The sequence below is a fragment of the Catharus ustulatus genome, chromosome 37 (genome assembly GCF_009819885.2).
Source record: "Catharus ustulatus isolate bCatUst1 chromosome 37, bCatUst1.pri.v2, whole genome shotgun sequence".
In the NCBI taxonomy this organism is placed as follows: domain Eukaryota; kingdom Metazoa; phylum Chordata; class Aves; order Passeriformes; family Turdidae; genus Catharus; species Catharus ustulatus.
Genome location: NC_046257.1, coordinates 10640 through 153384, shown reverse-complemented (window position 1 = coordinate 153384; position 142745 = coordinate 10640). Strand labels below are relative to the sequence as shown.

At 46.5% G+C, this 142745-nt stretch overlaps 4 protein-coding genes and 1 non-coding gene across 6 annotated transcripts in view; 3 read left to right on the top strand and 2 right to left on the bottom strand.

The window, feature by feature from the left end:
- Window positions 1-23529: 23529 nt before the first annotated feature.
- AP1S1 (adaptor related protein complex 1 subunit sigma 1) lies at window positions 23530-31576 on the top strand. Its single transcript, XM_033084290.2, has 5 exons — window positions 23530-23699; window positions 24670-24848; window positions 28148-28256; window positions 30222-30359; window positions 31466-31576. The coding sequence occupies exons 1-5, from the start codon at window positions 23697-23699 to the stop codon at window positions 31511-31513; spliced, it is 477 nt and encodes a 158-aa protein (XP_032940181.1). The 5' UTR covers window positions 23530-23696; the 3' UTR covers window positions 31514-31576.
- A 14389-nt stretch (window positions 31577-45965) lies between these two features.
- TRNAT-AGU lies at window positions 45966-46039 on the top strand. Its single transcript has one exon. It is a non-coding gene; the product is annotated as a tRNA-Thr (tRNA).
- A 1439-nt stretch (window positions 46040-47478) lies between these two features.
- MOGAT3 (monoacylglycerol O-acyltransferase 3) lies at window positions 47479-59021 on the bottom strand. Of its 2 annotated transcripts, XM_033084294.1 has the most exons (8): window positions 58777-59021; window positions 56502-56609; window positions 55803-55873; window positions 53751-53985; window positions 51712-51880; window positions 49693-49729; window positions 49472-49622; window positions 47479-47660 (listed from the first exon to the last, which is right to left on the bottom strand). In XM_033084294.1, the coding sequence occupies exons 1-8, from the start codon at window positions 58847-58849 to the stop codon at window positions 47506-47508; spliced, it is 999 nt and encodes a 332-aa protein (XP_032940185.1). In that variant the 5' UTR covers window positions 58850-59021; the 3' UTR covers window positions 47479-47505. The 2 variants fall into 2 exon arrangements, with proteins under 2 accessions (XP_032940185.1, XP_032940184.1); XM_033084293.1 differs by lacking the exon at window positions 49693-49729 and having other exon boundaries at window positions 49472-49659.
- Window positions 59022-62521: 3500 nt separating this feature from the next.
- On the bottom strand, window positions 62522-133904 carry LOC117009887 (cohesin subunit SA-3-like). The gene is made up of 32 exons (XM_033084240.1): window positions 133818-133904; window positions 131477-131573; window positions 127989-128065; window positions 124549-124753; window positions 120274-120425; window positions 117988-118061; window positions 112788-112911; window positions 112280-112378; window positions 109441-109520; window positions 106518-106625; window positions 99217-99304; window positions 96552-96651; window positions 93086-93189; window positions 92097-92186; window positions 88713-88802; window positions 87211-87414; window positions 86292-86362; window positions 85607-85694; window positions 84422-84502; window positions 82546-82629; window positions 79550-79685; window positions 78474-78546; window positions 78352-78364; window positions 77513-77635; window positions 75317-75418; window positions 73395-73467; window positions 72456-72567; window positions 70483-70575; window positions 67373-67513; window positions 64411-64571; window positions 63247-63345; window positions 62522-62552 (listed from the first exon to the last, which is right to left on the bottom strand). The coding sequence occupies exons 1-31, from the start codon at window positions 133821-133823 to the stop codon at window positions 63305-63307; spliced, it is 3090 nt and encodes a 1029-aa protein (XP_032940131.1). The 5' UTR covers window positions 133824-133904; the 3' UTR covers window positions 62522-62552; window positions 63247-63304.
- A 5133-nt stretch (window positions 133905-139037) lies between these two features.
- The window catches only part of LOC117009886 (galactose-3-O-sulfotransferase 4-like), a 6221-nt gene continuing 2513 nt past the window's right edge, over window positions 139038-142745 (top strand). Inside the window, exon 1 of the mRNA XM_033084239.1 lies at window positions 139038-139156. Within this exon, the coding sequence (XP_032940130.1) occupies window positions 139038-139156 (119 nt within the window). The remainder of the gene's footprint in view (window positions 139157-142745) is intronic.

The window sequence follows — 142745 nt, the reverse complement described above, 5'->3', positions numbered from 1 at the left end:
GGACGTGGAACAGGGGACAAAGGGACATTTGACGAGGGATTTGCAATGTAGGACACGGGATTTGGGGACGTGGGATATGGGATTTGGGGACACAGAAGGGACACGGGATTGGGGGCACGGGATTTGGGGACACGGGATATGGGGACACGGGATTTGGGGACACAGAAGGGACACGGGATTTGGGGACACGGGATGGGGACACAGAAGGGACACGGGATGTGGGGACACGGGATTTGGGGACACAGGATTGGGGTCACGGGATTTGGGGACACCCCTGTGGGGTGACAGCGCTGGGGAGGGGGACAGGTTTGGGGTCTGGTGCAGGTTTTGGGGTGAATCCGTGTGGATTTGGGGTGAATCCATGACGATTTTGGGGTGAATCCCTTCATTTTTGGGGTGCAGCGAGGCTTTGGGGTGAATCCTGGGGATTTTTGGGGTGAATCCGTGTGGATTTGGGGTGGATCCCTTCATTTTTGGGGTGCAGCGAGGATTTGAGGTCAATCCGTGGGGATTTTGGGGTGAATTCGTGTGGATTTGGGATGAATCCGTGCAGTTTTTAGGATAAATCCGGGTGAATTCGTGCCTGTGGGAGTTTTTGGGGTGAATCCAGCTGGATTTGGGGTGGATCCATGGAGCTTTGGGATAAATCCCTTCATTTTTGGGGTGCAGTGAAGCTTTGGGGTGATCCATGCGGATTTTGGGGTGAATCAGGATGGATTTGGGATGGATCCGTGCGGTTTTTGGGGTGAATCCCTCCATTTTTGGGATGCAGTGAAGCTTTGGGGTGAATCCATGAGGATTTTTGGGGTGAATCCGGATGGATTTGGGATAAATCCCTTCATTTTTGGGGTGCAGTGAAGCTTTGGGGTGATCCATGCGGATTTTGGGGTGAATCAGGATGGATTTGGGATGGATCCGTGCGGTTTTTGGGGTGAATCCCTCCATTTTTGGGATGCAGTGAAGCTTTGGGGTGAATCCATGTGGATTTTGGGGTGAATCCATGCAGATTTAGGGGGGATCTGTGCAGTTTTTGGGGTGGATCCGAGCAGTTTTTAGGATAAATCCCAGTGAATTTGTGTCTGTGGAAGTTTTTGAGGTGAATCCTTTCATTTTTGGGGTGAATCCGGACGGATTTGGGGTGGACCCGGATGGATTTTGGGATGAATCCCTTCATTTTTGGGGTGTAGCGAGGCTTTGGGGTGAATCCAGGGGATTTTTGAGGTGGACCCGTGCGGATTTTGGGTGAATCCACGCGGATTTGGGGGTGAATCCGTATGGATTTGGGATGAATCCCTTCATTTTTGGGGTGCAGCGAGGCTTTGGGGTGAATCCATGAGGATTTTGGGGTGAATTCGTGTGAATTTGGGGTGAATCCGTGCAGTTTTTTGGGATAAATCCCAGCGGATTTGTGCCTGTGGAAGTTTTTGGGGTGAATCCATGAGGATTTGGAATGAATCCCTTCACTTTTGGGGCGCAGTGACCTTTTGGGGTTATTCCTGTCCCGTTTTTGGGGTGAATCCGGATGGATTTGGGGGTGAATCCGTGTGGATTTGGGATAAATCCCTTAATTTTTGGGATTCAGTGAAGCTTTGAGGTGAATCCATGCGGATTTTGGGATAAATCCCAGTGAATTTGTGCCTGTGGAAGTTTTTGGGGTGAATCCTTGCGGATTTTTGGGATGAATCTCTTCATTTTGGAGGCGCAATGACCTTTTGGGGTTATTCCTGTCCCGTTTTTGGGGTGAATCCGTGAGGATTTGGGGTGAATCCCTTCATTTTTGAGGTGCAGTGACCTTTTGGGGATTATTCCTGTCCCGTTTTTGGGGTGAATCCGTATGGATTTGGGTTGAATCCCTTCATTTTTGAGGTGCAGTGACCTTTTGGGGATTATTCCTGTCCCGTTTTTGGGGTGAATCACCAGGAATTTGGGAATTTAGGATGAGTTGGATGCGACACCCCCTCCCCTGTCCCCGGGGACCCCGCAGGAAGGAGCCCAGACCCGGCTGAGTCACCCCAAAATGAGTCAGCCCGGGGGGGCGGGGGGGATCTGGAGTCCTGGGTGGGGGTTTGGGGGGTCCTGGGTGGAGTTTGGGGGGTCCCGGGGGGGATTTGGGGTCCTGGGTGGGGTTTTGGGGGGTCCCAGGGGGGATTTTGGGGTCCCGGGGCGGATTTTGGGGTCCTGGATGGGGTTTGGGGGGTCCTTGAGGGGGATTTTGGGGTGACCCGGGGGGAATTTGGGGTCTTGGGTGAGGTTTTGGGGCGTCCCAGGGGGGATTTTGGGGTCGTGGGGGAGGTTTGGGGGGTCCCTGAAGGGGTTTGGGGGGTCCCGGGGGGATTTTGGGGGGTCCTGGGTGGGGATTTTGGGTCCTGGGAGAGGATTTGGGGGGTCCCTGAAGGGGTTTGGGGGGTCCCGAGGAGGATTTGAGGGGTCCTGGGTGGAGTTTGGGGTGACGCGGGGGGAATTTGGGGTCCTGGGAGGGGATTTTGGGGTCCTGGGAGGAGTTTGAGGGGTCCCTGAAGGGATTTGGGGGTCCTGGGAGGGGATTTTGGGGTGACCCGGGGGGAATTTGGGGTCCTTGAGAGGATTTGGGGGAAATTTGGGGGTACTGGGTGAATTTGGGGGGTCCTGAGGGGGATTTTGGGGTCCTGGGAAGGGATTTGGGGGTCCTGAGTGGGGATTTTGGGGGGTCCCTGAAGGGGTTTGGGGGGTCCCGGGGGGGGAATTTTGGGTCCTGGGTGGGAATTTGGGGGTCCCGAGGGGGGATTTTGGGGATTTTGGGGAAATTTTGGGGTCCTGGGTGAATTTGGGGGGGTCCCAGGGGGATTTTTGGGTGCTGGTCAGGGGGATTCTGGACTTTTGGAGGAATTTGGGGTGCGAATCTGATTTTTTTTTTTTTAATAAATCTGCATTTTGGCGATAATTCTGTATTTTTAGGGAAATTTTGTGGTGTCTGATTTTTTTATTTTGTTTTTTGGAGGTTCTGAATTTTTGGGGTGATTTTGGGCTAATTCTGGATTTTTAGGGAAATTTTGTGGTGTCTGATTTTTTTATTTTGTTTTTTGGAGGTTCTGAATTTTTGGGGCGATTTTGGGCTAATCCTGGATTTTTAGGGGAATTTTGGGATGTCTGATTTTTAAATTTTATTTTATTTTTTTAGGTTCTGAATTTTTGGGGTGATTTTGGGCTAATTCTGGATTTTTGGGTTAATTCTGGATTTTTTAGGGGAATTTTGGGATGTCTGATTATTTTAATTTTATTTTATTTTTGGAGGTTCTGAATTTTTGGGGCGATTTTGGGCTAATTCTGGATTTTTGGGCTAATTCTGGATTTTTTAGGGGAATTTTGGGGTGTCTGATTATTTTAATTTTATTTTATTTTTGGAGGTTCTGAATTTTTGGGGCGATTTTCGGCTAATTCTGAATTTTTGGGATAATTCTGGTTTTTTCTATAATTCTGGATTTTTACAGAAATTTTGGGGGGGGAGAATCTGATTTTTTTAATTTTTTTTTTTTTTTTTTTTTTTTTTTTTTAGGTTCTGAATTTTTGGGGCGATTTTGGATAATTCCGATTTTTTTTTTTAGATAATTCCGGATTTTCACAGAAATTTTGGGGGTGGTCCCGCCTCCCCCCACGGTGACGTCACCGGGGGTGTCCCCGTGTCCCCCCCCCTTTGTCCCAGACGCGTCCCCGCCCCCACGCTGAATAATCGCTGCTATTTTGGGTGGAAAAGCGGCGATTTTGGGTTCCTGAGGAAATTCCTCTCCTTTGACTCCTCCAGCGCGCCCCCGCCATGGCCAAGTTTGGGCAAAAAAAATGGGAAAAAGGGAAAAAAACGGCGCCGGGGGAAAAAGTTAATTTTAAAAAGGGGAAAAAATGGTGCTGGGGGAAAAAATTTATTTTAAAGAAAGGGGGAAAAAAGGGAAAAAAAAGTTGTTGGGGGGGAAATTTAATTTTAAAAAAATAAAAGGAAAAAGGGGGAAAAAGGGGGAAAAATCAATTAAAAAAAAAAAAAGGAAAAAAGGTGTCGGGGGGGAAAATTAATTTTAAAAAAATAAAAGGAAAAAGAGGGAAAAAGGGGAAAGAATGAAAGAATTAATTTTAAAAAAAGGTGCTGGGGGGGGAAATTAATTTAAAAATAAAAGGGAAAAAGGGGAAAAAATTAATTTTAAAAAAAGGGAAATAAGGGGAAAAAAGGCGCCAGGGGAAAAAATTAATTTAAAAAAAAAAGAAAAGAAGGGAAAAAAGGTGCCGGGGAAAAAAAAATTTAAAAAAAAAGGGAAAAATGGTGCTGGGGGAGAAAATTAATTAAAAAGTAAAAGGGAAAAAGTGGAAATAATTAATAAAAAAGTAAAAAGGGAAAAATGGGGTAAGGGAGAAAAAAATAATTTTTTTAAAAAAAGAACAAAATGGTGCTGGGGGGAAAATTGATTTTAAAATAAAAGGGAAGTAGGGGGAGAAATTAATTTTTAAAAAAGGGAAAAAAGGCGCCGGGGGGAAAATTAATTTAAAAGGGAAAAAGGGAAAAAAAATTAATTAAAAAAAGGATAAAAGGGAAAAATGGGGGCCAGGGGAAAAAATTAATTTAAAAAAGGGAAAATAAAGGTGTTGGGGGGGAAAATTAATTTTAAAATAAAAGGTGCTAGGGGGAAAATTAATTTTTTCGAAAGAGAAAAAAGGCAGAAAAGGGGAAAAAATTAATTTTAAAACGGGAAAAAAAATGGTGCTGGGGGGAGAATTAATTTTAAAATAAAAGGGAAATAAAGGGGAAAAATTAATTAAAAAAAAAGCGGGGGGGGTGGGGGGGTGGGGGGGATCGTGGGGAGGGGGTTGCGGGGGGAGCGTGGGGGGGGAGCGTGGGGGGGGTGGTGGGAGGGGGAGTGGGGGGTCGCGTGGGGGGTCGCGTGGGGGGGGAGTGGGGGGGTCGTGGGGGGGGTCGTGGGGGGGGAGCGTGGGGGGGGAGTGGGGGGGTCGTGGGGGGGGGAGCGTGGTGGGGGGAGTGGGGGGAAGCGTGGGGGGGTCGCGGGGGGGGAGCGTGGGGGGGGGAGCGTGGGGGAAGTGTGGGGGGGTCGTGGGGAGGGGAGCGTGGGGGGGGTCGTGGGGAGGGGAGTGTGGGGGGGGTCGTGGAGGGGGAGTGGGGGGGGTCGTGGGGGGGTCGCGGGGGGGGTCGCGTGGAGGGGGGTCGCGGCGGGGGGAGTGGGGGGGAGTGGGGGGGGTCGAAGGGGGGGGAGCGTGGGGGGGGAGCGTGGGGGGGGGTCGTGGAGGGGGAGTGGGGGGGTCGCGGGGGGGGGAGCGTGGGGGGGGTCGTGGAGGGGGAGTGGGGGGTCGCGTGGGGGGGAGCGTGGGGGGGTCACGCGTGGGTGGGGGGGGTGTGGGGGGGAGGGGTCGTGTGGGGGTGGGGGGGTCACGTGGGGGGGTTCACGCTTGGGGGGGGGTCTCCCGTGGGGAGGGGGGCTCGTGGCGGGTGGGGGATCGCGTGGGGGGGGGAGAATCGCGTGGGGGGGAGCGTGGAAAATCTCGCGAGAAAAAAATCTCGCTTGTAAAAAGTCTCGCGTGGAAAAATCTCGCGTGGAAAAAAATTTCGTTTGTAAAAAATCTCGCGTGGAAAATCTCGCTTGTAAAAAATCTCGGGTGGAAAATCTCGCGAGAAAAAAATCTCGTTTGTAAAAAATCTCGCGTGGAAAATCTCGCGAGAAAAAAATCTCGCTTGTAAAAAATCTCGCGTGGAAAATCTCGCGAGAAAAAAATTTCGTTTGTAAAAAATCTCGCGTGGAAAATCTCGCGAGAAAAAAATCTCGCTTGTAAAAAATCTCGCGTGGAAAATCTCGCTTGTAAAAAATCTCGCTTGTAAAAAATCTCGCGTGGAAAATCTCGCGAGAAAAAAATCTCGCTTGTAAAAAATCTCGCGTGGAAAATCTCGCGAGAAAAAAATTTCGTTTGTAAAAAATCTCGCGTGGAAAATCTCGCGAGAAAAAAATCTCGCTTGTAAAAAATCTCGCGTGGAAAATCTCGCGTGGAAAAAACTCGCGTGGAAAAATCTCGCGTGGAAAAATCTCGCGTGGAAAAAACTCGCGTGGAAAAAACTCGCGTGGAAAAATCTCGCGTGGAAAAAACACGCGTGGAAAAATCTCGCGTGGAAAAAACACGCGTGAAAAAATCTCGCGTGGAAAAATCACGCGTGGAAAAAACACGCGTGGAAAAATCTCGCGTGGAAAATCTCGCGTGGAAAAATCTCGCGTGGAAAAAACACGCGTGGAAAAAACACGCGTGGAAAAATCTCGCGTGGAAAAATCTCGCGTGGAAAAAACACGCGTGGAAAAATCTCGCGTGGAAAAATCTCGCGTGGAAAAATCTCGCGTGGAAAAAAACACGCGTGGAAAAATCTCGCGTGGAAAAATCTCGCGTGGAAAAAACACGCGTGGAAAAATCTCGCGTGGAAAAAAATCGCGTGGAAAAACACGCGTGGAAAAAACACGCGTGGGAAAAATCTCGCCTGGGAAAATCTCGCGTGGGTGTGGTAAAATCTCGCGTGGAAAAATCTCGAGTGGGGGAGGGTCTCCCGTGGGGGGGGTCACGCGTGGGGGGAATCGTGGGGGGGGGGCGTGGGGGGGGTGGGGGTCGCGTGGGGGGGGGGGTCGTGGGGTGATGTCACACGTGGGGGGGGCGTGGGGGGGTCTCGGGAGGGGGAGTGGGGGGGCGTGGGGGGGGGTCACGCGTGGGGGGGCTCTCGTACGGGGTGGTCTCGCGTGGGGGGGTCACATGTGGGGGGGTCACACGTGGGGGGGGGTCACACGTGGGGGGTCACACGTGGGGGGAGTGACACATGGGGGTTCACACATGGGGGGGTCACACGTGGGGGGGTCACACCTGGGGGGTCACACGTGGGGGGGGTCACACGTGGGGGGGGTCACATGTGGGGGGGTCACATGTGGGGGGTCACACATGGGGGGGGTCACCCGTGGGGGGGTCACACATGGGGGGGGTCACATGTGGGGGGTCACACGTGGGGGGGTCACACATGGGTGGTCACACATGGGGGGTCACACGTGGGGGGGGTCACACGTGGGGGGGTCACACGTGGGGGGTCACATGTGGGGGGTCACACGTGGGATGGTCACACTTGGGGGGTCACACGTGGGGGGTTCACACGTGGGGGGTCACACGTGGGGGGGTCACACGTGGGTGTCATACGGGGGGGGACACACATGGGGGTCATACAGGGGGGGGGTCACACGTGGGGGTCATACATGGGGGGGGTCACACGTGGGTGGTCACTCGTAGGGGTCACACATGGGGGTCACACGTGGGGGGGTCACACATGGGGGGGTCACACGTGGGGGGGTCACATATGGGGGGGTCACACGTGGGGGGGTCACACGTGGGGGGGTCACACGTGGGGGGGTCACACATGGGGGTCACACGTGGGGGGGTCACATATGGGGGGGTCACACGTGGGGGGGTCACACGTGGGGGGGTCACACGTGGGGGGGTCACACATGGGGGGTCACACGTGGGGGGGGTCACACGTGGGGGGTCACACGTGGGGGGGGTCACACATGGGGGGTCACACGTGGGGGGGTTCACACGTGGGGGGGTCACACGTGGGATGGTCACACATGGGGGGGTCACACGTGGGGGGTCACACGTGGGGGGGTCACACATGGGGGGGTCACACATGGGGGGGTCACACATGGGGGTTCACACGTGGGGGGGTCACACGTGGGGGGGTCACACATGGGGGGTCACACGTGGGGGGTCACACGTGGGGGGTCACACATGGGGGGTCACACGTGGGGGGTCACATGGGGGGGGTCACATGGGGGGGGTCACACGTGGGGGGCGGGGCTCGCGTGGGGGCGGAGCCGCCCCTCCAGAGGGGGTTTGTGGAGTTCTATTCCCCTCCCCCCCCGCTCTGTCCCCGATGTCCCCACACCGATGTCCCCACAGCGATGTCCCCACAGCGATGTCCCCACAGTGTCACCGCAGCGCCACCACGTCACCCCGCAGGAAGGGGCCCTGGCGTCACACGGGGGGGACATGGGGACACGGGGGGGACATGGGGACACTCAGGGGACAGCGGGGAGGGGACATGGGGGGGACACGCGGGACACGGGGACACGCAGGGGACGTGGGAAAGGACATGAGGACACCCCAGGGACATGGTGGGGACACGGGGGGGACATGGGGACACGGGGGGGACATGGGGACACTCAGAGGACAGCAGGGAGGGGACACGGGGGAGACGTGGGGACACCCTGGGGACGTGGGAAAGGACATGGGAACACCCCGGGGACACGGAGAGGTGGCACGGGGGGGACATGGAGGATGTGGGGACACCCTGGGGACACGGGGGACACGGGGGGGGGACACGGGGGACACGGGGGACACGGGAGGGACAGAGAGGACACTCAGGGGACACCCTGGGGACATCGGGGGGGAACACGGGGACACCGGGGGGGGACAGAGGGACACTGGAGACACCGGGGGGGACCCTGGGGACACCGGGCGGGACACTGAGAGACATTTGGGGACACCGGGGGGGTCACAGGGGGGTCACGGAGGGGTCACGGTGACACCAGGGGGGGTCACGGAGGGGTCACGGGACGGGACAGGCGACACGCGCCGGTGGTGACGTCACAGGGGGACCCCGGTGGAATTCCCCCCCCCTCCCTTTGTTCCCCCCCCCCCCCCTCCCCCGCCCCGCCCTTTAAAGGGAGCTTGGGAGCGGGGCGGGTCCAGAGCGGGAACGGGGCCGGAACGGGACCAGGAACGGGACAGTGAGAGAGGTACGGGGACAGCGGGACCGGGACCGGGACCGGGACAGCGGGAACGGGACCGGGACAGTGAGAGCGGGACCGGGACCGGGACAGTGGGAACGGGACCGGGACAGTGAGAGCGGGACCGAGATAGTGGGAACGGGACAGTGAGAACGGTACCAGGACAGTGAGAGCGGGACTGGGATAGTGGGAACGGGACCGGGACCGGGGCGGGTCCAGAGCCGGGACCGGGACAGGGAACGGGACCGGGACAGTCCGAGCGGGACCGGGCCGGGTCCAGAGCCGGGAACGGGAACGGGACCGGGACCGGGACAGTGAGAACGGGACTGGGATAGTGGGAACGGGACCGGGACAGTGAGAGCGGGACAGCGAGAACGGTACAGGGACAGCGAGACCGGGAATGGGACAGTGAGAGCGGGATCAGGATAGTGAGAGCGGCACCGGGATAGTGGGACCGGGACCGGGACAGTGGGAACGGGACCAGGACCGGGGCGGGTCCAGAGCCGGGACCGGGACAGGGAACGGCACCGGGACAGTGAGAACGGGACCGGGACAGTGCGAGCGGGACCGGGGCAGGTCCAGAACCGGGAATGGGACAGTGGGAACAGGACCGGGATAGTGAGAGTGGTACGGGGACAGTGGGAACGGGACCGGGACAGTGAGAGCGGGACAGCGAGAACGTTACGAGGACAGCGGGACCGGGAATGGGACCGGGACAGTGAGAGCGGGACCGGGACAGTGAGAGCGGGACCGGGACAGTGGGAACAGGACTGGGATCAGGACAGTGAGAACGGGACCGGGACAGCGGGACCGGGAACGGGACAGTGAGAGCAGCACCGGGACGGTGGGAACGGGACCAGGACCGGGGCGGGTCCAGAGCCGGGAACGGGACAGTGAGAACGGGACCGGGACAGTGAGAGTGGGACCGGGATAGTGGGAACGAGATCGGGACAGTGAGAACGGGACAGTGAAAGCGGGACCGGGGCGCGTCCAGAGTCGGGACCAGGACAGTGGGAGCGGGACCGGGACAGTGAGAACGGTACCGGAACCAGGACAGTGAGAACGGGACCGGGGCGGGTCCAGAGCCGGGACCGGGACTGGGAACGGGACCGGGGCAGTGAGAGCGGGACCAGGACTGTGGGAACGGGACCGGGGCAGTGAGAGCGGGACCAGGACTGTGGGAACGGGACCGGGGCAGTGAGAGCGGGACAGTGAAAGCGGGACCAGGACAATGAGAGCGGGACCGGGGCGGGTCCAGAGCCGGGACCGGGACAGTGAGAGCGGGACCAGGACAGCGGGATCGGGACTGGGACAGTGAGAGCGGTACCGGAACCAGGACAGTGAGAACGGGACCGGGGCGGGTCCAGAGCCGGGACCGGCACCGGGAACGGGACCGGGGCAGTGAGAGCGGGACCAGGACTGTGGGAACGGGACCGGGACAGTGAGAGCGGGACAGTGAAAGCGGGACCAGGACAATGAGAGCGGGACCGGGGCGGGTCCAGAGCCGGGACCGGGACAGTGAGAGCGGGACCAGGACAGCGGGACCGGGACTGGGACAGTGAGAACGGTACCGGAACCAGGACAGTGAGAGCGGGACCGGGGCAGGTCCAGAGCTGGGACCGGCACCGGGACCGGGACAGCGGGACCGGGACCGGGAACGGGACAATGGGAACGGGACCGGGACAGTGAGAGCGGAACCGGGATAGTGGGAACCGCACCGGGACCAGGACAGTGAGAGCGGCACCGGGGCGGGTCCAGAGCCGGGACCGGAACAGTGAGAACGGGACCGCGGGAACGGGAACGGGACCAGGACAGTGAGAGCGGGACCGGGATCAGGACAGTGAGAACGGGACCGGGACGGGTCCAGAACCGGGAATGGGACAGTGGGAACGGGACCGGGATAGTGAGAGCGGTACGGGGACAGTGGGAACGGGACCGGGACCGGGACCGGGGCGGGTCCAGAGCCGGGACCGGGACAGGGAGCGGCACCGGGACAGTGGGAACGGGACCGGGACAGTGAGAGCGGGACCGGGATCAGGACAGTGAGAGCGGTACGGGGACAGTGGGAACGGGACCGGGACAGTGAGAGCGGGACAGCGAGAACGTTACGAGGACAGCGGGACCGGGAATGGGACCGGGACAGTGAGAGCGGGACCGGGACAGTGGGAACAGGACTGGGATCAGGACAGTGAGAACGGGACCGGGACAGCGGGACCGGGAATGGGACAGTGAGAGCAGCACCGGGACGGTGGGAACGGGACCGGGACCGGGGCGGGTCCAGAGCCGGGAACGGGACAGTGAGAACGGGACCGGGACAGTGAGAGTGGGACCGGGATAGTGGGAACGAGATCGGGACAGTGAGAACGGGACAGTGAAAGCGGGACCGGGGCGGGTCCAGAGCCGGGAGCGGCACCGGGACAGTGAGAGCGGGACAGAGGGAGCGGGACCGGGACCAGGACAGTGAGAACGGGACCGGGGCGGGTCCAGAGCCGGGAACGGGACAGTGAGAACGGGACCGGGACAGTGAGAGTGGGACCGGGATAGTGGGAACGAGATCGGGACAGTGAGAACGGGACAGTGAAAGCGGGACCGGGGCGGGTCCAGAGCCGGGAGCGGCACCGGGACAGTGAGAACGGGACAGTGAGAGTGGGACCGGGACCGGGGCGCGTCCAGAGTCGGGACCAGGACAGTGGGAGCGGGACCGGGACAGTGAGAGCGGGACGGGGACAGTGGGAGCGGGACCGGGACAGTGAGAGCGGGACAGAGGGAGTGGGACCGGGACAGTGAGAACGGGACCGGGGCGGGTCCAGAGCCGGGACCGGGACAGTGAGAGCGGGACCGGGACTGGGACAATGAGAATGGTACCGGAACCAGGACAGTGAGAACGGGACCGGGGCGGGTCCAGAGCCGGGACCGGCACCGGGAACGGGACCGGGACAGTGAGAGCGGGACCAGGACTGTGGAAACGGGACCGGGACAGTGAGAGCGGGACAGTGAGAGCGGGACCAGGACAGCGGGACCGGGACTGGGACAGTGAGAACGGTACCGGAACCAGGACAGTGAGAACGGGACCGGGGCAGGTCCAGAGCCGGGACCGGGACAGTGAGAGCGGGACCAGAACTTTGGGATCTGGATCAGGACATCGGGACCAGGATCAGGACATCAGGATCAGAACATTGGGATCGGGATTAAAACACCGGGAACGACACCGGGATCAGTACCGGGACACCGGAACTGAACCCAGAACTGATTGTGGGACAGCAGAACCGGGAGTGAGAGCGGAGAGAGGTGAGGGGAAAACGGGACTGGGACTGGGATGGGACTGGGATGGGACTGGGACTGGGATTGAACTGGGATTGGGATTGGACTGGGATGGGACTGGGACTGGGACTGGGATGGGACTGGGATTGGACTGGGATTGGGATGGGACTGGGATGTGACTGGGACTGGGACTGGGACTGGGATGGGACTGGGATTGGGACTGGGATGGGACTGGGATTGGGATTGGGACTGGGATTGGACTGGGATGGGATTGGGATTGGGACTGGGACTGGGATTGGGATTGGGACTGGGATTGGACTGGGACTGGGACTGGGACTGGGATTGGACTGGGATTGGGACTGGGACTGGGATTGGACTGGGACTGGGATTGGACTGGGACTGGGACTGGGATTGGGATTGGACTGGGACTGGGACTGGGACTGGAATTGGGACTGGGACTGGGATTGGACTGGGATCAGCACTGGGATTGGACTGGGACTGAGATTGGGACTGGGATTGGGTTTAGGATCAGGATTGGAACTGGGCTGACACCAGAACTGGGATTAGAATCGAGACTGGGTTTAGGATTGGAGTTGTCCCCAGTGTCCCCAATGTCCCCTCAATGTCCCCAAATGTCCCCAATGTCCCCAATCCCCCCAATGTCCCCAATCCTCCCAACATCCCCTCAATGTCCCCAATGTCCCCAACATCCCCTGAACGTCCCCACTGTCCCCAACATCCCCATGTCCCTCCAGGATGTGTGTGTCCCCACTGTCTCCAATCCCCCCAACATCCCCTCAATGTCCCCAACACCCCCATGTCCCTCCAGGATGCGCGTGTCCCCGCTGTCCCCGCTGTCCCTGCTGGCCCTGGTGGCCCTGGCGGGCTCGGGGACGCCAGCCCCGGGCCGGGTGTCGCAGCTGGTGACAGATTTCGGGCTGAGGCTGTTCCGGGCGGCGGTGGCACCTCGAGGTGACACCAACGTCGTGTTCGCCCCCTACGGGGCCACCTCGGTGCTGCTGGCCCTGCAGGTGGCCACGGCGGGGACGAGCCGGCGACAGCTGGAGGCGGCCACGGGTGTCAACATCGATGGTGAGGGGACAGCGACACGGGGGGGGCTTTGGGGTCATTGTCGCCATTTGGGGACACTTTGGGGACATTGTCCCCATTGGGGGATTTGGGGTCATTGTCGCCATTTAGGGGACATTTTGGGGTCACTGTCCCCATTGGGGTGGGATATTTGAGGTCCTTGTCCTCACTCGGGGGGGATTTGATGTCCCCAGATGTCCCTAAATATCCCCCAATGTCCCCAGATGTCCTCAAACTCCCCAATCCCCCACAATGTCCCCAATCCCCCACAATGTCCCCAATCCCCTCGTTGTCCCCAATGTCCCCAATGTGCTCAGCATCCCCAGTGTCTCCAATGTCCCCATAATGTCCCCAATATCCCCTCTGTCCCCCAATGTCCCCCCAATGTCCCCACTGTCCCTAATCCCCCAATGTCCCCAAATGTCCCCAATCCCTCCAATGTCCCTAGATGTCCCCAATGTCCCCTCACTGTCCCCAATGTCCCTGATGTCCCCTCACTGTCCCCAATGTCCCTGATGTCCCCTCAGCGTCCCCGATGTCCTCAATCCCCCACAATATCCCTAGATGTCCCCAATCCCCTCGTTGTCCCCAATCCCCCAATGTCCCCAATCCCCCATAATGTCCCCACTGTCCCCACTGCCCCCATGTCCCCAAATCCCCCCAATGTCCCCTCTGTCCCCCAATGTCCCCTCACTGTCCCCACTGTCCCCAATCCCCCCATTGTCCCCACTGTCCCTAATGTCCTCACAATGTCCCCAATCCCCCATAATGTCCCCAATGTCCCCAATGTCCCCAATGTCCCCACTGTCCCCAATGTCCCCAGATGTCCCCAATCCCCGGAATGTCCCCAATCCCTCCAATGTCCCCAATGTCCCCACTGTCCCCAATGTCCCCAGATGTCCCAAATCCCCGGAATGTCCCCAATCCCTCCAATGTCCCCAATGTCCCCCAATGTCCCAAATCCCCCCAATGTCCCCAATGTCCCCAATCCCTGCAATGTCCCCAATCCCCCACAATGTCCCAAATCCCCTCAATGTCCCCAATCCCCCATAATGTCCCCACTGTCCCCAATCCCCCCAATGTCCCCAATCCCCCCAATGTCCCCACTGTCCCCAATGTCCCCCAATGTCCCCAATGTCCCCAATCCCCCATAATGTCCGCACTGTCCCAAATCCCCCCACTGTCCCCACTGTCCCCAATGTCCCCACTGTCCCCAATCCCCCCCAACGTCCCCGTGTCCCCTCAGGCCCGGGGGTCTCAGCCGAGCTGCGGTGGCTCCGCGGGGCTCTGCGGGGCCGGGGGCTGCAGCTCGTGCTGGCCCAGGGGCTCTTTGTGGCCCGCGGGCTCGCGCTCCGGCCCGGCTTTGTCACCCGCCTCGGGAGAGCCCTGGGACCGCGGAGCCTCGCCCGCCTCGACACGGCCAGTGGGGAGGGGGCGAGCAGAGCCCTCAACGCCTGGGCCAGGGACAAAACCAGGGGTGAGACCCCCGGGGGGCTGGGGAGGGGGCGTGGGAACCCCGGGGGGATTTGGGGAGGGGGCGAGCAGAGCCCTCAACGCCTGGGCCAGGGAGAAAACCAGGGGTGAGACCCCCGGGAGGGTGGGGAGGGGGCGTGGGAACCCCGGGGATTTGGGGGATCTCATTTTGGGGAGGGGTCAGTGGGTGTGGGATCCATTTTGGGGAGGGGGCGATGGGTTTGGGACCCCCCAGGGGATTTGGGGAGGGGATGGGGACTCTCGGGATCCCATTTTGGGGAGGGGTCAGTGGGTTTGGGACCCCCAGGATCCCATTTTGGGGAGGGGTCAGTGGGTTTGGGACCCCCGGGGGGATTTGGGGAGGGGTCGTGGGGAGGGGTCCGTGGGTTTGGGACCCCCGGGGATTTGGGGAGGGGGCCAGGCGTGTGGGGATCCCGTTTTGGGGAGGGGTCCGTGGGTTTGGGACCCCCGGGGGGATTTGGGGAGGGGGTTGGGACCCTCAGGACCCCTTTTTTGGGGTTTTTTTGGGCTCAATTTGGGATTTTTTGGGCTCAATTCGGGATTTTTGGGGGGTTTCAATTTGGGATTTTTTTGGGCTCAATTTGGGATTTTTTGGGATTTGTGGGATTTTTTGGGTTCAATTTGGGATTTTTTTTGGATCAGTTTGGGATTTTTTGGGTTCAATTTGGGATTTTTTGGGATTCGTGGGATTTTTGGGCTCAATTTGGGATTTTTTTGGATCAGTGTGGGATTTTTGGGGGGTTTCAATTTGGAATTTTTTTGGTTCAATATGGGATTTTTTTGGGTTCAATTTGGGATTTTTTGGGGATTTGTGGGTTTATTTTTGGGTTCAACCTGGGATTTTTTGGGGATCAATGTCGGATTTTCTGGGCTCAATTTGGAATTTTTTGGGCTCAATTTGGGATTTTTTGGGGGTTTCAATGTGGGATTTTTTTGGGTTCAGTGTGCGATTTTTTTTGGGCTCAGTGGGATTTTTCTGGGCTCAATTTCGGATATTTTATGGGCTCAATTTGGGATTTTTTTGGATCAGTGTGGGATTTTTGGGGGGTTTCAATTTGGAATTTTTTGGGATTTTTTGGGATTTTTGGGCTCAATTTGGGATTTTTTGGGATTTGTGGGATTTTTTTTATTCAATTTGGGATTTTTTGGGGATTTGTGGGATTTTATTTTTATTCAATTTGGGATTTTTTGGGCTCAATCTGAGATTTTTTTAGGATCAATGGGGGATTTTTTGGGGGTTTCAATTTGGGATTTTTTGGTTCAATCTGGGATTTTTTGGGATTCGTGGGATTTTTTGGGGGTTTCAATCTGGGAATTTTTTGGGTTCAATTTGGAATTTTTTGGGATTTATGGGATTTTTTTGGGCTCAGTTTGGGATTTTTTGGGCTCAATCTGGGATTTTTTGGGGAGCTCAATTTGGGATTTTTTGGTTCAATTTGGGATTTTTTTGGGCTCAATTTGGGATTTTTTTGGGATTCCTGGGATTTTTGGGCTCAATTTGGGATTTTTTGGGCTCAGTGGGATTTTTTTGAGCTCAATGTGGAATTTTTTGGGATCAATCTGAGATTTTTTATAGGATCAATGGGGGATTTTTTGGGATCAATGTGGGATTTTTTTGGGCTCAATTTGGGATTTTTTGGGATTTGTGGGATTTTTGGGCTCAGTTTGGGATTTTTTGGGGGTTTCAATTTGAGATTTTTTCGATCAGTTTGGGATTTTGTGGGTTCAATTTGGGATTTTTGGGCTCAATTTGGGATTTTTTTGGGCTCAGTGGGATTTTTTTGGGTTCAATGTGGGATTTTTTTGGCTCAATTTGGAATTTTTTGGGGGTTCAATTTGGGATTTTTTGGGCTCAATTTGGGTTTTTTTCGGGATCAATCTGGGATTTTTGGGTTCAATTTGGGATTTTTTTGGTTCAATTTGGGATTTTTTGGCTCAATTTGGGATTTTTGGGGGTTTCAATTTGGAATTTTTTGGGATTTGTGGGATTTTTTGGGTTCAATTTGGAATTTTTTGGCTCAATTTGGGATTTTTTTGGGCTCAATTTGGGATTTTTTGGGATTTATGGGATTTTTTTGGGCTCAGTTTGGGATTTTTTGGGATCAGTCTGGGATTTTTTGGGGAGCTCAATTTGGGATTTTTTGGTTCAATTTGGGATTTTTTTGGTCTCAATCTGGGAATTTTTTGGGTTCAATTTGGAATTTTTGGGGATTTTTTGGGATTTTTTGGCTCAATTTGGGATTTTTTTGGTTCAATTTGAGATTTTTTGGCTCAATTTGGGATTTTTGGGGGGTTTCAATTTGGAATTTTTTGGAATTTTTTGGGATTTTTTGGGTTCAATCTGGGATTTTTTGGGCTCAATTTGGAATTTTTTTGGGCTCAATTTGGGATTTTTTGGGCTCAGTGGGATTTTTTTGAGCTCAATGTGGAATTTTTTGGGATCAATCTGAGATTTTTTATAGGATCAATGGGGGATTTTTTGGGCTCAAATTGGAATTTTTTGGGGGTTTCAATTTCGGATTTTTGGGGATTTATGGGATTTTTTTGGGCTCAATTTGGGATTTTTTGGGGGTTTCAATTTGGGATTTTTTGGGGGTTTCAATGTGGGATTTTTTGGTTCAATTTGGGATTTTTTCAGGATCAATGTGGGATTTTTTGGGTTCGATTTAGGAATTTTTTTGGGTTCAAATTGGAATTTTTGGCTCAATTTGGGATTTTTTGGGGGTTCAATTTGGGATTTTTTTGGATTATTGGGATTTTTTGGTATTCCTTGGATTTTCCCCCCACCCCCGACCCCCGTGTCCCCCCGCAGGGCTGGTGGCCAAGCTGGTGGCCCCCGGGGCGGTGGCTCGCGGCTCGCGGCTGCTGCTCGCCAGCGCCGAATCCTTCCGGGGGTCCTGGGGGGTCGCGTTCCCCCCCCGGGCCACCCGAGCCCGCCCCTTCCTGCGGCCGGACGGGAGCCAGGTCCCCGTGGCGATGATGGCCACCGAGGGGCGACTGCGCTGCGGTGAGTGCTGGCCGAGCTGGGCCAGCTGGGGGAACAATTAGGCAACCTGGGAGACCAACTGGGGGACCTGGGCAACCTGGTGGGCAAGCTGGGCAACCAACTGGGCAAGCTGAGCAAGCTGGGCAACCAACTGGGGGACCGGGGCCACCTGCTGGGCGAGCTGGGCGAGCTGGGAGGACAATTGGGCAACCTGGGAGACCTGCTGGGCAACCTCCTGGGGGACCTGGGCCACCTGCTGGGCAACCTGGGCAACCAGCTGGGGGATCTGGGCAAACAACTGGGAGACCTGGGCCATCTGGTGGGCAACCTGGGCAACCAGCTGGGGGATCTGGGCAACCTGGGCGACCAACTGGGCAACCTGGGTGACCTGCTGGGCGACCTGGGCAACCTGGGCGACCAACTGGGCAACCTGGGTGACCTGCTGGGGGGCCTGGGCAACCAACTGGGGGATCTGGGCAACCTGCTGGGCCACCTGGGCCACCAACTGGGCAACCTGGGTGACCAAATGGGCGACCTGGGCGACCTGCTGGGCAACCATCTGGGGGACCTGTGTCACCTCCTGTGTCACCTCCTGTCACTCTGGGCCACTCCTGTGTCACCCTGGGGATCCCCGTGTGTCACTTCGTGTCACCCTGGATGTCCCTGTGTCACCTTCTGTGTCACCTTCTGTGTCACCCTGGATGTCCCCGTGTCCCCTCTGACCCCCTGGATGTCACCCTCGTGTCCCCCCGATGTCACCCTGTGTGTCCCCCCGTGTCACCCCAGTGTCCCCGCGCTGTCCCCGTGTCCCCCTGGATGTCCCCGTGTCCCCTCTGACCCCCTCAATGTCACCCCCGTGTCCTCTCTGACCACCCCCTCGATGTCACCCCCGTGTCCCCCTGGATGTCCCTGTGTCCCCTCTGACCCCCTGGATGTCCCCGTGTTCCCCCTCTGTCCCCGTGTCCCTTCTGAACCCCCCCGGGATGTCCCGTGTCCTCCCGATGTCACTCCATGTCCCTTCTGACCCCCCGATGTCACCCTCGTGTCCCCTCTGTCCCCTCTGGCTGTCCCCATGTCCCCTCTGACCCCCACAATGTCACCCCCGTGTCCTCTCTGACCAACCCCCCGCTGTCCCCGTGTCCCCTCGATGTCCCCATGTCCCCTCTGACCCCGGTTGTCCCCGTGTCCCCCATGTCCCCCCGCTGCCCCCCTGTCCCCCCGCTGCCCCCCTGTCCCCCTGGATGTCCCCATGTCCCCTCTGACCCCCCGCTGTCCCCTTTGTCCCCCCCGTGTCCCCATGTCCCCCATGTCACCTCATGTCCCCTCTGACCTCCCGATGTCACTCCACGTCCCCCTCCCCGATGTCCCTGTGTCCCCCCTGGATGTCCCCATGTCCCCCCGCTGTCCCCGTGTCCCCTCTGACCCCCCCTCGATGTCACTCCATGTCCCCCTGGATGTCCCCATGTCCCCATGTCCCCCCTGTACCCCCGCTGTCCCCCTGTCCCCCCGATGTCACCCTCGTGTCCCCTGGATGTCCCCGTGTCCCCTCTGACCCCTCGATGTCACCCTCGTGTCCTCCCGATGTCCCCTCTGACCCCCCCGCTGTCCCCGTGTCCCCCTGGATGTCCCAATGTCGCCTCTGACCCCCACAATGTCACCCCCGTGTCCTCTCTGACCCCCTCCCCGATGTCCCCCTGTCCCCCCGCTGTCCCCGTGTCCCCTCTGTCCCCGTGTCCCGCTGGATGTCCCCATGTCCCCTCGCTGTCCCCATGTCCCCTCTGACCCCCTGGCTGTCCCCATGTCCCCTCTGACCCCCCGCTGTCCCCGTGTCCCCCCGCTGTCCCCATGTCCCCGTGTCTCCCCTGGATGTCCCCATGTCCCCTCTGACCCCCCGCTGTCCCCATGTCCCCTCGATGTCCCCATGTCCCCTGAATGTCCCCATGTCCCCTCTGACCCCCCGCTGTCCCCATGTCCCCTGGATGTCCCCATGTCCCCTGGCTGTCCCCATGTCCCCTCTGACCCCCGCTGTCCCTATGTCCCCCCGCTGTCCCCATGTCCCCTCTGACCCCCGCTGGATGTCCCCATGTCCCCTGGATGTCCCCATGTCCCCTCTGACCCCCGCTGTCCCCCCCAGGTGACTTCGAGACGCGCGCGGGTGTCCCGTTCACGGTGGCCGAGGTGCCGTACGCGGGGGGGGAGGTGGCGCTGCTCCTGGTGGCCCCCGCGCAGCGCCACCAGCCCCTTGTCACCCTGCTGCCACTGCTGAGCGCGCGCGGCGTCACCGAGTGGGTGACACGGCTGAGCCCCGCCCCCCGCGTGCTCGTGCTGCCCCGGTGAGAGGGGACACTGAGGGGACACTGAGGGGACAGTGGGGACATTGGGGACATTGGGGGGATTGGGGACATTGGGGACATTTGGGACATTGGGGAGATTGGGGGGGTTGGGGGGGATTGGGGGGATTGGGGACATTGGGGACACTGGGGACATTGGGGACACTGAGGGGGATTGGGGACAGTGGGGACATTGGGGACATTGGGGACACTGAGGGGACATTGGGGACATTGGGGACATTGGGAGATTGGGGACAGTGGGGACACTGAGGGGACATTGAGGAGACATTGGGGACATTTGGGGACAGTGGGGACATTGGGGACATTGAGGGATTGGGGACATTGGGGGGACACAGGGGACATTGGGGACATTTGAGACATTGGGGGGACACTGGGGAAACTGAGGGGACACTGGGGACACTGAGGGGGGATTGGGGACATTGGGGGGACATTGGGGACATTGGGGACATTGTGGGAATTAGGGACGCTGAGGGGACATTGAGGGGATTGGGGACATTGGGGGGGATTGGGACACTGAGAGGACATCGGGGACAGTGAGGAGGGATTGGGGACACTGAGGGGACATTGAGAACATTGGGGACACTGAGGGGGGATTGGGGACATCGGGGACACTGAGGGGACATCGGGGGCCTTGGAGGGACACTGGGACACTGAGGGGACACTGAGAGGACATCGGGGACACTGGGGGGTTGGGGACATTGGGGACATCAAGGACACTGTGGGGACACTGGGGGGACATTCGATGACATCAGGGACATTCGAGCCTACCCGTAACCTCTGAGCACACCCAGCCCAGCGCCTCCCACACCTTGGTGACCCTTGGTGACCCTTGGTGACACTTGGTGACACCCCCTCCCCTCCCCCCCCAGCTTCTCCCTGGACACCTCGTGGGACCTCCGGGGTCCCCTCCGCGCCCTGGGGGTCCTGGACCCCTTCGACCCCGACGCCGCCGACTTCTCCCCGGTGTCAGGTGCCACCCCCGATGTCCCCAAGCTGTCCCCGATGTCCCCAAGCTGTCCCCTGACCCCCGGTGTGTCCCCTCAGGTGAGGAGCACCTGGTGCTGAGCCAGGTCCTGCAGAAAGTCCGGATGGAGGTGACAGAAAACGGCACCGAGGTGGCCTCGGCCTCAGGTGGGTGCCACCCCCTTGGGGACACTTTGGGGACATTTTTGGGGTCTCATTGTCCCTTTTGTCCCCTCCCGTGTAGCTGCCGTGGTTTATTCCCGCATGGCCCCCCTGGAAATCGTTTTGGATCATCCCTTCCTCTTCCTCGTCCGGCACCACCCCACAGGTCTGGGGGGGTTTGGGATTTTTGGGATTTTGGGGGATTTTTGGGGTTTTTGGGGGTTTGGGGGATTTGGGGGATTTGGGGATTTTTGGGGGATTTGGGGGATTTGGGGGATTGGGGTGATTTGGGGATTTTGGGGGAATTTGGGGTTTTAGGGGGTTTGGGATTTTTGGGGGGTTTTGGGGGATTTTTGGGGTTTTTGGGATTTTTTGGGGTCTGGGGGATTTGGGGATTTTGGGGGGGTTTGGGGGGATTTTGGGATTTTTGGGGTTTTTGGGGGTTTGGGAATTTTTGGGGGGATTTGGGGATTTTGGGGTTTTTGGGGGTTTGGGAATTTTTGGGGGGATTTGGGGATTTTGGGGGAATTTGGGGATTTGGGAGGATTTGGGAATTTGGGGAGATTTGGGGGATTTTGGGGATTTTTGGGGGTTTGGGGGAATTTGGAGGATTTGGAGGATTTGGGGGGATTTGAGGGGGTTGGGGGATTTGGGGGGGGTTGGGGATTTGGGGGATTTTGGGGTGATTTGGGGGATTTTGGGGATTTTTGGGGAGATTTGGGGGTTTGGGGGAATTTGGAGGATTTGGGGATTTGGGGGATTTTAGGAATTTGTGGGGATTTGAGGAAGTTTCAGGGCTTTGAAGAGTTTGGGGGGTTTGGTTTGGGATTTTGGGGGGTCTCTGCCCCATGGATTTGGGATTTTGGGGGGGTCTCTGCCCCATGGATTTGGGATTTTGGGGGGTCTCTGCCCCATGGATTTGGGATTTTGGGGTTCCCTGACCCCTCTCTCTCCCCACAGGCACCATCCTGTTTGTGGGGCAGGTGACGGAGCCCTGAGCGCCCCAAAAATGGGGACACCCCAAAACGGGGACACCCCAAACTGGGGACACCCAAAAAATGGGGACACCCCCAAATGGGGACACCCCAAAAACGGGGACACCCCAAAATGGGGACACCCAAAAAATGGGGACACCCCAAAATGGGGACACCCCAAAACGGGGACACCCCAAAACGGGGACACCCCAAAAAGCGGACAGCCCAAAATGGGGACACCAAAAAATGGGGACACCCCAAAAATGGGGACACCCCAAAACAGGGACAGCCCAAAATGGGGACACCCCAAAAACGGGGAAACCCCAAAAACGGGAACACCCAAAAATGGGGACACTCCAAACTGGGGACACCCCAAAAATGGGGACACCCAAAAATGGGGACACCTCAAAATGGGAACACCCCAAAAAAATGGGAACACCCCAAAAACGGGGACACCCCAAAAATGGGGACACCCCAAAACGGGGACACCACAAAAATGGGACACCCCAAAAAGGGGACACCCCAAAAACGGGGTCACCCCAAAACGGGGACACCCCAAAAATGGGACACCCCAAACTGGGGGTCCCGTGGGGTCTGGGGGAGCTGTAATTTATTGGGGAGAGTTTTAATATATTGGGGGTCACCCCACAAACCGGTCATGGGGTCAGTGTCCTGTCCTGGGGTTGCGGTCAGTGTCCTGGAGTTGTGGTCACTCCTGTCCCGGTGTTGTGGTCACTCCTGTCCCGGTGTTGTGGTCACTCCTGTCCTGTGGCCACTCCTGTCTTGTGGTCACTCCTGTCCCAGTGTTGTGGTCACTCCTGTCCTGGTGTTGTGGTCACTCCTGTCCCGGTGTTGTGGTCACTCCTGTCCTGGTGTTGGGGTCACTCCTGTCCTGTGGTCACTCCTGTCCTGGTGTTGGGGTCACTCCCGTCCCGGTGTTGGGGTCACTCCTGTCCTGGTGTTGGGGTCACTCCCGTCCCGGTGTTGTGGTCACTCCTGTCCCGGTGTTGTGGTCACTCCTGTCCCGGTGTAGGGGTCACTCCTGTCCTGGTGTTTTCCCGCCAATTCCGCCCTCCGTTGCCATAGCAACACCCCCATAGCAACCATTACCGGCTGCGCCGCGTTGCCAAGGCAACAGCCCCGCCCATTAGCGTTAAACCACGCCCCTTTTCCCGTTACCGTGGCAACACCCGCCCCCCTGGCGGGAAATGCGACCTGGTTACCTTGGCAGCAAGCCACGCCCCTTTCCGCGTTGCTATGGAAACCCCCGTCCCATTCCCTCAGACCAAGCCCCGCCCCTTTCCCCGTTGCTGTGGAAACCCCCGTCCCATCCCCTCAGCCTAAGCCACGCCCCTTTCCAGGTTGCTATAGAAATTCCCGCCCCATTCGCTGCGTCCAAGCCACGCCCCTTTCCCGTTGCCATGGCTACAGGCCGCGCCCCGGGCGCTCCGGCGCATGCGCGGTGACGTCACACCCGGAAGCGGCGGGCCCGGCGCGGCGCTGCCGGAGGCGCGGAGCGGCCCCGTGCGACCCCCCCCCGACCCCCGGGACCCCTCCGGGACCCCCCTCCCTGACCCCCCACCCCGACCCCCGGGACCCGGCCCCGGCCTCGGCCGCGGCCCCTCCCGCGGGACACGGCGCCATGGTGAGCGGGGGGAGCGGGAGTCACGTGGTTGGGGAGGGGCGGTCACGTGGTGCGGGGGGGTGGGGAGGGGTGGTCGTGACCTGGGGGTGACCTTTGACCTCTGATCACGGGACCTCGGGTACCCACAGGGGGAGCAAAGCCCCCTCCCCTCCCCCCCTTCTCGGGATTTGGTGCCACGTGATTTTTTCTCCTGTACCACGTGACTTTGCAGACCCCTCCCCCTCCCAAGGGACCCCCCCCAAAAAAATCCAGACCCCAAATCCCCCCAAAATCCCCCAAATCCCCCCAAACCCGCCCCAACCCCCCCCAAACCCCCTCCCAGTCTCTCCCAGTCCCATCTCAGTCCCTCCCAGTTCCTCCCAGTTCCATCCCAGTCCCTCCCAGTCCCTCCCAATCCCCTCCCAGTCCCATTCCAGTCTCTCCCAGTCTCTCCCAGTCCCTCCCAGCTGCTCCCAGTCCCTCCCAGTTCCCTCCCAGTCCCATCCCAGTTCCTCCCAGTCCCTTCCCAGTCCTTCCCAGTCCCTCCCAGCTGCTCCCAGTCCATCCCAGTTGCCCCGCAGTGACCCCCAGCCCCCCCAAGATGCACTCCCAGTCCCTCCCAGTCCCTCCCAGTCCCTCCCAGTGCCCTCTCAGTGCCCTCCCAGTCCCTCACAATCCCTTCCCAATCCCTCCCAGTCGCTCTCAGTGCCCCCTAGTCCCCCCCAAACCCCCTCCCAGTCCCTCCCAGTTCCTCCCAGTTGCTCCCAGTTCCCTCCCAGTTCCCTCCCAGTCTCCCCCAGTCCCTCCTGTTCCCTCCCAGTTCCCTCCAGTCCCTCCCAGTGCCCTCCCAGTCCCTCCCAGTCCATCCCAGTCCCTCCCAGTCCCTCCCAGTCCCTCCCAGTCCATCCCAGTCCCTCCCAGTTCCCTCCCAGTCCCTCCCAGTCCCTCCCAGTTGCTCCCAGTCCCTCCCAGTGACCCCAGTGCCCCCCAGATGCGCTTCATGCTGCTGTTCAGCCGCCAAGGGAAGCTCAGGCTGCAGAAGTGGTACCTGGCCACGGCCGACAAGGACAAGAAGAAAATGGTTCGGGAGCTGATGCAGGTGGTGCTGGCCAGGAAACCCAAGATGTGCAGTTTCCTTGAGTGGAGGGACCTCAAAGTGGTCTACAAGAGGTAAAAACCAAAAAAAAAATTTAAAAAATCAGATTTTGCTCCATTGAAAAATAAAAGTTGGGGGAGAGGTCGTGTCGTGAAGAGAAAATGGTAAAAAAGTGATTTTCTGGTGAAAAAATTGGGTTTTTCTGTGGTTCTGGTGAAAAAAATGGGTTTTTCCATGGATAAAAAGAAATTTTCTGGTGAAAATGGGGTTTTCATGGATAAAAAGCAATTTTCTGGTGAAAAAATGGGGTTTTCTTGCCCATGGTTGGGTTGACCATGATGGGTTGACCATGGATGGGTTGACCATGGATGGTTGACCATGATGGGTTGACCATGGTTGGGTTGGCCATGGTTGGGTTGACCATGGATGGGATGACCATGGTTGATTTGACCACGGTCAAATTGACCATGCTTGGACTGACCACGATAAGTTGACCGTGGTTGAGTTGACCATGGTTGGGTTGCCCCTGGATGGGTTGACCATGGCTGAGTTGACCTTGGTTGAGTTGTCCTGGGTTGAGTTCACCACAGTCGAGTTGACCATGATGAATTGACCATGATGAGTTGACCATGGTTGGGTTGACCGTGGTTGAGTTGGCCATGGTCGAATTGACCATGCTTGGACTGACCTCAATAAGTTGACCATGGTTGAATTGACCATGGATGGGTTGACCACGCTGGCTTGACCATGGTGGGGTTGACCATAGTTGGGTTGACCATAGTTAAGTTAACCATGAAGTATTGATCACAGTTGGCTTGACCATGATGGGTCGACCATGGTTGAGTTGAACATGGATGGCTTGACCACAGTTGAGTTCACCATGGTTGGGTTGACCGTGGTCGAATTGACCATGGTTGGACTGACCATGATAAGTTGGCCATGGTTGGATTGACCACATTGGAATGACCATGGTAGGATTTACCATGGTCAAGTTGGCCATGATGAGTTGACAATGGTTGGATGGGCCACATTGACTTGACCATGGTTGGCTTGACTGTGTTGGGTTGACCATGATGAGTTGACCATGATGAGTTGACCATGGTTGAATTGACCACACTGGATTGCCTGTAATGAGTTGACCATGATGTCTTAACCATGGTTGGGTTGACCACACTGGCTTGACCATGGTTGGGTTGACCATAGTTGGGTTGACCATAGTGTGTTGACCATGAAGTATTGATCACAGTTGGCTTGACCATGATGGGTTGACCATGGTTGAGTTGAACATGGATGGCTTGACCACAGTTGGCTTGACCATGGTTGGGTCATGGTCATGGACCATGGTCAAGTTGGCCACAATGAGTTGACAGTGGTTGGATTGACCACAATGGCTTGACCATGGTTGGGTTGCCTATGTTGGGTTGACCATGATGAGTTGACCATGGTTGAATTGACCATGATGAGTTGACCATGGATGAATTGGCCATGGTTGAGTTGACCATGATGAGTTGACTGTGATGAGTTGACCATGGTTGAGTCGATCATTTTGAGTTGACCGTGGTTGGACTCACCATGGTTGAGTTGCCCATGGTTGAGTTGACCATGATGAGTTGACCATGGTAGAGTTGACCATAGTTGAGTCGATCATTTTGAGTTGACCGTGGTTGGACTCACCATGGTTGAGCTGGCCATGGTTGAGTTGACCATCATGAGTTGACCATGGTTGTGCTGGCCATGGTTGAGTTGACCATCATGAGTTGACCATGGTTGAGCTGACCATGGTTGAGTTGATCATTTTGAGTTGACCATAGTTGAGTTGACTGTGATGAGTTGACCATGGTTGAGTTGACCATGATGAGTTGACCATGTTAGAGTTGACTATGGTAGAGTTGACCATGGTTGAGTCGACCATTTTGAGTTGACCATAGTTGGACTCACCATGGTTGAGCTGGCCATGGTTGAGTTGACCATGGATGGGTTGACCATGGTCAAATTGACCGTGCTTGGACTGACCAGGATAAGTTGACCACGGTTGAGTTGACCATGGTTGGGTTGACCATCATGAGTTGACCATCATGAGTTGACCATGGTTGAGTTGACCATCATGAGTTGACCATGGTTGTGCTGGCCATGGTTGAGTTGACCATGGTTGAGTTGACCATGGTAGAGTTGACCATCATGAGTTGACCGTGGTTGAGTCAACCATTTTGAGTTGACCATGGTTGAGTTGACCATGGTTGAGTTGACCGTGGTTGAGTCGATCATTTTGAGTTGACTGTGGTTGGACTCACCATGGTTGAGTTGACCACACTGGCTTGACCATGGTGACACGTGGGGTGTCCTCGATGCCGTGTGGCCGTGTCCTGGCGGTTCTGGTGGCCCCACCGGTGGTTCTGGTGGCCCTGGCAGTTCTCATGGCCATACCAGCAGTTCCAGTGGCCTAGTGGTTCTGGTGACCACACCAGTGGTTCTGGTGGCCGTGCTGGTGGTTCTGGTGGCCCTATGGCGGCTCTGGTAGCCCCAGTGGCAGTTCTGGTGGCCCTGTGGCAGTTCTGGTGGCCATGCCGGTTCTGGTGGCCCTGTGGCTGTTCTGGTGGTCCCAGAGGTGGCTCTGGTGGCCATGCTGGCGGCTCTGGTGGCCTGAGCAGTTCTGGTGGCCCCAGTGGCATTTCTGGTGGCCATGCTGGTTCTAGTAGCCATGCTGGTGGTTCTGGTGACCCTGTGGCGGCTCTGGTGGCCCTGTGGCAGTTCTAGTGGCCGTGCTGGTTCTGGTGGCCCCAGTGGCAGTTCTGGTGGCCGTGCTGGCTCTGGTGGCCCTGTGGCAGCTTGGTGTCCCCAGTGGCAGTTCTGATGACCCTATGTCAGTTCTGGTGGCCCCAGTGGCAGTTCTGGTGGCCCTGTGGCAGTTCTGGTGGCTGTGCTGGCTCTGGTGGCCCTGTGGCAGCTTGGTGTCCCCAGTGGCAGTTCTGATGACCCTATGTCAGTTCTGATGACCCTATGTCAGTTCTGGTGGCCCCAGTGGCAGTTCTGGTGGCCCTGTGGCAGTTCTGGTGGCCCTGTAGCAGTTCTGGTGACCCCAGAGGCGGCTCTGCTGGCCCCGTGGCAGTTCTGGTGACCCCAGTGTCAGTTCTGCTGGCCCAGAAGTTCTGGTGGCCATGCTGGCAGCTCTGGTAGCCCCAGAGGCGGCTCTGGTGGCCGTGCTGGCTCTGGTGGCCCTGTGGCCGCTCTGGTGGCCCAGTGGCAGTTCTGGTAGCCCTGAGGCGGCTCTGGTGGCCGTGCTGGCTCTGGTGGCCCCAGAGGCGGCTCTGGTGGCCCAGTGGCAGTTCTGGTAGCCCTGAGGCGGCTCTGGTGGCCCACGGCGCGCTGTCCCCAGGTACGCCAGCCTCTATTTCTGCTGCGCCATCGAGGGCCAGGACAACGAGCTGATCACGCTGGAGCTGATCCATCGCTACGTGGAGCTGCTGGACAAGTACTTCGGCAGTGTGAGTGGGGACAGGGGACAGAGGGGACAATGGGGACAGCGGGGATGGCCTGGGGACACCAGGGACAGTGGGGGCAATGGGGACAACAGGGATAGAATGGGGACAACTGAGACAGCGGGGACAGCGGGGACAGTCTGGGGACAATGGGGACGGCCTGGGGACAGCGGGGATGGCCTGGGGACAGTGGGGACAATGGGGACAGCGGGGATGACCTGGGGACAGTGGGGGACAGCGGGGTACAGTAGGGACAGCAGCGATGGCCTGGGGACAGGGGGACAGTGGGGACAGCAGGGGACAGCGGGGACAGTCTGGGGACAATGGGGACGGCCTGGGGACAGCGGGGATGGCCTGGGGACAGTGGGGACAATGGGGACAGCGGGGATGACCTGGGGACAATGGGGGACAGCGGGGACAACGGGGACAGCCTGGGGACAGCGGGGACAGGGGACAGTGGGAATGGTCTGGGGACAATGGGGACAGACGAGGGACAATGGGGACACCCTAGGGACGCAGCCCAGGGGGACAGCAGGGACAGCCTGGGGACAGTGGGGATGGCCTGGGGACAATGGGGGACAGTGGGGACAATGGGGGCAGACTGGGGACAACGGGGACAGCGGGGACAGGGGACAGTGGGAATGGTCTGGGGACAATGGGGACAGACTAGGGACAATGGGGACACCCTGGGAACGCAGCCCAGGGGGACAGCAGGGACAGCCTGGGGACAGTGGGGATGGCCTGGGGACAATGAGGGACAGTGGGGACAATGGTGGCAGACTGGGGACAGCGGGGATGACCTGGGGACAACGAGGGACACCAGGGACAATGGGAACAGGAGGGACAATGGAGACAGCGGGGACAGGCTGGGGACAGGGGGCTGGCCTGGGGACAGTGGGGACAATGGGGGACAGGGGGACTGCGGGGACAGTGAGGATGGCCTGGGGACAGCAGGGATGGCCTGGGAACAATGGGGACAGTGGGGACAGACTGGGAACAGCCTGGGGACAATGGGGACAGTGCAGATGGCCTGGGGACAGTGGGGACAGCGGGGACATTGGGACAGCAGGGACAGTGGGGACAGCGGGGGACAACGGGGATGGCCTGGGGACAGCGGGGGACAGTGGGGACAATGGGAACAGGAGGGACAATGGAGACAGCGGGGACAGACTGGGGACAGGGGGCTGGCCTGGGGACAGTGGGGGACAGTGGGGGACAGGGGGACTGCGGGGACAGTGAGGATGGCCTGGGGACAGTGAGGGACAGCAGGGATGGCCTGGGAACAGTGGGGACACTGGGGACAGCCTGGGGACACAGCCCGGGGAGACAGCAGGGACAATGGGGACAAGAGGGATGGCCTGGGGACAGCAGGGACAGTGGGGATGGCCTGGGGACAGTGGGGACAATGGACTGGGGACAATGGGGACAGTGAGGACACCGGGGGACAATGGGGACAGACTGGGGACAGCGGGACAACAGGGACAGCCTGGGGACAACTGGGACAATGGGGGACATCAGGGACAACAGAGACAGACTGGGGACAATGGGGACAGTGGGGACAGTGGGGATGGCCTGGGGACAGTGGGGACAACGGGGACAGTGGGGATGGCCTGGGGACAGTGGGGACAACGGGGGACAGTGGGGATGGTCTGGGAACAATGGGAACAGTGGGGACAGCCTGGGGACACAGCCCAGGGGGACAGCGGGGACACCGGGGGACAATGGGGACAGCGGGGACAATGGAGGCAGACTGGGGACAGTGGGGACAGCAGGGATGGCCTGGGGACAGTGGGGACAGCAGGGGACAGGAGGGACAATGGGGGACAATGGGGACACCGGGGGATAGCGGGGACGGCCTGGGGATAGTGGGGACACCTCAGGGACATCAGGGACACCTTGGGACGTATCCCTGGGTGTGTCTGGGCGTGTCCCTGGGTGTGTCTGGGCGTGTCCCGAGCCTGACCCGCGCAGGTGTGCGAGCTGGACATCATCTTCAACTTCGAGAAGGCGTACTTCATCCTGGACGAGTTCGTCATGGGCGGCGAGATCCAGGACACCTCCAAGAAGAGCGTGCTCAAGGCCATCGAGCAGGCCGACCTGCTGCAGGAGGTGGGGCCCCAAAAATCCCAAAAATCCATGGGGGGACCTCAAAAATCCCAAAAATCCATGGGAGGGGCACCCCAAAAATCCCCAAAAATCCGTGGGGGGGACCCCAAAAATCCCAAAAATCCATGGGGGCACCCCAAAAATCCCAAAAATCCATGGGAGGGGCACCCCAAAAATCCCCAAAAATCCATGGGGGGGACCCCAAAAATCCCAAAAATGGGGGTGGGACACCCCAAAAATCCCAAAAATCCCCACCCCAAAATCCGCAGGGAGCTGCTGCAGGAGGTGGGACCCCAAAATTCCCAAAAATCCATGGGGGGGACCCCAAAAAGCCCAAAAACCCCAAAAGTCCCAAAAATCCCCACCCCAAAATCCACAGGGAGCTGCTGCAGGAGGTGGGACCCCAAAATCCCAAAAACCCCAAAAATCCATGGGGGGGACCCCAAAAATCTATGGGGGGCACCCCAAAATCCACAGGGAGCTACTACAGGAGGTGGGACCCAAAAATCCCAAAAATCCATGCGGGGGACCCCAAAAACCCCAAAAATCCGTGGGGGAGACCCTAGAATTCACAGGGAGCTGGTGCAGGAGGTGGAACCCCAAAAATCCCAAAAATGTGGGGGGGGGGCACCCCAAAAATCCATGGTTGTGTCCCCCTTTATCCCCCCAAATTCTGGGGTTCTGTTCCCCTTTCCCCCCCCAAATTTAGGATTTTGTCCCCCCAAATTTAGGGTTGTGTCCCCCCCAAATTTAGGGTTGTGTCCTCATTTACTCCCCCAAATTTTGATGTTGTGTCCCCCCTTTTTATCCAAAAAAATGGAGGTATGTCCCCCCCCAAATTTTAGGATTTTGCCCCCCCAAATTTTGGGGTTGTGTCCCCCCAAATTTAGGATTGTGTCCCCCCAAATTTTAGGGTTGTGTCCCCATTTTCTCCCCCAAATTTAAGATTGTGTCCCCCCAAATTTTTATTTTGTCCCCCCAAATTTAGGGTTGGTTCCCCCCTTTTACCCCTCTAAATTTTAGGATTGTGTCCCCCCAGATTTTGATTTTTTTCCCCCCAAATTTTGGGTCCCCCTCCCCAATTTAACCCTTTCTTTCCCCCCCCCCAGGAGGACGAATCCCCCCGGAGCGTCCTGGAGGAAATGGGGCTGGCGTAGCCCCCCCCCCCAAAAAAAAATAAAAATAAAAATAAATTTGGGGTGGGGGAGGGGTCAGACCCCCCCCCCCAAAATTTTGGGGACACCCCCACCCCCCTGGGACCTGAGAAAAACGGGGAGACCCCCCATGGCCCCCCCAAATTGTAAATATATCTATAAGGGGGGGCCCCATTTTTTTTTTTTTTTTTGGGGAGGGGTCCCCAAATTTTATTTTTTGGGGGGGTCCCCAAATTTTATTTTGGTGGGGAGGGGTCTCAAAATATTTTTGGGGGAGGGGGAGGTCCCCAATTTTTTTTTTTTTGGGGGGGTTCTTCTCCCCTTTAAAGTTTTGGGGACCCCCCCCTCGAATTTTTTGGGGACTCCCCCCTCAATTTTGGGACCAAGGTGCCTCCCCCCCTCAAAAAAAAAAAAAAAATTAAAAAGAAAAAAAAATTTGGAATAAAATCTCTGGAGACTCAACCTGAGCTTGGTGAATTTTTTTTTTTTGGAGGGGTCGTTTGTGCTCATTTTTGTAGTTTTTTAACCAGTTTTGGGGTTATTTTAATTCATTTTGGGGTTGTTTTAATGGGTTTGGGGGTTATTTTAACTCATTTTGGGGTTTGCCTTTTTTTACCCTTTTTTGGGTAAAATAATCCCAATATTTAACCAACAAAATCCCCAAGAAATCCCAAATTTTTCCTTTTTTTGGGGTTATTTTAACCCTTTTTTGTGATTACTTTGTCCCATTTTGGGGTTATTTTACCCCATTTTGGGGTTTGCCTTTTTTTACCCCTTTTTGGGTAAAATAATCCCAATATTTTACCAACAAAATCCTCAACAAATCCCAAATTTTTCCTTTTTTGGGGGTCATTTTAACCCTTTTTTGTGATTACTTTGTCCCATTTTGGGGTTATTTTACCCCATTTTGGGGTTTGTCTTTTTTAACTCTTTTTTGGGTAAAATAATCCCAATATTTTACCAACAAAATCCCCAACAAATCCCAAATTTTTCCTTTTTTTGAGGTCACTTTAACCAATTTATGGGATTATTTTACCCCATTTTGGGTTTATTTCACCCTTTTTTGGGGGAATAATTTCAGGGGTTTTGGGTTTATTTCACCCTTTTTTGGGGAATAATTTCAGGTTTTTGGGGTTCATTTCCCCCATTTTGGGGATTTCTTCCCCCTGGGGTGTTAATTAACGTCAGGGTAATTAATTAATGAGCCCAGGGGTGTTAATTGGCCCCCAAAGAACGGGAGGAACTCGTACTAAAATAGTCACTTTTATTCGATAGCAAAATGAGCGATGGGGACACCCCCGAACTGGGAGGGACTGGGACAGACTGGGAGGGACTGGGATGGACTGGGATGGGACTGGGAGGGGATTGGGAGGGACTGGGACAGACTGGGAGGGACTAGGAGGGAACTGGGAGGGACTGGGATGCACTGGGAGGGAACTGGGTTGAACTGGGAGGAACTGGGACTGGAACCGATCATCTCCAGACCCGACCGATGGGAAACTCGGAACCAGAACTGGGATTAACTGGGATTAACTGGGATTAACTGGGGTGGGGGCAGTTCTACAGCCTGGCCCAACTGGGAGAGCCCAACTGGGACCAGTTGGGGGGAGGGGATTTGGGTGGGGAGGGGATTTTGGGGGTCGCTACCCCCTCCCGGGGGGGCTCCCCCAATAACTCGGGGGTCGCCGAGGGGGCGGCGCCAACAAAGTCCTGCCGGGCCCCTCCTCCGCTAGCCACGGCCGCGCTTTCGGTGGCCGGCCCAGCTTGGGACCGCCCGCTCCTCCGGTCACTCCGGTCACTCCGGCCAGCGCGGCCATGGCCAGCCCGGCCTCCTCCTTGCGTTTCTGCTCCACGCCGTGGATGATGTCCACCACGTCGTCGGCCGGCAGGTGCAGCCGGCTGGACAGCTCGATCAGCTGGTCGATGGTGCCGGGGTCCAGCTCGTCCACCTCGGCCGGGTCCTGCGGGGCCACCTCGTCCGGAGCCGCCTCCTCCGTCCGCTGGCCGCGCGCCGGGGCGATGGCGGCGTCGTCATCGTCGTCGTTTTTGTCACCATTGGGTTTGAGCTTGAAGCGCCGGTTGACCTTGAAGACCTCGTTGGCGTCGTTGCCGTCGTAGCCGCCCTGGTAGCCGTCCAGTTCCAGCCTGTCCTGGGCTTTGTAGCCCTGGTGGCCACCAAGGTCGGCCAGGAGGTTGCCCTTGTAGCCGTCAAGGGCGTCACCAAGGTCAAACCTGTCCTTGCCTTTGTAGCCGTCGAGGGCGTTGCCGAGGCCAAACCTGTCCTTGCTCTTGTAGCCCTGGTGGCCACCGAGGTCATCGTTGAGGTCGTTGCTGAGGTCAAACCTGTCCTTGCCTTTGTAGCCACCGAGGTCATCGTTGAGGTCATCGTTGAGGTCATTGCCAAGATCGTTGCCAAGGCCAAATCTGTCCTTGCTCTTGTAGCCCTGGTGGCCACCGAGGTCATCGTTGAGGTCATCATTGAGGTCATTGCCAAGACCAAATCTGTCCTTTCCTTTGTAGCCACCAAGGTCATTGTTGAGGTCATTGTTGAGGTCGTTACCAAGACCAAACCTGTCCTTGCCCTTGTAGCCCTGGTGGCCACCAAGGTCATCGTTGAGGTCATCGTTGAGGTCATTACCAAGATCGTTGCCAAGACCAAACCCGCCCTTGCCCTTGTAGCCACCGATCTCATCGTTGAGGTCATCGTTGAGGTCATCGTTGAGGTCATTGCCAAGACCAAACCCATCCTTGCCCTTGTAGCCACCGATCTCACCCCCGAGCCCAAACCCCTCCTTGCCATCCCCACCATCCAACCCTTCCTCCTCCTCCTCCTCCTCCTCCTCCTCCTCGGAGCGCTTGTCCTCGCCGCCGTTGGCGGCCGGCCCGCGGAGCAGGTAGCGCAGCAGCAGGTCCGAGGCCAGATCCGCCAACCTCTCCTCCTCGGCCGCGGCTTTGCGGGCGGCCTGCGCTTGCCGCCGGCTCTCGGCCAGCTCCTCGTAGCGCCGCTCGAGCAGCCGGTGCTCCAGGCTCTGCTGCTGCCGCAGCTGCCGCGAGCTGGGCCAGCGCAGCTCCCGCTCCAGTTGCCGGTCCCGCTGCCGGTCCCGTTTGGCCTCGGCTCGGAGCCGGCCCAGTTCCTCCAGTTCCTGCAGAGCGCGGGACTGGGAGCTCAGAGCGGGAGGGGAGCGCTTGGAGAGGGAGTGGGGAGGGGGTTGGGGGGTTTGGGGAGGGGGTTGGGGGGTCCTGGTTGGGGGAGGGGTGGGGTGGGGGCGGCTCTGGGCGAGGAGGGCGATGCAGAGGAGGAGGGCGGCGCTGCGGAGGGGGCGCGGGGGGGGCGCCATGGCGGCTGGAAAGAGATAATTAATAATTAATTAATTGACGAATAAATAAATAAATGATATAAATAATATAAATAATATAAATAAATATATATATATAATAATTCAATAAATAAATGGGGAGGGGGAGAAAAAGACGGGGGTGAGGATTTGGGGGTGAGGATTTGGGGGTGAGGATTTTTGGGGGTAAGGATTTTTGGGGCGGGGATTTGGGGGAGGATTTGGGGGTGAGGATTTGGGGGTGAGGATTTTTGGGGGTAAGGATTTTTGGGGTGGGGATTTGAGGGTGAGAATTTGGGGGTGGGGATTTGGGGTGAGGATTTTTGGGGTGGGGATTTGGGGGTGAGAATTTGGGGTGAGGATTTTGGGTTGACGATTTGGGGTGAGGATTTTTGGGGTGAGGATTTGGGGGTGGGGATTTGGAGATAAGGATTTGGGGGTGAGGATTTGGGGATTTTTTGGGGGTGAGGATTTTGGGGTGAGGATTTTTGGGTGAGGATTTTTAGGGGATCCCCCCCCCTCTACGGGGCTGTTGTGATATCAATGCCATGGCCGCCCCTCCCCCACCGTTGTCACTCGTGTGTCCCCACCCCCCCCAGCGCTGGTGTCGCGTTCTGGCACTCGAGGATTCCCACGGGTGTCCCCCACACACAGGGTGACACACGGGGTGACAAACAGGGTGACACATTTGGGGTGACACACAAGGTGACACACAGGGTGACACGCACACAGATCACACACACACGGTGACAAAGTGACACAGGGTGACACATTCAGGGTGACACATTCCCAGGTGACGCATTTGGGGTGACAAACACAGAGTGACACACACAGGGTGACACAGGATGACACGCAAGGTGACACACAGGGTGACACACACAGGGTGACACAGAGCAATACACCGTGACAGAGGGTGACACACATGGGGTGACAGAGAGTGGCAAACAGTGACACATTCCCTGGTGACACACGCAGAGTGACACACGCAGGGTGACACACGGGGTGGAACATGAGGTGACACATTTGGGGTGACACACAGGGTGACACATTCAGGGTGACAAACACAGGGTGACACATTCCCAAGTGACACACAGGGTGACACACAAGGTGACACATTCCCAGGTGACACACGGGGTGACACACACAGGGTGACACACACAAGGCGACACACACAAAGTGACACACGGTGACACATACACAGATCACACACACACAGTGACAAAGTGACACAGGGTGACACACACAGGGTGACACAGAATAACACACCATTACACACAGGGTGACACACAGGGTGACACGCAGGGTGACACACAGGGTGACACACACAGGGTGACACAGAATAACACACCATGACACACAGGGTGACACACACAGGGTGACACACAGATCACACACACAGGGTGACACACAGGGTGACACACACAGGGTGACACAGAATAACACACCATGACACACACAGGGTGACACACACAGGGTGACACACACAAAGTGATGCAGGGTGACACACAAGGTGACACACACAAATCACACACACACACAGGGTGACACATGGGGTGACAAACACACAGAGTGACACACACAGGGTGACACACAAGTGACACACACACAGGTGTGCACACAGAACACGCTCAGGACAGAGGAAATGCACACGTGTCAACACTCACCTGAACACACAACACACCTGAACACACAACACACCTGAACACACCTGAAAACACCTGAAAACACCTGAACACACCTGAACACACACAGAGCACACCTGAACACGCATGGAATGCACACCTGAACACACACCTGAACACACGGAATATACACAGAACACACGCAGAATGCACACCTGAACATACATGGAATGCACACCTGGACGCACACCTGAGCACGCACCTGAAGACGTGTGTGAACATGATTGGAACACACCTGAACACACACAGAATGTACACCTAAACACACGGAATACACACAGACACACACAGAACGCACACCTGAACACACGGAATACACACAGACACACACAGAGCGCACACCTGAGTAGAGACGGGATGCACACCTGAACAGGCACAGAACGGACCTGAACACACACGGGAACATGCATGGAATGTACACCTGAACACACATCTGAACACACACCTGAACACACGGAATACACACAGAACACACGCAGAACGCACAGCTGAACACACCTAAACATGCATGGAATGCACACTTGAACGCACACCTAAACACAGGGAATACACACAACACACACAGAACACACACAGAACACACACCTGAACACACACCTGAACACACACCTGAACATGACTGGAGCACACAGAACACACCTGAAACACACAGAACGCACCTGAGCACAGACCTGAACACACACCTGAACATGCGTAGAACACACCTGAGCACGCGAAATACACACGGAACACATGCAGTACGCACACCTGAGCACACTTGAGCTCACAGAACACACCTGAACACACACTCAAACACACGGAACACGCACAGAACACACGCAGAACACACATGAGCACACAGAACACACCTGAACATGCAGGGAACACACAGAACACACCCGAACACGTGTGGAACACACCTGAGCACACAGAACACACCTGAGCACACAGAACACACCTGAGCACACAGAACACACCTGAACACGTGTGGAACACACCTGAGCACACCTGAGCCCCGCCCCCACGTGTCCCCGCTCCCGCGCGCTCGCTCAGCCCCCCCCAGGAACCCCTCCCCCCATCCCCTCCCCCACCCCCCCAACGCGTGCGCGCCCCCCTCCCCCACTCGGGGACACCCCCCCATCCCCCCCCCCTCCCCCCACGGCCACACCCACGCGGATCTCACCCCTCCCCCACCCCCCTCGGGATCGCACCCACGCGCGCCCCTCCCCCCCTTCCCCGCGAGCCCAATTCCCACCCCCCCAAAAAAAAAACCACGGGGGGAGGGGCGGCCCCACCCAAATTTCCTCCCCCACACCCCCCAAAAAAAAATCCGAGCGGGGGGAGGGGCGGCTCTTACCGGCTCCGGGGGGGTCTCTGCCGTTCCGGGGTCCCCCCCCTGTTCCGGGCTGGGGGGGGGAGGGGGGGACAGCGGGGGCGGTGCTGGAGGGGGGGGAGGGGATGCCAAAAATAAGGGGGGGGGGTCTTGAAAAAAAGGGGGATCCCGGGGAGGGGGGGACGCGGTGAAAGCGGGGGAGGGGTCGCGAGAGAGGGGGGGGAGGAGGGGGGGCTCAGGTGAAGGGAGGGGTCGCGGTGAGAAGGGGGGAGCAGGGGGGGAGGGGTCGCGGTGGTCTCGCCGTCGTCTCGCCCTTCAGCACCGCGGACAGCGCCGGCTCCGCCCCCTTTATACGCGCGGGGGGCCCCACGTGGGGGGTCTCCGATGACGTCAATGGCCCATTCATAAAATCCGGCCGGGCCCGGGAAAAAAGGGGTGGGGTCGTGGGGGGGGGGGGGGGGGGAAGGGGGGGCACAACGCGCATGCGCAGAGAGCCCCGCAGCGCTGGGGATGAATGAATGAAAGGGGGGGGGGATGAATGGGCGGCGGGGGCGGGGGGGAGAGGGGGCGGGGCTGGGGGGATGAATGGGGGTGGGGGGGTTTTAATGGGGTTGGGGGTTAATTGGGTGGGGGGATGAATGGGGGTGGGGGGTTAATGGGGTGGGGGGTGTTTAATGGGGTTGGAGGGGTGAATGGGGGTGGGGGTGATGAATGAGATTTGGGGTGAATGGATGGGGTGGGGATGAGTGGGAGATTAATGGGGTGGGGGGATGAATGGGATGGGGTGGGATGGGGGATGGATGGGCGGTTAATGGGGCTGGGAATGAAAGGGTATGAATGGAGCTGGGGGTTTAATGGGGTTTTGAGGGATGAATGGGGCGGTTAATGGGGTTTGGGAATGAATGGGATTGAGGGGTGAATGGGGCTGGGGATTAATGGGGTTCTAAGGGATGAATGGGGGTGAACGGGGCTGGGAATAAATGGGCATGAATGGGGCTGGGGGTTTAATGGGGTTTTGAGGGATGAATGGGATGGGGGCATGAATGGGGCTGGGGGGGTTAAATGGGGCTGAGGGTGAATGGGGTTCTAAGGGATGAATGGGGGTGAATGGGGCTGGGAATGAATGGGCATGAATGGGGCCGGGGGTGTGAATGGGGCATGAATGGGGCTGGGGGTTTAATGGGGTTTTAAAGGGATGAATGGGGTGGTTAATGGGGTTGGGAATGAATGGGATTCTGGACATGAATGGGGCAGGGCATGAATGGGATGGGGGCATGAATGGGGCTGGGGATTAATGGGGTTTTAAGGGATGAATGGGGCTGTGAATGGCGCATGAATGGGGCAGGGAATGAATGGGATTGGGGGTGTGAATGGGGCTGGGGGGATGAATGGGATCGGGCATGAATGGGGCTGGGGGTATTAATTGGGGCTGGGGGTTTAATGGGGTTTTAAAGGGATGAATGGGGCGGTTAATGGGGCGTGGGAATGAATGGGATGGGGGCATGAATGGGGTATGAATGGGGCTGGGGGTGTTAATTGGGGCTGGGGATGAATGGGGTTCTAAGGGGATGAATGGGGGTGAGTGGGGCAGGGCGTGAATGGGATGGGGGAGAGAACTTTGGGGAGGGCTGTGGCACATATGGAGACCCCCTATAGACCCCTATAGACGCCTATAGACCCATATAGACTCCTATAGACCGCTATAGACCTAAATCCCCTTTACACACCCCTATAGATCCTTATAGACCTCTCTAGACCTACACAGCCCCTACACACCCCTAGAGACCTCTATACATCCCTATAGACCCCTACACACCCCTATAGATCCCTACAGACCCCTATAGATCTCTATAGACCCCTATAGACCTGCACACCCCGGCCCTTGCACGTCCCTCCATCCGTCTATAGGTGCCACACCCATCTATAGGTGCTCCTATAGGGGCTGTGTGTGCTCCCACATCCCTCCCTATACGTCCCTGCACCAAATCCAAGAGTCCATAGGTGTCCTATACGTCTCTATACGTCCCTACACCAAACCCAGGTGTCCTATAGGTTTCTATACGTCCCTCCACGCAGCTCCTATGGTGCTATAGGGGTCCCTCAGGCTCTGTGCACGCAGACAAGTCTCTATACATCCCTATAGGTCCTCTATAGGTGTCTCTGGTTCTATAGGTCTCTGCCTGGGCCTATAGGTCTCTATAGGTCCCCCATGGGAATCTCTGTGCACGTCTATAGGTTTCTATACATCCCTATAGGTCCCTCTCTGGATTTCCACAGGTCCCTATGGATCTATAGGTCACTGTAGGTCCCTCTCTGGGTTCCCACAGGTCCCTATGGATCTATAGGTCACCGTAGGTCCCTCTCTGGGTTCCCACAGGTCCCTATGGATCTATAGGTCACTGTAGGTCATTCTCTGGGTTTCCATAGGTCCCTATGGATCTATAGGTCCCTCTCTGGGTCCCCAGAGGTCCCTATGGATCTATAGGTCACTGTAGGTCCCTCTCTGGGTTCCCACAGGTCCCTATGGATCTATAGGTCACTGTAGGTCCCTCTCTGGGTTCCCATAGGTCCCTATGGATCTATAGGTCACTGTAGGTCCCTCTCTGGGTTCCCATAGGTCCCTATGGATCTATAGGTCTCTCTCTGGGCCCCTATGGATCCATAGGTCTCCCCCCTATAGGTCCCCACCCCTCCCTGCTGCTCTCTGCCTCTCCATAGGTCCCTCTGCATTTAGAACTCTCCCTATAGGTCCACACGAATCTATAGGTCCCCCTCTGCCTCTCCATAGGTCCTTCTGGATCTAGAGCTCTCTCTATAGGCCCCCCAGCTCCCCTATAGCCCCCATAGGTCCCTCCCCGGCTCCCCATAGGTCCCAATCACCCCTAGGCAGGCAGTGCTCACCCTATAGATCCCTACACACCCATAGGTGCCCGTGCCCCTCTCTATAGGTCCCCACAGGTCCCTATAGGTGCGTGGCAGCCCCCAGGCCGGCGCAGGCCCCTATAGCCCCCATAGGTGCCCCCCCCAGCACTGCGGCCGAGGTGAGTCACCAATGCAGCTGTTGGGGGGGGGCCCGTATAGAGCCGCGCCCCTCCCCCACCCGGGGGGGCTCCGGCGTGACTCACCCGGGGGGGAGGGGTATGGGGGCTATAGGGGACATAGGGGATATAGGGGGATGTAGGGGTATGGGGGCTATAGGGGATATAGGGGATATAGGGGATTATAGGGGTATGGGGGCTATAGGGGATATAGGGGATATAGGGGATTATGGGGGTATGGGGGCTATAGGGGATATAGGGGGATGGGGGGGTATGGGGGCTATAGGGGACATAGGAGATATAGGGGTTGTGAGGATTATGGGAGCTATAGGGGCCATAGGGGGATATAGGGGGATGTAGGAGATGTGGGGACTATGGGGGCCATAGGGGGATGTAGGGGATATGGAGGTATGGGGGCTATAGGGGCTGTGGGGATTATGGGGGTTATGGAGGCTATAGGGGCTATAGGTGTTTATGGGGGATATGGGGGTATGGGGGCTATAGGGACCATAAGGGGATGTGGGGATTATGGGGATTATAGAGGCTATGGGGGCTATAGGGGCCATAGGGGCTGTGGGGGTTATGTGGGCTATAGGGGCCATAGGGGGGTGGGGGGACTATGGGGGTATGGGGGCTATAGGGGCTATGGGGGTATGGGGGCTATAGGGGCCATAAGGGGATGTGGGGAGTATAGGGGCCATAGGGGGATATAGGTGTCTATAGGGGCCATAGGAGGATGTGGGGATTGTGGGGCTATAGGTGTCTATAGGGGTTATAGGGGGATGTGGGGGATGTGAGGATTATGGGAGCTATAGGGGCCATAGGGGATATAAGGGGATGTAGGGGATGTGAGGGTATGGGGGCTATAGGGGCCATAGGGGGATATAGGGGAGTATGGGGATTATGGGGCTATGTGTGTCTATAGGCGTTATGGGGGCTATAGGAGCTATAGGGGATGTGGGGAGTATGGGGGCTATAGGGGCTATAGCGGCTATAGGGGCTGTGGGAATTATGGGAGCTATAGGGGCCATAGGGGCCATAGGGGGATGTAGGGATTATGGGGGTTATGGGGGCTATAGGGACTATAGGGGCTATAGGGGCTATAGGTGTTTATAGGGGATATGGGGTTATGGGGGCTATAGGTGTCTATAGGGGCCATAGGGGGATGTGGGGACTGGGGAGTGTGGGGGCTATAGGGAGATATAGGGGATGTAGGGGCTGTGAGAATTATGGGAGCTATAGGGGCCATAGGGGATATAAGGGGATGTAGGAGCTATAGGATCTATAGGTGTCTATAGGGGCTGTAGGGGCTATAGGTGTCCATAGGTGTCTATAGGGGCTATAGGGTGAGGCTGGGTATGGGGTGAATAGGATGGGCCTGGGGGTTTGGGGTGATTCTATATGGTCTATAGGGTATGGGGGTGTCTATAGGATCCAGGGGTGTCTATAGGATCGGGGAGGTTTTGTAGGTTGGGGATATTCTATAGGATGTGGGGGTTGTCTATAGGTTCCCGGGGTGTCTATAGGACCGGAGGGGTTCTGTAGGATGTGGGAGAGTTTCTATAGGTTCCGGTGGGTCTCTATAGGATCTAGGGGGTTTCTATAGGTCCTGGTGTCTCTCTATAGGTCCCAGGAAGTTTCTATAGGCTCCTGGAGGTTTCTATAGGTTCCCAGAGCTCTCTATAGGTCCCGGGGTTCTCTCTCTATAGGTTCCCAGTGTCTCTCTATAGGTCCTGCTGGTTTCTATAGGATCTGATGTCTCTCTATAGGTCCCAGAGTGTTTCTATAGGTTCCAGAGCTCTCTATAGGTCCCGTGGTGTCTCTATAGGTCCCGGTGTTTCTCTATAGGTCCCACAGGTTTCTATAGGTCCTGGGGCTCTCTATAGGTTCCCAGAGTGTCTCTATAGGTTCCCGGTGTGTTTCTATAGGTCCCCGGAGGTTTCTATAGGTTCCCAGAGCTCTCTATAGGTTCCCAGAGGTTTCTATAAGTCCTGGTGTCTCTCTATAGGTTCCCAGCTCTCTCTATAGCTCCCGGGTGTCTCTATAGGTCCCAGAGTGTTTCTATAGGTTCCAGAACTCCCTATAGGTCCCAGAGTCTCTCTATAGGTCCCGGAGGTTTCTATAGGTTCCTGGCTCTCTCTATAGGTTCCCGGGTATTTCTATAGGTTCCCGGTGTCTCTATAGGTTCCCAGAGCTCTCTATAGGTTCCTTGGTGTCTCTATAGGTCCCGGAGGTTTCTATATGTCCCAGGGCTCTCTCTCTATAGGTTCCCGGAGGTTTCTATAGGTTTCCGGTGTCTCTCTATAGGTCCCGGTGTCCCTCTCTAGGTTCCCAGAGGTTTCTATATGTTCCCGGCTCTCTCTATAGGTCCCGGGGGTCCCACACGGGGCCTTCCCTCCCCGCCCCTCCCCCCCCGATGATTCACCCTGCGGCACCGCCCCTCCCCCACCCCAGCGCCGGGGCCGTGACGTCACCGCGGCGTCACGTGCGGGGCGTGGCTTTGCATTAACCCCGCCCCCTTTTCCCGCACGGTATCACGTGAGGGGCGGGGCTCAGTCTTGGCCACGCCCCTTTTCAACGCCCCGCCCCGGACTGTGACGTCACAGCAGTGGCGCATGAGGGGCGTGGCTTAAGGCTGACCACGCCCCCTTTCTCAGCCCCGCCCCCCGTCCTTGGGGGTGACCCCGTGTGGGGAGGGGCAGGGCGGGAAACCCCGCCATGGTTACCATGGAAACCGCGGGGGGAACACCAAAAAATTTCAAAATTATCAAAAATAACAAAAAATCACAAAAAAATCCAAAAATTATCAAAAATAATAAAATCAGCCCAAAAAATCGAAGTTATAAAAAATTAAAAAATCCAAAAAAAATCCAAAATAATCAAAAATAACAAAAATCCCCAAAAAACCCAAAATCATCAAAAATAACAAAAATCACAAAAAAATCCAAAATTATAAAAAAATAACAAAACCAGCCCAAAAAATCCAAATCATCAAAAAATAACAAAAATCACCAAAAAACTAAAACCATCCAAAAATAACAAAAATCACAAAAACATCCAAAATTATCAAAAATAATAAAACCAGCCCAAAAAATCCAAATCATCAAAACCCAAAACTCCCCAAAAAACCCAAAATCATCAAAAAACAAAACCCCCCCCCAAAAAAATCCAAAACCATCCAAAAACAACACCCCCCGAAAAAAACCCAAAATCATCAAAAATAACAAAAATCACCAAAAAATTCCAAAATCATCAAAAAACAACCATCCCCCCAAAATCCAAAATCATAAAAATACCCAAAAAATCACCAAAATCACCAAAAATCTCCAAAATCACGAAAATCTCCCTAAAAAATCACCAAAATTCCTCCCTCAAATCCCCCAAACCCACCCAAAAATGACCAAAATCTCCCCAAAACCACCAAATTTGCCCCCAATAAACATCAAAATCCCCCCAAAAACCACCAAAATTTCCCCCTATATCCCCCGAAATCACCAAAATCTCCCCCAAATCACCAAAATCCCCCAAAAAACCCCAAAATCTCCCTCAAAACCCCAAAATCCCTCCAAAAAAGCCCCAAAATTCTCCCCAAAAATCCCAAAAATCCCCCAAATTCCATCTCGCTACCAATGACTCCACCCCCGCCGCGCCGGCACCGCTTTGCTCCCGTGGCGCAGCGGCAACGCCACCGCCCCCGGAGCGGGAGATCCGAGTTCGAATCCCGCTCGGGCAGTTTGGGGACGCGTCCGTCACGTGCGCGCGACACGCGCGACACTCGTGGTGTGTCGCGTGTCACACTCGTGGTGTGTCGCGTGTCACAACGTCCCCCACCTCCCGCTCCGGATTGTCCCAGTTCCTCCCAGTTTCCTCCTGGTTTGGCTCCCATTATCTCCAGTGACTCACGGCCCTGCCCCCCCCAAAATTTCAATTTTCTCCCCAGTTTTTCCCAATTTTTCCCCAATTCTCCTCATCTCCATCCCCTCTCTTTGCTCTCCAATTTCTCTCTAATCTCACCCCTCAATTCCCCACCCTCTCCCCCTAATTCCTCCCCCTTCTCCCCCATTCCTGCATTTATCCAAAAATAAAATTTCGCACCAAATTCCCCCCCAAAATCCTCCCGAATCCCCTCCATTCCCACCCCCTTATCCTTCCCCAAAATTCTCCCTTTCTCACTCTCAATTCCCTCAATTCCCACCCCAAAATCCTCCCAAATCCCCTCTTTATCCCACCCCAATTCCCCCCATTCTCACCCCCCAAAAATCTCCCCGGTCCTCCCCTTATCCCACCCCAAAATCCCCCCCAAAATCCCTCACATCCCCGCTTATCTCACCCCCAAATCCCCCGCAAATTTCCCCAAATCCCTCTCTAAAATCCAGCCCTATCCTCCTTTTATCCCACCTCAAAATCCCCCCAAAATCCCCAAATCCAACCCCAAAACCCCCCTTATCCCCCCCAAAATTACCCCAAATCCCCCCCAAAATCTCCTAAAATCCCTCAAAAACCCACCTGAAATTCCCTCTAAAATCCCCCCAAAATCCCCCAAAAATCCCCTCCAAAAATCCCCCAAAATCCCCCCTTATCCCATCACTAAATCCCCAAATCCCATCCCAAAATCCCCCAAAAATCCCCCGAAAATTCCCCCTTATTCCACCCCAAAATCCCCCCAAATCCTCCCTTATGCCACCCCATAATTCCCTAAAATCCCTCAAATCCCCTAAACCCCCCCCCAAAATCCCCCCTTATTCTACCCCAAAATCCTCTCAAATCCTACCCCAAAATCCCCCCTTATCACCCCCAAAATCCCCCAAATCCCACCCCAAAATTCCCCAAATTCCCCTAAAAATCCCCGCAAAATTCCCCCTTATTCCACCTCAAAAATCCCCAAAACCCCCCAGAAATCCCCTCCAAAAATCCCCAAAAATCCCCCCTTATCCCATCACTAAATCCTCAAATCCCATCCCAAAATCCCCCAAAAATCCTCCAAAAATTCCCCCTTATCCCACCCCAAAATCCCCCCAAAAATCGCGGATCCCCCCGCGCATGCGCGGTGCAGGCGCGGGAAGGACCCGGGGCGCGAGCGGGGCAGGCGGCGCCGTGGCTTAGTTGGTTAAAGCGCCTGTCTAGTAAACAGGAGATCCTGGGTTCGAATCCCAGCGGTGCCTTTTACCGGACACCCCCTTTTTTTGGGTGGGACACCCCTAATTGAATAAAGGGTACTCGATTTGGGGGGAAAATCCCCGAATTTGGGTAAAAAAACCCGAGTTTTGGGGGAAAAAAACAGATTTTTACGGGTTTGGTTAAAGCGCCTGTGTGGTAACCGGGAGGTCGCGGGTTCGAATCCCAGCGGTGCCTTTTACCGGGCACCGCATTTTTTGGGGGGGGACACCCCACATTTAATGGGGAACACTTCCTTTGGGGGGAAAAAAAGGATTTTCGGAAAAAAATCCCGAGTTTTGGGGAAAAAAACCGATTTTTAAGGGTTTGGTTAAAGTGTTTGTCTAGTGAGCAAGAGGTCGCAGGTTCGAATCCCGGCGGTGCCTTTTACCGGGCACCCCTTTTTTTCAGGGGCGGCACCCCAAATTTAATAAAAGATACTCAGATTAGGGAGAAAAACACGGATTTGGGAAAAAAACCCGAGTTTGGGGGGAAAAAAACCCGAATTTTGGGATTTATTTGGTTAAAATTCCCGATTCAAGTGAGCAGGAGGTCGCGGGTTCGAATCCCGGTGGTGCCTTTTAGCGGGGATCCCATTTTTTAGGGGAAAAAAAAAAATTTTAGGGGTCCCATCCCCTTTTTTAGGGGTCACATCCCCATTTTTGGGGACACGCCCCGTTTTTTTTGAGGTGAGACCCCGTTTTTTGGGGTTCACATCCTATTTTTTGGGGCTCACACCCCATTTTTTGGGGGTCACACTCCATTTTTTAGGGCTCACATCCCGTTTTTTAGGGTGTCACCCCATTTTTTCGGGGTCACACCCCCATTTTTCAGGGATCACACCCCATTTTTGGGATTCACATCCCATTTTTTGGGATTCACATCCCATTTTTCGGGGTCTCATCCCATTTTTGGAGGGTCACACCCCCTTTTTTTGGTGGTCACATCCCATTATTTGGGATCATAGTCCATTTTTAGGGGCTCACACCCCATTTTTTGGGATCACACTCCATTTTTTAGGGTGTCACATCCCATTTTCTGGGGCTCAAATCCCATTTTTTAGGGGTCACACCCCCAGTTTTAGGGGTCACACCCAGTTTTTTTGAGGTGAAACCCCATTTTTTGGGGCTCACATCCAATTTTTTCGGGGTCACACCCCATTTTTAGGGGCTCCCTCCCATTTTTGGAGGGTCACACCCCATTTTTTGGGACTCACATCCCATTTTTTTGGGGATCACACTCCATTTTCTGGTGGTCACACTCCATTTTTTGGGGGTCCCACCCCCTTTTTTTGAGGTCACCCCCCATTTTTTTTGCTGCTCCCCCCATTTTCTCCCCACACAAACCCAATTTAAATCGATAAAAACCATTTTTTTTATTTGTTGACCATTCCATCCGCGAGTCCCCCCAGGTTTGGGGAATTTGGGGAATTTTTGGGGGGTCCGGGGGGGGATTTTGAGGAGGTTTTGGGGGGTCAGACGATGATCAGGGGGGTCTCGGGGGGGACCCCGCACCCCACTTTGTGCCTCTCGAAAAGTTCCCGCAGCTGCCGCACGTAGAGCCCGTGGTAATGGGCGACCAAATCCTCCGAGGGGCGAGCGACCCTCGGCACCTCCAGGGGGGTCCCCACTGCCCCAAAAACAGGGGGTCAGCACCCCAAAAATAGCCCCGGGACAGCCCAGAAATATCCCGAAAATATCCCAAAAATATCCCCAAAAATACACCCGAGACAGCCCAGAAATATCCCGAAAATATCCCCAAAATATCCCGAAAATATCCCAAAAATATCCTCAAAAATAACACCGGGACAGCTCAGAAATACCCCCAAAAATCCCCTCAAAATATCCCCAAAATATCCCCAAAAATCCCCTCAAAATAGCACCAAAATATCCCCAAAAACAGCCCCGGGACGCCCCAAAAATACACCCAGGACACCCCAAAATATCCCCAAAAATCCCTTCAAAATCTCCCCAAAATATCCTGGGACATCCCAGAATATCTCCAAAAATCTCCCCAAAATATCCCTAAAATATCCCCCAAAATAACCCCGGGACACCCCAAAAATAGCCCTGGGACATCCCAGAAATATCCCCAAAAATCCCCTCAAAATATCCTCAAAAATCCCAAAAAATCCCCTCAAAATTCCTCCAAACTATCTCCAAAAATAGCCCCGGGACACCCTAAAATATCCTCAAAAATCCCCTCAAAATTCCTCCAAAATATCTCCAAAAATAACCCCAGGATCCCCTAAAATATCTCTCAAAATATCCCCAAAATATCCCCAAAATACCCCCAGGACACCCCAAAAATATCCCGAAAAATCCCCCCAAAATATCTCAAAAATATCCCCAAAAATCGGAATTTTCAAACACCCGGGAGCCCCCAAAAATCCCCTTCAACATTTCCCCCAAAATTCCCTCCCTGACCCCAAAATTTCCCCAAAAATTCCCCCCAAAATTTCCCAAATTTCCCCAAATCCCCCCAAAATTCCCTCCCTGACCCCAAAAATCCCCCCCAAAATTGCCAAAATTCCCCCAAAACTCCCCCAAAATTCCCCAAATTTCCCAAATTCACCCCCAAAATTCCCTCCCTGACCCCAAAATTTCCCCAAAATCCCCTCAAAAATTTCCAAAATTTCCCAAAAATCCCCCAAATCTCCCCCAAAAAATCCCTAAAAATTCCCCAAACCCCCCAAAATCCCCCCAAAAAATCACCAAAATCCCCCAAAAATCCACAAAATTTCCCAAAACCCCCCCAAAAATCCCCAAAATTTCCCAAAAATCCCCAAAAATTTCCCCAAAATCCCCAAAATTTCCCAAATTCACCCCCAAATCCCCCCAAAATTCCCAAAATCCCCCCAAATACCCCCAAAAAATCCCCAAAATTTCCCAAAAATCCCCCAAAATCCCCCAAAATTCCAAAAAATTCCTCAAAATCCCCCCAAAAATTCCCCAAACCCCCCAAAATCCCCCCCAAAATCGCCCCCTAAACCCCTCCCTGACCCCAAAAATCCCCCCAAAAAATTCCCAAAAAATTCCCAAAACCCCAAAAATCCCTCCAAAAAATCACCAAAATCCCCCCAAAATCCCTAAAAATTCCCAAAACCCCCCAAAATCCCCCCAAAAAATCCCCAAAATCCCCCAAAAATCCCCAAAATTTCCCAAACCCCTCCAAAAAATCCCCAAAATTTCCCAAAAATCCCAAAAATTCCCCCAAAAATCCCCAAAAATTTCCCCAAAATCCCCAAAATTTCCCAAATTCACCCCCAAATCCCCCCCAAAATTCCCAAAATCCCCCCAAATCCACCCAAAAAATCCCCAAAATTCCCAAAATCCCCCCCAAAAAATCCCAAAAAATCCCAAAAATTTCCCAAAAATCCCCCAAAAATCCCCCAAAAATTCCCAAACCCCCCCAAAATCCCCCCAAACCCCCAGACTCACCCACCACGGTGAGGGGCACCCGGAAGGGCAGCAGGGGGAGCCCCCCCCGACCCCAGAAGATGCAGGGGGCGAACCCCAAAATGCCCTTGAGCCCCCGCTGGAGGCGGCGCAGCCACGAACCCTCGGCCAGGGAGGGCACCCCGAAAGTGTCCTGCTCCCCAAAAACGTACACGGGAACAAGAGGGGTCCTGAAAATTGGGGAGGGGGAGTTAGAGCGGGTCCTGCTCCCCAAAAACGTACACGGGCACCAGGGGGGTCCTGAAACAACACCCCAAAATTGGGGAGGGGTCAGAAATGGGGTCAGAAATGGGGTCAGAGAGGGTCCTGCTCCCCAAAAATGGACATGGGAACCAGGGGGGGTCCTAAAAATTGGGGAGGGGGAGTTAGAGCAGGTCCTGAACCCCAAAATTGGGGAGGGGTCCCAGAGCAGGTCCTGCTCCCCAAAAACGGACACGGGAACGAGAGGGGTCCTAAAAATTGGGGAGGGGGAGTTAGAACAGATCCTGCTCCCCAAAAACGTACACGGGCACCAGGGGGGTCCTGAAACAACACCCCAAATTGGGGAGGGGTCAGAAATGGGATCAGAGCAGGTCCTGCACCCCAAAAACGGACACGGGCACCAGGGGGTTCCTGAAACAACATCCCAAAATTGGGGAGGGGTCAGAAATGGGGTCAGAAATGGGGTCAGAGCGGGTCCTGCTCCCCAAAAATGGACATGGGAATGAGAGGGGTCCTAAAAATTGGGGAGGGGGAGTTAGAGAGGGTCCTGCTCCCCAAAAACGGACACGGGCACCAGGGGGGTCCTAAAAATTGGGGAGGGGGAGTTAGAACAGATCCTGCTCCCCAAAAATGGGGAGGGGGAGTTAGAGCGGGTCCTGCACCCCAAAAACGGACACGGGAACCAGGGGGGTCCTGAAACAACACCCCAAAATTGGGGAGGGGTCAGAAATGGGACCTCAAACTGGGATCCTAAACTGGGACCCCCCCATATCCCAAAATTCCCTCCTGAACCCCTAAATTGGGGAGGGGTCTCAGAGCGGGTCCTGATCCCCAAAAACGGACACAGGAATGAGGGGGGTCCTGGACGAACCCCAAAATTGGGGAGGGGTCAGAAATGGGAACCCCAAACTGGGAGCCCCCGCACCCCGAAATTTCCTCCTGGTTGCAGGAATTTGGTTCCCTATCCCAAAATTGTGCTCCTGGAGCCCAAAATTTTCATTTTCAACCCAAAATTACCCCCCAAAAACTTCTACATGGCACCCAAATCGCCCCAAAAAAACCCAAAAACAACCCAAAACCATCCCAAAACTTCTCCACAATCCCTAAAAACCCAAACCCACCTCAAAACCACCCCAAAACCACCCGAAAATCCCAAATCGCACCCAAAACCCTCCCCCAAAACCACCCCAAATCGCCCTAAAAAACCCCAAATCATCCCAAAACCACCCCAAAACCACCCCAAAACTTCTCCACGATCCCTAAAAACCCCAAAACCGCCCCAAATCTGCACCAAAACCGATCCAAAACCGACCCAAAACGTCCCAAAAACTCCAAAACAGCCCCAAAACTCTCCCCTAAAACCGCCCAAAACCACCCTAAAAAACCCCAAATACTCCTCAAAAACCCCAAAAACCCCAAATTTCCCCAAATTTCCCCGAATTTCCCCCAAACCTCACCCGTGTCGGAGCGCCAGGCGCACAAATCCCCGTCTGTGGCTCAGGGTCACTCGGTGCCGACCCAAACCATCCCAAAACCGCCTCAAAAAATCCCAAAACCTCCTCCAAAAAAGCCAAAAAACCCCAAAACCACCCTAAAAAAACCCAAATCATCCCAAAGCCACCCTAAAACTACTCCACAATCCCTAAAAAACCCCAAATCCACCCCAAAACTGCCCCAAAAACCCTCCAGATCGCACCCAAAATCCCAAATCGCACCCAAAACTCTCCCCTAAAACCACCCCAAACCGCCCTAAAACTGCCCCAAAACCACCATAAAACCACCTCAAAACCCCAAAACCGCCCCAAAACCACCCCAAAACTACTCCACAATCCCTAAAAAACCCAAAACCCACCCCAAAATCACCCCAAAATTGCACTAAACCACCCCAAAACCGCCCCAAAATCCCAAATCGCACCCAAAACCCTCCCCTAAAACCGCCCTAAACCACCCTAAAAAACCCCAAAACCGCACCAAATCCCCCATAAATCCCCTCAAAACCCCAAATTTCCCCCAAACCTCACCCGTGTCTCAGCGCCAGGCGCACAAATCCCCGCCTGTGGCTCAGGGTCACTCGGTGACATCCCGGGGTCCCCTCGAGCGCCTCGGCCGCGCCCCCGACCATGATCAGCAGAGCCTGCGAGTCCCGGCTCAGCACGGCGTCCAGGCAGCGCTGGCTCACGGGGCACAGACCTAAAAAATGTCAGGGAAAATTGAAATCCCAAAAATCCCCCCAAAAATCCCCAAAAAACAAAAAAAACCCGGTGAAAAACGGCCTAAAATTGACCCAAAAACGGCCAAAAACGCCCAAAATTCGGTCAAAAGAGATCCCAAAAAAACCCAAATCAGACCCCAGGCAGCGCTGGTTCATGGGGTATAGACCTAAAAAACAGGGTCAGATCCCAAAAAACAAAAATCCCAAAAAAAATCCACCCACCCCAAAAAAACCCGGTGAAAAACAGCCTAAAATTGACCCAAAAACGGCCAAAAACGCCCAAAATTCCCCTAAAAGAGACCCCAAAAACCCCAAATCAGATCCCAAAAAGTGATGGGAGATTGGGCAGATCCCTAAAAAATGGGGTCAGATCCCAAAAAACAAAAATCCCAAAAAAAATCCCCAAAAAATCCCAAAACCCCCGGTGAAAATGGCCTAAAATAGACCCAAAAACGGCCAAAAACGCCCAAAATTCGGTCAAAAGAGATCCCAAAAAACCCCAAATCAGACCCCAGGCAGCGCTGGTTCATGGGGTATAGACCTAAAAAACGGGGTCAGATCCCAAAAAACAAAAATCCCAAAAAAATCCACCCACCCCAAAAAAAACCCGGTGAAAAATGGCCTAAAATTGACCCAAAAATGACCAAAAACGCCCAAAATTCGGTCAAAAGAGACCCCAAAAACTCTAAACCGAACCCAATGAAGTGATGGGAGATCAGGCACAGCCCTAAAAAATGGAATCAGATCCCAAAAAACAAAAATCCCAAAAGAGACCCCAAAAACATCCCCAAAAAAATCCCAAAAAACCAAAAAAAACCCGGTGAAAAACGGCCTAAAATAGACCCAAAAACGGCCAAAAACGCCCAAAATTCCCCTAAAAGGGACCCCAAAAACCCCAAATCAGACCCCAAAAAGTGATAGAAGATTGGGCAGATCCCTAAAATATGGGGTCAGATCACAAAAAATAAAAATCCCCAAAAAAATCCCAAAAAATCCTAAAAAACCAGGTGAAAAACGGCCTAAAATAGACCCAAAAACGCCCAAAAACGCCCAAAATTCCCCTAAAAGAGACCATAAAAACCCCAAATCAGACCACAAAAAGTGATGGGAGATTGGGCAGATCCTTAAAATATGGGGTCAGATCCCAAAAAACAAAAATCCCCCAAAAAAATCCCTAAAAAATCCCAAAAAAATCCCTAAAAAATCCCTTAAAAACTTCATAAAAATCCCTAAAAAGTCCCCCAAAAATAAAAAAAAATCCCTAAAAAATCCTTAAAAATTCCTTTAAAAACTTCATAAAAATCCCAAAAAAATCCCAAAAAAATCCCAAAAAATCCCTAAAAAATCTCTAAAAAAACCCAAAAAAACCTTAAAAAATCCCTTAAAAACTTCATAAAAATCCAAAAAAAATCCCCAAAAAATCCCAAAAAATCCCTAAAAAATCCCTTAAAAACTTCATAAAAATCCCTAAAAAATCCCCCAAAAATCCGAAAAAAATCACAAAAAAACCCTAAAAAACTTCATAAAAATCCCAAAAAAATCCCCAAAAAATCCCAAAAAAATCCAAAAAAATCCCCAAAAAATCCCAAAAAAATCCAAAAAAATTCCCAAAAAATCCCCAAAAAAATCCCAAAAAAATCCCAAAAAAATCCCAAAAAAATCCAAAAAAATTCCCAAAAATTCCCCCAAAAAATCCCAAAAAATCCAAAAAAAATCCCTAAAAAACCCCCAAATATCCCAAAAAAATCCAAAAAAATTCCCAAAAAACCCCCCAAAGACCCCCCAAAATATCCCAAAAAAATCTCAAAAAATCCCAAAAATCCCAAATAAAATCCCAAACTGTCTCACCTGCAGCCAGTGCGTACTCCCGGTACAGGGGCAGCCGGAAGAGCCCCTGCAGCGCCGCCAGGCTGGGTCTGAGCCCCGGGCACGGCCCCGAGTTCCCCCCGTTGGGTTTGGGGGTCCCGGCCGCCCCCCGGCCCCCCGAGACGAACGCGCCGAAAGCGCCGATGCAGGAAATGCCGTGGGGGTGGCACGGGAGCAGGTACGAGCGGCCGGGGGGGAGGGGACACTCACGGACAACCTGGGGACATTGGGGACAGAGGGGACATTGGGGACGTTGGGGACATTGGGGACGTTGGGGACATTGGGGACATTGGGGACATTGGGGAGGATTGGGGACATTGGGGGGGATTCGGGGGATTGGGGACATTGGGGACATGGGGACATTGAGGACATTGTGGGGGTTGGGGACACTGAGGGAGTTGGGGACATTGGGGACAGTGTGGAAATGTCGTGGGGGTGGCACGGGAGCAAATAGGAGTGGCCGGAGGGGAGGGGACATTCACAGACAACCTGGGGACATTGGGGACATTGCGGGGGTTGGAGGGATTGGGGACATTGGAGACACTGAAGGGACATTGGGGACATTGCGAGGGTTGGGGACATGGGGGGGATTGGGGACATTTGGGACATTAGGGACAGTGGAGACATCAGCGGGGCTTGGGGACATTGGGGATATCTGGGGACACTGGGGGATTGGGGACATTGAGGACATTGGGGGGGTTGGGGACATTGGAGACATTGGGGGAATTCAGGGTCATTGTGGACATTGTGGACATTGGAGGGAATTGGGGACTTTGAGGGACATTTGGGGACATTGAGGGGGTTGGGGACATTGGTGACAGTGTGGAAATGCCGTGGGGGTGGCACGGGAGTAAATAGGAGCGGTTGGGGGGGAGGGGACACTCACGGACAACCTGGGGACATTGGGGACATTGGGGGGGTTGGGGACAGTGGGGGGGTTGGGGACATTGGGGTCATTGGGGACATCGGGGACATTGAGGACATTGGGGAGGATTGGGGACACTGAAGGGATATTGAGGACATTGAGGACATTGGGGACATTGGGGGGATTGGGGACATTTGGGGACATTGGGGACATTGAGGACGTTGGGGAGATTGGGGACAGAGGGGACATTGGGGACATTGGGGACAGTCGTGACAAGGGTGGGAGATTTGGGGTCATTGTGGACATTTGGGACATTGGAGACATTGGGGACATTGGGGGGGTTGGGGACAGTGGGGACATTGGGGACACTGGGAGATTGGGGACAGCGGGGGGGAATTTGGGACATTGGGGACATTGGGGGACAATGGAGACATGGAAGGGGTTGGGGACTTTGAGGGACATTTGGGGACATTGGGGAGATTGGGGACAGAGGGGACACTGGGGACACTGGGGACATTGAGGGGGTTGGGGACATTGGGGACATTGGGGACATCAGGGAGAATTGGGGACTTTGAGGGACATCTGGGACATTGGGGACATTGGGGGGGATTGGGGACACTGAAGGGATATTGAGGACATTGATGACACTGAGGATATTGAGGACATTGGGGACATTGGGGACATTGGAGACAAAGGGGACATTGGGGGGATTGGGGACACTGAAGGGATATTGAGGACATTTAGGACATTGGGGACATTGGGGAGATTGGGGGACAGTGGGGACATTGGGGACAGTGGGGACATTGGAGACAGTGGGGGGCTGGGGACTTTGAGGGACATTTGGGGACAGTGGGGACATTGGGGGGATTGAGGGGATTTGGGACATTGGGGACATCTGGGGTGATAAGGGACATTGAGGACATTTGGGACATTGTGGACATTGGAGGGGATTGGGGACATCACGGAGAATTGGGGACATTGAGGGACATTCGGGGACATTGGGGGGATTTGGGACATTGGGTGGATTGGGGACATTATGGGGACATTGTGGACATTGAGGACATTGAGGACATTGATGACATTGTGGACATTGAGGACACTGAGGGGATTGAGGACATTGAGGACATTTGGGACATTTGGGGACATTTGGGGACATTTGGGGTCGTTACCGTGATGGGGAAATAGTCACAGAAATGGTCCCAGATGCGCCAGTTCCGCAGCCAGTCCCAGTGCCGGGCGCCTGGGGACACCCAGGGGACATTTGGGGACACACCCAGGGGACACAGGGAAAGGGGCTCCAATGTCCCCAAGCTCTGGTGTCATCCCATGTGTGTCCCCACTGTCCCCAATCCCTTCAATGTCCCCAATATCCCCAATGTGCCCAATGTCCCAAATCCCTCCACTGTCCCCAATGTCCCCAATCGCCTCAGTGTCCCCTCAGTGTCCTCAATGTCCCTCCAATGTCCCCCCAATGTCCCCAATCCCCCCGATTCCCTCAATGTCCCCAAAAGTCTCCACTGTCCCCAATGTCACCCCAGTGTCCCCAATGTCCCCTCAGTTTCCCCAATGTCCCCAATCCCCTCAATGTCCCCCCAGTGTCACCTCTCTCTGGCCCATGCCAGTCTCAGAGTCACCCCCCAATGTCCCCAATGTCCCCAGTGTCCCCAGTGTCCCCTCAATGTCCCCAATCCCCCAATGTCCCCAGTGTCCCCACTGTCCCCAATGTCTCCAATGTCACTGTCACACCCCAGTGTCCCCAGTGTCCCCACTGTCCCCAATCCCCCCAATGTCCCCACTGTCCCTCACTGTCCCCAATGTCCCCAATGTCCCCACTGTCCCCAGTGTCCCCTCAGTGTCCCCGTTGTCACCTCTCTCGGGCCCGTTCCAGTCCCAGAGCCACCACCCCCCGTAGGTGACCGGGATCAGCCAGAGCCGCGTCCGGAGCAGCAGCAGCAGGAGCAGCACCGAGCCGGGTCCTAATTAACACCTTCATTAGCGCTAATTAACGCCTTCATTAGCGCTAATTAACGCCTTCATTAGCGCTAATTAACGCTAATTAATTACCCTGAAAACCCTCATTAATTACTGCCCAAGGGCAGCAGGAGCAGCACCGTGCTGGGCCCTAATTATCACTTTAATTAGAGCTAATTAACGCTAATTAATCACCCTAATAACCCTCATTAATTACTGCCCAAGGGCAGCAGCAGTACGGAGCCGGGCCCTAATTAACACCTTCATTAGCGCTAATTAATTACCCGAATTACCCCCCACCACCGTTAATTATTTCCTCCCCCTCCCCGTTAATTCCCTCCCCGTTAATTACACCCTCCCCTCTAAGGGTTAAATTCCCCCATATTAATTAGCTCACCAATTATTTAATTAATTAATTACCCATTAATTACACCCCACGTGTTAATTATTCTGCCCTCCCCGCTTAATTACCATCATTAATTACCCCATTCAGAGTTAATTAACGTCCGTTAATTCCCTCCCCGTTAATTGCACCCTCCCCTCTAAGGGTTAATGTTACCCCCTGACATTAATTAATTAATCACTTCCTCATTAATTATTCTCCACGGGTTAATTACTCAGGAGTTAATTACCCTCCAACCCCTTAATTACCCCGCTAATTACCCCCGTTAATTGCATCTTCAACCTTTAACCCCACCAAGCCGCTCCACCTTCCCCGTTAATTAACTCAAAAAGTCATTAATGTCCCCCATTAATTAATCATACACAGTTTAACCCCCTTCCCCAAAGAGTTGATTATATGTCTCAGGCGTTAATTACCCCCTCAACCTTAATTAACCCCTGTTAATTACCTCCCGTTAATTGCACCCTCAACCTTTAACCCCACCAAGCCGCTCTCCCTTCCCCATTAATTGACTCAAAAAGTCATTAATGCTCCTCATTAATTAACCCTACACAGTTTAACCCCCTTCCCCAAAGTGTTAATTACGTGTTTCAGGGATTAATTACTCCCCTCAACCTTAATTAACCCCTGTTAATTACCTCCCCGTTAATTGCTCTCTCAACCTTTACCCCCCACCAAGCCACTCCACCTTCCCCATTAATTAACTCAAAAAGTCATTAATGCTCCTCATTAATTAATCCCACACAGTTTAACCCCCTTCCCCAAAGAGTTAATTACGTGTTTCAGGGATTAATTACTCCCCTCAACCTTAATTAACATCCGCTTAATTACCACCCGTTAATTGCATCCTCAACCTTCAACCCCACCAAGCCGCTCACCCTTCCCCATTAATTAACTCAAAAAATCATTAATACCCCCCACTAATTAATCATACACAGTTTAACCCCCTTCCCGAAAATGTTAATTACCCCTCTCATGAGTTAATTACCCCCCAGCCTTAATTAACCCCCGCTAATTACCCCCCGTTAATTGCACTCTCAACCTTCAACCCCACCAAGCCGCTCTCCCTTCCCCGTTAACTCAAAAAGTCATTAATGCCCCCCATTAATTAACCCTCCATGGTTTAACCCCCTTCCCCAAAGAGCTAATTATGTGTCTCAGGGGTTAATTACTCCCTCAACCTTAATTAACACCCCGTTAATTAACCCCCGTTAATTGCATCCTCAACCTTCAACCCCACCAAGCCGCTCACCCTTCCCCATTAATTAACTCAAAAAGTCATTAATGCCCCCATTAATTAATCCTCCATGGTTTAATCCCATTCCCCAAAGAGTTAATTATGTGTCTCAGGGGTTAATTACTCCCTCAACCTTAATTAACACCCGGTTAATTACCCCCCGTTAATTGCACCCTCAACCTTTAACCCCCCCCAAGCCACTCTCCCTTCCCCATTAATTAACTCAAAAAGTCATTAATGCCCCCATTAATTAACCCTCCATGGTTTAACCCCCTCCCCAAAGGGTTAATTACCCCTCTCAGGGATTAATTATTCCCTCAACCTTAATTAACCCCAGTTAATTACTTACCGTTATCTGCATCCTCAACCTTTAACCCCACCAAGCCACTCCACCTTCCCCATTAATTAACTCAAAAAGTCATTAATGCCCCCATTAATTAACCCTACACAGTTTAACCCCATCCTCAAAGTGTTAATTAGCCCTCCCAGGCGTTAATTACGCCCCCAGCCCCTAATTAACCGCGCTAATTACCGAGGAAGAGGAAGGTCATCATCCATTGCATTACACAGAGCGCCTGCAGCGCGGAACGGAAATTCCCGGCCATGGCTGCCCGGGGGGGCCCAAACCGAGGGGACACCACCCGGAAGTGGCTTCGGGACCCCCCAAAAATTCCCCAAAAAAATTCGGGGGGGGACCCCAAAAATCGCTCGGGGGGACCCCAAAACTCGGCCCCGAAGTTCCGGAGCTGCCGCGGTTCCGCCCGGCCCCGCCCGGACCCGAACTTTGCACCGGGGGGGGCGGGGAAGGAGCGGGGAGGGGCTGAGGGAGGGGAATTAAAATAATTAAAATAATTAAAATAATGATTGTAATCACTAAGTTTTTAATTGAGGGTTAAAAAAAAAAATTACATATTAAAACAAAAAAAATTTTTGGAATTTTTAACAAAATTTTGGGATTTTTCCTTAAATTTTTGGGATTTTTCTTTGATTTTTTTTCACCATTATTGCGGTTTTTTCCCTAGGTTTTTTTTTTATTTTTCCCAAATTTTGCAGTTATTCCCTTAATTTTTTTTAATTTTTCCTTAAATTTTTGGGGATTTTTCCCCAAAGTTTTGGGAATTTTCCTTACATGCTGAGGATTTTTCTTTAATTTTTTTTTCGCCATTTTTAGAGTTTTTTCCCTCAATTTTTGGGATTTTTCCCAAAATTTTGGGATTTTTCCTTAAAGTTTTTTTTGTTTTTCCCACTATTTTTGGGGTTTTTTTTGTGAAATTGATATTTTTCTCAAAATTTTGGGATTTTCTTCCTTAATTTTTTTCGGATTTTTTCTTAAACTTTTGGGGGATTTTTCCTTATATAAATCCTTACTAAACACTAAAAAATTCCAAAAAATTTTAAAAAATCCCAAAACAATCCACAATTCCTCAAATCCCGAGAACTTCCCCAAAGAAATTACCACAAAATTCCCAATAAACAAGACTCAGAAACGATGGAATATATAGAATTTTTATTGGGTTAAAAACCACAGATTACAGAGAAAAAAAAGGGTGAAAACCAGGAATTTTGGGGTAAAACCAGCAAAAAACAGAGAAAAACTGGGTGGGAATTTAAAGATTTAATTCTCAAAAATTTGGATTTAAATAAAGAGGAGAGAACCCCAAAATATTTGGGATAAATCCCAAAAATTCCCCCCCAAAACAGCAAAAATCTGAATTTTTTTTAACTGGAAAGGAACCAAATTTTGGGGTGAAAACATTAAAAAATGGCAAAAAACTGGGTGAGAATTTTAAGATTTAGTTCCCAAAAAATCTGGATTTAAATAAAGGGAAGAGAACCACAAAATACTTCAGATAAATCCCAAAAATTCCCCCCCAAAAACCCTCAAAATACTGAATTTTAAACTGGAAAGAGCCCAAATTTTGGTGTAAAAACATCAAAAAAAGGGAAAAATTGGATGGGAATTTAAAGATTCAATTCTCCAAAAACTTGGATTTAAATAAAGGGAGAAGAACCAAAAATATTTGGGATAAATCCCACAAATTCCCCCCAAAAATCTGAATTTTTAAACTGCAAAGGTTCCAGATGTTGGGGTGAAAACCCCAAAAAATGAGAAAAAAATCGAATTTTTGTCTTTAAGTCTGGAAAGAGAAAAGAGAAGCAAAAACCCAAAATTATTTTGGGATCTTCCCAAAAAATTCTCCCTAAAAATGTTTATTTTTAACAAGGGAGGACCCAAATTTTGGAGTTAAAATTTTTGAGAAAACCTCAAAAATTCCCCCAAAATTTCCGCAAAAATTCCCCCAAAAAATTCGCAAAAGTCCCCACAAAATTCCCACATAATTCCCCCAAAAATTAAAAAAAATTCCCAAAAAATTCTCCAAAAATTCCCCAACATTTCCCCAAAATTCCCCCCCAAAATTTCCCCAAAAATTCCAAAACATTCCCCAAATTCTCCCAGAATTTCCCAAAAAATTTCCCCCCAAAGTTCCCCAAAATTCCTAAATAACTCCCAAAATTCCCCAAAATTTCCCCCCAAAAGTTCCCCAAGAAATCCCAAAAATTTCCCCTAAAATTCCAAAAAAACTCCCCAAAATTCCCCCAAAATCTCCCCCAAAATTAAAAAAAACTTTCCAAAAAATCCCACAAAAATTTCCCCAAACATTCCTCAAAATCCCCAAAATTTCCCCCCAAAAAATTCCAAAAATTCCCCAAAATTTCCCCAAATTCCCACCTGGAAATCGAGGCTGGAGGAGTCAAAAAGGTCCAGGGGTTGCTCCAGGGGGGTCTGGGGAGGTCCCAAAATTTTATTTTTTTTGAAGGGAAATTCCCAAAATTTTGGGATTTTTTTTTTTTCCCAAAATTTTAGGACACTTGGGGTTTCATTTCCCAAAAAAATTCTAATTTTTTCCCCAATTTTTGGGATTTTTTTCCCAAATTTTTGGGGTTTTTTAACCAATTTTGGTTTTTTTACCTCCAATTTTTTGTTTTTTGGTTTTTTGGGTTTTTTTCCTCAAGTTTGGGGGGCCTTGGGTTTTTTCCCAAATTTTTTTTGGGTTTTGGGATTTTTTTTGCAATCCAATTTTGGGGATTTTAGATTTTTTTTCCCCCAAAATTTTAGGGCCTTTAGGTTATTCCCCCAAATTTGGGGATTTTTTGACTTTTTTCCCCCAAATCTCAAGAAATTTGTATTTTTTGCCCCCAATTTTAAGAGTTTTTGTCCCCAGTTTTTGGGGATTTTTCCCAAATTTTAAAGATTTGGGTTTTTTTTCAAAAAAATTTGGTTTTATGACTCCAAATTTTTTTTTTTTTCCCCGCCCCAAGTTTTGGGATTTGGGGGATTTTTTTCCCCAATTTTGGTTTTTTTTTCCCAAAATGTTGGGGTTTTTTTAAAGCAAATTTTGTGGTTTTCCTCCAAATTTTTTAGGATTTTTTTCCCTCAAATTCTGAGATTTTTTGGGGTTTTTTTGGGGTCTCACCGTGGGAGATTTTGGGGTCTCCTCCTCTTCCTCTTCCTCCTCCTCTTCCTCCATCAGGCTCAGCCTGGGGGGAGGAAAAAAACCCCAAAATTCCCCAAAATTCTCCAAATTCCACCCAAAATTCAGCCCAGGACCCCTCCCCTCAAAAAAATCCCCAAATTTAACCCCCAAAAAATCCCACAATTCCTCCCAAAATCCAAAATTTCCCCAAATTCATAAAAAAACCCCAAAAATGCAAAATTTCCCCCAAAAATTCTTTCAAAATCTCCCAAAATTCCTCCTAAAAATGTCCCAAAATTCCAAATTTTCTCCCAAATTTCCCAAAATTCACCGAATTCCCCCAAAATTCCTCCCAAAAATCCCAAAACCCTCCAAAATCTCCCAAAATTCCCAGAAAATTCTGAATTTCCCCCAAAATTCCCCCCAAAATCCCAATTTTTCCCCAAAATCTCCCAAAATCCCCCCAAAAATCTGAATTTTCCCCAATTTTTTCCCAAATATTACCCCAAAAATCCCCTAAAAATCCCAAATTTTCCCCCTAAATCCCCAATTTCCCCCAAAATTCCACCAAAAAATCCCAAATTTTCCCCCCAAAATCCCAAAATCCTCCCCAAAATCCAAATTTTTTCCCCCAAAATCCCAAATTTCACCCCAAAAATCCCAAATTTACCCCAAAAAATCCCCAAATTCCCCCAAAAATCCCAAATTTCCACCCCAAAATCCCAAATTTTCACCCCAAAAATCTAAAATTTTCCCCAAAAATCCCAAATTTCCACCCCAAAAATTCCCCAAATTCCCTCACCGGGTCCCCCAGCTCCTCCTGGATTCGCTGCTGTGGGTGGAAAAAAAACCCAAATTTTTGATTTTTAGGAAAATTCCCCAAATTTTTTTGATTTTCAAGGGACTCCCCCCCCAAAATTTGGAATTTTTTAAGACAAATCCCACAAAAATTTGGATTTTTTAAAGGAAAATTCCCCCAAAATTTGGGATTTTCTGGAGAATCCCCCCCAAAATTTGGGATTTTCAGGAAAATTCCCCAAATTTTTATGATTTTCAGAGAAATTCCTCCCAAAATTTGAGATTTCTAAAGCAAAATTCCCCCAAAACTGGATTTTTTAAGGAGAATTCCAATCCAAAATTTGGAATTTTTTAAGGGAATCCCCCCAAATTTTTGATTTTTTAGGAGAATTCCCCCCCAAATTTTGGATTTTTTTAGGAGTAATCCCCCAAATTTTGGATTTTTCAAGAAAATTCCCCAGATTTTTTTCATATCCAAGGGAATCCCCCCAAAATTCCGTATTTTTAAGCGAAATCCCCCAAAAATCTGGATTTTTTTAAAGAAAATGCCTCCGAAATTTGGATTTTTTTAAGGAAAATTCCCCTAAAATTTGGATTTTTTTAAGGAAAATGCCCCAAAATTTGGGTTTTTTAAAGGAAAATTCCCTCAAAATTTGGATTTTTCAGGAGAATCCCCCCCAAAATTTGGATTTTTTTTTTTTTTTGGGGGGGTGGGGGAGCGGTCTCACCTGAGCAGGTGGGGGGAGGGGCCCCGATTTTGGGGTCCCCCCCTGAGCAGAGTCGAGGTCAAATCGGGGTTGGGGGCCCAGGGGCTGGAGCTGGGGGGGCTGAGAAATTTGGGGGAAATTTTATTAAAATTGGGATTTAAAAAAAAAAATACAACAAAAAAAAAATTCTGGGGTTTTGAACAAAAAATTTGGGGTTTTTAACACAAAATTCACCTTTTTCCCACCCCCAAATTCAAGATTTTTCACCCCAAAATTCACATTTTTTTCCCTCAAATATTCACTTTTTTTTCACTTCCAAATTCTGATTTTTTTCCCCTTTAAAATTCAGATTTTTCCCCCCCAAAATTCAGACTTCCCCCCCCAAAATTCATGTTTTTTCCCTTAAAATCCTTTTTCTTTTCCCTTAAAATCCACATTTTTCCCCCAAAATTCCCATTTTTTCCCTCAAAAATTCACTTTTTTTCCACCCTTGAATTCTGATTTTTTCCCCTTAAAATTCACATTTTCTTCCCTTAAAATTCACATCCCCCCCAAAATTCACATTTTCCCCCCAAAATTCACATTTTTTCCCTTAATATCCACATTTTTCCCTCAAAAATTCACTTTTTTTTCACCCCCAAATTCCTATTTTTACCCCCCCAAAATTCTCATTTTCCCCCCAAAATTCACATTTTTACCCCTCAAAATGCACAATTTTTGCCCCCAAAATCCACATTTTTTCCCTCAAAAATTCAGGTTTTTTTGCATCCCCAAACTCTGATTTTTTTTGCCTTTAAAATTCAGATTTCCACCCTCAAAATCCACATTTTCCCCCCCAAAATCCACATTTTTCCCTCAAAAATTCACATTTTTTCCCTTAATATCCACATTTTTTCCCTCAAATATTCACTTCTTTTCCACCCCCAAATTCCCATTTTTACCCCCCAAAATTAACATTTTTCTCTCAAAATTTCACATTTTTTCCCCCCAAAATCCACATTTTACCCCCTAAAATTCACATTTTTTCCCTTAAAATCCACATTTTTCAACCCCGAAAATTCACTTTTTTTCCCCCAAAATTCCCATTTTTCCCCCCTAAACTCCACCTTCCGCTCCCCCACCCCCCTGAATTTTGGGATTTGCCCAAATTTTCCATTTCTGGCCCCGAATTTGGGTCTCTCTCACCGGAGCTCCGGGGTCTCTTGGCCCGGGGGGGTCCCGGGGGGGTCTCGGGGGCGCTCAGGGAGCGGCGATAGCAGAGCAGGGGAGCCCCAAAATCCCCCAAATCCGCCCCAAAATCGGGGCCCAGCCCCCGCTCCCGGCACGAGCGCTCCAGCAGGGAGAGGCTGGGAATGAAAAAACCAAAATTCATCCCAAAATCTGCACAAAAAACACAAAATTTGTCCCAGAATCACCTCAAAATGACACCAAAATTCAGCCCAAAAAAACCCAAAATTCACCCCAAAATCAGCCCCAAAATGACACCAAAATTGGCCCCAAAAAAACCAAAATTCACCCCAAAATGACCCCAAAATGACACCAAAATCCACCCCAAAAACCCCAAATTCACCCCAAAATCAGCCCCAAAATGACACCAAAATTGGCACAAAAACCCCAAAATCAGCCCAAAATTCACCCCAAAATGACACCAAAATGTCATCAAAATCCAGACCAAAAACCATAAAATTCACCCCAAAACCACCAAAATCAGCCCCAAAATCAGCTCCAAATCAACCCCAAAAACTCCCAAAATTGCCCCAAAATCCCCAAATTAGCCCCAAAATGACACAAAAATTGCATCAAAATCTACCCCAAAAACCACAAAATTCACCCCAAAATCAGCCCCAAAATCTGCCCCGAAACCCCCAAAATTCACCCCAAAATGCCACCAAAATCAGCACAAAAAACCCAAAATCAGCCCCAAAATTGACCTAAAACCAAAAAATTCACCCCAAAACCAACCCAAAAATCAACCCCAAAATCCACCACAAAACCAACAAATCCACCCCAAAATCCCCCAAAAATCCCCCAAAATCCCAAAAAATCCCCAAAATCCCAAGTTTTCACCCCAAATCCCCCCCAAAAATCCTAATTTTCCCCAAATCTCCGTTTTTTACCCCAAATCTCACATGAGGGCGCGGTCAGGGCGCGGTAACCGCGGGGAGAACCTCCCAAAATCCCCCAAAAATGCAAAAAAAATCCCAAAATAAATCCCAAAAAATCCCCAAAAAATCAAAAAAAATCCCCAAAACCCCAGATTTTCACCCCAAAATTTGGAATTTTCCCAAAATCTCCGTTTTTCCCCCCAAATCTCACACGAGGGTTTGGTCAGAATGCAGCAGCACCTCCCAAAATCCCCCAAAAACCCCCAAAAAATCCCAAAAAAATCCACAAAAATCCCCAAAAAAATCCCAAAAAAAATCCCAAAAGCCCAGATTTTCACACCAAAATTTAAAATTTTCCCAAAATCTTCATTTTTTACCCCAAATCTCACACCAGGGCGCGGTCAGGGCGCGATAACCGCGGGGAGAACCTCCCAAAATCCCCCAAAAATCCCCAAAAAATCCCAAAAAATCCCAAAAAATCCCAAAAAATTCCCAAAACCCCAAAATTTCACCCCAAAATCTGGAATTTTCCCAAAATCTCGGTTTCTCCCCCCAAATCTCACACCAGGGCACGATCAGGGCGTGGTAACCAGGGTGAGAACCTCCCAAAATCCCCCAAAAATAAAAAAACAATCCCAAAATAAATCCCAAAAAAATCCCAAAAAATCCCAAAAAACCCAAAAAAAATCCCAAAAAAATCCCCAAAACCCCAGATTTTCACCCCAAAATTTTAAATTTTCCCAAAATCTCGGTTTTTCCCCCCAAATCTCACACGAGGGCGCGGTCAGGGCGCGGCAACCAGGGTGAGAACCTCCCAAAATCCCCCAAAAAATCCCAAAAAAATCCCCAAAAAATCCAAAAAAAATCCCCAAAACCCCACATTTTCACACCAAAATTTAAAATTTTCCCAAAATCTTCATTTTTTACCCCAAATCTCACACGAGGGCGCGGTCAGGGCGCGGTAACCGCGGAGAGAACCTCCCAAAATCCCCCAAAAATAAAAAAAAATCCCCAAAAAAAATCCAAAAAAATCCCAAAAAAACCCAAAAAATCCCCAAAACCCCAAAATTTCACCCCAAAATTTGGAATTTTCCCCAAATCTCCGTTTTTCACCCCAAATCTCACACGAGGGCTCGGTCAGAATGCAGCAGCACCTCCCAAAATCCCCCAAAATCCCCCCAAAAATCCAAAAAAAATCCCAAAAAAATCCCAAAAAAATCCCCAAAACCACACATTTTCACACCAAAATTTAAAATTTTCCCAAAATCTCCGTTTTTCCCCCCAAATCTCACACGAGGGCGCGATCAGGGCGTGGTAACCAGGGTGAGAACCTCCCAAAATCCCCCAAAAATAAAAAAACAATCCCAAAATAAATCCCAAAAAAATCCCAAAAAATCCCAAAAAACCCCCAAAAATCCCAAAAAAATCCCCAAAACCCCAGATTTTCACCCCAAAATTTTAAATTTTCCCAAAATCTCGGTTTTTCCCCCCAAATCTCACACGAGGGCGCGGTCAGGGCGCGGCAACCAGGGTGAGAACCTCCCAAAATCCCCCAAAAAATCCCAAAAAAATCCCCAAAAAATCCAAAAAAAATCCCCAAAACCCCACATTTTCACACCAAAATTTAAAATTTTCCCAAAATCTTCATTTTTTACCCCAAATCTCACACGAGGGCGCGGTCAGGGCGCGGTAACCGCGGGGAGAACCTCCCAAAATCCCCCAAAAATAAAAAAAAAAATTAAAAAAAGTCCAAAAAAATCCCAAAAAAATCCCAAAAAAATCCCCAAAACCCCAGAAATTCCCCCCAAAATTTGGAATTTTCCCAAAATCTCGGTTTTTCCCCCCAAATCTCACACGAGGGCGCGGTCAGGGCGCGGTAACCGCGGGGAGAACCTCCCAAAATCCCCCAAAAATAAAAAAAAAATCAAAAAAAAAATCAAAAAAAATCCCAAAAAAACCCAAAAAATATCCCCAAAACCCCAGATTTTCACCCCAAAATTTGGAATTTTCCCAAAATCTCCGTCTTTCACCCCAAATCTCACACTATGCTGCGGTCAGGGCGCGGTAACCGCGGGGAGAACTCGCTCAGCACCTCCAGGAAGGGAAGGTTCAGGGGGAGCCCCCCTGGGATTCCGGGGATTTGGGGCTCCGGGGGCGGCTGCAGAGAGAACTGGATCCCCTGGCTGGGGGGGGATCAGAATCATCAAAATTCAACCCAAAATCCAGCCCAAAATCACCCAAACCTGCCCCAAAATTCAGCCCAGTATCACCCAAATCCAGCCCAAAATGTCCTCAAAATTCCCACAAATTCCAGCCCAAAATCACCCAAATCCGCCCCAAAATTCTCAAAATCCAGCCCAAAATGTCCCCAAGATATGTTCCAAAATTCCCCCAAAGTCCATCCCAAAATTCCCACAAAATGTCCCCAAAATCCAGCCCAGTATCACCCAAATCCAGCCCAAAATGTCCCCAAAACTCCCACAAATTCCAGCCCCAAATCACCAAAATCTGCCCCAAAATTCCCCCAAATTCCACCCAAAATCCATCCCGAAATTCCCACAAAATGTGCCCAAATTCCAGCCCAAAATCACCAAAATCTGCCCCAAAATCCACTCAAAATCCAACCCAAAATTCCCACAAATTCCACCCAAAATCATCAAAATGTCCCCAAATCCCAGCCCAGAATCACCCAAATCCTGCCCCAAAATTCAGCCCAAAACCCATCCCAAAATGTCCCCAAATTCCACCCAAAATCTGCCCCAAAATTCCCCCCAAATCCATCCTAAAATTCCCACAAAATGTCCCCAAAATCACCAAAATCCACGCCAAAATCCGCCTCAAAATCCAGCCCAAAATCACCAAAATCCAGCCCAAAATTTTCGTAAATTCCAACCCAAAATCCACCCAAATCTGCCCCAAATTAACCCCAAAATTCAGCCTAAAATCTGCCCCAAAATCTCCCCAAAATCACCAAAACCCAGCCCAAAATCACTGAAATCCACCCAAAATCCATCCCAAATTCCAGCCCAAAAACCTCCAAAATCTGCCCCAAAATTGCACAAATTCCACCCAAAATCCAACCCAAAATCCCCACAAAATGTCCTCAAAATCACCAAAATCCATGCCAAAACTCCCCCCAAATTCCAGCCCAAACTCACCAAAACCCACCCCAAAATTCCCACAACATGTCCCCAAAATCCACCCCAAAATTTCCCCAAAATCACCAAAACCCATCCAAAATCCAGCCCAGAATCATCCAAATCTGTCCCAAAACTCAGCCCAAAATCACCAAAATCTGCATCAAAATGTTCTCAAAATCCACCCCAAAATTCCCCCAAAATCCACCCAAAATCACTCAAATATACCCTAAAATCCAGCCCCAAATGTTCCCAAAAATCACCCAAAATTCCCCCAAAATGTCCCCAAAATCACCAAAATCCACCCAAATTCCAGCCCAGAATCACCCAAATCCACCCCAAAATCTGCCCCGAAATTCCCACAAAATCCACTCCAAAATTCACACTAAATCCATCCCCAAATGTCCCCAAAATCCAGCCCAAAATCATCAAACTCTGCCCTAAAATTTCCCCGAATTCCACCCAAAATCACCAAAATCCAGCCCAAAATCATCCAAATCTGCCCCAAAATCCCCACAAAATGTCCCCAAATTCGACCCAAAATCTACCCAAAATCCACCCAAATTCCAGCCCAAAATCACCAAAATCAGCCCCAAAATTCCTCCAAATTCCACCCATAATCCATCCCAAAATTCCCACAAAACGGCCCCAAAATCATCAAAATCCATCCCAAAATCCCACAAAACCCATCCCAAAATCACCAAAATCCACTCAAAATCCACCCCAAAATGTCCCCAAAATGTCCCCAAAATTCCCCCCAAATCCATCCCAAAATCACCAAAATCCATCCCAGAATCTCCAGAATCCACCCCAAAACATCCCCAAATCTGTCCCAAAATATCCCACAAAATCCATCCCCAAACCACCAAAATCTGCCCCAAATCCATCTCAAATTCCAGCCCAGAATCTCCAAAATCCATCCCAAAATTCCCCCAAATTCCCCCAAATCCAGTCCAAAACGTCCCCAAAATCCACCCCACAATGTCCCCAAAATCACCAAAATCCACCCAAAATTAACCACAAATTCCAGCCAAAATCACCAAAATCTGCCCCAAAATTCCCCCAAATTCCACCCATAATCCATCCGAAAATCCCCACAAAACGTCCCCAAAATCATCAAAATCCAACCCAAAATCTCCCTAAAATCCACCCCAAAATTCACCCAAAATCACCAAAATCAGCCCCAAAATCCATCCCAAAATTCCCACAAAATGTCCCCAAAATCACCAAAATCCATCCCAGAATTCCCTTTTTTTTTCTATTTTATTTCCCAAAATTCCAATTTTTTACAGTTTTCCCCCAAATTCCCATTTTTTTCCCCCCCAAATTCCCATTTTTTTCCATTTTATCCCCATTTTTTTTTGCCCATTTTTAAATTTTTTCTCCCCAAACCTGTGCAGCTGCAGCAGCTCCTGGTGCCCCAAAATTCCCTTTTTTTTTCCATTTTATTTCCCAAAATAACCATTATTTTTCCAATTTTTTCCCCAAAATTCTTTTTTTTCCCCTAAATTCCCATTATTTTTTCCCCCAAAATTCTCATTTTTTATTCAATTTTTTCCCATTTTTTCCCCTTAAAATTCCCATTTTTTTCCCCAAAAATTCAATTTTTTTCCATTTTTTCCCCATTTCTTTCCCAGAATTTCCCATTTTTTCTTTCTTTTTGCCCATTTTTTATTCCTTTTTACCCAAATTTTTATTTTTTCTCCCCAAACCTGTGCAGCTGCAGCAGCTCCTGGTGCCCCAAAATTCCCATTTTTTTTTCCATTTTATTTCCCAAAATTGCCAATTTTTTCCTTTTTTTTTTTCAGTTTTTCCCCCAAAACTCCCATTATTTTTTCCCCCAAAATTCTCATTTTTTATTCCATTTTTTCCCATTTTTTCCCCTTAAAATTCTCATTTTTTTCCCCAAAAATTCAATTTTTTTTCCATTTTTTTCTGTTTTTTTTCCCAATTTTTCCCCCAAACTCCCACTTTTTATTTCTTTTTGCCCAAATTTTGATTTTTTCTCCCCAAACCTGTGCAGCTGCAGCAGCTCCTGCCTCCCCCTGGGGTGTTGGAGGCTGAAGAACAGCGCCAGCTCCCAAATCTCCTCAAATTCCCTTTTTTCCCTTTTTTCAATTCTTTTTCCATTTTTAAAAATTTCTCCCCAAAATTCCAATTTTTCCCCCAAAATTCTCATTTTTTATTCAATTTTTTCCCATTTTTTCCCCTTAAAATTCCCATTTTTTTCCCCAAAAATTCAATTTTTTCCATTTTTTTTCCATTTTTTCCCCAGAAATTCCCATTTTTTCTTTCTTTTTGCCTGTTTTTTGTTACTTTTTTCCCATTTTTTTATTTTTTCTCCCCAAACCTGTGCAGCTGCAGCAGCTCCTGGTGCCCCAAAATTCCCATTTTTTTTTTCCATTTTATTTCCCAAAATTCCTATTTTTTTTTCCATTTTATTTCCCAAAATTCCCATTTTTTTTCATTTCCCAAAATTGTCAATTTTTTCCATTTCTTTTTCAATTTTTCCCCCAAAATTCCCATTATTTTTTTCCCCAAAATTCTCATTTTTTATTCAATTTTTTTCCCATTTTTTCCCCTTAAAATTCCCTTTTTTTTCCCAAAAATCCAATTTTTTTTCCATTTTTTTTCCATTTTTTCCCCAGAAATTCCCATTTTTTCTTTTTGCCTGTTTTTTGTTACTTTTTTCCCATTTTTTTATTTTTTCTCCCCAAACCTGTGCAGCTGCAGCAGCTCCTGGTGCCCCAAAATTCCCATTTTTTTTCCATTTTATTTCCCAAAACTGCCAATTTTTTCCATTTTTTTTTCAATTTCTCCCCAAAATTCCAATTTTTCCCCCAAAATTCTCATTTTTTATTCAATTTTTTCCCATTTTTTCCCCTTAAAATTCCCATTTTTTTTCCATTTTTTTCCCCAAAAATCCAATTTTTTTTCCATTTTTTTCCAATTTTTTTCCCAGAATTTCCCATTTTTTCTTTCTTTTTGCCCATTTTTTATTCCTTTTTACCCAAATTTTTATTTTTTCTCCCCAAACCTGTGCAGCTGCAGCAGCTCCTGCCTCCCCCTGGGGTGCTGGAGGCTGAAGAACAGCGCCAGCTCCCAAATCTCCTCAAATTCCCTTTTTTCCCTTTTTTCAATTCTTTTTCCAGTTTTAAAAATTTCTCCCCAAAATTCCAATTTTTTCCCCCAAAATTCTCATTTTTTATTCAATTTTTTCCCATTTTTTCCCCTTAGAATTCTCATTTTTTTCCCCAAAAATTCAATTTTTCTCCATTTTTTTCCATTTTTTTCCCCAGAAATTCCCATTTTTTCTTTCTTTTTGCCCATTTTTTATTTCTTTTTGCCCAAATTTTTATTTTTTAACTCCAAACCTGTGCAGCTGCAGCAGCTCCTGGTGCCCCAAAATTCCCATTTTTTTTTCCATTTTATTTTCCAAAATTACCATTTTTTTTCAATTTTTCCCCCAAAATTCCCATTATTTTTTCCCCCAAAATTCTCATTTTTTATTCAATTTTTTCCCATTTTTTCCCCTTAAAATTCCCATTTTTTTCCCCAAAAATTCAATTTTTTTCCCATTTTTTTCCCATTTTTTTCCGTTTTTTTTCCAATTTTTTCCCCCAAACTCCCATTTTTTATTCATTTTTGCCCAAATTTTAATTTTTTCTCCCCAAACCTGTGCAGCTGCAGCAGCTCCTGATGCCCCAAAATTCCCATTTTTTTTCCATTCTATTTCCCAAAATTGTCAATTTTTTCCTTTTTTTTTTCAATTTTTCCCCCAAAACTCCCATTATTTTTTCCCCCAAAATTCTCATTTTTTATTCAATTTTATCCCATTTTTTCTCCTTAAAAATTCCCATTTTTTTCCCCAAAAATTCAATTTTTTTCCGTTTTTTTCCCGGTTTTTTCCATTTTTTTTCCAATTTTTCCCCCCAAACTCCCATTTTTTATTTTTTTTTACCCAAATTTTTATTTTTTCCCCCCAAACCTGTGCAGCTGCAGCAGTTCCTGCCTCCCCCTGGGGTGCTGGAGGCTGAAGAACAGCGCCAGGCGCCGCCCCAGATCCCGAATTTCCCCAAATTCCGGGAGCCCCCGCAGGGCTGGGCCCTCCTGCAGCAGCAGCTCCGTGAACAGCTGGAAAAAAACAAATTTTGGGAAAATTAATGAAATAAAATTGAAATTTTGGGAAAATTCACAAGGGAAAAATACCTGAAATTTTTGGGAAAAAAATCTGCAATTTTGGGAAAATTCGCGAGAGAAAAAAGAGAATTTTTGGGAAATTCATAAAAGAAAAAAAAGAGAATTTTGGGAAAATTCATGAAAGAAAAAAAAGAAATATTGAGAAAATTCATTAAAGAAAAAAATGGAATTTTGGGAAAACTAATTTTTTTAAAAAAAGCAATTTTGGGAAAATTCACAGGGGAAAAAAGGGAATTTCTGAAATGTTGGGAAAATTCAAAAGGGAAAAAATGGAATTTTGGGAAAATGTATTAAAAAAAAAAATGGAATCTTGGGAAAATTAATTTTTAAAATCCAAAATTTTGGGAAACATCATAAAGAAAAAAATCAAAACTCTGGGAAAATTCACAAGAAGAAAAACTGAATTTTGGGAAAATTCATGAAAGAAAAATTTGAGATTTTGGGAAAAATCCCAAGAGAAAAAAGGGAATTATGGGAAAACTAATAAAAGAAAAAAAGAGAAATTTGGGGAAATCAATAAATAAAAAATCTGAAATTCTGGAAAAAAAAACCACCAAAATTCTGGGAAAATTCACAAGTAAAATAAAAGGAATTTTAAGAAAATTCATAAAAGAAAAAAATCTGAAATTCTGGGAAAAACCTTGAAAATAAAAACTGAAATTTTGGGAAAATTCCAAAGGGTAAAAATCCAAAATATCCAAAAAAAAAATCCCTAAAAAAGGCCAAAAATCCCAAATTTCCCCAAATTCCGGGAGCCCCCGCAGGGCTGGGCCCTCCTGCAGCAGCAGCTCCGTGAACAGCTGGAAATGAGGGGAAAAAAAGGGAATTTTGGGGAAATTAATTTTAAAAAATTCAAGACTTTGAGAAAAATCCCAAAACAAAAAGCTGAAATTTTAGGGAAAAAAATCCCACAATATTGGGAAAACACACAAGGGAAAAAATTTTGGGGAAATTCATAGAAGTAAAAAAGAGGATCTGGGGGAAATTCATTAAAAAAAATCTGAGATTTTTGGAAAAATCCCGAGGGAAAAACCAAAGTTTTCGGAAAATTTCCAAAGGAAAAAACGCAAAACACCAAAAATGGAATGGCCAAAAATCCCCCAGAATTCCTAAAAAAAAAAACCCCAAAAAAGTCTCTTAAAAACCCTGAAAAATCCCCTAAAATCCTCTAAAAAAACCTCCCAAAAGTCTAAAAAACGCTTCCAAAATCCCTTAAAAACTGCTAAAAACACCCCCCTAAAAATCCCCTAAAAATGCCCCAAAAAAACCCTAAAAAACCCCAAAACAATCCTTAAAAATCCCCCAAAAATCCCTAAAAAAACCCAAAAACCCCCTTAAAAATCCTGACCCCCCCCCAAAAAAATCACCCCCAAAATCCCCTAAAAAAAACCAAAAAACTCCACCCCCTCTCAAAAAAACCCTTAAAAAACTCCTAAAATAACTTGCTAGAAACCACCTAAAAAACCCTAAAAAAGCCCCTAAAAAATCCCTAAAACAGCTCCCCAAAAATCCCCAAACCCCCTGAAAAAAACAAACCCCCAAAATCCCAAAAATCAAAAAACGCCCTTAAAAAATCCCTAAAAATCTCTAAAAAAAACCCTAAAAACCCCTTTAAAAACCCTAAAAATAACCTTAAAATAACCCTGAAAACACCCTTAAAGTAACCCTAAAAAATCCCTTCAAAAACCCTAAAAAAAACTCGAAAAAACCCCTTGAAAAAACCCTTCAGGAACTATAAAAAACACTTAAAAAAATCCTAAAAAATCTCTTCCAAAACCCTTTAAAAACCTACAAAAAAACCTTTAAAAAACCCCAAAAAATCCCTCCAAAAACCGTTAAAAACCCCTTAAAAACCCCTAAAAAACCCCTTAAAAAGCCCCTTAAAAAAACTCTAAAAAATCCCTTAAAAATCCCTTTTAAAAAACCTTAAAAATGCCTTCAAAAAACCTTAAAAAAATCCCTTCAAAAACCCTAAAAAATCCCTTTAAAAACCCTTAAAAAACCCTCTTAAAAACCCTAAAGAACCCCTTCAAAAACCCTAAAAAACTCTTTAAAAAACCCCCAAAAATCTCTTTAAAAACCCTAAAAAATCCCGTAAAAATCCCTTTAAAAAAACCTTTAAAAAACCTAAAAACCCCTTTAAAAAAACTTTAAAAATCCCTTAAAAAAAACCCTAAAAAAACCTTCAAAAACCCCTTAAACCCCCCAAAAAAACCCTTAAAAAACCCCTAAAAAACCCCTTAAAAAAACCCTAAAAAACCCCTTCAAAAACCCCTAAAAAACCCTTTAAAAAACTTTACAAAACCCTAAAAAAACCCCTTAAAAAACCCTAACAAACCCTTAAAAAAACCTAAAAAAATGCCTTAAAAATCCCGTTAAAAAAACTTTAAAAACCCCCCAAAAAACCTTAAAAAACTCCTTAAAGAACCATAAAAAACCCTTAAAAAACACCCCCCCAAAAAAAAAATCCCAAAAAATCCCCCCAAAATTCCAAAAAAATTCCAAAAAAATTCAAAAAAAATTCAAAAAAAATTCAAAAAAAATTCCAAAAAAATTCCAAAAAATTCCAAAAAAATTAAAAAAAATTTCCCCAACCTCCTAAACCCCCAAATTTCCCAAATTGCCCCGAATTTCCCCCAAATCCCAAACCTGCTGCAGGCTCAGCAGAACCGTCCGGGCCCACTCGGCGCGGTCGCGGCTCCGGGTCCCGCGCAGCGTCTCGCGGATGATGTCACCGAAATCCCCGTAAAACTGACACAAAAAATAACAAAAAATCAACAAAATTCATAAAATTAACAAAATTCACAAAATTCCCAAATTCCCCAATTCCCACAGTTCAAAAAAAAACCCGTAAAACTGGTAAAAAATACCAAAAATTCACAAAATTCACAATTCCCACAATGTCCAAATCCCCGTAAAACTGGCAAAAAAAAATCCAAAAAAATCAACAAAATTCATAAAATTTACAAATTCACAAAATTCCTAAATTCCCCAATTCCCACAGTTCAAAAAAAACCCGTAAAACTGGCAGAAAAATACCAAAAAAAATCAACAAAATTCACAAATTCCAAATTATCACGATCCCCGAAATCCTCGTAAAACTGGGAGAAAAAATCCAAAAAATCAACAAAATCCATAAAATTCACAAAATTCACAAATTTCACAATTCCCACAGTTCCCAAATCCCCATAAAACTGACAAAAAACCACCAAAAATTCACAAAATTCACAAATTTCACAATTCCCACAACGCCCAAATCCCCGTAAAACTGGCAAAAAAAATTCCAAAAAAATCAACAAAATTCATAAAACTAACAGAATTTACACAATTCACAAATTTCACAAATTTCCCAATTCCAACAGTCCCCGAAATCTGCGTAAAACTGGCAAAAAATACCAAAAATTCACAAAATCCACAAATTTTACAATTCCCACAATCCCAAAATCCCCGTAAAACTGGCAAAAAAAATCCAAAAAAATCAACAAAATTCATAAAATTAACAGAATTTACACAATTCACAATTCCCACAGTTCCCAAATCCCTGTAAAACTGACAAAAAAAATCCCAAAAATTCACAAAATCCACAATTCCCACAGTCCCCGAAATCCCCATAGAATTGGCAAAAAAAAATCCCAAAAAAATAAACAAAATTCAGAAAATTTACAAATTCACAAAATCCTCAAATTCCCCAAATTCCAATTCCCACAAAAGTATGGGATTTTCTCCCCAAAATTCTGATTTTTCCCCCCATTTCTTCCCCTGAAATTCAGATTTTTCCCCCTGAAAATTCTGATTTTTTTTCCCCCCAAAATTCAATTTTTTTCCTCCAAAATTCAGATTTTTCCCCCACCAAAATTCAGGCTTTTCCCCCAAAACTTCTGATAATTTTCCCCCCAAAACTCAGATTTCCTCCCCACCAAACTTCAGATTTTTCACCTTCAATATTCAGATTTTCCCTCCAAAATTCAGATTTTTTCCCCCAAAAAAAATCTGATTTTTCCCCCAAAAAACTCTAGTTTTTTTCCTCCCAAAATTCAGATTTTTTCCCCCCATATTTTCACATTTTCCAAAAAAAAATCTGATTTTTTCCCCTCAAAATTCTGATTTTTCCCCAAAAAAATTCTAGTTTTCCCCCCAAAAATCCTGATTTTCCCAAAATTCAGATTTTCCACCCAAAACTCTGATTTTTCCCCCAAAATTCAATTTTTCCCCCAAAATTCTGATTTTTGTTTCCCCAAAACTCATATTTCCCCCAAAAAAATTCTGATTTTCCCCCCAAAATTCAGATTCTTCCCCCCAAAATTCAGATTTTTCACCTTCAAAATTCTGCTTTTCTTTCCCCCAAAATTCTCATTTTTTCGCCCCAAAAATTCAGATTTTTCACCTTCAAAATTCTGATTTTTCCCCCCAAAATTCTGATTTTTCACCTCCAAAATTCAGATTTTTCACCTCCAAAATTCAGATTTTTTCCCCCCAAAAATTCAGATTTTCCCCCCCAAAATTCAGATTTTTTCCCCAAAAATTCAGATTTTTCACCCCAAATAATTCAGATTTCCTCCCCATTTTATCCCACCAAAATTCTGAGTTTTCCCCAAAAAAATTCTGATTTTTCCCCCCAAAAAATTCACATTTTCCCCCCTAAAATTCACATTTCCTCTTCATTTTTCCCCCCAAAAATTCTGATTTTTCCCCCCAAAAATTCAGATTTTACCCCCCAAAATTCAGATTTTACCCCCCAAAATTCAGATTTTTCCCCCAAAAATTCAGATTTTCCCCCCCAACCCCCAAAAATTCACATTCCTCCCGTTTTTCCCCAAAATCCCGATTTTTCCCCCCAGCCCCGACCTTGCAGTAGCGCTTGAAGACGTCGGCGCCGGCGCGGGGCTCGAGCAGCCCCTGCAGGAGGAGGCGGCAGAACCCGGCCAGGAGCGCCCGGCGCCGCTGCAGCTCCTGCAGCTCCCACTCTGCTGCCTCTGCAACCACAAAAAAATCCCAAATTTTGGGAATTTTGGGATTTTTGGGATTTTAGGGTTTTGGGATTTTGGGGTTTTTGTTGGTGGGAAATGGGATTTCGGGAAAGGGAACGACTCCGAGATCAATAAAAATCAATTTTTAAAAATTGCAGGGTTTTGGGATTTTGGGGAATTTTGGGATCGTGAGATTGTGGGAAAATGGGATTTCGGGATTTGGGATTTTGGGGTTTTGGGTTTTTGGGGTTTTTGTTGGTGGGAAATGCGAGTTCGGAAAAGGAAACGACTCTGAAATCACTAAAAATCAATTTTTAAAAATCGCAGGATTTTGGGATTTTGGGGAATTTTGGGATCCTGAGATTGTGGGAAAATGGGATTTGGGGATTTGGGATTTTGGGATTTAAGGATTTGAGGTTTGGGTTGGTGGGAAATGCGATTTTGGAAAAGGGAACGACTCCGAAATCAATAAAAATCAATTTTTAAAAATCAGAAAATTTGGGGGTTTGGGGAATTTTGGGATGGTGGAAATGAGGGATTTTGGGATTTGGGATTTTGGGATTTGGGATTTTGGGATTTGGGATTTAGGGTTTTGGGATTTTGGGGTTTTGGGATTTTGGGGGTTTTGTTGGTGGGAAATGGGATTTCGGAAAAGGAAACGACTCCAAACTCACCAAAAATCAACTTCTAAGAATCCCCAAATTAGGGGAATTTTGCGATTTTTGGGATCCTGGGATTGTGGGAAAATGGGATTTTGGGATCTTGGAATTATGGGAATTGTGGGATTTGGGATTTTGGGTATTTGGGATTTTGGGATTTGGGGATTTTGGGATCCCTGCAGGAGGAGGCGGCAGAACCCGGCCAGGAGCGCCCGGCGCCGCTGCAGCTCCTGCAGCTCCCACTCTGCTGCCTCTGAAAACACAAAAAAATCCCAAATTTTGGGAATTTTGGGATTTTGGGATTTAAGGATTTGGGGTTTGGGTTGGTGGGAAATGGGATTTCGGGAAAGGGAACGACTCCGAAATCAATAAAAATCAACTTTTGAAAATGGAGGTTTTTGGGGATTTTGGGGAATTTTGGGGTCCTGGGATTGTGGGAAAATGGGATTTTGGGATTTGGGATTTTGGGATTTAAGGATTTGGGGTTTGGGTTGGTGGGAAATGGGATTTCGGAAAAGGAAACGACTCCAAAATCAATAAAAGTCAAATTCTAAAAATTGGGGTTTTTATGGATTTAGGGGAATTTTGGAATCCTGGGATTGTGGGAAAATGGGATTTTGGGATCTGGGATTTTCGGATTTGGGATTTTCCCCCAAAAATTCTCAAAAAAATCCCCCCAAAATTCCAAGAAATTCCAAAAAATGCCAAAAAAATGCCAAAAAATCCCAAAAAAACCCTCAAAAAAAAATTCCCCCCCAAAATTCCCAAAAAATCCCAAAAAAATCCCCCTCTAAAACAATTAAAAAATCCCAAAAAATTACTGAAAATATCCAAGAAAATTCCCCAAAATATCCCAAAAAAATACCCCCAAAAAATCTTAAAAAATTTTTAAAAATCGCTAAAAATTACCAAATAAAAAAAATCCTAAAAAATTCCCAAAAAATCTCCCCCCCAAAAAAATTCCCTAAAATTCCCCCCAAAAATCCCTCAAAAAATCCCAAAAAAATAAAAAAAAATCCTGAAAAAAATAATTTTAAAAATCCTAAAAAATTCCAAAAAATAAAAAAAAATCCCCCCTAAAAACCTTAAAAAATACCCAAAAAAAATCGCAAAAAATTACAAAAAAATCCCCAAAAAATCCCAAAAAATTCAAAAAAATTTCCAAAAAATTTCCAAAAAAATTCCAAAAAAATTCCAAAAAAATTCCAAAAAAATTCCTAAAAAATTCCCAAAATTTCCCCAACTTCCCCTCTCACCATCCCCCTCGTGCTCCTGCTCCCTCTCCTGGAACACGAGATCCTCCAGGGCCACCCCCAGCTGCGCCTGCAGCGCCGGCTCCGGGAGCTGCCGCGGGCCCAGCAGCACCAGGAGGTCACTGAGCACCAGGAACGCCTGGGGAGGGCAAAAATCAAACTGGGAATGTGAAAAATAAACTGGGAATGGGGAAATCAAACTGGGAATGGGAAAATATAAACTGGGAATGGGGAAATAAACTGGGAATGTGAAAAACAAACTGGGAGCGGGCCCAGCAGCACCAGGAGGTCACTCAGCACCAGGAACGCCTGGGGGGAGAAAAATAAACTGGGAACTCAAAAAAACAAACTGGGAAACACAGAAAATAAACTGGGAATGGGTAAAAACAAACTGGGAATGTGAAAATATAAACTGGGAATGTGAAAAATAAACTGGGAGCGGGCCCAGCAGCACCAGGAGGTCACTGAGAACCAGGAACGCCTGGGGAGGGCAAAAATCAAACTGGGAACTCAAAAAATAAACTGGGAATGGCAAAAATCAAACTGGGAACGTGAAAAATAAACTGGGAATGGGGAAACCAAACTGGGAATGGGGAAATATAAACTGGGAATGTGAAAAACAAACTGGGAATGGGGAAATACAAACTGGGAAACACAGAAACAAACTGGGAGCGGGCCCAGCAGCACCAGCAGGTCACTGAGCACCAGGAACGCCTGGGAAACACAGAAAATAAACTGGGAATGGGGAAATCAAACTGGGAATGGGAAAACACAAACTGGGAACGTGAAAATATAAACTGGGAATGTGAAAAATAAACTGGGAGCGGGCCCAGTAGCACCAGGAGGTCACTGAGAACCAGGAACGCCTGGGGGGAGAAAAATAAACTGGGAACTCAAAAAACAAACTGGGAATGTGAAAATATAAACTGGGAGCAGGGAAACCAAACTGGGAATGGGGAAACCAAACTGGGAATGTGAAAACCAAACTGGGAGCAGGCCCAGTAGCACCAGGAGATCACTGAAAACCAGGAACAAACTGGGGGGAAAAAAAATAAACTGGGAACTCAAAAAATAAACTGGGAACGTGAAAAACAAACTGGGAATGGGGAAATATAAACTGGGAATGTGAAAAACAAACTGGGAATGGGGAAATATAAACTGGGAATGTGAAAAACAAACTGGGAGCAGGCCCAGCAGCACCAGGAGGTCACTGAGCACCAGGAACGCCTGGGAAACACAGAAAATAAACTGGGAATGGGGAAATACAAACTGGGAATGGGGAAACCAAACTGGGAATGTGAAATACAAACTGGGAATGTGAAATACAAACTGGGAATGGGAAAACACAAACTGGGAGCGGGCCCAGCAGCACCAGCAGGTCACTGAGCACCAGGAACGCCTGGGGAGGGCAAAAATCAAACTGGAAACTCAAAAAACAAACTGGGAATGGGAAAATATAAACTGGGAAACACAGAAAACAAACTGGGAAACACAGAAACAAATTGGGAATGTGAAAGTACAAACTGGGAATGGGGAAACCAAACTGGGAGCACAGAAAACAAACTGGGAAACACAGAAAATAAACTGGGAATGGGGAAAAACAAACTGGGAAACACAGAAAATAAACTGGGAATGGGGAAAAACAAACTGGGAAACACAGAAACAAACTGGGAATGGGAAAATATAAACTGGGAATGTGAAAAATAAACTGGGAGCAGGCCCAGCAGCACCAGGAGGTCACTGAGCACCAGGAACGCCTGGGGGGAGAAAAATAAACTGGGAACCCAAAAAACAAACTGGGAATGTGAAAAATAAACTGGGAATGGGGAAATCAAACTGGGAATGTGAAATACAAACTGGGAATGTGAAATACAAACTGGGAAACACAAAATATAAACTGGGAATGTGAAAACCAAACTGGGAGCAGGCCCAGCAGCACCAGGAGATCACTGAAAACCAGGAACAAACTGGGGGGAAAAAAAATAAACTGGGAACTCAAAAAATAAACTGGGAACGTGAAAAACAAACTGGGAATGTGAAATACAAACTGGGAATGGGGAAACCAAACTGGGAAACACAGAAACAAACTGGGAATGTGACAAACAAACTGGGAGCAGGCCCAGCAGCACCAGGAGGTCACTGAGCACCAGGAACGCCTGGGGAGGGCAAAAATCAAACTGGGAACTCAAAAAATAAACTGGGAATGGCAAAAATCAAACTGGGAACGTGAAAAACAAACTGGGAATGTGAAAATATAAACTGGGAATGTGAAAAACAAACTGGGAACAGGCCCAGCAGCACCAGCAGGTCACTGAGCACCAGGAACACCTGGGGGGAGAAAAATAAACTGGGAATGGGGAAATCAAACTGGGAAACACAGAAACAAACTGGGAAACACAGAAAACAAACTGGGAATGTGAAAATACAAACTGGGAATGGGGAAATCAAACTGAGAATGGGGAAATAAACTGGGAAACACAGAAACAAACTGGGAGCGGGCCCAGCAGCACCAGGAGGTCACTGAGCACCAGGAACAAACTGGGGGAAGAAAAATAAACTGGGAATGGGGAAACCAAACTGGGAATGGGGAAACACAAACTGGGAATGTGAAAAACAAACTGGGAATGGGGAAAACAAACTGGGAAACACAGAAACCAAACTGGGAAACACAGAAACCAAACTGGGAAACACAGAAACCAAACTGGGAAACACAGAAACAAACTGGGAAACACAGAAACCAAACTGGGAAACACAGAAACAAACTGGGAGCACAGAAAACAAACTGGGAATGTGAAAAACAAACTGGGAACAGAAAAAACAAACTGGGAACAGGAAAAACAAACTGGGAACACGAAAACACAAACTGGGAATATGAAAACAACACAGAAACAAACTGGGAACACAGAAAATAAACTGGGAATATAAAAAACAAAGTGGGAAACACAGAAAACAAACTGGGAGCAGGAAAAGTTCCCAGAAGGTTCCAGAAGGTTCCAGACCCTTTCCCTGACGCCGGGGTCGGGCTCTGAGAGGCAGCTCTGGCACAGGGACAGGAACGAGGAGATCCGGGAGTGCAGCTCAGGCTGGAAAATTCCAGAAATAACAAAAAATTGAGGAGGGTGTAGGGTGGGGTTTGGGGAATTTGGGGGAATTTTTGGGAATTTTTTGGGATTTTTTGGGGGGATTTTTTGGGATTTTTAGGGGATTTTTTGGGACTTTTTTTGATTTTTTGGGGGATTTTTTTTTGATTTTTGGGGATTTTTTTTAGGATTTTTTGGGAATTTTTTAGGATTTTTTTTAGGATTTTTTTTAGGATTTTTTGGGAATTTTGGGGGATTTTTTAGGGATTTTTTTGGGATTTTTTTGGGATTTTTGGGGATTTTTTTTGGGATTTTTAGGATTTTTTGAGGATTTTTTTGAGGATTTTTTGAGGATTTTTTTTAGGATTTTTTGGGAATTTTGGGGGATTTTTTTGGGATTTTTTGGGGGATTTTTGGGGATTTTTTTGGGATTTTTGGGGGGATTTTTTGGGATTTTTTTGGGATTTTTGGCGATTTTTTTTAGGATTTTTTGGGAATTTTTTAGGAGTTTTTTAGGATTTTTTTTAGGATTTTTTGGGAATTTTGGGGGATTTTTTAGGGATTTTTTGGGATTTTTCTGGGGATTTTTTTGGGGATTTTTTGAGGATTTTTTTTAGGATTTTTTTTTAGGATTTTTTTGGAATTTTGGGGGATTTTTTAGGAATTTTTTTAGGATTTTTTTTTTAATTTTGGGGAAGTTTTAAGATTGTTTTTTAGGTTATTTTGGGGGATTTTTCTACAGTTTTTGGGGGCACAGGGACAGGAATGAGGAGATCTGGGAGTGCAGCTCAGGCTGGAAAATTCCAGAAATAACAAAAAATTGAGGGGGATGTGGGGTGGGGTTTGGGGAATTTGGGGAAATTTTGGGGATTTTTTTGGGATTTTTTTTTAATTTTTGGGGGGATTTTTTTTGTGATTTTTAAAATTTTTTTGGGATTTTTTGGTAATTTTTTGGTGAATTTTTTGTGATTTTTTCTGGGATTTTTGGGTATTTCTAAAAATTTCTTGGGGAATTTTTGGTGATTTTTTGGGGCATTTTTGAGGATTTTTTGAGATTTTTTGGGAGGATTTTGGGGGATTTTTTCTTATTTTTCAGGATTTTTTGGTGATTTATGGGGGGATTTTTTAGTGAATTTTTTGTGATTTTTCTGGGATTTTTTGGGATTTTTAAAAATTTCTTGAGGAATTTTGGTGATTTTTTGGGATTTTTTGGGGGATTCTTGAGATTTTTTTTAAATTCTTGGTGATTTTTTTTATTTTGGGGATTTTTTGGGGATTTTTTGATGATTTTTTGGGGATTTTTTTTTGGATTTTCAGGAAATTTTTTGGAGTAATTTTCAGGAATGTTTTTGGAAATTTGGGGAATTTTTGGGAGAGTTTTTAGGAATTTTGGGATTGTTTTTTATTTTTCTGGATTTTTTTTAAATTTCTGGGACTTTGGGGGCACAAGGACAGAAAAGAGGAGATGTGGAGATCATCTCCAGCTGGAAAATTCCAGAATTCCCAAAATTCCAGGAGAGATGTAGGGTGAGGTTGGGGGATTTTTTTTTTATTTTTTTTTAGGATTTTTTCGCAATTTTTTTTTATTTTTTGGGATTTTGAGGAACAAAAACAAGAAGATCCTGGAGCAGAAAATTCCAAAATTCCCCAAATTTTGGGGAGAAATTTGGGAATTTCAGGGATGGGATCAAAGGGAATTTGGGGAGGGGAATTTTGAGATTTGAGAATTTGGGATTTAAGGGAATTTTTGGGGATTTGAGGAATTTTAGGATTTTTTTTTTGGGGAATTTCTCACCGGGAGAGTTTCGGATTCGGGAATTCGGGAGAGCTCCCAGAAGAGGTGGAAGAAAATGCAGGAGATGGCCGGGACTGTCACCTGGGGGGGACAAAATGTCACCAAATGCCACCCAGATGGCCCCAAAATGGTCTCAAAAGTCACCAAAACGGCAAAAAATGTGAAGAAAATGACCAAAAATGGCCCTAAAATGTCCCCAAATGTGACCAAAATGATCAAAAACTGCCCCAAATGTGACCAAAATGTCCCAAATATGTCCCTAAATGGGACCAAAATGTCCCCAAATGTGACCAAAATGATAAAAAATGTCCCTAAATGTGACAAAAAAACCAGAATGTCCCCAAAATGTCCCTAAATGTGACCAAGGTGTCCCTAAATGTGACCAAAATGATCAAAAATTGCCCCAAATGTGACCAAAGTGGCCCCAAATGGCCTTAAAATGTCCCCAAATGTGACCAAAATGATCAAAAATGGCCCCAAATGTGACAAAAAAAGACCAGAATGTCCCTAAAATGTTCCTAAAAGTGACCAAAATGACCAAATATGTCCCTAAATGTGACCAAAATGTCCCCAAATGTGACCAAAATGGCCCCAAATGGCACCAAAATGTCCTCAAATGTCACCAGAAGTGACCAAAATGTCCCCAGATGTCCCCAAGTGTCTCCAGGTGTCACCAAAAGCCTCAAAGTGTCCCCAAATGTCCCCAGTGTGTCCCCAAAGAGTCCCCAAATGTCCCCAAAGTGTCCCCAGCTGTCCCCAAATTGTCCCCAAATGTCCCCAGGGGTCCCTGCAGGTGTCCCCAGCTGCCCCCACAGTGTCCCCAGCTGTCCCCAAAGTGTCCCCAAAGTGTCCCCAGATGTTCCCAGGTATCCTCAAATGACCCGAGGGGTCCCTCCAGGTGTCCCCAGCTGTCCCCCAAGTGTCCCCAGGGGTCCCTCCAGGTGTCCCCAGCTGCCCCCAAATGACCCCAGGTGTCCCCAAAGTGTCCCCAGGTGTTCCCAGATGTTCTCAGGCATCTCCAGGTGTCCCCCAAGTGTCCCCAAATGTCCCCAAAGTGTCCCCAGGTGTCCCCAGGTGTGTCTCAAGGTGTCTCCAAATGACCCCAGCCGTCTCCAAAGTGTCCCCAGGTGTCCTCAAAGTGTCCCCAGGTGTCCCCAGAGTGTCCCCAGGTGTCCCCAGTGTCACCTCTGCTGGCACCTCCCCGGTGTCGAGGGCGCGGCGCAGGAGCTGCGAGAGGGGCCCGAAGAGAGCCCAGGGGGTCAGGTCATGGTCACTGTGGGGACATTGGGGACATTGGGGACATTGGGGGGACATTGAGGGGGTTGGGGACATTGGGGACACTGGGGGACAGAGAGGACATTGGGGACATTGAGGAGGTTGGGGACATTGGGGACATCTGGAGTCACCCCCTGCCCTTGACCCCCAATGTCCCCAATCCCCTTAAAGTGTCCCCAATGTCCCCAAATCCCTGTGATGTCCCCAAGTCCCAAATGTCCCCAAACCCCCCAAATGTCCCCAAAATTCCCTTCAGGTCCCCAATGTCCCCACTGTCCCCAGTGTCCCCAAATGTCCTCAATGTCCCCAGATGTTCCCAATGTCCCCAATCCTCCCAGTGTCCCCAATCCCCCCCAATGTCCCCAAATGTATCCAGTGTCCCCAATGTCCCCAATGTCCCCAAATGTCCCCAATGTCCCCAACCCCCCAGTGTCCCTGAATGTCCCCAATGTCCCCGATGTCCCCAATGCCCCCAGTCCCCCCCAATGTCCCCAAATGTCCCCAAAATTCCCTTCAGGTCCCCAATGTCCTCAATCCCCCCAATGTCCCCAATCCTCCCAATGTCCCCAATCCTCCCAGTGTCCCCAAGTGTCACCTGAACAGGGCCCAGAGTCTCCTCAGGGTGGCCGCCAGCCCATAAACGTCCTCCTCGTCTGGGGACGCGGCCTGGGACGGGACAGGGACACCCCAGTGTCCCCAAATGTCCCCAAATGTCACCAAGGCTGTCCCACCAAGCCCCAGAATGTCCCCAAATCCCTTTTAGGCGTCCTTAAATTCATCACACCCAAATGTCCCCAAAACATCCCCACGTGTCCCCACAGGGACAGGTGAGCACGGGTCCCCAGTGTCCCCACGGGTCCCCAGTGTCCCCAAACCCCCCAGTGTCCCCACTGTCCCAATCCCCACAATGTCCCCAATCCCCCCAGTGTCGCCTCAGTGTCCCCAATGTCCCCAATGTCCCCAGTGTCCCCAATGTCCTCAATCCCCCCAATGTCCCCAGTGTTCCCAAGGCCTCCACTGTCCCCAATGCCCCAGTGTCCTCTCAGTGTCCCTACTGTCCCCAATCCCCCCAATGTCCCCAATGTACCCAATGCCCCCAATCCCCTCAATGTCCCCAACACCCCCAGTGTCCCCAATGTCCCCCCAGTGTCCCCACCTGGAGCAGCTCTGTCACCTGCAAGTGACACCTGTCCCCTAGGACATCCCCAATGCCCCAAATGTCCCCATTGTCTCCAGTGTCCCCTCAATGTCCCCAGATGTCCCTGATGCCCCCCAGTGTCCCCACTGTCACCAATGTCCCCAAAGCCCCCAATGTCGCCACTGTCTCCTCAGTGTCCCCAATGTCCCCACCTGGAGCAGCTCTGTGACCTGCAGGTGGCACCTGTCCCCCAGGGCGTCCCCAGTGTCCCCAATCCCCACTGTCCCCAGATGTCCCCACTGTCCCCCAATGTCCCCAATCCTCACAATGTCCCCAACACCCCCAGTGTCCCCAAATGCCCCCTCAGTGTCCCCACCTGGAGCAGCTCTGTCACCTGCAGGTGGCACCTGTCCCCCAGGGCGTCCCCCAGGCGGCCGCGGGCGATGTCCCCGAGGCCGTGCAGGGACAGCTCGGGGTCACAGAGGGCGCGGAGAGCGCGGGAGGCGGCCGAGAGCACCGGGGAGGGCCGGGAATGTTTGTGGAATAAATCCTGGATCTGCTGCAGGACCTGCTCCAGACACTGGGAACGGACACTGGGATGGACTGGGATGGACTGGGAGGGACTGGGATGGACTGGGAGGGACTGGGAGGGACTGGGATGGACTGGGAGGGGACTGGGATGGACTGGGATGAACTGGGATGGACTGGGATGGGACTGGGATGGGACTGGGATGGGACTGGGATGGACTGGGATGGACTGGGATGGGACTGGGAGCACTGGGAATGTTTGTGGAATAAATCCTGGATCTGCTGCAGGACCTGCTCCAGACACTGGGAACGGACACTGGGATGGACTGGGATGGACTGGGATGGACTGGGATGGGACTGGGATGGACTGGGATGAACTGGGATGGACTGGGAGGGACTGGGAGGGACTGGGATGGGACTGGGAGGGGACTGGGATGGACTGGGAGGGGACTGGGATGGGACTGGGATGGACTGGGAGGGACTGGGAGGGACTGGGAGGGACTGGGATGGACTGGGATGGACTGGGAGGGACTGGGAGGGGACTGGGATGGACTGGGAGGGACTGGGAGGGACTGGGATGGACTGGGAGGGACTGGGAGGGACTGGGATGGACTGGGAGGGACTGGGAGGGACTGGGATGGACTGGGAGGGACTGGGATGGGAGTGGGATGGGACTGGGATGGGACTGGGAGGGACTGGGAGGGACTGGGATGGACTGGGATAGACTGAGATGGACTGGGAGCACTGGGAATGTTTGTGGAATAAATCCTGGATCTGCTGCAGGACCTGCTCCAGACACTGGGAACGGACACTGGGATGGACTGGGATGGACTGGGATGGACTGGGAGGGACTGGGAGGGATTGGGATGGGACTGGGATGGACTGGGATGGGACTGGGAGAGACTGGGAGGGACTGGGATAAACTGGGATGGACTGGGATGGACTGGGATGGGACTGGGAGGGACTGGGAGGGACTGGGATGGGACTGGGAGAGACTGGGATGGACTGGGATGGGACTGGGATGGGACTGGGAGGGACTGGGATGGGACTGGGAGAGACTGGGATGGACTGGGATGGGACTGGGATGGGACTGGGAGGGACTGGGATGGGACTGGGAGAGACTGGGAGGGACTGGGATGGGACTGGGAGAGACTGGGATGGACTGGGATGGGACTGCGATGGGATTGGGAGGGACTGGGAGGGACTGGGAGGGACTGGGATGGACTGGACTGGTCTATACTGCTCTATACTGGTTTGAACTGGTTTATACTGGTCTGAACTGATTTATACTGGTCTGAACTGGTTCATACTGGTCTAAACTGGTCCATACTGGTCCGCACTGGTGCCCACCTTGTCCATCCTGGCCGAGCGCACCGTGCCCAGCTCCAGCTGCCCCAGCAGCTCCAGCAGCGCCGCCACCGCCTCGGGCTCCGCTGAGAACTGGGGGGGAAATGGGATTGGGGGGGAAAAAACGGGGATTTTGGGAAAAATGGGGAAAAATGGGGATTTGGGGAAAAATGGGGATTTTGGGGAAAATGGGGATTTTGGGGAAAATGGGGATTTTGGGGAAAATGGGGGGAAATGGGAGTTTGGGAAAAATGGGGAAAAATGGGATTTGGGGAGAAAAATTGGGATTTTGAGAAAATGGGGATTTGGGGAAAAATGGGATTTTGGGAAAAATAAGATATTGAGAAAATGGGATTGTCCTGGTTTAAAATTGGGATTTTGGGGAAAATAGGGATTTTGGGAGAAAAATGGAGATTTTGGGGAAAAAAATGGGATATTGGGAAAAATTGGGATTTGGGGAAAATGGGAGTTTGGGGAAAAACAGGGATTTTGGGAAAAATTGGGAAAATGAGAATTTCAGGAAAAATAGAATTTGGGAGGGGAAATGGGGATTTTGGGTAAACAGGGAAAAATGGGGATTTTGGGATTTGGGGAGAAAAATGGGGATTTTGGGAAAAATGGGATTTGGAGGAAAAATGGGGATTTTGGGAAAAAATGGCAGTTTGGGGGGAAAAATGGGGATTTGGGGAAAATGGGATTTTGGGGAAAATGGGGAAAAATGGGGATTTGGGGGGAAATGGGGATTTGGGGAGAAAATGGGGATTTGGGGTGGAAAATGGGATTTGGGAAAAATAGGGATTTGGGGAAAATAGGGATTTGGGGAAAATGCGAAAAAATGGGGATTTTGGGAAAAATGGGGAAAAATGGGATTTGGGGAGAAAAATTGGGATTTTGAGAAAATGGGGATTTGGGGAAAAATGGGATTTGGGAAAAATAAGATACTGAGAAAATGGGATTGTCCTGGTTTAAAATTGGGATTTTGGGGAAAATAGGGATTTGGGGAGAAAAATGGGGATATTGGGAAAAAAATGGGATATTGGGAAAAACGGGGATTTGGGGAAAATGGGGGTTTGGGGAAAAAAACGGGGATTTTGGGAAAAATTGGGAAAATGAGAATTTCAGGAAAAACAGAATTTGGGAGGGGAAATGGGGATTTTGGGTAAACAGGGAAAAATGGGGATTTTGTGATTTGGGGAGAAAAATGGGGATTCTGGGAAAAAATGGGATTTGGAGGAAAAATGGGGATTTTGGGAAAAAATGGCAGTTTGGGGAGAAAAATGGGGATTTGGGGAAAATGGGATTTTGGGAAAAATGGGGAAAAATGGGGATTTGGGGGGAAATGGGGATTTGGGGAGAAAATGGGGAAAATGGGATTTTGGGAAAAAAATGGGATTTGGGAAAAATAGGGATTTGGGGAAAATGCGAAAAAATGGGGATTTTGGGAAAAATGGGGATTTTGGGAGAAATGAGGAAAAAACGGGGATTGGGGGGGAAATGGGATTTTGGAAAGAACTCCGATTTTGGGGAGAAATAGGATTTGGGGAGAAAATGGGGATTTTGGGAAAATGGGGATTTTGGGAAAATGGGGAGAAAAATGGGGGTTCTGGGAAAAAATGGGATTTGGGGAGAAAAATGAGGATTTTGGGAAAAACGGAGATTTGGGATGAAAAACAGGGATTTTGGGAAAAATGGGATATTGGGGAAAATGGGGAAAATGGGATTTGGGGAGAAAAACGGGGATTTGGGGATTTTGGGGAAAATGGGATATTGGGAAAAATGGGGATTTTGGGAGAAATGGGGAAAAAATGGAGATTTGGGGGGGAGAATGGGGATTTGGGGAAAATTGGGATTTGGGGGAAAATGGGGAAAAATGGGATTTGGGGGGAAAAATTGGGATTTTTGGAAAAATGGGATTTTGGGAAAATGGGATGCGGGGAAAATGGGATATTGGGGAAAATTGGGATTTAGGGGAAAATGGGGGGAAAAAACCAAGGGTTTTGGGAAAATGGGGATTTTGAGATTTGGAGAGAAAAATGGGGATTTTGGGAAAAATGGGATTTGGGGGGGAAATGGGGATTTTGGGAAAATGGGAAAAAACAGGGATTTTGGGAAAAATAGGGAGTTTGGGAAAAATGGGGATTTTGGGAAAAAATGGGATTGGGGAGAAAAATGGGATTTTGGGAAAAATGGGAGTTTGGGGAAAATGGGAAAAACGGAGATTTTGAGAAAAATGAGGATTTTAGAGAAAATGGGATATTGGGAAAATGGGGAAAATTGGGATTTTGAAGGAAAAACGGGGATTTGGGGGGAAAAAGGGGAAAATGGGGGAAAATGGGATTTTGGGAAAAATGGGGATTTGGGGAGAAAAACAGGGATTTTGGGAAAATGGGGGAAAATGGAGATTTTGGGGAAAAATGGGGAAAATGGGATTTGGGAAGAAAAACAGAGATTTGAGGAAAAAGGGGAGTTTGGGGGAAAAATCAGGGATTTGGGAAAAATGGCGATTTTGGGAAAAAATGGGGATTTTGGGATTTGGGGAGAAAAATGGGGATTTTGGGAAAAACGGGGATTTTGGGAAAAATGGGGAAAATGGGGATTTGGGGGGAAAAAACCAGGGATTTGGGGGAAATGGGGATTTTGGGAAAAATAGGGATTTGCGGTGAAAAACGGGGACTTGGGGAAAAATTGGGAAAAATGGGAATTTCAGGAAAAATAGAATTTGAGGGGGAAATGGGGATTTTGGGAAAATGGGGAAAAACAGGGATTTTTGGGAAAATGGGATTTGGGGAAAATGGGATTTGGCGAGAAAAACGGGGATTTTGGGAAAAACGGGATTGGGGGGAAAAAAGGGAATTTCAGGAAAAAATGTTGAATTTTAAGGAACAAAATGAGTGAACTTCAGGAGGAAAAAAACAGGGATTTTAGGGAAAAAACGAAATTTCACGGAAAAAAAAGAAAATTTCAGGAGAAAAAAATGGGAGTTTTAGAGAAAAACACCCAGAGATTTTGGGTTAAAAACACGGAAAAAAATCCCCCAGAATCCCAAATCCTCCCAAAATTCCCCAAATTGCCCAAATTCCAGAATTTTCCCACTTTTTCCAGGAGCAGGGGATTTTGGGAAAATGGGAGTTTGGGTGGTAAAAAAGGAATTTTAAGGGGAAAAAAAAAGAAATTTTAGAGGAAAAAAATAGAATTTTAGGGGAAAAGAGAATTTCAGGGGAAAAAAAAAAGGAATTTTAGGGGAAAAAAAGGGAATTTCAGGGGAAAGAATGGGAATTTTACAGAAAAACACGCAGGAATTTTGGGAAAACACAGGGAAAAAATCCCCCAGAATCCCAAATCCTCCCAAAATTGCCCAAATTGCCCAAATTTGTGGAATTTTCCCACTTTTTCCAGGAGCTGGGGCAGCACCGGGATCAGGCTCCGGCTCAGCCGCGATTTCTCCTCCTGCTGCTCCCGGCGCTCCCGGGACGAGACCTGGGGGAAAAATGGGAAAAGGGGTTGGGAATTCCTGAAATTCCTCAAATTATCAAAATTCCCCTGAAATTATCAACATTCCTGAGCTAAAAAAATCCCTGGAATTCACAAATTTCCTGAAATGCCCAAAATTCCCCCAAAATTCCATGAATTTCTGAGCATCAAAATCCTCCTGGAATTCCCAAAATTCCTGAGCCTAAAAAATCCCCCTGGAATTCCCAAAATTCTTGAGCCACAAAATCTCCCTGGAATTCCCAAAATTTCCCCCAAAATTCCCAAAAGATTCCCTGAAAATTCTCTAAAAATCCCCAAAAAACCCTAAAAATAAAATACAAAAAATCAAAAAGTATTTCCCCAAAAATCCCCAAGAAATCCGTTAAAATTCCCCCAAAAAAATCCTGAAAATTCCCAAAAATTAAAAACACATTCCCCAAAAATTCCCTAAAATCCAAAAACATTTCCAAAATATTCCCTAGCATTAAAAAAAAAAATTCCCAAAAAAATTCCACTAAAATTCCCTAATAATTCACTAAAAAAGCCACAAAAATTCCAAAAAAATTCCCCCCCAAATAAAATCAAAAAAATCCCTAAAAAAATTCCCTAAAATTCCAAAATAATTCCCCAAAAATTCCCAATAATTCCAAAAAAAATCCCTAAAACTCCCCAAAAATCCCAAAAAAAATCTCGAAAAAATCCCCAAAATTCCCCTCCAAAATCCCTTAAAAACTAAAAAAAAAAAATCCCTAAAAAATTCCCAAAAACCCCAAAAATTCCCAAAAAATTCCCCAAAAAAATCCCCAAAAATCCCCAAAAATTCCCCAACATCCCCAGATGCCCCCAGGATTCCCAAAATTCCCCAAATTCCCCAAAATTCCCCAAAATTCCCCGAATTTTGGCACCTTCCTGCCCAGGCTCCGTCCCACCGGGGGCAGCCCCCGGCACACGCGGATCCCGGCGGCGCTCAGGATCTCCACCAGGGCCTGCTCCTGCGGCAGCTCCAGGCCTGTGGGACCAGTATGGACCAGTATGGACCAGTATAAACCAGTATGGACCAGTACGGACCAGTATGGACCAGTACGGACCAGTATAAACCAGTATGGACCAGTATGGACCAGTATGGACCAGTACGGACCAGTATAAACCAGTACAGAGCAATATAAACCAGTACGGACCAGTACGGACCAGTATCAACTGGTATTAACCAGAACAGACCAGTACGGACTACGGACCAGTACAGACCAGTACAGACCAGTATGGACCAGTACAGACCGGTACGGACCAGTATGGACCAGCATGAACCAATACAGACCAGTATGAACCAGTATAGACCCGTATAAACCAGTACAGACCAGTATGGACTGTGAACCAGTATGGACCAGTACGAACCAATATAAACCAGTACAGCCCCGTATAAACCAGTACAGAGCAACATAAACCAGTACAGACCAGTATAAACCAGTATGGGCCAGTATAAACTAACACGGACAAGTACAAACCAGTATGGACCACTACGAACCAGTATGGACCAGTACGAACCAGTACAGACCAGTATGGACCAGTATAAACTAACAGAAACCAGCAGAGACCAATATGGACTATGGACCAGTACAGACCAGTATGGACCAGTATAGACCAGTATAAACCAGTACAAAATAATACAGACCAGTATGGACCAGCATAAAACAGTACAGACCAGTATGGACCAGTACAAACCAGCATAAACCAGCATGGACCACTACGGAGCAATATAAACTAGTATGGACCAGTATAAACCAATATGGACCAGTATGAACCAGTATGAACCAGTATGAACCAGTATAAGCCAGTACAGACCAATATAAACCAGTACAGACCAGTACAAACCAATATGGACCAACACACAGCAGCATGGACTATGGACCAGTACAGACCAGTATGGACCAGTATGGATCAATATAAAGCACTATGGACCAGCCCCTCCCAGTCCATCCCAGTACAAACCAGTTCCCTCCCAGTCCCTCCCAGTATAAACCAGTATAAACCAGTATAAACCAGTATAAACCAGTATAACCCAGTCCCATACTGGTTCCCAGCAGCAGTCCCGTGGCCGTGTCCCAGCCCCTCCCAGTATAAACCAGTATAAACCAGTATAAACCAGTATAACCCAGTCCCATACTGGTTCCCAGTAACATCCCAGTTGCCGTGTCCCAGTCTCTCCCAGTATAAACCACTATAAACCAGTATAAACCAGTATAACCCAGTCCATACTGGTTCCCAGTATCAGCTTCATGTCCCAGTCCCTCCCAGTATAAACCAGTACAAACCAGTATAACCCAGTCCATACTGGTTCCCAGCAGCAGTCCCGTGGCCGTGTCCCAGTCCCTCCCAGTATAAACCAGTATAAACCAGGATAAACCAGTATAACCCAGTCCATACTGGTTCCCAGCAGCGCTGTTGTTGTGTCCCAGTCCCTCCCAGTATAAACCAGTATAAACCAGTATAACCCAGTCCATACTGGTTCCCAGCAGCAATCCCGTGGCCGTGTCCCAGCCCCTCCCAGTATAAACCAGTATAAACCAGTATAAACCAGTATAAACCAGCCCATACTGATTCCCAGTAGCAGTCCTGTGGCCGTGTCCCAGTCCCTCCCAGTATAAACCAGTATAAACCAGTATAACCCAATCCATACTGGTTCCCAGTAGCAGTCCTGTTGCCGTGTCCCAGTCCCTCCCAGTATAAACCACTATAAACCAGTATAACCAGTCCCATACTGGTTCCCAGCAGCAATCCCGTTGCCGTGTCCCAGTCCCTCCCAGTATAAACCAGTATAACCCAGTATAAACCAGTATAAACCAGTATAACCCACTCCATACTGGTTCCCAGTAACATCCCAGTTGCCGTGTCCCAGTCCCTCCCAGTATAAACCAGTATAAACCAGTATAACCCAGTCCATACTGGTTCCCAGCAGCAGCCCCATGTCCCAGTCCCTCCCAGTATAAACCAGTATAACCCAGTATAAACCAGTATAACCCAGTATAACCCACTCCATACTGGTTCCCAGTAACATCCCAGTTGCCGTGTCCCAGTCCCTCCCAGTATAAACCAGTATAACCCAGTATAAACCAGTATAAACCAGTATAACCCAGTCCATACTGGTTCCCAGCAGCAATCCTGTTGCCGTGTCCCAGTCCCTCCCAGTATAAACCAGTATAACCCAGTATAAACCAGTATAACCCAGTCCATACTGGTTCCCAGTATCAGCTCCATGTCCCAGTCCCTCCCAGTATAACCCAGTATAAACCAGTATAACCCAGTCCATACTGGTTCCCAGCAGCAATCCCGTGGCCGTGTCCCAGTCCCTCCCAGCATAACCCAGTATAAACCAGTATAACCCAGTCCCATACTGGTTCCCAGTAGCAATCCCGTTGCCGTGTCCCAGTCCCTCCCAGTATAAACCAGTATAAACCAGTATAAACCAGTCCATACTGGTTCCCAGCAGCAGCCTTGTGGCCGTGTCCCAGCCCCTCCCACTATAAACCAGTATAAACCAGTATAAACCAGTATAAACCAGTACAACCCACTCCATACTGGTTCCCAGCAGCAATCCCGTTGCCGTGTCCCAGTCCCTCCCAGTATAAACCAGTACAAACCAGTATAACCCAGTCCATACTGGTTCCCAGCAGCAGTCCCGTGGCCATGTCCCAGTCCCTCCCAGTATAAACCAGTATAAACCAGTATAACCCAGTCCATACTGGTTCCCAGCAGCAATCCCGTTGCCGTGTCCCAGTCCCTCCCAGTATAAACCAGTATAAACCAGTATAAACCAGCCCATACTGGTTCCCAGCAGCAATCCCGTGGCCGTGTCCCAGCCCCTCCCAGTATAAACCAGTATAAACCAGTATAACCCAGTCCATACTGGTTCCCAGCAGCAATCCCGTGGCCGTGTCCCAGTCCCTCCCAGTATAAACCAGTATAAACCAGTATAACCCAGTCCATACTGGTTCCCAGTATCAGCTCCATGTCCCAGTCCCTCCCAGTATAACCCAGTATAAACCAGTATAAACCAGTCCATACTGGTTCCCAGCAGCAGCCCCATGTCCCAGTCCCTCCCAGTATAACCCAGTATAAACCAGTATAACCCAGTCCATACTGGTTCCCAGCAGCAGTCCCGTGGCCGTGTCCCAGTCCCTCCCAGTATAAACCAGTATAACCCAGTATAAACCAGTCCATACTGGTTCCCAGCAGCAATCCCGTGGCCGTGTCCCAGTCCCTCCCAGTATAAACCAGTATAACCCAGTATAACCCAGTCCATACTGGTTCCCAGCAGCAATCCCGTGGCCGTGTGCCAGTCCCTCCCAGTATAAACCAGTATAACCCACTCCATACTGGTTCCCAGTAACATCCCAGTTGCCGTGTCCCAGTCCCGCAGGCGGCTCCCGGCGCAGTCCCACAGCGAATCCACCAGGTAGGCGCCGTGCTCGTGCAGCTGGGGGGGGGAAACTGAGGTCAGAATTCCCAAAAATTCCAGAATTCCCAAAAATTCCAACGGAATTCCCAAAATTCCAGAGAAAATCCCAAAAAATCCCAGTTAAAAATGGTAAAAATCTGATGAAATTCCATTAAAAAATGGTCAAAACCGAGAAAAAATCCTAAAAATTCCTACTGAAAGCTGCATGAATTTGATAAGATATTGGGATTTGGGGTCAGAATTCCCAAAAATTCCCGGAATTCCCAAAATTCCAACAGAATTCCCAAAATTCCCAAAAAAATCCTGGCAAAAAAATGGCAGAAATTTGAGGAAATTCCATCAAAAAATGGCCAAATTTGGGAAAAATTCCCCAAAATTTCCACTGAATGCTGCAGGGTTGTGGAGCTGGGATTGGGTTTTGGGGTCAGAATTCCCAGAAAACTCCAAAATTCCCAAAATTTCAAAATAATTCCCAAAATTCCAGTGAAAATAAAAAAAAATTCCTGACAAAAAAATTGCAATAATTTGTGAAAATTCCATTGAAAAACAGCGAAATTTGGGCAGAATTCCCCAAATTCCCACTGAAAGCTGCAGGGATGGGGTGTGGGATTGGGATTTGGGGTCAGAATTACCAAAAATTCCAGAATTCCCAAAATTCCAGAATAATTCCCAAAAACTCCGGAGAAGATCCAAAAAAAATCCTGGCAAAAAATGGCAATAATTTGAGAAAATTCCATTTCAAAAAAGCGAAATTTGGGCAAAATTCCCCAAAATTCCCACTGAAAGCTGCAGGAATGGGGTGTGGGATTGGGATTTTGGGTCAGAATTCCCAAAAAATTCCAGAATTCCCAAACTTTCATAGGAAATCCTGAAAAATTCTCCAAAATTCAAAAAAAAATCCTGAGAAAAATGGTAGAAATTTGAGGAAATTCCATTTAAAAATAGCCAAAAATTCCACAACAATTCTCCCAAAATTCTCCCAAAATTCCACAAAAATCCCCCAAAATTCTCCCAAACCTCTCCCAAAATTTCACACAAATTTCTCTCAAAATTTCCCCTAAAATTGCCCAAAATTCTCCCAAAATCCCCCAAAATTCCCATAAAATCTCTCAAAAAGTTTCCCACAAAACTACCTGAAACTCCAGAAAATTCCCCCAAAATTTCCCCCAAAATTTCCCACAAAATTCTGCAAAATTCTCTAAAATTCCCAAAAAAATTCCCTTGGAATCGCCAAAAAAATCCCTAAAAGTCTCTCAAAATTACCCCAAAATTCTCTCTAAACTTTCCCAAAAAATTCCCTCCAAAAGTGCTGAAAAATCTCAAAATTTTCCCCAATATTTTCCACAACTCTCTCAAGAATTTCCCACAAAAGTTCTTAAAACTCCCAAAAATTCCCCCAAAATTTCTCCAAAAATTTCCCCTAAAATTGCCCAAAAATGTCAAAACTTCCCCCAATATGTTCCAAAAGTCCCCAAAAATTTCGCACACAATTTCTTAAAACTCCCAAAAATTCTTCCAAAATTTTCCCCAAAATTCCCCCAAAATTTTTCCATCAAAATTACATAAAATTCCCCAAAACATTCTCCAAAAATTCCACAAAAATTCTCCAAAATTCCATAAAATTCCCCCAAAATTCCCCTGCAATTACCAAAAAATTCCCTAAAAATCTCTCAAATTTCCCCACAAAATTTCCCCTAAAATTGCCCAAAATTCCACAAAATCCCCCCCAAAGTTCCCCAGGAATTGCCTAAAAAATTCCCTAAAAATCTCTCAAAATTCCCCAAAAAATTGCCCCAAAATTCCTCTGGAATTACCAAAAAATCTCCAAATTTCCCCCAAAATTATCTCCAAAATTTCCCACAAAACTGCCTAAAATTCATAAAAATTCCCCCCAAATTTCCCCTAAAATTGCCCAAAATTCTCAAAAAAAAATTCCACAAAATTCCCCCCAAATTCCTCTGGAATTGCCTAAAAAATCTCAAGATTTCCCCCCAAATTATCTCCAAAATCTCCAAAAAAATTCCCCCAAAATTTCCCCTAAAATTGCCCAAAAATCTCAAAATTTCCCCCAACATTTCCTAAAAATCTCTCAAAAATTTCCCACGAAAATTCTTAAAACTCTAAAAAATTCCTCCAAAAATACCCACAAAATTCTCCCAAAATTCCCCCAAATTACACAAAATTCCCCCAAAATTTCTCCAAAAATTCCACCAAAATTCTCCCCAAATTCTTCAAAATTTCACAAAATTCCCCCAAAATTACACGAAATTCCCCCAAAATTTCTCCCTAAAATTGCCCAAAATTCTCCAAAATGTCACAAAATTCCCCTAAAAATTCCCCTGGAACTGCCAAAAAAATTCCCTAAAAATCTCCCAAAATTTCTCCCAAAATTCCACAAAATTCCCCAAAAAATTCCCCCGGAATTACCAAAAAATCCCTAAAAAATCTCTCAAAATTCCCCACAAAATTCCCTAAAAGTCCCAAATTTACCCAAAAAATCTCTCAAAATTTCCCATAAATTTCCCAAATTTCCCAAAATTCCCAGATTTGCCCAAATTTGCAGGAATTTGCCCCAATCCTGACCTGGGAGCCGAGGAAGAAGCGCAGCAGGCGCAGGAAAAAGCCGCGATTGGCGCCGGGGCCCGGCCCGGGGGACTCCGGCTCCAGGAGCCTGGGAATCAATGGGGGAAAATGGGAAATGGGGATTAAAAATTATAAAAAAAGGGGGAAAAAATGGGAATTAAAAATGATAATAAATGGGGGAAATGGGGAAATTAAAATCATGGGAAACAGGAAAAAATGGGGAAAAAATGGGGGAAAAATGGGGAAAATGGGGAAAATGGGAAAATTAGAATCATAAAATATAGGGGAAATGGGAAATTAGAAATTATAAAAAATGGGGAAAATGGGAAAATTAAAATCATAAAAAATGGGGAAAATGGAAAATTAGAAATGATAAAAAATGGGGCAAATGGGAAATTAGAATCATGGGAAATAGGAAAAAAATGAGAAAAAAATGGGGAAAAAATGGGGGAAAAATGGGGAAAAAATGGGGAAAATGGGAAAATTAAAATCATAAAAAATGGGGAAAATGGGGAAATTAAAATCATAAAAAATGGGGAAAACGGGAAAATTAAAAATCATAAAAAATGGGGAAATGGGGAAATTAAGGTCATAAAAAATGGGGAAAAAATGGGAAATGGGAAAATTAAAAATGATAAAAAATGGGGAAATGGGGAAATTAGAAATTATAAAAAATGGGGGAAATGGGGAAATTAAAATCATGGAAAACAGGAAAAAAATGAGAAAAAATGGGGGAAAAATGGGGAAATGGGGAATTAGAAATGATAAAAAATGGGGAAAATGGGGAAATTAAAAATGATAAAAAATGGGGAAAAAAAGGGGGATTAGAAATGATAATAAATGGGGAAAATGGGAAATAGAAATGATAATAAATGGGGGAAATGGAGAAATTAAAATCATGGGAAACAGGAAAAAAATGGGGAAAAAATGGGGGAAAAATGGGAAAATGGGGAATTAGAAATGATAAAATATGGGGAAAATGGGAAATCAGAAATGATAAAAAATGGGGAAAAATATGGGGAATTAGAAATGATAATAAATGGGGGAAATGGGGAAATTAAAATAATGGGAAACAGGAAAAAAATGGGGAAAAAATGGGGAACAAATGGGGAAAATGGGAAAATTAAAATCATAAAAAATGGGGAAAATGGGGAAATTAAAAATGTGGAAATGGGGGGAAAATGGGGAAATGGGAAAATTAAAAATGTGTAAATGCAAGAAAAATGGGGAAAATGGGGAAATTAAAATCATAAAGAATGGGGAAAATGGGGAATTAGAAATGATAAAAAATGGGGAAAAATGGGGAAAATAAAAATCATAAAAAAATGGGGAAATGGGGAAATTAAGATCATAAAAAATGGGGAAAAAATGGGAAATGGGAAAATTAAAAATGATAAAAAATGGGGAAACAGGGAAATTAGAAATTATAAAAAATGGGGGAAATGGGGAAATTAAAATCATGGAAAACAGGAAAAAAATGAGAAAAAATGGGGGAAAAATGGGGAAATGGGGAATTAGAAATGATAAAAAATGGGGAAATGGGGAAATTAAAAATGATAAAAGATGGGGGAAATGGGGAAATTAAAAATCATAAAATATAGGGGAAATGGGAAATTAGAAATGATAAAAAATGGGGAAAATGGGGAATTAAAAATTATAAAAAATGGGGGAAATGGGGAAATTAAAAATGATAAAAAATGGGGGAAATGGGTAATTAGAAATGATAAAAAATGGGGAAAAAATGGGGAATTAGAAATTATAATAAATGGGGAAAATGGGAATTAAAAATGATAAAAAATGGGGAAAATGGGGAATTAAAAATGATAAAAAATGGGGAAATGGGGAAATTAGAAATGATAAAAAATGGGGGAAATGGGGAATTAAAAATGATAAAAAACGGGGAAAATGGGGAATTAGAAATGATAAAAAATGGGGGAAATGGGGAAATTAAAATGATAAAAAATGGGGAAAATGGGGAATTAAAAATGATAAAAAACGGGGAAAAAATGGGGAATTAGAAATGATAATAAATGGGGAAAATGGGAATTAAAAATGATAAAAAATGGGGAAAATGGGGAATTAAAAATGATAAAAAATGGGAGAAATGGGAAATAAAAAATAATAAAAAAAGGGGAAAAATGGGGAAAATGGGGAATTAAAAATGATAAAAAATGGGGAAATGGGAAAATTAAAAATGATAAAAAATGGGGAAAATGGGGAATTAAAAATGATAAAAAATTGGGAAAATGGGAAATTAGAAGTGGTAAAAAGTGGGGAAATGGGGAAATTAGAATCGTATAAAATGGGGAAAATGGAGAAAATGGGAAATTAAAAATGTGGAAATGGGGGAAAAATGGGGAAAATGGGGAATCAAAAATTAAAATCATAAAAACTGGGGAAAATGGGAAAATTAAAAATATGGAAATGGGGAAAATGGGGAATTAAAATTATAAAAAATGGGGAAAATGGGAAATTAGAAATGATAAAAAATGGGGAAAATGGGGAAATTAAAATAATAATAAATGGTGAAATTGGGGAAATTAAAAATGATAAAAAATGGGGAAAATGGGGAATTAAAAATGATAAAAAATGGGGAAATGGGAAATTAAAAATGATAAAAAATGGGGAAAATGGGAAAATTAAAATCATAAAAAATTGGGAAAATGGGGAAATTAATGATGATAAAAAATGGGGAAAATGGGGAATTAGAAATGATAAAAAATGGGGAAAATGGGGAATTAGAAATGATAAAAAATGGGGAAAATGGGAAAATTAAAAATGTGGAAACGGGGGAAAAAAGGGGAAAATGGGGAATTAAAATCATAAAAAATGGGGAAGTTAAAAATTACAAAAAATGGGAAATTAGAAATGTGGAAATGGGGGAAAAATGAGGAAAATGGGAAAACTAAAATCATAAAAAATGGGGAAAATGAGAATTTAAAAACCATAAAAAATGAGGAAAATGGGGAAATTAGAAATCATAAAAAATGGGGAAAATGAGAAAATTAGAAATATGGAAACAAGACAAAAAAGGAAAATGGGAAATTAGAAATCATAAAAAATGGGGAATACGGGGAAATTAAAATCATAAAAAATGGGGAATATGGGGAAATTAAAAAATGCAGGGAATGAGAAAAATGGGGGAATTAAAAATACAGAAACAGGGCAAAAAACAGGAAAAATGGGAAAATTAAAAATCATAAGAAGTGGGGAAAATGGGGAAAATCAGAAATGTGGAAATGAGGGAAAAAATGAAGAAAATGAGGAAAAATTAAAAAGAACAGAAAATAGATATGGAAAAAAATGGGAGGAAACTGGGAAAAAATTGGGAAAAAGTGGGGGAATAATGGGGAAAAAAAAAGAGAAAAAATAAAAAACAGGGGAAAATTGGAGTAAAGAAAAAACGGGAAAAAAATAATTAAAAATATAAAAAAAAAAGAAAAAATAGGGAAAATTTTTGGGAAAAAAAATTTGGGAAAAAAAGGGATCAGAAAGGGGAAAATCAGGAAAATTTGGGAATGGAAAAAGGGGAAAAAAGGGAGAAAATGGGGAAAAAAAATTGGGAAAAATAGGAAAAAAAAACCTGCAGGGATTGGGAAGGGTCCAGGGTGATGAAATTCTGGGAGGAGAAAATTTTGGGATGAAGAAATTTTGGGATGAGGAAATTTTGGGATGAAGAAATTTTGGGAGGAGCAAATTCCAGATGTTGGGAGGGACCCGGAGTTGATTCCCAGAAAATTCCCCCAGGACTGGAGGGGGGGGTTGGGATTTAAAGGGTTCAGGGTTTGGGATTTTTAGGGCAAAAATTCCAGGATTTTAGGGGGAAATTCCAGGTTTTTAGGGCAGGAATTCCAGGATTTTGGGGTAGAAATTTTAGGTTTTTGGGGTAGAAATTCCCAGATTTTTTGGGGGAAAATGTCAGGATTTTGGGGCAGGAATTCCCAGATTTTAGGGCTGGAATTCAGAGATTTTGGGACAGAAATCGCAGATTCTGGATCAAGAATTCCAAGATTTTTAAGGAAAAATTCCAGGATTTCTAAGGTAAAATTCCAGGATTTTTAAGGTAAAAATTCCAGGATTTTGGGGCTGCAATTCCCAGATTTTGGGGTAAAAATTCCAGGATTTTGCGGTTTGGAATTCCAAGATTTTCGCAAATTTTGGGTCTGGAATTTCCATATTTTGGGGTTGGAATTCCCAGATTTTAGGGTAAAAATTCCCAAATTTTGGGGCTGGAATTCCCAGGATTTTGGGGCTGCAATTCCCAGATTTTGGGGAAAAATTCCAGATTTTGAATCAAGAATCCCAAGATTTTTAAGGCAAAAATTCCAGGATTTTGGGGTAAAAATTCCCAGATTTTGGGGTAAAAATTCCAGGATTTTGGGGCTGGAATTCCCAGATTTTGGGGCTGGAATTCCCAAATTTTGGGGCTGGAATTCCCAGATTTTGGGGTAAAAAATCCAGGTTTTGGGTCAAGAATTCCAGGATTTTTAGGGCAAAAATTCCAAGATTTAGGAGCAATAATTCCCAGATTTTGAGACTGGAATTCCAGGATTTTGGGGAAAAAATTCCAGGTTTTTGGGGTTTGGAATTCCAGGATTTTGGGGGGAAATTCCAGGTTTTTGGGTCAAGAATTCCAGGATTTTTAGGGCAAAAATTCCAGAATTTTGGGGTAAAAATTCCAGGATTTTGGGGCACGAATTCCCAGATTTTGGGGGAAAATTTTAGGTTTTGGGGGTTTGAAATTCCAGCATTTTGGGGCTGCAATTCTGGGATTTTTGAGCAGGAATTCCCAAATCTGGGGGTAGGAATTCCCAGATTTTAGGGCAGGAATTCTCAGATTCTGGGTTTGGAATTCCTGGATTTTGGGGGAAAATTTCAAGTTTTGGATCTAGAACTCCAGGACTTTTACGGCAAAAATTCCAGGATTTTGCGGCTGGAATTTCAGGATTTTGAAGCAAAAATTCCAATATTTTGGGGGAAAATTCCCCCAGGATTTTAGGGTAAGAATTCCCAGATTTTGGGGCAGGAATTCCAGGGTTTTGGGGCAAAAATTCCCAGATTTTGGGGTAAAAATACCAAAATTATAGGGCACGAATTGCAGAATTTTGGGGGAAAATTCCAGGTTTTTGAGGTAGGAATTCCCAGATTTTAGGGCAGGAATTCCCAGATTCTGGGTTTGGAATTCCTGGATATTGGGGGAAAATTTTAGGTTTTGGGTCAAGAATTCCAGGATTTTTAGGGCAAAAATTCCAAGATTTTGGGACAAGAATTCCCAGATTTTGTGACAGGAATTCCAAGATTCTGGGGCTGGAATTCTGTAATTTTGGGGCTGGAATTCCCAGATTTTGGGGGTAAAAATTCCAAAATTTTGGGGCTGCAATTCCCAAATTTTGGGGCTGCAATTCCAGGATTTTAAGGCTGCAATTCCCAGATTTTAGGCCAGGAATTCCCAGATTTTAAGGGAAAATTCCAGGCTCTGGATCAAGAATTCCACAATTTTTAAGGCAAAAATTCCAGGATTTTGGGGCTGAATTTCCAGGTTTTGTGTCAAGAATTCCACAATTTTCAGAGCAAAAATTACAAGACTGTGAGGCTGGAATTCCCAGACTTTAGATCAGGAATTCCCAGATTTTGAGCCAAAAACTCCAGGATTTTGGGCTGCAATTTCCAGATTTTAGGACAAGAATTCCAGGACCTTGGGGCAGAAATTCCCAAATTTTGGGGCTCCAATTCTGGGATTTTAGGGTAAAAATTCCAGATCTTGGGACAAGAATTCCCAAATTTTGAGACAGAAATTCTGGGATTTCAGGACTGGAATTCCCAGATTTGAGGGGAAAATTCCAGGTTTTTGGGTCAAGAATTCCAGGATTTTTAGGGCAAAAATTCCAGGATTTTGGGACAAGAATTCCAAGATTCTGGGGCTGGAATTCCATAATTTTGGGGCTGGAATTCCCAGATTTTAGGGTAAAAATTCCAAGATTTGGGGCTGCTATTCCCAGATTTTGGGGCCCCAATTTTGGGATTTTAGGGCAAGAATTCCCAGATTTTGGGGCTGGAATTCCCAAATTTTGGAGTTGGAATTCCAAGACTTTAGAGTAAAAATTCCAAGATCTTGGGGCTGGAATTCCCAGATTTTGAGACAAGAATTCCTAAATTTTGAGACAGAAATTCTGGGATTTCAGGACTGGAATTCCCAGATTTGAGGGGAAAATTCCAGGTTTTGGATCAAAAGTTCCAGGATTTTTAGGGCAAAAATTCCAGGATTTTGGGACAAGAATTCCCAGATTTTGGGGTTGGAATTCCAGATTTTGGGTCAAGAATTCCACGATTTTCAGGAAAAAAATGCCCAGATTTTGGGGTTACAACTCTGGAATTTTGGGGCTGGAATTCCAGAATTTTAGGACAAGAATTCCCAGATTTTAGGGCAGGAATTCCCAAATTTTAGGGTAAAAATTCCAAGATCTTGGGGCTGGAATTCCAAGATCTTGGGACAAGAATTCCCAAATTTTGAGACAGAAATTCCAGGATTTCAGGACTGGAATTCCCAAATTTTAGGAGAAAACTCCAGGTTTTGGACCAAGAGTTTCAGGATTTTTAGGGCAAAAATTCCAGGATTTTGGAGCTGCAATTCTGGGATTTTAGGGTAAGAATTCCCAAATTTGGGGACAGCAATTCCATAATTTTAGGACAGGAATTCCCAGATTTTAGGACAGGAATTCCAGGATTCAGGGGTTGGAATTCCATAATTTTGGGGCTGGAATTCCCAGATTTTAGGGTAAAAATTCCAAGATTTGTGGCTGCTATTCCCAGATTTTGGGACCCCAATTCTGGGATTTTAGGGTAAGAAATCTCAGATTTTGGGGCTGGAATTCCCAAATTTTGGGGCAGGAATTCACAGATTTTAGGGTAAAAATTCCAAGATCTTGGGGCTGGAATTCCCAGATTTTAGGGTAAGAATTCCCAGATTTTGGGGCTGCAATTCCCAGATCTTGGGACAAGAATTCCCAGATTTTGACACAGAAATTCCAGGATTTCAGGACTGGAATTCCCAAATTTTAGGAGAAAACTCCAGGTTTTGGACCAAGAGTTTCAGGATTTTTAGGGTAAAAATTCCAGGATTTTGGGGTTGGAATTCCAGATTTTGGGTCAAGAATTCCACGATTTTTAGGGAAAAAATGCCCAGATTTTGGGGTTACAATTCTGGAATTTTGGGGCTGGAATTCCCAGATTTTAGGGTTGGAATTCCAGAATTTTAGGACAAGAATTCCCAAATTTTGGGGCAGGAATTCCCAAATTTTCACCTCTGGAACAGGAACTCCCCGGCTGCCGTGGCCAGGGCGCGGTTGGAGACGAAAACCACGGGGAAAATGTTCTGGCAATCCTCATCTGACAGCACCTCCTCCATGTTCCTGAAAATTCCAGAAATTCTGGGAATTCTGGATCCTCAATTCCCAAATTTCCCATTCCAAAAAAAACAAAAAAATCCAAAAATTCTGGCACTTTGGGCCACAAATTCCCTTTTTTTTTCCCATTCCCAACCCCTTTTCCACAGGATTTTCCTCCAGATTCCTGAAAATTCCAGAAATTTTGAGAATTCTGGAAATTCCAGGACTCCTAGATACCCAATTCCCAAATTTCCCATTCCAAAAAAATAAAAAAATCCAAAAATTCTGGCACTTTGGGCCACAAATTCTCATTTTTTTCCCCCATTCCCAACCCCTTTTCCACTGGATTTTCTTCCAGATTCCTGAAAACTCCAGAAATTTTGGGAGTTCTGGGAATTCCAGGAATTCTGGGACTCCTGGATCCCCAATTCCCACTTTTCCCATTCCAAAATTCCCAAATTAAAAATAAAAACCAAAAATTCTGGCACTTTTGGCCACAAATTCTCATTTTTTTCCCTCATTCCCAACCCCTTTTCCACTGGATTTTCCTCCAAATTCCTGAAAATTCCAGAAATTTTGGGAATTCTGGGAATTCCAGAACTCCTGGATCCCCAATTCCCACTTTTCCCATCCCAAAATTCCCAAATTCCAATAAAAATCCAAAAATTCTGGCACTTTAGGCCACAAATTCTCATTTTTTTCCCTCATTCCCAACACCTTTTCCACTGGATTTTCCTCCAGATTCCTGAAAATTCCAGAAATTTTTGAGTTCTGGGAGTTCTGGATCCCAATTCCCAAATTTCCCATTCCAAAAAAATAAAAAAAATCCAAAAATTCTGGCACTTTTGGTCACAAATTCTCATTTTTTTCCCTCATTCCCAACCCCTTTTCCACTGATTTTTCCTCCACATTCCAGAAAATTCCAGAAATTCTGGGAATTCTCGAAATTCCAGGTAATTCTAAAACTCCTGAACCCTCAATTCCCATCCTCCCATTCCCAAATTCCCCCAAAAATTCAGAATTTTGGTGACTTTTTGAACCCAAATTCCTCAATTTTTCATCTTCAAATTCTCAAATTCTGGGAATTTGGGGCTCCCCACCCCCATCCCAGCCCCTCCTTCCCAATTTCTCCCAAATTCCCGAAATTCTGAGCTCAGAATTTGGGATCAAGCCACAAAAATTTTGGCTTTTAAAAAAACCACACCCAAATTATCTCATTTTTTTATTGGAAAAAATCCAAAAAACTCGGAATAAAAATTAAATTCCCACAAAATCTTGATCCCAAATTCCCTCCCTGGAAATTCAGAAAATTTCAGGGAGTTTTTGGGATTTTTTAAAATGTCAAAATTTCCCCCCCAAAAAAATCCCAAATTCCTCTGTTCAATCCCATGGAATTTTGGGATTCCCCAGGACCCCCCAAATCCCAAATTCCTGATCCCAAATCCCAAATTCTGACCCCAAATCCCAAATTCCTGATCCCAAACCCCAAATTTCTGATCCCAAATCCCAAATTCCTGATCCCAAATCCCAAATTTCAACCCCAAATCCCAATTTCTGATCCCAAATTCCTCATCCCAAATCCAGAATTCTCATCTCAAATCCTGATTTTTTGGCCCCAAATCCTGCAATTCTGATCCCAAATCCCTGATCCCTAAATCCAGTCCCAAATCCTGAACTTCTGACCTCAAATTTCAGAATCCTGATCCCAAACCCCAAATCCTGACCCCAAAACCAAATCCTGATCCCAAATCCCAAACTCCAAACCCGAACCCCAAACTCCAAATCCTGATCTCAGATCCCAAACCCCAAACCCAAACCCAGACTCCAAACCCCAAATCCTGACCCCAAATCCCAAACACCAAACCCAAGCCCAAACCCCACATCCCAAACCCCAAATCTTGACCACAAATCCCAGAATTCCAATCCCAAACTCCAAACCCCAAACCCAAATCCTGATCCCCAAACCCCAAACCCTGATCCCAAACCCCAAATCCCAAATCCTGACCCCAAACCCAAACCCTGACCCCAAACCCAAACCCTGACCTCAAATCCAAACCCCAAACTCCCAAACCCCCAATCCCAAATCCTGACCCCAAACCCCAAATCCCAAACCCAATCCCAAACCCAAATCCCAAACTCCAAATGCCAAACCCCGATCCCAAACACAAAACCCAAATCTCGAATACCAAAACCAAATCCTGATCCCTGACCCCAAACCCAAATCCTGACCCCCAATCCCAAATCCCAACCCCAAATCCCAAATTCCAAATCCCAAACCCCAAATCCTGATCCCAAACCCCAAATCCCAACCCCAAATCCCAAATTCCAAATCCCAAACTCAAACCCCAAATCCCAAATCCAGATCTCAAACCTCAAATCCCAAACTCCAATTCCCAATCCTGACCCCAAACCCCAAATTCCAAATCCTAACCCCAAACCCCAACCTCAAATCCCAAACCCAAATCCTGATCCCAAACCCCAAACCCCAACCCCCAATTCCTAACTCCAAATCCAAATCTTGACCCCAAATCCCAAACCCCAAATCCAGACCCCAAATCCCCCAAACCCCAAATCCCCCAAACCCCAAACCTGACCCCAAATCCCAAACCCAATCCCAAATCTCCCAAACCCCAAACCCCAAACCCCAACCCCAAACCCTGATCCCAATCCCAATCCCAAATCCTGACCCCAAATCCCAAATCCTGACCCCAAACCCAAACCCTAAATCCCAAATCCCAAACCCTGACCCCAAATCCCAAACCCTGACCCCAAATCCTGACCCCAAACCCAAACCCTAAATCCCAAACCCCAAACCCCAATCCCAAACCCCCGCTCTGACCTGTCCATGTCCCTGAGCAGCCTCAGCACCTCCAGGGCCACCTCGGGCTCCTCGTCGTGAGCCATGGCCACCAACCGGGGCTGGAGGGGAATACACAATCACCAAAATCACAGAAATCATAAAAATCATAAAAACACCAAAATTCACAAAATCCATCAAAATACCAAAATTCACAAAATATACAAAATTCACAAAAATCACAAAAACACCAAAATTACCAAAAATCACAAAATACAAAAAATACACAAAATTCACAAAAATCACAAAAATACCAAAATTCACAAAACTCATAAAAACACCAAAAATCACAAAATTCACAAAAATACCAAAATCCACAAAATCCACAAAATTACCAAAAATCACAAAAATACCAAAATTCACAAAACTCATAAAAACATCAAAATCACAAAATTCATAAAAATACCAAAATTCACAAAATTCATAAAAATATCAAAATTCACAAAATTCATAAAAATACCAAAACTCACAAAATTCATAGAAGTACCAAAAGCCCCAAAATTCACAAAATTACCAAAAATCACAAAAATACCAAAATTCACAAAATACACAAAATTCACAAAGTACACAAAATTCACAAAAACCACAGAAATACCAAAATTCACAAAAATCATAAAAACACCAAAAATCACAAAATTCATAAAAATACCAAAATTCACAAAACTCATAAAAACACCAAAACCCCCAAAATTCACAAAATTACCAAAAACCACAAAATCCATAAAAATACTAAAATCCACAAAATACACAAAATTCACAAAAATCACAAAAGTACCAAAATTCACAAAAATACCAAAAATCACAAAATCCATAAAAATACCAAAATTCACAAAATTCATAAAAATACCAAAATCCACAAAATTCATAAAAATACCAAAATTCACAAAATATACAAAATTTAAAAAAATCACAAAAATACCAAAATTCACAAAACTCATAAAAATACCAAAATTGCCAAAATTCACAAAATCACCAAAAATCACAAAAATATCAAAATTCACAACTCATAAAAATATCAAAATCCACAAAATACACAAAATTCACAAAAACCACAAAAATACCAAAATTCACAAAATTCACAAAAATCACAAAATTCATAAAAATACCAAAATTACCAGAAACCACAAAACCACCAAAATTCACAAAGTCCTTAAAAATACCAAAATTCACAAATATCACAAAAATCAGAAAATCCATAAAAATACCAAGATTCTCAAATCCAGACAAATTCCTACAAATTGCCACAAAATCCCAAAAATCCGAAAAACCCCAAAAAACCCAAAAATGCCAACATTCAAAAATATCCCCAAATCCATAAAATTCACAAAATTCACAATATTCACAAATTCCCAAATTGCCACAAATTCCCAAAATCCCAAAAACCCCAAAATCCCAAAACTCACAAAATTCACAAATCTCCACAAATTCCCAAAATTCCCAAAAATCCCCCAAAATCCCAAAATTCACAAAATTCACAAATCTCCACAAATTCCCAAAATTCCCCAAAACCCCAAAAATCCCAAAATTCCCCATATTCCTAAATTCTGAAATTTTTCCCAAAATTCCCAAAAATTCCCGATTTTTTTCCCAATTTTTTTCTGAATTTCTCCCAAATTTTCCCCAAAATGTTCTGAAATTTCCCAAGATTTTTTTAGGGTTTTTTTTCCTGGATTTTTTTCCCAAATTTCCCTAAATTTTTCCCAAATTTCCCCCAAATTTTCCCCAAATTTTCCCTGAATTTTCCCCAATTTTTTTAAATTTTCCTCTAATTTTTCCCAGATTTTCCCCAATTTTCTCCCTTAATTTTCCCCAATTTTTTCCCTGAACTTCCCCCAAATTTCTCCCAAATTTCCCCCAATTTTTTTTATTTTCTTCTAATTTTTCCCAAATTTTTCCCAGATTTTCCCCAAATTTTTCCCAATTTTTTTCTTCAAATTCCCTCCAAATTTTCCCCAATTTTCCCCCAAATTTCTCCCAAATTTTCCTTAAATTTTTCCTTGATTTTTCCCAAAATTTTCCCCAGATTTTCCTTGATTATTTCCCACATTTTCTCTGAATTTTTTTCCACATTTTCCTCAATTTTTCCCAATTTTTTTTCCGGATTTTCCTCGAATTTTTCCAAAATTTTCCCCGATTTTCCCCAAATTTTCCCCAAATTTTTCCTGAATTTTCCCCAAATTTTCCCTGAATTTTTTTTCATTTTCCCCAGATTTCCCCCAATTTTCTCCCAATTTTTTCCCTGAATTTCCCCAATTTCCCCCAAATTTTTCCCCAAATTCCCCCAAATTTTCCCTGAATTTCCCCCAATTTTCACCAAAATTTTCCCCAATTCTCCCCCCATTTTCCCCAAATTTTCCTCAAATCTTTCCTGAATTTTCCCAAATTTTTCCTTGATTTTTCCCAAAATTTTCCCCAGATTTTCCTTGACTATTTCCCACATTTTCTCTGACTTTTTTCCACATTTTCCTCAATTTTTCCCAATTTTTTTTCCGGATTTTCCTCGAATTTTTCCAAAATTTTTCCCCGATTTTTCCACATTTTCCCCAAATTTTTCCTGAATTTTCCCCAAATTTTTTCCAATTTTTTTTCACTTTCCCCAGATTTTCCTTGACTATTTCCCACATTTTCTCTGAATTTTTTTCCACATTTTCCTCAATTTTCCCCAATTTTTTTTCCGCATTTTCCTCGAATTTTTCCAAAATTTTTCCCCGATTTTTCCCAAATTTTCCCTGAATTTTCCCCAAATTTTTCCTGAATTTTCCCCAAATTTTTCCTGAATTTTCCCCAATTTTTTTTTCATTTTTTCCCCCACTTTTCCCACCTTGAACCTGTGGGTGAAGAGCTCCAGGCTCGGCGCCATCTCAGCGATTCCGTAAATCCCGCGCAGGGCTCGGACGCAGCGCAGCCGAACCTCCCTGTGCTGGGAACACAACAAAAAATCCACATTTTTATTTTTTAAATTCCTCTTTCATCTCATTTCCCCAAATTATTTTCATTTTTTCCATTCTCCCCCAATTTATTCTCATTTTTTTCCCCATTTATTCCCATTTTATCCCCATTTATTCCCATTTATTCCCATTTTATCCCCATTTATTCTCTTTTTTCCCCAATTATTTTCATTTTTCCCCATTTTCCCCCCACTTATTCTCATTTTTTCCCCATTTTTTGCCATTTTTCCACCATTTTTTCACCATTTTTTCCCATTTTTTCACCATTTTTTCCCATTTTTTCACCATTTTTTCACTTTTTTGCCCCATTTTTTCACTGTTTTTTTCCATTTTTTCACTGTTTTTCCCCATTTTTCACTTTTTTGCCCCATTTTTCCCCACCTTGTCGTGCAGGGTCCAGCCCAGGTATTTCAGGTGTCCATCAGTCAGGAATGATCCAGGGAATTTCCTCACCCACAGCCCCAGCTCCTCCATGCAGATCCCGCGGATTTCGGGCACCACGTCCCTGGGGGGGCAGGAATCCCAAAAAATCAAAGTATGAACCCCAAAAATCAAAGTATGAACCCCAAAAATCAGAGTATGAACCCCAAAATCAGAGTATGAACCCCAAAAATCAAAGTATAAACCTCAAAAATCAGAGTATGAACCCCAAAATCAGAGCCCAAATCCCAAAATCAGAGCCCCAAAATCAGAGCCCAGATCCCAAAAATCAGAGCCCAAATCCCAAAAAATCAGAGCCCCAAAAATCAGAGCCCCAAAATCAGAGATCAACCCCAAAAAATCAGAGCCCAAATCCCAAAATATCAGAGCTCAAATCCCAAAATCAGAGCCCCAAAATCAGAGCCCAGACCCAAAAATTCAGGGCCCAAAAAAATCAGAGCCTAAACCCCAAAAAAATCAGAGCCACAAAAATCAGAGCCCAAATCCCAAAATCAGATCCCAAATCCCAAAAAATCAGAGTCCAAAATCCCAAAAAATCAGAGCCCAAAAATTAGAGCCCAACCCCAAAATCAGAACCCCAAAATCAGAGCCCAAACCCAAAATATCAGAGCCCAAATCCCAAAAAATCAGAGCTCAAATCCCAAAATCAGAGCCCCAAAATCAGAGCCCAAATCCCAAAAAATCAGAGCCCAAAAAATCAGAGCCCAAAAAATCAGAGTCCAAACCCAAAAAATCAGAGTCCAAACCCAAAAAATCAGAGCCCAAATCCCAAAAATCAGAGCACAAATTCCAAAATCATTTTTCCCATTTCCCCCATTTTTCCCCATTTTTCCCAATCCCATTATTCCCATTTTTCCCCCACCCAATCCCATTTTCCCATTTTTTCCCCATTTATTTCCCATTTTCCCCATCCCAATCCAATTTTTCCCCTTTTTTTCTCCTTTTTTTTCAATTTTTCCCATTTTTCCCCCTTTTTTCCCCATTTCCCCATTTATTCCCCATCCCAATTCCATTTTTTCCCATTTTCCCCATTCTCCCCCCATTTATTTCCCATTTTCCCCATCCAAATTCAATTTTTCCCAATTTTTTCCATTTTTCCCCATCCCAATCCCATTTTTCCCCATTTTCTTCCATTTTCCCCCCATTTATTTCCCATTTTCCCCATCCCAATCCCATTTTCCCATTTTTTCCCCATTTTTCCCCATTTTTTTTCATTTTTTCCCATTTATTCCCCATTTCCCTCCCATTTTTCCCCATTTTTTCCCATTTTTCTCCCCATTTATTTCCCATTTTCCCCATCCCAATCCAATTTTCCCCCCATTTTCCCCCATTTATTCCCATTTCTTCCCCATTTCCCCCATTTTCTCCCCATTTCCCCCATCCCAATCCAATTTTTCCCCTTTTTTTTCCATTTTCCCCCATTTTTCCCCATTTCCCCCCATTTATTCCCCATCCCAATCCCATTTTCCCCCTTTTTTCCCATTTTTTCCCATTTTCTCCCCATTTCCCCCATTTATTTCCCATTTCCCCCATCCAAATCCAATTTTTCCCCATTTTTTCCATTTTTTCCCATCCCAATCCAATTTTTCCCCCATTATTTTTTCCATTTTTTCCCATTTCTTCCCCATTTTCCCCCATCCCAATCCCATTTTCCCCATTTTCCCCCATTTTTTTCCATTTTCCCCATTTATTCCCCATTTTTTCCCCATTTCTCCCCTTTATTCCCCATTTATTCCCCATCCCAATCCCATTCTTCCCATTCTCCCCCCATTTATTTCCCATTTCCCCCATCCAAATTCAATTTTTCCCAATTTTTTCCATTTTTCCCCATCCCAATCCCATTTTTTCCCCATTTTCTTCCATTTTCCCCCCATTTATTTCCCATTTTCCCCATCCCAATCCCATTTTCCCATTTTTTCCCCATTTTTCCCCATTTTTTTTCATTTTTTCCCATTTATTCCCCATTTCCCTCCCATTTTTCCCCATTTTTCCCATTTTTCTCCCCATTTATTTCCCATTTTCCCCATCCCAATCCAATTTTCCCCCCATTTTCCCCATTTATTCCCATTTCTTCCCCATTTCCCCCATTTTCTCCCCATTTCCCCCATCCCAATCCAATTTTTCCCCTTTTTTTTCCATTTTCCCCCATTTTTCCCCATTTCCCCCCATTTATTCCCCATCCCAATCCCATTTTCCCCTTTTTTTCCCATTTTTTCCCATTTTCTCCCCATTTCCCCCATTTATTTCCCATTTCCCCCATCCAAATCCAATTTTTCCCCATTTTTTTCCATTTTTTTCCCATCCCAATCCAATTTTTCCCCCATTATTTTTTCCATTTTTTCCCATTTCTTCCCCATTTTCCCCCATCCCAATCCCATTTTCCCCATTTTCCCCCATTTTTTTTCCATTTTCCCCATTTATTCCCCATTTTTTCCCCATTTCTCCCCTTTATTCCCCATTTATTCCCCATCCCAATCCCATTCTTCCCATTTTCCCCCCATTTATTTCCCATTTCCCCCATTCAAATTCAATTTTTCCCAATTTTTTCCATTTTTCCCCATCCCAATCCCATTTTTCCCCATTTTTTTTCCATTTTCCCCCCATTTATTTCCCATTTTCCCCATCCCAATCCCATTTTCCCATTTTTTCCCCATTTTTCCCCATTTTTTTTCATTTTTTCCCATTTATTCCCCATTTCCCTCCCATTTTTCCCTATTTTTCCCATTTATTTCCCCATTTATTTCCCATTTTCCCCATCCCAATCCAATTTTTTCCCCATTTTTCCCCATTTTTTTCCATTTTTCCCCATTTTTTCCCATTTCTTCCCCATTTTCTCCCCATTTCCCCCATCCCAATCCAATTTTTCCCCTTTTTTTCCATTTTCCCCCATTTTTCCCCATTTCCCCCCATTTATTCCCCATCCCAATCCCATTTTCCCCTTTTTTTCCCATTTTTTCCCATTTTCTCCCCATTTCCCCCATTTATTTCCCATTTCCCCCATCCAAATCCAATTTTTCCCCATTTTTTCCATTTTTTCCCATCCCAATCCAATTTTTCCCCCATTATTTTTTCCATTTTTTCCCATTTCTTCCCCATTTTCCCCCATCCCAATCCCATTTTCCCCATTTTCCCCCATTTTTTTCCATTTTCCCCATTTATTCCCCATTTTTTCCCCATTTCTCCCCTTTATTCCCATTTATTCCCCATCCCAATCCCATTCTTCCCATTTTCCCCCCATTTATTTCCCATTTCCCCCATTCAAATTCAATTTTTCCCAATTTTTTCCATTTTTCCCCATCCCAATCCCATTTTTTCCCCATTTTTTTTCCATTTTCCCCCCATTTATTTCCCATTTTCCCCATCCCAATCCCATTTTCCCATTTTTTTCCCCATTTTTCCCCATTTTTTTTTCATTTTTTCCCATTTATTCCCCATTTCCCTCCCATTTTTCCCTATTTTTCCCATTTATTTCCCCATTTATTTCCCATTTTCCCCATCCCAATCCAATTTTTTCCCCATTTTTCCCCATTTTTTTCCATTTTTCCCCCATTTTTTCCCATTTCTTCCCCATTTTCTCCCCATTTCCCCCATCCCAATCAAATTTTTCCCCTTTTTTTTTCCATTTTTCCCCATTTTTCCCCATTTTCCCCCATTTATTCCCCATCCCAATCCCATTTTCCCCATTTTTCCCCATTTTTTTCATTTTTTCCCATTTTTCCCCATTTCCCCCATTTATTCCCCATTTCCCCCATCTCAATCCCATTTTTCCCCATTTTTTTCATTTTTTTCCCATTTATTCCCCATTTCCCCTCCATTTTTCCCATTTCTTCCCCATTTTCTCCCCATTTTTTCCATCCCAATCCAATTTTTCCCTTTTTTTTTCCCATTCTTCCCCATTTTTTTTTCCATTTTCCCCCCATTTATTTCCATTTCCCCCCATTTTTCCCCATTTTTCCCCATTTTTTTCCCCATTTATTCCCCATTTCCCCCATCTCAATCCCATTTTTCCCCATTTTTTTTCATTTTTTCCCATTTTTCCCCATTTCCCCATTTTCCCCCATTTCTTCCCCATTTTCTCCCCATTTTTTCCACCCCAATCCCATTTTTATTCCATTTTCCCCCATTTCCCCCATTCCAATACAATTTTTTCCCATTTTTCCCCATTTATTTCCCATTTCCCCCATTTATTCCCCATTTATTCTCCATTTTTTCCCCATTTTCCCCCATTTCCCCCCCATTTTTCTCATTTTTCCCATTTTTTCCCATTTTCCCCCCATTTATTCCCCATTTCCCCCATCCCAATCCCCATTTTTCCCATTTTTTCCATTTTTCCCCCATATTTCCCCATTTATTCCCCATTTCCCCTCCATTTTTCCCATTCTCCCCCCATTTATTTCCCATTTCCCCCATCCCAATCCAATTATTTCCCCATTTTTCCCCATTTTTTTTCCATTTCTCCCCATTTTTTCCCATTTCTTCCCCATTTCCCCCTATTTTTCCCCATTTTCCCCATCCCAATCCCATTTTTTCCCATTTTTCCCCATTTTTCCCCCTTTTATTTCCATTTTCCCCATCCCAATCCAATTTTTTCCCCATTTTTCCCCATTTTTTTCCATTTTTTTCCATTTTTTCCCATTTCTTCCCCATCCCAATCCCATTTTCCCCCATTTTTTCTCCATTTTTTTCCCCATTTTTCCCATTTCCCCCCATTTATTTCCCATTTCCTCAATCCCAATCCAATATTTTCCCATTTCCCCCATCCCAATCCCATTTTTCCCCATTTTTTTCCCATTTCTTCCCCATTTTCCCCATTTTCTCCCCATTTCCCCAATCCCAATCCCATTTTTTCCCCTTTTATTTCCCATTTTCCCCATCCCAATTCCATTTTCCCCCATTTTTTTTTCCATTTTTCCCCCCATTTATTCCCCATTTTCCCCCATCCCAATCCCATTTTTTCCCATTTTTTCCCATTTATTTCCCATTTCCTCCATCCCAATCCCATTTTTCCCCTTTTTTTTCCATTTTTCCCATTTTTCCCCATTTTCCCATTTTTTTCCCCATTTATTTCCCATTTCCCCCATCCCAATCCAATTTTTCCCATTTTTTTCCCATTTTTCCCATTTTCCCCTTTTCCCCTCACCTGTACCGGTGCACAAAAACTCCCTTGAAGATCCCGTTCATCAGCAGCTCCAGCTCCTGCTGCTGCTCCCTCAGCTGAGAAATCCCAAAATTCACAATCCCAAAATCCCCAAAATTCCCAAAATTCCAAAAATTCCACCCAAAAATCCCAAAAATTCCACCCAAAAATGACCAAAATCCCAAAAATTCCGCCCAAAAATGACCAAAAAAACCCAAATTCCACCCAAAATTCCACCCCAAATCCCATCCAGTTCCTCCCTCAGCTGGGAAATCCCAAAATTCACAATCCCAAAATCCCCAAAATTCCCAAAATTCCAAAATTTCCACCCAAAAATCCCAAAATCCCCAAAATCCCACCCAAAAATGACCAAAATCGCCCAAATTTCGCCCAAAATTCCACCCCAAATCCCCATTTCCCACCCCAAAATTTCCCAATTTTTCCCAAAAATCCCAATTTCTCCCCCAAAAAAAATCCCATTTTCCCCCCAAAATTCCATTTTTTCCCCCCAAAATTCCAATTTTTTTTCCCATTTTTCACCCCAAAACCCCCATTTTTCACCAAAATTTCCCATTTTTTACCCAAAAAAATCCCATTTTTCCCCCCAAAAAAATCCCCATTTCTCCCCAAAAAAATTCTCATTTTTTACCTCAAAAAAATTTCCCATTTTCCCCAAAAAATTCCATTTTTTCCCCCCCAAAATTCCCATTTTTTACCCCAAAATCCCCATTTTTCCCCCCAAAAAATCCACATTTTTCTCCATTTTTCACCCCAAAATCCCCATTTTTTACCCCAAAAAATTTTCCCGTTTTTCCCAAAAAATCCCATTTTTTACCCCCAAAAATCCCCATTTCCCCCCAATTTTTCCCCCCCAAAAATCCCAATTTTTTCCCCAAATCCCCATTTTTCCCCCAAAAAAATCCCCATTTTTTACCCAAAATTTCCCATTTTCCCCCAAAAAAATCCCCATATTTTCACATTTTTCACCCCAAAACCCCCATTTTTCCCAAAAAAATCCCATTTTTACCCCCAAAAATCCCCATTTTTTTCCATTTTTCCCCCCAAAAAATTCCCATTTTTTACCCAAAAAATTTCCAATTTTTCCCCCCAAAAATCCCCATTTTTCCCCAAAAAATTCTTATTTTTCCTCCAAAAAATCCTCATTTTTCACCCCAAAATCCACATTTTTTCCCATTTTTCACCCCAAAAAAATCCCCATGTTTCCTCCTTCCCCCCCAAAAAAAATTCCCATTTTTTACCCCAAAAAATTCCCCATTTTCCCCCAAAAATTCTGGTTTTTCCCCCCAAAAATCCCCATTTTTTACCCCAAAATCCCCATTTTTCCCCCCAAAAAATCCACATTTTTTCCCATTTTTTCCCCAAAATCCCCATTTTTCCCCCTTTTCCCCCCAAAAAATTCCCATTTTTTACCCCCAAACCCCTTTTTTCCCCAAAAAAAATCCCCATATTTTCACATTTTTCACCCCAAAATCCCCATTTTTCCCCCCCCAAAAATTTCCATTTTTTACCCCAAAAAATTTCCCATTTTTTACCCCCAAAAATCCCCATTTCCCCCCCATTTTCCTCCCCAAAAAATTCCCATTTTTTCCCATTTTTCACCCCAAAACCCCCATTTTTCCCTCAAAAAAAATCCCCATTTTTCCCCCCTTTTCCCCCCAAAAAATTGCCATTTTTTACCCAAAAAAATTTCCAATTTTTCCCAAAAAATCCCAATTTTTAACCCCAAAAATTCCCATTTTTTCCCATTTCCCCCCCCAAAAATTCCCATTTTTTCCCCCCAAAACTCCCATTTTCCCAAAAAAATTCCCATTTTTTTTCCCCAAAATCCCCATTTTTCCCCAAAAAATTCCCATTTTTTTCCCATTTTTCACCCCCAAAATCCCTATTTTTCCCCCAATTCCTTTTTACCAAAAATCCTCTTTTTTCCCCCTTTACCCCGGAAATTTCCCATTTTTTTCCAAAAAATCCCATTTTTCCCTCCAAAAATGCCATTTTTCACCCCAAATCCCCCTTTTTCCCAAAATCCCCATTTTTCCCCCCTTTCCCCCAAAAAAATCTCCATTTTCCCCCCAAAATTTCCTATTTCCCCCCCAAAAAATTCCCATTTTTTACCCAAAAAAACTTCCCATTTTCCCCAAAAAATCCCCATTTTTCCCCCCAAAATCCCCATTTTTTCCCCAAGAAATCCTCATTTTTCACCCCAAAAATCCCCATTTTTTCCCCAAAATCCCCATTTTCCCCCCCGTTTTTCCCCCCGTTTTTCCCCACCTCCCTGCGCTGTTCCTGCAGCAATTCCAATTTTTCTGTTCCTCTCCTGCCGGGATCTTTTCCCTTTTCCGCCTCAAACTGGCGCTGGGAATTGTCCTGCTGCTGCTGCACCCCCAGGGCCACCTCCACCAGCGAGCTGAGCAGCTTCAGGGCTGGGAATTGGGGGAAAAAATGGGAATTTTGGGAAAAATGGGGAGAAAATGGGAAAAAAAAGGGAAAAAACGGGAAAAAAAATACAAAAAAAATTTAAATTTGGGGGAAAAATGGGAGGGAAAAAAAGGGGAGATTTCCAGCAGGGAGCTGAGCAGCTTCAGGGCTGGGGTTTGAGGAAAAAAAAGAGATTTTGGGAAAAAATGGGGAGAAAATGGCAAAAAAACCCGAAAAAAAATACAAAAAAATGAAAATTTGGGGGAGAAATGGGGAAAAATGGGAGGGAAAAAAAGGGGAGATTTCCAGCAGGGAGCTGAGCAGCTTCAGGGTTGAGAATTGGGGGGAAAAAATGAGATTTTGGGAAAAAATGGGGAAAAAAACGTGAAAAAATGAAAGAAAATATGAAAAAAATGGGAAAAAAATCAGAAAAAATGGTGAAAAAAGGTTAAAAAATGGGGGAAAAATGGGAAAAATTATAAGGAGATTTCCAGCAGGGAGCTGAGCAGCTTCAGGGCTGGGAATTGGGGGGAAAAATGGGAATTTTGGGAAAAAATGGGGAGAAAATGGGAAAAAATGAAAGAAAATATGAAAAAAATGGGAAAAAAATCAGAAAAAATGGTGAAAAAATGGTAAAAAAAAGGTTAAAAAATGGGGGGAAAAATGGGGAAAATGAGAGGGAAATTTCCACCAGCGAGCTGAGCAGCTTCAGGGCTGGGAATTGGGGGAAAAATTGAGATTTTGGGAAAAAATGGGGGAAAAAATGTGAAAAAATGAAAGAAAATATGAAAAAAATGGGAAAAAATAAGAAAAAATGGGGAGAAAATACAAAAAAAAGGAGAGAAAATGGGGAAAAAACAGAAAAAAAAAAAATAGGGAGATTTCCAGCAGGGAGCTGAGCAGCTTCAGGGTTGGGATTTGGGGGAAAAAATGGAAATTTTGGGGAAAAATGGGGAGAAAATGGGAAAAAATACGAAAAAAAGGAAAAAAAAATGGGAAAAAAAATCAGAAAAAATGGTGAAAAAATGGCAAAAAAAAGGGAAAAAAATAAAAAAAAAAGGGAAAAAAATGGGTAGAAAGGGAGAGAAAATGGGGAGATTTCCAGCAGGGAGCTGAGCAACTTCAGGGCTGGGAATTGGGGGAAAAAATGGGAATTTTGGGAAAAAATGAGGAAAAAACGTGAAAAAATGGGGAAAAATGGCGAAAAAAAGGAAAAAAAATACAAAAAAATGAAAATTTGGGGGAGAAATGGGGAAAAATGGGAGGGGAAAAAAGGGGAGATTTCCAGCAGGGAGCTGAGCAGCTTCAGGGCTGGGAAATGGGGGAAAAAAAGAGATTTTGGGTATAAATGGGGAGAAAATGGGAAAAAACGAAAGAAAGTATGAAAAAAATGGGAAAAAAAAAACGAAAAAATGGGAGGAAAATACAAAAAAAGGAGAGAAAATGGGGAAAAAACAGAAAAAAAAAAGAGGGAGATTTCCAGCAGGGAGCTGAGCAGCTTCAGGGCTGGGGTTTGAGGAAAAAAATGGGGATTTGGGGAAAAAATGGGGAGAAAATGGGAAAAAATGAAAGAAAATATGAAAAAAATGGGAAAAAATAACAAAAAAAATGGGGAAAAATACAAAAAAAAAGGAGAGAAAATGGGGAAAAAACAGAAAAAAAAATGGGGAGATTTCCAGCAGGGAGCTGAGCAGCTTCAGGGCTGGGAAATGAGGGAAAAAATGGAAATTTTGGGAAAAAATGGGGAGAAAATGGGAAAAAATGGGAAAAAATGGCAAAAAAAAGGGAAAAATTTAAAAAAAAATGGTGAAAAAAATGGTAAAAAAAGGTTAAAAAATGGGGAAAAAACAGAAAAAAAATGAGGGAAATTTCCAGCAGGGAGCTGAGCAGCTTCAGGGCTGGGAATTGGGGGAAAGAATGGAAATTTTGGGAAAAAATGGGGAGAAAATGGGAAAAAAAGGGAAAAAAAAGGGAAAAAATGGGAAAAAAATCAGAAAAAATGGGGGAAAAACGGGGAAAATTGGGGGAAAAAATGGGAAAAATGAGAGGGAAATTTCTACCAGGGAGCTGAGCAGCTTCAGGGCTGGGAAATGGGGCATAAAATGGGGATTTTGGGAAGAAATGGGGAGAAAATGGGAAAATAAAAGAAGCTCAGGTGTGTCCCTCACCTGCCAGAGTCCTGGTGTGATGGAAGCCAGGGTACAAAAGGATAAAAAAAGATAAAAAATGATAAAAAGGATAAAAAGAGAAGCCCAGGTGTGTTCCTCACCTGCCAGAGTCCCAATGTGGTGGGAGGCAGGAAAAGAAAAATGAGAAAGGATAAAAAAGGATAAAAAAAGAATAAAAAAAGGATAAAAAAAGGATAAAAAAAGGATAAAAAAAGCATAAAAAAAGGATAAAAAAAGGATAAAAAAACAATAAAAAAGGAATAAAAAAAGAATAAAAAAGGACAAAAAGAGAAGCTCAGGTGTGCTTACTGTACCTGCCAGAGTCCTGGTGTGATGGAAGCCAGGGTACAAAAGGATAAAAAAGGATAAAAAAAGATAAAAAGGATAAAAAGAGAAGCTCAGGTGTGTCCCTCACCTGCCAGAGTCCCAATGTGGTGGAAAGCAAGAAAAGAAAAATGAGAAAGAAAGATAAAAAAAAATAAAAAAGGATAAAAAAACGATAAAAAAGGAATAAAAAATGATAAAAAGGATAAAAAGAGAAGCTCAGGTGTGTCCCTCACCTGCCAGAGTCCCGGTGTAGTGGAAAGCAGGAAAATAAAAATGAGAAAGAATAAAAAAGGATAAAAAAGAATAAAAAAGGAATAAAAAAGGAATAAAAAAGGAATAAAAAAAGAATAAAAAAGCAGGAAAGAACAAGCCCAAGTGTGTTCCTCACCTGTCAGGGTCCCAATGTGATGGAAGGCAAGGTACAAAATGATGGAAAAGGTTAAAAAAAGGACAAAAAAAGATAAAAAGAAGGGAATTCAAGAAGCTCAGGTGAGTTCTGTACCTGCAAGAGCCCCTGTGCAGCTGAAGGCAGAAAAATAAAGATAAAAAACAGGATAAAAAAAGGATAAAAAAGGGTAACAAAGGATAACAAAGGATAAAAAAAGATAAAAAAAGATAAAAAAGGAATAAAAAAGGACAAAAAGAGAAGCCCAGGTGTGCTCTGTACCTGCCAGAGTCCCGGTGTGGTGGAAAGCAGGAAAACAAAAATGAGAAAGAAAGATAAAAAAAGGATAAAAAAAGGATAAAAAATGAATAAAAAAGGAATAAAAAAGGAGTAAAAAAGGATAAAAAGAGAAGCCCAGGTGTGTTCCTCACCTGCCAGAGTCCTGGTGTGGCGGAAGCCAGGATACAAAAGCATAAAAAATGATAAAAAATGATAAAAAGGATAAAAAGAGAAGCCCAGGTGTGCTCTGTACCTGCCAGGGTCCCTGTGTGGCAGAAAGCAGGAAAACAACGATAAAAAAGGATAAAAAAGGATAAAAAGAGATAAAAACTAAGACAGAAAAAGCTCAGGTGTGTTCCTCACCTGCCAGAGTCCCAGTGTAGCAGAAGGCAGAATAAGAAAGGATAAGAAATGATAAAAAAGGAATAAAAAAAGGAATAAAAACCAGAACAGAAGAAGCTCAGATGATTTCTGTACCTGCCAGGGTCCCTGTGTGACGGAAGCCAGGGTACAAAAGGATAAAAAAGGAATAAAAAATGATAAAAAGGATAAAAAGAGAAGCCCAGGTGTGTCCCTCACCTGTCAGGGTCCTGGTGTAGTGGAAAGCAGGAAAAGAAAAATGAGAAACAAAGATAAAAAAAAATAAAAAAGGATAAAAGAACGATAAAAAAGGATAAAAAAAGAATAAAAAAAGAATAAAAAAGGATAAAAAGAGAAGCCCAGGTGTGTCCCTCACCTGCCAGAGTCCTGGTGTGGTGGAAAGTAGGAAAATAAAAATGAGAAAGAATAAAAAAGGATAAAGAAGGATTAAAAAAACGATAAAAAAAGGATAAAAAAAGGATAAAAAAACAATAAAAAAAGGATAAAAAAAGAATAAAAAAAGGACAAAAAAAGGATAAAAAAACAATAAAAAAGGAATAAAAAAAGAATAAAAAAGGATAAAAAGAGAAGCCCAGGTGTGTTCCTCACCTGCCAGGGTCCCGGTGTGCCGGAACGCGCGCACCTGTGAATCGGCCAGGCCGGTGAGGAAGGCGATCCAGGAGTCCATGAGGAACCCGTCCCGCAGCTCCCGGTGCTGCCCCCGGCGCACCAGCACGGCCAGGAGCTCACAGAACCCCGAGCAGAACCGGCGCCAGGGCTGGGAGCGCTGGGACAGGGGGTACAGGGGGGAATCCTGGATAAAAACAGAGATAAAACATGGAAAATGTTAATTACAGCACGGCCAGGAGCTCACAGAAACCGGAGCAGAACCGGCGCCAGGGCTGGGAGCGTTGGCACAGAGGGTACAGGGGGGAATCCTGAAATAAAAAACAGGGAAAATGGGAATTCCAGCACGGCCAGGAGCTCACAGAAACCGGAACAGAACCGGCGCCAGGGCTGGGAGCGCTGGGACAGAGGGTACAGGGGAGAGTCCTGGATAAAAAAACAGGGAAAAATGGGAATTACAGAGACAGAAATGGGAATTACAGACACAGAAACCATGGAAAAATGGGAGTTACAGACACAGAAATGGGAATTTCAGCAGGGTCAGAGCTCACAGAAACCGGAACAGAACCGGCGTCAGGGCTGGGAGCGCTGGGAGAGGGGATAGAGGGGAGAGTCCTGGGGAAAAACATCAAAAATGGGAATTACAGACACAGAAATGGGAATTAGAGACACAGAAATGGGAATTACAGAGACAGAAACCATGGAAAAATGGAAATTATAAACACAAAAATGGGAATTACAGACACAGAAATGGGAATTAGAGACACAAAAATGGGAATTCCAGCACGGCCAGGAGCTCACAGAACCCGGAGCAGAACCGGCGCCAGGGCTGGGAGCGCTGGGAGAGGGGATAGAGGGGGGAGTCCTGGGGAAAAAACAGGGAAAAATGGGAATTATAGACACAAAAATGGGAATTACAGACACAGAAATGGGAATTACAGACACAGAAATAGGAATTATAGACACAGAAATGGGAATTCCAGCAGGGTCAGAGCTCACAGAAACCAGAACAGAACCGGCGCCAGGGCTGGGAACGCTGGGAGAGGGGATACAGGGGAGAGTCCTGGGGAAAAACATCAAAAAATGGGAATTACAGAACAGCCAGGAGCTCACAGAACCCCGAGCAGAACCGGCGCCAGGGCTGGGAGCGCTGGGAGAGAGGGTACAGGGGGGAATCCTGAAATAAAAAACAGGGAAAAATGGGAATTACAGACACAGAAATGGGAATTCCAGCACGGCCAGGAGCTCACAGAAACCGGAGCAGAACCGGCGCCAGGGCTGGGAGCACTGGGAGAGGGGATAGAGGGGGGAGTCCTGAAATGAAAAACAGGGAAAAATGGGAATTACAGACACAGAAACCATGGAAAAATGGGAATTACAGACACAGAAATGGGAATTAGAGCAGGGTCAGAGCTCACAGAAACCGGAACAGAACCGGCGCCAGGGCTGGGAACGTTGGGAGAGGGGGTACAGGGGGGAATCCTGGATAAAAAACATCAAAAAATGGGAATTAGAGACACAAAAATAGGAATTACAGAGACAGAAATGGGAATTACAGACACAGAAACCATGGAAAAATGGGAATTACAGACACAGAAACCAAGGGAAAATGGGAATTACAGACACAGAAATGGGAATTACAGACACAGAAATGGGAATTGCAGACACAGAAATGGGAATTGCAGACACAGAAATGGGAATTGCAGACACAGAAATGGGAATTACAGACACAGAAATGGGAGTTACAGACACAGAAATGGGAATTGTAGAGAGGAAACCATGGAATTCGCTGGAAAATACCCCAAAAATTCCAGGGAAAACCACACAAAATTTTCTGGGAAAAAAAATTGCAAAATCCCCTGGAAAGACCCCACAGTCCATGGAAAAAAAAACAGAATTCATGGGGAAAAAAAAAAACAAATCCCCTAGAAAATCCCCAAATTACATGGAAAAAAAAAAACTCAAAATCCACGGAAAAATCCCCAAAATCCATGGAGAAAAAACAAAATCCATTGAAAAAAACCCAAATCCATGGGAAAAAAACCCCAAATCCCCTGTGAAAAAAGTTCCAAAATTCCCTGGAAAAACCCAAAATCCATGGAAAAAAAACCCAAATTCCATGGAAAAAAACCCCAATTCCATGGAAAAAAACCAAAATCCCTGGAATCAAATCCCAAATTCCCTAGGAAAAAAAAAAAAAAAGAATATCCCTAAGAAAAAAAAAACAAAATCCATGCAAAAATCCCAAATTCCATGGAAAAAAAACCCAAATTCCATAGAAAAAAACCCAAAATCCATGGGAAAAACCCCAAATTTCATAGAAAACTCCCCAAAATCTCTGGAAAAAAAACCCAAATTCCATGGAACAAAAAACCCAAAAATCCCTGGAAAAAAAACCCTCAAATCCATAAAAAAACCACCCAAATCCCCTGTGAAAAAAGTTCCAAAATCCCCTAGAAAAATCCAAAATCCATGGAAAAAAAACCCCAAAATCCATTGAAAAATCCCCAAAATCCCTGGAAAAAAAAAACAAAATCCATGGAAAAAAACCCAAATCCATGGGAAAAAAACACAAAATCTCTGGAAAAATAAAAAACAAAATCCCTGAGAAAAATAAAAACAAATTCATGGAAAAAAACCCAAATCCATGAAAAAAAACCCAAATCCCCTGGGAAAAAAAGCTCCAAAATCCCCTGGAAAAACCCAAAATCCATGGAAAAAAAACCAAATTGCATGGAAAAAAATCCAAAATCCATGGGAAAAAAAAAAACCAAAATCCCTGGAAAAAAACCCCAAATATATGGAAAAAAAAAAACCATGGGAAAAAACCCCAAAATACATTAAAAAAAAATCCCAAATTCCATGGGAAACAAATCCCAAATCCATGGGAAAAAAACCCAAATTTCATGGAAAAAAACCCTCAAATTCACGGGAAAAATCCCAAATTTCATGGTAAAATCCCCAAATCCATGGAAAAAAACCCCAAATCCATGAAAAAAAAACCCAAATCCCCGGTGAGAAAAGTTCCAAAATTCCCTGGAAAAACCCAAAATCCATGGAAAAAAAAACCCAAATTCCATTGAAAAAAACCCAATTCCATGGAAAAAACCCAAAACCCAGAGAAAAAACACCCCAAATATATGGAAAAAAAAAACCACGGGAAAAAACCCCAAAATCCATAAAAAAAAATCCCAAATTCCATGGGAAACAAATCCCAAATCCATGGGAAAAAATCCCAAATTTCATGGAAAAAATCCCAAATTTCATGGAAAAAAACCCTAAAATTCACGGGAAAAATCCCAAATTTCATGGAAAAATCCCCAAAATCTCTGGAAAAAACCCCAAATCCATGGAAAAAAAACCCAAATCCATGGAAAAAAACCCAAATCCATGAAATAAAAAAACCCCAAATCCCCCAGTACCTCCTGGAAGTTCTCCGTGAGCCTCCGGATGATCTCGGAATTCTGCAGCTCCCGGAACATCTCCGGGGTCACCACACCTGGGAACAGCAAAAATTGATTTTCCCAAATCCCAAAAAATCCTCAAAAATCCCAAAAAATCCCAAAAAACCCAAATCCCAAAAATCCTGATTTTTTTAACCCATTTTCTCCCTGTTTTTTTCCCATTTTTCCCCATTTTTAACCCATCTGAACCCCGATTTTTCCCATTTTATCTCAAATTTTTTCCCATTTTTCCCATTTTTTCCCCCATTTTTCCCAATTTCCCCATTTTTCCCCCATTTCTCACCCTGGCAGCCACACGCCCTCACACTGAAGTTTCCTGATTTTTTTTTCCCCATTTTCTCCCCGTTTTTTTCCCATTTTAACCCATTTTTTCCCATTTTTCCCTGTTTTTTTTTCCCATTTTTTCCCAATTTCTCTGTTTTTTAACCCATTTTTCACCCATTTTTTCCCAATTTCCCCATTTTTCACCCCATTTTTCCCACCCTGACACCCACAGGATCTCACACTGAAGTTTCCTGACTTTTTTCCCCATTTTTTAACCTATTTTTCCTTATTTTTAACCCATTTTAACCCATTTTTTCCCCATTTTCCCCCGTTTTTTTTCTCATTTTTTCCCAATTTCTCTGTTTTTTTAACCCATTTTTGCCCCATTTTTTCCCAATTTCCCCATTTTTCTCCCCATTTCTCACCCTGGCACCCACAGGATCTCACACTGAAGTTTCCCGATTTTTTTCCCCATTTTTTAACCTATTTTTCCTTATTTTTAACCCATTATTACTCATTTTTTCCTTTTTTTTTTCCCATTTTTTTCCCATTTTTTCCCAATTTCTCTGGTTTTTAACCCATTTTTTCCCAATTTCCCCATTTTTCACCCCATTTCTCACCCTGACACCCACAGGCCCTCACACTGAAGGTTCCTGATTTTTTTTCCCCGATCTTTAAGCCATTTTTCCTAATTTTTAACCCATTTTTAACCAATTTTTCCCCCATTTTTTGCATTTTTTTCCCATTTTTTCCTGTTTTTTTCCCAATTTCTTTGGTTTTTAACCCATTTTTCCCCATTTTTTCCCAATTTCTCTCCTTTTCACCCCATTTCTCACCCTGGCACCCACAGGATCTCACACTGAAGTTTCCTGAATTTTTTCCCCATTTTTCAACCTATTTTTCCTTATTTTTAACCCATTTTCCCCCAATTTTTCCTGGTTTTTTTTCCCATTTTTTCCCAATTTCTCCATTTTTTAACCCATTTTTACCCATTTTTTCACCCATTTTTTCCCAATTTCCCCATTTTTTCCCCCATTTCTCACCCTGGCAGCCACAGAACCTCACACTGAAGTTTCCTGGTTTTTTTCCTGATCTTTTTCCCAATTTCCCCCTGTTTTTTCCCATTTTTCCTTATTTTTCCCCCATTTTTTCCCAATTTCCCCATTTTTCACCCCATTTCTCACCCTGGCACCCACACGATCTCACACTGAACTTTCCTGATTTTTTCCCCATTTTTAACCTATTTTTCCTTATTTTTAACCCATTTTAACCCATTTTTTCCCCATTTTCCCCCGGTTTTTTTCCCATTTTTTTCTCAATTTCTCTGTTTTTTTAACCCATTTTTCACTCCATTTTTTCCCAATTTCCCCATTTTTCTCCCCATTTCTCACCCTGGCAGCCACAGGATCTCACACTGAAGTTTCCTGATTTTTTTCCCCATTTTCTCCCCATTTTTTCCCATTTTTAACCCATTTTTAACCCATTTTTAACCCATTTTTCCCAATTTCCCCATTTTTTTTCCCATTTTTCTCACCCTGACACCCACAGGATCTCACATTGAAGTTCCCTGATTTTTTTTCCCCATTTTTTCCCCATTTTTCCCCCTATTTTTTCCCATTTTAACCCATTTTTAACCCATTTTTTCCTCTTTTTTTCCCATTTTTTTCCTGTTTTAACCCATTTTTTCCCAATTTCTCTGTTTTTAACCCCATTTTTCTCACCCTGACACCCACCAGATCTCACACTGAAGTTTCCTGAATTTTTTCCACATTTTTAACCTATTTTTCCCTGGTTTTTAACCCATTTTGTCCGTGATTTTTCCCATTTTTTTCCCCATTTTTTCCCATTTTTTTCCCCATTTTTCCCCCATTTTTTCCCAATTTCCCCATTTTTCACCCCATTTCTCACCCTGGCACCCACAGGATCTCACACTGAAGTTTCCTGATTTTTTCCTGATTTTTTCCCCCATTTTCCCCTCATTTTCCCCATTTTTTTAACCCATTTTAACCCTGATTTTTCCCAATTTTCCCATTTTTTCATTCATTTTTTTCCCAATTTCTCTGTTTTTTAACTCATTTTTCCCCCATTTTTTCCCCATTTCTCTGTTTTTCCCCCCATTTCTCACCCTGACACCCACAGGATCTCACACTGAAGTTCCCTGATTTTTTTCCCCATTTTTTCCCCATTTTCCCCCCTATTTTTTCCCATTTTAACCCATTTTTCCCCGTTTTTTTCCCATTTTTTCCCAATTTCCCTGGTTTTTAACCCATTTTTCACTCCATTTTTTCCAATTTCCCCATTTTTCACCCCATTTCTCACCCTGGCACCCACAGGCCCTCACACTGAAGTTGAGCAGCTCCACAAACTCCGATTTCCTGATTTTTTAACCCATTTTTCCCCCATTTTTTTCTCATTTTTCCCCAATTTCTCTGCTTTTTACCCCATTTCTCACCCTGACACCCACAAGATCTCACACTGAAGTTTCCTGAATTTTTTCCCTCATTTTTAAACCTATTTTTCCTCATTTTTAACCCATTTTTAACCAATTTTTCCCCCATTTTTTTCATTTTTTTTCCCATTTTTCCCAATTTCTCTCTTTTTTCCCCCATTTTTCTCATCCTGGCAGCCACAGGATCTCACACTGAAGGTTCCTGATTTTTTTTCCCCATTTTCAAACCTATTTTTCCTTATTTTTAACCCCTTTTGTCCGCGATTTTTCCCATTTTTTTCCCTTTTTTTTCCCATTTTTTGGTCATATTTTCCCAATTTCCCCATTTTTCTCCCCATTTCTCACCCTGACACCCACAGGATCTCACACTGAAGTTCCCTGATTTTTTTCCCCATTTTTCCCCCCATTTTTTCCCATTTTAACCCATTTTTTCCCAATTTTCCCATTTTTTCACTCATTTTTTTCCCAATTTCTCTGGTTTTTAACCCATTTTTTTCCCATTTTTCCCAATTTCTCTGTTTTTAACCCCATTTCTCACCCTGGCATCCACAGGATCTCACACTGAAGTTTCCTGATTTTTTTCCCCATTTTAAAACCTATTTTTCCTTATTTTTACCCCATTTTAACCCATTTTCCCCCGATTTTTCCCAATTTCTCCATTTTTTAACCCATTTTTTTCCCATTTTTTGGTCATTTTTTCCCAATTTCCCCATTTTTTCTCCCCATTTCTCACCCTGGCAGCCGCAGGCCCTGACACTGAAATTCAGCAGCTCCACGAACGCCGCCTCGCGCTCGCGCCGGTACCACTCCAGCCACTCGTCCACCACGGTCTGAGCCAAAAAATTTGGGGTAAAAAAACGAAATTTTGGGCAAAAATAGAAATTAGGAATTTTAAAAAAAAAAAATTTTTAGAGAAAAATTTAAATTTTAGCAGGGAAAAATGAGGGGTTTGAAGGGAAAAAGGGAATTTATGGGGAGGAAAGAGAATTGTGGGAAAGGGAAAAGGGAGAAAAATTTTGGGGGGGGATGTAAAAATTTTTGGGAAAAAAGAAAATATTTAAGGAAAAAATTGAAATATTTGGGGAAAATGGAAAATTTTTTGGGGAAAATGGAAAAATTTTGGGGAAAAAAGGGAAATATTTAAGGAAAAAAATGAAGTATTTGGGGAAAAATTTGGAGAAAAAATGGAAAAATTTGGGGAAAAAAGGAAATATTTAAGGAAAAAACTGAAATATTTGGGGAAAATTTGGGGGGAAATGGAAAAATTTGGGGGGAAAATAGAAATATTTTGGGGGAAAATGGAAATATTTGGGGAAAAAAGGGAAATATTCAAGGAAAAAATTGAAGTATTTGGGGAAAATGGAAAACTTTGGAAAAAAAATGGAAAAATTTTGGGGAAAAATTGAAATATTTTGGAGGGAAAATGGAAATATTTAGGGGAAAATGGAAATATTTAAAGAAAAAATGAAATATTTGGGGAAAATTTGGGGGGAAATGGAAAAATTTGGGGGGAAAATAGAAATATTTTGGGGGAAAATGGAAAAATTTGGGGAAAAAAGGGAAATATTTAAGGAAAAAAATGAAGTATTTGGAGAAAATGGAAAATTTTGGAAAAAAAGTGGAAAAATTTTAGGAAAAAATTGAAATATTTTAGAGGGAAAATGAAAATATTTAGAGGAAAATGAAAACATTTAAGAAAAAAATGAAATATTTGGGGAAAAAACGAAATATTTGGGGAAAATTTGGGGGGAAATGGAAAAATTTGGGGGGAAAATAGAAATATTTTGGGGGAAAATGGAAATATTTGGGGAAAAAAGGGAAATATTTAAGGAAAAAACTGAAATATTTGGGAAAAAAAGGCAAAGTTTGGGGGAAAATGGAAAAAATTTGGGAAAAAAGGGAAATATTTGGGAAAAAAAGGGAAATATTTAAGGAAAAAAATGAAATATTTGGGGAAAATGGAAAAATTTGGGGGAAAATTGAAATATTTTGGGGAAAAACTGAAATATTTGGGGAAAAAAGGGAAATATTTACAGAAAAAAAACCCAAATATTTGAGGAAAAAAACCAAATATTTTGAGAGAAAATGCAAAAAAATTCAGGGTAAAAATTGAAATATTTTGAGCAAAAAACGTAACTATTTAAGAAAAAAAAATTGAAATATTTGAGAAAAAATAGAAAAATTTTGGGAAAATGAAAATAATTTGGGAAAAATAAAAATGTTCTGGGAAAAAAGAAAACATTTGGGGGAAAAATGAAAATATTTGGGGGAAAAAATACTTAGAAAAAATTGAAATATTTAGAAAAAAATGGAAATATTTGGAGAAAAATGGAAAAATTTGGGGGAAAAAAGAAAATAATTTCGAAAAAATAAAAATATTCAGAAAAAAAATCTGAAATATTTTGGAGTAAAAAAAGAAAATATTTGGGTAAAAAAAATGGAATATTTGGGAAAAGCAGTTTTGTCAAAAAATTAATAATTTCAAGGGAAAATGAAGAATTTTGAAAATGGGATTTTGGCAGAAAAAAAGGAATTTTAAAGGAAAAAAAATGGAATTTTGGGTGGAAAAAATAAGAATTTTAGAAAAAAAATAAGAAAGAATTTCAGGGGGAAAAAATAATAGTGGGAGAATTTGGAGAGAAAAAAATTCAGAAAATTTGAGGAGAGAAAAAACAAAAATTTTTTGGGGAAAAGACACAAATTTAAGGAGGGAAAAAAAAGATTTTCAGGAGGAGAAAAGGATTTTTAGAGGGAAAAAAATGGGAATTTCATGGAAAAAAAACCCAGGAATTTCAAAGGGAAAAAAACAGGAATTTCAGGAAAAATCAGAAATTTTGGGGGGAAAAAATGAGAATTTTGGGGAAAAAAGAAAAAGGAGTGTTGAGAAAAAACATGGAATTTTTGGAGATAAGAAGCAGGAATTTTGAGGAAAAAAATCAGAAAAATGGGAAACAAAAAAAAAATTTTGAGTGAAAAATGGGGATTTGAGGGGGGAATTGGGATTTAGGGAGAAAAGGGAATTTGGGGGATTGTCCCCAAGAGTTTTTGGGGTTTTTTGGAGTTTTTTTTGGTACCTCCATGGCCACTTTTCCTGAATAAACAGCCTGGAAAAGGGAATTGTTCTCCAGGTCTGGTCCATCCTCGCTGGAGAGGCGAGAGCGCTTCGGGAGCTGGGGGAAAATTGGGAAAAATCCAAGAAAAACTGAGGAAAATGGAGAAAAATTGGGGAAAATTGGGAAAAACTGGGGAGAAATCGGGGAAATTTGGGGAAAATCTGGGAAAATTTGGGGGAATTTGGGAAAATTTGGGGGAATTTGGGGGGAATTGGGGAAAAATTGGGGAAAATTGGGGGGAAAATTGGAGAGAAAATGGAAAAATTGGGGGAAATTGGGGAAAAAATTGGGGAGAAATTGGGAAAAATTGGGAAAACAGGAAAATTTGGGGGGATTTGGGGAAAATTTGGGGGGATTTGGGGAAAAATGGGAAAAAATGGGGAAAATTGGGGGGAATTTGGGAAATTTGGGGGAAAATTTGGGGAGAAATAGGGAAAATTGGGGGGAAATTGGGGAGATTTGGGGGGAATTTGGGACATTTGGGGAAAATTTGGGATAATTTGGGATAATTTGGGGAATTTGGGAAAATTTGGGGGGAAATTGGGGAAAAATTGGGGAGAAATAGGGAAAAATTGGGAAAAACTGGGGAAATAGGGGAAAATTGGGGAGATTTGGGGGGAAATTGAGGGAAAAATTGGGAGGAATTGGGGAAATTGGGGACATCAGAAAAAATTGGGAGAAAGTGGGGAAAATCTGGGAAAAACTGGGAAAATTGGGGGGAAATCAGGAAAAATCAAGGGAAATTGTGGAAAAACTGGGGGAAAATCAGAGGGAAAATGAGGGGAATCAGGAAAATTAGGGAAAAATCAGGAAAAATGGGGAAGAAAAACAGGAAGAAATTAGGAAAAAACAAGAGAAAACTGGGAAAAAAACAGGGAAAAATAACAAAAAAACAGGGAAAAATAGCAAAAAACCAGGAAAAAATTGGGAAAAATCTGATGGAAACCTGGGGAAAATGCAAGAAAAGTCAGGGAATATTGGGAAAAATCGGGGTAAATTGGAAAAAAAAACCCAAAAAGGGGGGAATTTAGGGGGAAATTGGGAATGACCTGGCTCCTGGTGGCCCCTCTAGGGGGGCCCCGTTTGCCCCGGGGGCGCAGAGAGGCCTCGAAGTCGCTGCCAGAGCTGGGATCTGTCAGCAATTCCCTGGGGGAATAAAAAAATGTGAATTGTGGGGCAGAGCTGGGAAAAAAGAGAGGAAAATGGGATAAAAAGAGGGTGGGATGGGGGAAAAAAATGGAAAATCGAGGGGGGAATGGGGGGAAATGAGGGAAAATTGGGAAAAACAGGAGAAAATTGGGATGGGGTTGGGAGAAATGGGATTAAAGGGGGTTGGGATGGGGGGAAAACTGGGGAAAATTAAGAGAAATGGAGGAAAAACAGGGAAAATTTAGGGAAAAATAAGGAAATTTGGGCTGGAATTGGGAAAAAACGGAATAAAAAGGAGCTGAAATAGGGAGAAAACGCGGCAAAACCGGGCCAGAAACGGGGAAATTTTGGAGAAATTGGGGAAAAGGGAAAAAAAAACGAAATTGGGAAGGACATTTTGAGGGTTTTTGGAGTGTTCCAAACAAACTCACGAGCTCTGGGAGGAGCTGGGGGAGTTGCTCTGAGCTGCTGATCCTGGAGCGGGGCCAGAGGAGGATCCAGAGGAGGATCCCGAGGGATGGAGGCGGGGGGAGCGGCGAGGAGCCATGGAAAAAGCTGGAAAAACAGGGAAAAACAGGGAAAAACAAGGAAAAAAGGGAATTTAGGGGGATTTGTCAAGGCCGGGAGCCCCCCCAGAGGAGAAAATGGGGGGTGAGACGCTTAAAATTCCCTCAGGAAAATTCCTTCAGGAAGAAAAAAAGAGGAGGCCTGAAATCCCCTCAGGAAAAAAGGGGGAGCCCAAAATTCCCTCAGAAAAAAAAAAAAGAGGGAGGCCAAAATTCCCTCAGGAAAAAAAAAAGAGGGAGGCCTAAAATTCCCTCAGGAAAAAAAAGAGGGAACTCAAAAATTCCTCAGAAGGAAGAAATGAGGGGGTGGGACCCCAAAATTCCCTCAGGAAAAAAAAGAGGGAGCCCATAATCCCCTCAGGGAGAAACAGGGAGCCCAGAATCCCCTCAGGAAAAAAAAAAGAGGGAGCCCAAAATTCCCTCAGGAAAAAAAAAGAGGGAGCCCAAAGTTCCCTCAGGGAAAAAAAGAGGGAGCCCAAAATTTCCTCAGGTCACAATAGACTACTCCAAAACCAAATTTCAGGGGTGGGGGTGAAGTTTCCCCCTCATAAATCCCACAAAAACGGGAGCTCGGGACCTTTTTGCAGCCTCTCAAACCCCCTCAAACCTCAATTTGAGGGTAAGGATGAGGCCTCCCCCTCATAAAAACCCCCTGGAATGAGTTGAGTGAAGCCCCCATCTCATAAAACTCCTCAGAAATGTGAACCTCCCCTCACAAAAACCTCTCTGCTACCACTGAGGGGCGGGGTCGGAATCTCTCAGCTGCCCAAACCCCCACCTAAAGGAACCTACGAGCTCCCCGTACCCCTCCCTCACCTTTGCGGGGCTGAAAATCTCGAAAAATACCTCAAAAATTCCCAAAAAACTCCTGTCCAACCCCCCCCCCACCTCACGCCCGCCTCGCTTCGCGCCAAAACAAAATGGCGCCCGGCACGTGCCCTCACCCCCGTGGGCGTGGTCACGCATCTCACGTGATCCACAGGGGGCGGGGCGCGGTTCGCCGTGGGCGTGGCTTCAGTGATCACGTGACCCGTGGCGCCAAAACCGCGGCGGGGGCGCCCCATGAGGGGACGGTCCCCAAAAAATCCCAAAATTTGGGGATTTTATAGGAAATGAGGGGTTTGGAAGGGTCTGCAGGGGGTTGGGGGGGTTGTATAGGGGATGGGGGGGTGTCTATAGGGGCCTGGAGGGATGGGGGGGGGGGGGGGTCTGTGGGGGGGTGGGGGGTGCCCTATAGATTTGGCGTCCCCTGTAGAGGCGGGGGTCCCTAAGAAACCCCAAAACTTGGGAATTCTGTCGGGAATTCGGGGTTTGGAGGGGTCTGAGAGGTCTGTAAGGGGCTGGATCCCATTCCCGATCCCAAATCTCATTCCCAAATCCCGATGCCGATCCCATTCCCGTCCCAAATCCCATTCCCGTCCCAAATCCCATTCCCGTCCTAAATCCCATTCCCGTCCTAAATCTCATTCCCAATCCCAAATCCCATTCCCTTCCCAATACCGATTCCTGTCCCAAATCCTATTCCCATTCCAAATCCCATTTCTGATCCCAAATCCCATTCCCATCCCAAATCCCATTCCCGATCCCAAAATCCCATTCCTGACCCCATTTCCGATCCCAAATCCCACTCCCGGTCCCAAAATTCCATTCTCGATCCCAAATCCCATTCCCTTTCCAAATCCCATTCCCTTCCTAAATCCCATTCCCATCCCAAATCCCATTCCCGACCCCCTTCCCCTCCCAAAATCCCACTTCCGATCCCAAAATCCCATTCCCGACCCCATTTCCGATCCCAAATCCCACTCCCGGTCCCAAATCCCATTCCCGATCCTATTCCCGGTCCCGCTCCGCCCGCCCGGGGCCGTCCCGGGGCGGAGCCGGAGACAAAAGGGGAAAAGTTTTCGGGGCAGGGAAAAGAAGGATCGGGAACTCGGAGAATTCTTTGGGATTCCGGGAAGTTTTGGAGTTCCGAGAAGTTTTGGGATCGCCGAGAATTTTTTTGGGATCGCCGGGAAACTCCCCCAGGGAGATCGGGCCGGGATGTGGCGGAGCTGAGAGAGGCCGCGGTGAGAGACGGAGGGGAAAAATCGGGAATGGGGGAAAAAATCGGGATTTGGGATCGGGGGGAAAGCGGGATTTGGGGAAAATCGGGATTTGGGGAGGGGGGAAAGCGGGATTTGGGGAGAAGTCCGGGAATTGCGGAGGGGGAAACTGGGAATTGGGGGAAATCGGGAATTTGGGGAGGGGGGAAAGCGGGAATTTGGGGAGGGGGAATGGGGGAAAATCGGGAATTTGGGATCGGGGGGAAAGCGGGATTTGGGGAAAATCGGGATTTGGGGTGGGGGGAAAGCGGGATTTGGGGAGAAATCTGGGAACTGGGGAGGGGAAAACCGGGAATGGGGGAAAATCGGGATTTGGGGTGAGGGGAAAGCGGGATTTGGGGAGAAATCCGGGAATTAAGGAGGGGGAAAGCGGGAATGAGGGAAAATCGAAAATTTGGGATCGGGGGAAAGCGGGATTTGGGGTGGAGGGAAAGGGGGATTTGGAGAGAAAACCGGGAATTTGTGGGGTGGGAAACCGGGAATTTGGGTGGTAAAAACCGGGAATTGGGGGCAGCGGGAGTGGGATTTGGGATTTGGGGGCACAGCGGGATTTGGGATTTGGGGGGACAACTGGGAATTGGGGTTGGGGGGGTAGCAGGAATTGGGGCAGGGAGGAATGGGGGAAAACTGGGATTGGGGGAAAACCGGGACTGGGATTTGGGGACAGGGACAGGGATTGGGATTTGGGACAGGGTCTGGGATTTGGGGACACTGGGATTTGGGGACATGGTGATTTAGGGACACTGGGATTGTGATTTAGGGACAAGGATTGGCATTTTGGGACACTGGAATTTGGGGGCACTGGGATTTGGGACACTGGGATTTGGAGACACTGGGACTGTGATTTAGGGACAGGAATTGGCATTTGGGGACACTGGAATTTGGGGACACCAGGATTTGAGGACACTGGAATTTGGGGACACTGGGATTTGGGGACACTGGAATGTGGGGGCACCGGAATTTGGGGGCACTGGGATTTGGGGACACGGGGACCGGGATTTGGGGACACCAGGATTTGGGTCCAGGACTGGGATTTGGGTCCAGGACTGGCATTTGAGGACACCGAGATTTGGGGACACCGGGATTTAGGGGCACCAGGATTTGGGGACAGGGACTGGAATTTGGGGACACCAGGTTTTGGGGACACTGGGATTTGGGGACATGGGGATTTGGGTGTGACAGAGACTGGGATTTGGGGACACAGGGATTTGGGGACACTGGGATTTGGGGACATGGGGATTTAGGGGCACAGGAATTTGGGGACACCGGGATTTGGGGACACCGGGATTTGCCATCCCCATGCCCGATTTTGGGGTGACCCTTCCCTTTTCCCCTCCCCCCCCAGTGTCCCCTCCGCCCCCAGGATGAAGCTGCCCCTCCCCCCGCCCGGATGTCGCCGTTTGTCCCCTCTGGGGGTGGCCCTGGGCGTGTTTGTCACCCTCGGCTTCACCCTGGGGCTGCTGGGGGGGCCCTTCCGCCGCAGGTGAGACCCCAAAACTCGGGGGAAACCCCAAAATTCCAAAGGGAAATCCCAAAATTCCAAAGGGAAATCTCAAATTCCCGGGGAAATCCGAAAATTCTGGGGAAAATCCCCAAAATTCCAAAGGGAAATCCCCAAAATTCCAAAGGGAAACCACAAAATTCCAAAGGGAAACCCCAAATTCCAAAGGGAAACCCTGAAATTCCAAAGGGAAATCCCAAATTCCAAAGGGAAACCCCAAATTTCAAAGAGAAACCCCAAATTCCAAAGGGAAATCCCAAATTTCTAAAGGGAAATCGCAAATTCTGGGGGAAATCCCAAAATTCCAAAGGGAAATCCCAAAATTCCAAAGGGAAACCCCAAATTCTGGGGGAAATCCCAAAATTCCAGGGGAAATCTGAAAATTCTGGGGAAAATCCTCAAAATTCCAAAGGAAAATCCCCAAAATTCCAAAGGAAAATCCCCAAAATTCCAAAGGGAAATATCAAATTCCAAAGGGAAATCCCAAATTTAAGGAAAATCCCCAAAATTTCAGGGAATATCCAGGGATTTAGGTGGCATTTGGGGCAAATATCGTGATATAGAGGTGAAACATGGGGATTTGGGTGCAAATATCGCGATAAAAAGGCAAAACACCGGGACTTGGGTGGGATTGGGTGCAGCTATCGTGATAACAAAGGTGAAACATGACGATTGGGGTGCAACTATCGCGATACAGAGAGGAAATATCAGGATTTAAAGGGGAAATATCGCGATATAGAGGCAAAACACTGGGATTTAGGGTGCAAATATCGCGATACAAAGGTGAAACATGAGGATTTGGGTGGAAATATCGCGATACAGAGGCAAAACACCCGGATTGAGGTGTGATTTAGGGTGCAAATATCGTGATACGGAGGGGAAACATGAGGATTTAGGTGCAAATATCACGTTACAAAGGCAAAACACTGGGATTTAGGTGTGATTTAGGGTGCAAATGTCACGATACAGAGGTGTAACATCAGGATTTCAGTGGGATTGAGCGCAAGTATCACGATATAGAGGTGAAACGTGGGGATTTGGGGTGCAACTATCGTGATACAAAGGCGAAACACTGGGATTTAGGGTGCAAATATCGCGATAAAAAGGCAAAACACCGGGATTTGGGTGGGATTGGGTGCAACTATTGCGATACAGAGGGGAAACACTGGGATTTCGATGGGATTGGGTGCAAATATCGCGATACAAAGGCGAAACACCGGGATTTGGGTGGGATTTGGGTGCAAATATCACAATACAGAGGGGAAACATGAGGATTTAGGTGTGATTTAGGGTGCAAATATCGCGATAAAAAGGCGAAACACCGGGATTTAGGGTGCAAATATCGCGATACAAAGGCGAAACACTGGGATTTAGGTGTGATTTAGGGTGCAAATGTCACGATACAAAGGTGTAACATCAGGATTTCAGTGGGATTGAGCGCAAGTATCACGATATAGAGGTGAAATGTGGGGATTTGGGGTGCAAATACCGTGATACAGAGGCGAAACATGAGGATTTAGGGTGCAAATATCGCGATAAAAAGGCAAAACACCGGGATTTGGGTGGGATTGGGTGCAGCTATCGTGATAACAAAGGTGAAACATGAGGATTGGGGTGCAACTATTGCGATACAGAGAGGAAATATCAAGATTTAAGGGGGAAATATCGCGATACAGAGGCAAAACACCGGGAATTCAATGGGATTTGGATGCAAATATCACGATATAGAGGTGAAACACGGGATTTAGGGTGCAAATATCGCGATAAAAAGGCAAAACACCCGGATTGAGGTGTGATTTAGGGTGGAAATATCGTGATACAGAGGCAAAACATGAGGATTTAGGTGCAAATATCGCGATAAAAAGGCAAAACACCGGGACTTGGGTGGGATTGGGTGCAGCTGTCGTGATAACAAAGGTGAAACATGAGGATTGGGGTGCAACTATCGCGATACAGAGAGGAAATATCAGAATTTAAGGGGGAAATACCGCAATACAGAGGCGAAACACGGGGATTTAGGGTGCAAACATCGCGATACAAAGGTGAAACACCGGGATTTTAGTGGGATTGGGTGCAACTATCGCGATATAGAGAGAAAGTATAAGGATTTAAAGGGGAAATATCCCAATACAGAGATAAAACACCGGGATTTAGGGTGCAAATATCGCGATACAGAGGTGAAACACCGGGATTTAGGGTGCAAATATCGCGATAAAAAGGCAAAACACCCGGATTGAGGTGTGATTTAGGGTGGAAATATCGTGATACAGAGGTGAAACATGAGGATTTGGGTGCAACTATCGTGATACAAAGGCGAAACACCGGGATTTAGGGTGCAAATGTCGCGATAAAAAGGCAAAACACCGGGACTTGGGTGGGATTGGGTGCAGCTATCGTGATAACAAAGGTGAAACATGAGAATTGGGGTGCAACTATCGCGATACAGAGAGGAAATATCAGGATTTAAAGAGGAAATATCGCGATACAGAGGCAAAACACTGGGATTTAGGGTGCAAATATCGCAATACAAAGGTGAAACATGAGGATTTGGATGCAAATATTGCGATACAGAGGCGAAACACCCGGATTTAGGTGTGATTTAGGGTGCAAATATCGCGATACAGAGGGGAAACACCGGGATTTGGGTGGGATTGGGTGCAACTATCGCGATACAGAGAGGAATTATCAGAATTTAAAGGGGAAATACCGCAATACAGAGGCGAAACACTGGGATTTAGGGTGCAAATATCGCGATAAAAAGGCGAAACACCAGGATTTGGGTGGGATTGGGTGCAACTATCGCGATATAGAGAGAAAGTATAAGGATTTAAAGGGGAAATATCACAATACAGGGATAAAACACAGGGATTTAGGGTGCAAATATCGCGATAAAAAGGCCAAACACCGGGAATTCAATGGGATTTGGATGCAAATATCGCGATACAGAGGCAAAACACCCGGATTGAGGTGTGATTTAGGGTGGAAATATCGTGATACAGGGGCGAAACACCGGGATTTGGGTGGGATTGGGTGCAAATATCGCGATACAAAGGTGTAACATCAGGATTTCAGTGGGATTCAGTGCAAATATCACGATATAGAGGCGAAACATGAGGATTTAGGTGCGAGTATCACGATACAGAGGCGAAACACTGGGATTTGGGGTGCAAATATCGCGACACAAAGGCCAAACACCGGGATTTGGCTGGATTTGGGTGCAAATATCGTGATACAGAGGGAAAACATGAGGATTTAGGTGCAAATATCACGATACAGAGGTGAAACACGGGGATTTAGGGTACAAATATTGCGACACAGAGGCGAAACATCGGGATTTCAATGGGATTTGGATGCAAATATCGCGATAAAGAGGCAAAACACCCGGATTGAGGTGTGATTTAGGGTGCAAATATCGCGATACAGGGGTGAAACACCCCGGATTTCGATGGGATTGGGCGCAAATATCGCGATACAGAGGCCAAACACCGGGATTTCAGTAGGATTGTGTGCAATATCGCGATACAAACACGCCCCGGCTGGCTCCTATCGCGACGCTCAGTCTGTCCCTCCC

What these genes read in the sequence shown, in the direction of transcription:
- AP1S1 (XM_033084290.2), top strand. An exon ending in TGGACAAGTACTTCGGCAGT is followed by an intron (nt 28,257 to 30,221) that starts GTGAGTGGGGAC and finishes TGACCCGCGCAG; the next exon opens with GTGTGCGAGCTGGACATCAT. An exon ending in AGGCCGACCTGCTGCAGGAG is followed by an intron (nt 30,360 to 31,465) that starts GTGGGGCCCCAA and finishes CCCCCCCCCCAG; the next exon opens with GAGGACGAATCCCCCCGGAG.
- MOGAT3 (XM_033084294.1), bottom strand. Translation starts at nt 58,849, where the DNA reads ATGGCCGGGAATTTCCGTTCCGCGCTGCAGGCGCTCTGTGTAATGCAA. An exon ending in GGAGTACGCACTGGCTGCAG is followed by an intron (nt 51,881 to 53,750) that starts GTGAGACAGTTT and finishes GACATTTTTTAG; the next exon opens with GTCTGTGCCCCGTGAGCCAG. An exon ending in TGTACGTTTTTGGGGAGCAG is followed by an intron (nt 49,623 to 49,692) that starts GACCCGCTCTAA and finishes TTTGGGGAGCAG; the next exon opens with GACACTTTCGGGGTGCCCTC.
- LOC117009887 (XM_033084240.1), bottom strand. An exon ending in ACCCCGGCGTCAGGGAAAGG is followed by an intron (nt 79,686 to 82,545) that starts GTCTGGAACCTT and finishes TGCCCTCCCCAG; the next exon opens with GCGTTCCTGGTGCTCAGTGA. An exon ending in CGCCCTGACCGCAGCATAGT is followed by an intron (nt 64,572 to 67,372) that starts GTGAGATTTGGG and finishes TTTCATTCCCAG; the next exon opens with CCTCTCCCTGCTGGAGCGCT.